This window comes from Haemorhous mexicanus, chromosome 2, assembly GCF_027477595.1.
Source record: "Haemorhous mexicanus isolate bHaeMex1 chromosome 2, bHaeMex1.pri, whole genome shotgun sequence".
NCBI lineage: Eukaryota > Metazoa > Chordata > Aves > Passeriformes > Fringillidae > Haemorhous > Haemorhous mexicanus.
Window position 1 is genome coordinate 18957425 of NC_082342.1, and position 143103 is coordinate 19100527.

The following is a 143103-nucleotide window of genomic DNA, read 5'->3' on the forward strand; positions in this document are numbered from 1 at the left end:
CTCACAAACAACCAGAACCAAAAGGATGTACTAGTACATTAATAAGGTTATTTCTTTGCTCCATACTCCTTCATTACCATTAACATCTAGAATCACTCTCTACCTACACATTTACTAAGACAAAGCAAGCACCCTGTTGCCATTACATTCCCAACCCTGTCCTCCTACATTTTTCTTCTTGTTCTGTATTACTCAACTAGATTTGGCAACATTTTTCCGTCACAGAAATCAAAAGTGAGTGTTCTAACACAAGAACTGAAAATAAGAATAATCCAAATCTGATCCACAGAGCTCTTCTAAATACTATAAATAAAGCAACATTTGACCCAATGCTAATATAAAGTGATTCTGAAAAAGTGATGGCACATGGAAAAAAATTAGAAAGCCAAGAGCAATTTCCAAACAATACTTTTCACCTTCTTTGGTCTTATATAGATTTTGATGTTGATGCTGAGATTAGAGGAGTCTTGCAGCTGATATCAGTTTTGACCTAGCCTGTTAGAAAGGGTAATGCTGTATTATTTCAGTATCACTGAAATAATTAAATACTTACATACATTTAGAGAAAGTGGTAATGACAGACATTTTACCTTCCTTTCAAGTCCTTTGCAAGCAATTTCCCTTCAGCACTGCAGAGTATCAAGATTACAGGCTGTCAGCATCATTCTACAGACTTTCACACTACATAACATTCTCCAAAGAAATAGACACATCTTCACTAACAAGAATTTATTAGTATATTTGGAAGAGATATGCAGTAAATCTTTACAGCACAAAACTAAACATGGCTCCCTCTTGAGTCTAAAGTGTGCACAGTTACTTCATTAAAAAGTGCATCTTTTAACAAGCATCTTGTTCAAAAGGAACAGGAAAAAAGAACATCCTCCTACCACAACATAAACAAAAGCTCTGAACTCACAAAAAAACAAATGGTAGAAAACTGCATTTTGGGCAAACCAAGTCAGGTCCAACCTATTTTAATAGGTGCCTACTGCAGCTTCTGGAGTCACTGTTGCATGCATATCTCTAGTCATATTGGATTTCTCTTTCAGCTTTGACTGCAGCAATGTGTGTTCCATCACACCAATCTGTATGTCCATCTGAATGGTTTCTTGCCTCAATTTTGTTAAGGCCTGTTTAATCTTCACTAGAGGAGCTGTCCAAAAAAAAGATAAACAGTACAACTGTCAGCCACATAACACAAAAGCATAGTTTGCAGTAATTTACTCCTTAAAATGGAAGAGTTGAATGAACAAAAGGGTGTTCTACTCTAAAGACATGATTGTACTGATACATCATTTTTAATATGCAAAACACTTTAAAGACAGAAATAGGCAATGACAATTTTGCTGTCTTTTTGACATCTAAGAGCTTCATAAAAATGTGCATCAACATTAAGACAGGTTTTTCAATGATGTGTTTTGCTCAGCTGAAAGCCTTATCCCCATAGCTGACTTGAGGTTTGGTAGAGAACTGAACACACCTTCAGCAGGGTGTGAAAATCTTACCTGTGAAAAGCTATTAAAATGTTTTGTGCCATACATTTTGTTTCTAACCCCTCCCTTTGCAATAATATGATGCTGCTGCATCATCTTGCTCCTTGCAATTGCTCTTATTCTTGTTTTAATTAAGTACATATCATGAAACTGTCACCAAGAAAAAGGATGTGTTGTCTGAAGCAAAAATGTACTTACCACCATCAGTCATACTGCTTCCTTTTTCTTCTGTTTCCTGCTTTACTTTGTCTAGTGCTTCTGTAATCTTAAGAGATTTTTTTTCTTAATTAAACCAGATGAATATTGAATTTAAAAAAGTCTCTGCTGAATAACTGCTTTTTTTTAAAAAAATTAACTGATCCATCTTACTTGTTACATAAAGAGGAACAATTTTTCAAACATTCAGAAATTTTTAATTTAACTAAATTAATGTTGTAGAAAATTAAAGAAAAAGGGTAACAATTTGACCGAACACCATGGTGTTACTGAAAATCTGTGCATCCCCAATAAAAAACAACAATATTAAGTGTTTCAGTGTGACGCTGGATGGATGAACAAAGGAACCAATATCCCTACAGATCAAGATTCATCAAATAACCATGCCCACTGCCCTTCTGGAAGCACCAGGACTTTGGCATGTTACACTGGAAACGTAAGAAACAGCACTGCAGCATAAGAAGGTGCAGCAGTCCAGCCTGCTGGCACTGGCACAGGTACAGGTCCACATTTGAAGAACAAAAGTGCATTTCAGCACTATCTAGCAACTAGTTTGCCTTTGTAGACAATGAAAAAAAGCAAATATATGATTCTAAAGTACAGCCAGGGAAATAATTCAGTATTCTTGTCAATAATGTGAAAATAGCCTTTCATAAAGGCTTCAATAAGCCTTTTCAGCAATGAAAAGGAATCATCACTGCATTGCTACTGCATGCATGCAGTGGCAATGGTATTGCTAGATGGGCTGAGGTCTTGATTGCAAGCCTGAAAACAGATCAGTACTAACATCCAATGTGTCTGGTTTACCTCAGACATGTGCCACTGCACCTATATAGTTTGAAGGATGCCAGCTAGTTACATATTCACCATTACTTATCAGTCAATCAGGTCCCAAAGTATACACTGTAAAGCTGAAGTCATCTCAAAATACTTTTTCAAACTTACCTCCTTGAGAGTGAAATAGAAAGCAGATCTAATTCTGCAGAATTCATACACTCAGAAATCTTTCCTAGAAAACTCACATTAAACTGCTGCATTACCTACTGCAGCTGCACTTGGTATCACTGTAGGTCCCTTCCAACTCAACTGTTCTATCTGTTCTAAAACATCTCAAACTTGTACTATTTCAAACACATTCTTATTGTTTGACCTATTTTATGCAACTGTTCCAGAGGCTTTATTGTCTAATAAGTAAAGCTGGTTTCTAAAACCCTAACAGAGCCATTTAAAAAATTTGTGAATTGGATAAAGAGTTGAAGTATTTGGAAACTGGGCTGTAATTCTAAATTAAATGCCATGAAACACTCAACAAGGTATGGCAGTTAGGAGACAGATGTTTATTTAAATTTGTCAGAGCACCAATATAAAGGATAAAAGAAAATCCACAACAGAAAACCAGATTTAGGTAATAAGATAATTTGATGTATGGAAGAAATTACTATTTAGTCAAATATTGCTTTTAAGTGCCTGGAAGATAAAATTTCAAACTGTTAATTTTAACTAAAAATACGAGTTAAGCTTTTCTTCTTCCAAAGAATTTAGGGCATGATTTTTTAATCCCCCATAATTCTAGGACAGGTTATAAAATACAAAACATAAACCTTCATTTACAAACTGAGCTCACATTTCATGAGTTAAAAGTCAATGGCAGCCTGGATTTAAAATTTAGAGACTGGACTAGATCACCTCCCCCAAACAATGAATAATGTTTAACATGAGAACAAATCAGTGAGAACTGGTTTCATTAAACTGCAACCACTAAATGCTAACTCTTTGAAGACTGTTTTAAAGTAAGATTTGTTTTACCTCAGAAAGCACTTTAATCCTTTCAGTTACTCCTCCACTTCCCTCCTGGTACTTCTCTTTAGCCTGGAAAAAAACATGTCTTGGCTGTAATGACAGAGTTGGAGAGATGTATGCAGATAGTTCAGAGAAAACTTCAATACATGCTCTCATATGTTTAAATTCCAGAAACTCTCCCACAAAGCCCCAGTGAGGTTTACAAATGAGGACAGGCTTGAAACATCAGCCCCTGCAATGACTATCATTCAAAAATGTAAAGCAGTAAATAGTCCAAATACACACTTGATAAGAACTATACTTTCTAATCATTTACATGAGGAAACATGAAGAATATCTGCCATAATGCAGAAAGGATTGAATACTGAAATCCAGAGTAATACTTCATCAACAGTAAATTACTGTCTCAAAGATACCTAAACAACAAGGCAAACAGAAGGTGCAGAAGTCAAATTCTGTTAGCATTACGGTCAGCATGGCCACAACCACGAGGGCTTGCCAAAAGGCAGACTATAACACCTCCTAAATAAGGGATAAAAAGCTTCTCAGACAGCAATCTATTGGCATAAAAACTAAATAAAGCAAAGAAGTAATCAGAGTGCTTTGTGCACGTTAGCACCAGTAGTACCCAATCTAAGGGATGAATGTTGGACTGAGACTGTAGTTATTCCACTCCTGACAGATGTGTGAACTTCACAGGGAAAGCAGAACTAGCAATTCACTAGCTGCTCAAGACTGGCAACAGCTATACATAATACTGAGGCAAAACCATCTATTTTCCCCTGCAGAACAGTTGAATAAAAATTGCTAGTTTATCTTAGGAAGAATATAATTTGACAGCCAATCAACATTTCCCCTGCTTTATATCCAACAGCAGAATTCATAGATAGCTCACTCCATGCTGTCTTTGCCTCTACCCTCACTTAACAGCAAGTTAATACAGGACAAGGCAACAACAAAAGATCAGCAATACCTCACTCAGCAAGGCTTGTGCTGAACGGTATTCTTGAACCAAGTGCTCCAACTGATTGTTGATGTACTTTTCCCTGCTATTGATCTTTTCCAGTGTTCTGCTGATTTCATTATGCAGTTTGTCAAGGTAACCCTAGAAAATCACATTCTGTGGGTTGACAGTATACAGACAGTGTGCAAAGAGTATCAAAATGATGCTGTACTCAAGAAAGGCTATGGAAGCCTACAGACAGAGAAAAAAATAGTACAGAAATACTGTGTTTAGACAACAAAAAATTATTCCCAATGTGTTCTGGTTTGCCCACCTCCAAAACACATACTTCAGTCTTTACTGCTTCATCGCTCTCCCCTCAATTAATTACAAGTGTCAATGTCAGTAAGGTACTCTAGCAACAGTACTTGAGAGTATTTGGGGGGTTTTAGCAGCACCTTCAGATTGTATTATTCTATTTTGTCCTCTGTAGTCAGAATGCACTTGCGGTAATGCATTTATTACTGGACCCTGATAGCCCTGTTAATCCTCACACATACAACTCTTTCCCAGAAGGTATTTTGCCACCAGCACTGTCCTTAATGATCATTGTCATATCTTTCCCTTTTAAATTTTACAGCAATAGCACAAACAAAATGAAGAAAAAAAATATATCAATTTAGTCTTTAATGCATATCAAACAGAAAATACAAATGCTGACAGGTTAGTAAAATATTCTGTACATACAAGACATACCCTAGTTTCTTTCAAAGAAGAATCAATTCCCTCCTTATGCTGATGCATTTGATCTACATGAATCCTCCAATCCTAAAAAAGGCATCACAAATTAAAACACAGGTAAGTACAATTTTTATCCTTCTCTGGTTACTGAACAACAGCATGTATGCAAAGCAGGGTCAGTTCTCTTTTATACTATTGCCATGTATCATCCTGCCAGTGCCATGTTCATAGCCAGGGACACTGGCTCAATGTGACACAATTTATCAATCTCCTAAATGTCACACGTGACATTTAGATCCATAAACAAACACTGACATCCTCAGTGACATCATAGTAGCTATGCTTTTTAGAGTATGATCTTCATGGAACTATTTCTGCTAGAAACCACTCTGGGCACAAATACTAAAAATATTGATTGTAGCTGCACTAGTTCAGCTTATTCTTAGACAAAATGACTGCTTTTGATGCCCAACACTTACCAGTTCTGGACTATCTGTTCTTTCCTTTCTATTTCAGTCATTACTGTTACCAGGAGAAGAATGGAAAGAAAAAGAGGCAGAAATACCAAAACTCGGTTTTGGTAACAGGATACTATTAGAAAGGGGAAAATGATTTCCAGCTTCAAGATCATAGGACACATACATGGACTCTGGTGGGGGGGTGGGGGGGGGACTGAGAAAAGGTGCTGTGAATTGGCCCTGCATACCAGGTAATGAGACACTAGAGAAAATGTGCTTACGTTGTGTTTCATGATCTCTTGTTGGTCTGGTGACAGTTGCTCACAATTTGCCAAACTTTGGAGTTTAAGTAAAAACAACAGGCACACAACCGACCCCACCTCTGTCCAGGACTTGACAGTAAGTTGTAGTTTCTAGTGCCATTGAGTCATTAATACTCTGCTGGTACTATGTTAACATGCACAGCTTAGGAAATAGAATATGTTTTCTGACACAACAGAAAAAGGCCAAACACTTCTCTCCAGTTATTTCTGAAAGAAGCTAGAAAAAGATGAATCCTCTTTCTATGTTCATTTTGACATATTCCTTAAGGCAAAGAGATGGTGCTTTAAGCGGGAAGCTAGTAAACCTCAGATCCTACAGTGGCTTTAATTTTTCATCTATGTCTTCATTAAGTTTTAATTCCTCACTGTGAGACTCAAGCATCATGTTCTCTGCAACAGATGGGCTTGCTGAGGATCACAGCAGAGTGGTTCAAGCCAGGCAATTCTTCACACAGAAAAATGCAGTATGGTGTAAGACAGGCAAGCAGCTCACCAGACAGTTGAAGATTTCCCCTATTTTTGGCAAGATAATTATCTTTCATTGTATTCAGGTATATGTATAGTATTGCTGTATCAGTGCTCCAACACTCCAACTACCTGGGTCACTGCAAATGAACAATTTCAATACTGCACTGATCTCTGTGTGCTACACAAGCTCCTGGAAAGAATGCTTATTGCAATGCCAGGAGCAGGCCCTAGGTTTGGACCTGCCAAAGATGGATTGGATACCTACTTCTAAGCTGCTCATTCTAGACTCCTTGAAATAGACTATGGACTACACAAGCTCCTGGAAAGAATGCTTATTGCAATGCCAGGAGCAGGCCCTAGGTTTGGACCTGACAAAGATGGATTGGATACCTACTTCTAAGCTGCTCATTCTAGACTCCTTGAAATAGACTATGGAGAGAAATACACAGTTCTAAAACATGATGAATTTCACCCTGAGACAGTTATCAGGATATGGTGAGCAAAAGCAGTTGAAAAAGTGATCACTTATTTTCACTAAACATTAGGATAGTTCAGGATGACTAGACCAGGGTACAGACCTACTTGATTGTCATGTAAAGTTCACCAAAAGGAATTCCATACAATCAGCCTTTCATGTGGTTAAAAAATAGAAGAGTTGAAAGGTAAGATCATCAGCTGTCCTCCAAGAAAATGTTTTAATAGTTAACAGGATATAATTTTTTAGAACAGTGAATACATTGGAAGTGTCAGAGGACTGAAAAAAATCCTCACTGAATAATTATATAGAAATATGGTGCCTTGTAAGCAGCAGAAAAAAAATTACAAATTGAAAAAACACCTTACTGAAAATCATTGCTTCTAGGGTCAAAGCAAGTGACAAAGATTCAGACAAGGTAGCACTGGGGAGCCCATTATACGCAGGTCTTTGCATGACAGAGGACAACAACTGCAAACTGAAAGTAAACAGCATCGACTGAAATCACATTTTAATCACGACATGTACACAGGCAAATCCATTCTTCCATACCTTATTGTCAGTCCTGACTGTGACTTTCAGCTGTGGAAGCACACGTTCCACCTCCAGGTTCCATTCTGCTGCATCTGTTGTGGACTGTAAAATCTCTTCTTGCTTTGCAGTGTCATTCATGTTCTGTGTAAAAATCCCAAAGTTTATACACAAAATATCACTGCTATGCAATGAAATCACTATAATGGCTTGCAGTGTTAATATCAGAAAAATACCTATATCCAGAATGATCTAGACTACAGATGAAACAGATTTCTTTAATGGCTTTGAGTTCGTAAAGATTTGGAATTAAAGTATATCTTCTTATCATACTTAAAACTGAAGACAATTAAATGTATAAATTAAGAAATTATAATACATATCAGAAATGGCGTATGTATGTGGGATTAAATATATTCATGAAACTAATACCACGTTTCTCTAGAAGTCTCTGCAAAAACTTTCTTGTAAATGTTCCCAGCAGCCCTTCAGTGATATCAGTTTAGAAACTGGCTGCACATTGTTTGTTCAAAATAATATTAATATATAATATCTGATTCATTTCAGATGGGGTTTTTTTTTCAAGTAAAGACTATACAAGGATTTTTAGATTTAAATCCAACAGACACAAATTGCTGCTACAGATGTAAAAATCTCTCATGAGAGGACTAATGGGTAACAACTTACTGAGCTGTACGTTTGTGCCTTTAAAACATTCAGGTCAATATAATTTTCTTCATTGTCTGACTCTTCTTCCTTAAGAGAAGTTTCAAAGCAAGACTTCAGTAACTATCGCAGAATTTTTCTCCATAATTTTTTTTTTTTTTTTTTGCAGGAGAACAAACCAAGGAGTATTAAGTTCCATATTTCTGAACAAAACAAGACATGGAGAATTTATGATATGGAGCTTATGAAGAGGCATAATACATGGGACAAGCTGGAATATCAAAGCTACCCCACATATTCTTCAGAGCACCACAGTATTACAAAAATAAACCAACTAACCAACAAAACCCAAACCCTAAAGCCTCTGACATCAAATGGCCCATTGTCAATAGTTGTATGGTAATTGTATTTTTTTATGTATTTCTTAAAGCTCTACCTTAAAAATAAAGCCCCATCAAAACAAAAGCCAAACCACAACCAGACCTCAACACAGTTTTCAAGATGTTGTTTGCACTATGTGTTTGAAGTTACAGAATGATGCCACATCTTAAGTGTACAGAATAACACAACTGAAATTGAGGCAATTGCTTTTTTTCTTGCCCATGAGACCACATGTTCTGTTCACATACTCTATAAATCTGTTATAGTCTCAAAAATCCCCTTCTTTTGTGACTATGATCAGCTGTGAGCCCATCACCCGAAAGCAACGATGCTTTTTCTGTACATTAACCTTCATTTATCTTTACTGTATTTCATCTGCCATTTTATCACCCAGACACTTCACTCCCTAAACACCTTGTCCTCCTCTTGACTGTCTTTTCCACCAAAGTGAAATTTCATCATCCACCTCCTTTCTACACAAATCACAAAACCTGCAATAACACGTCTTAGGGTAAAATCTTTCAAGACTCACTGAAAACCTTGGAGCTTATTTCTCTTTCCTCTATTTTACCCAGTTTTTAACTAACAGGGACAACTATTTTCTTCTGGCATGTCTGACCCCGAGTCCCCTGAATACCTGCAAGAAATTAAGACTATATTTTGCTAAATGGACAATACATATTTGTGCAGCATTTAGAAGAACACACCACCAGAACAAGAAGACTAGTTATCAGAACTGAGAAACCAAACTGTGCAAATTTTCTTGCACACCCAGCCTCACTGCCTTCTGCTGGCCACCTAACACAGGCTATCCCTGATTTACAGAACTAGGTTTGTCTCTGTCAGCCTCATAATTTTTATTCAGAAGAATCAAAACCAAAGAACAATCAGTGAACCTCATCATTAACATTTAATTGCTGGAAATACTGCTAATTCAATTATGGATATAGCTAATATCAATATACTGGCAGCAACAATGGACCAGGGAAAAAAATTACATTGGCATGTAATTAATCCCTGTAGAACTACTATGGGCTCTAAAAAGTGAGTATCCTTTTGGTATAAACTGCCTGGTAATGTAATACCTAGTAAAGGAATAACACCTCAGTGGTTTTATTAACACACATACATTCCAAAGAGCTAAAAGAACATATTAGTTATGAAAATCATGGCCTAGGACAATACCTGAGAAAAAACCCAGAGGTTCTTTGAAGGATTTAAACTGTGGTTTAGTTAACTGTTTCATCCCCACTTCCCAATTTAAGCAGCTTAGACCTCAACAAGATATAGAAAACCGCTGACTATTTTCCTATTTTAATCCTTTAGTTTAACATCAAAAGTAGAGTTATTAGTAGAAAAGAAACAATTCTGAATCTCTGTGTTTTTAATGCATAGCTAGATTCCACTGCACATAAGAAAATACACTCTGTCTTGAAGAGTTAATCTTATCTGAAAAGTAACAAAAAGCCCTACAGAGAATCTGACAATACAGGAATAGAGCTGCAAGAAAAAAACCTGAATGGCTAATTGAAAAGACTTCTTAAACAAAGCCAAACAAAATGAACAGTGAAAAAAATTTCCTCATAGAGGACCAATACTAATATAATTAAAACCAACCAAATAAACCTACTGCAACATCCTCTTCCAATTTACTAAGTGTTAATTCTGCATCATCTTCTGTTATTTCTTCTTCTTCTGGCTCTTCTGTTGGGTATGCTGGCCTGAAATGAATTCAAAGAACAGCAGAGCTTTTAAACACAATAAATTGTAAATACCTCTGCAAAGAAAAACATTTCATGAGAAAAATGGATGATATGGAACATACCTAGACAGTGATTAGTGTTTCATAACTTAAATAAAGATATACTCTGCCTTGAAAGTCTTGTTCATCTTGGACTGTCTTAAAAGTAAAGGCAGTACAGTAGATCCACACTACAAAGTCATCTAGGAAGTAAATTTGGGGGTTTTTCTCTATTGGTCTAAGCTGTTAAAATTCAAGTGCAAATCACCACAGGCTTATTTGCAGCCTACAGTGGAATTTGTGTACTAAAAAGAAGTAACAGTAAAATATTTCCGAGGTAAAAATTACTTTGCTATATCCATTTCAAAACCAATTAGAGGAAAAAACTAAAATAAAGAACACTTTTAAAGACATTTTCATACATTTGAGATTATCTGTCATCTAATTTGTCCTAAAATTTCCTTCAGATTAAATAAAATTACTCTCGTCTACTTGTAACATGATCATACTGTGCATAACTCCAGGAATTTACTACTGATTGATAGAATCTAAAAGGACATTACATGTTTCAACTCAAGTATCAGATTAACAAGGAGTTACATGAAGGGAAATAACAACAACAAAAAAAAAAAAGTCATCAGTTAAACCTTAATTAGCTAAGTTATAATGGTCCAAACTCAGCCTTGCTGGCAACGGGCCAGTTGTGTGAAATTGCATTAGGAATTAATTGGTCACCCTGCTTCAAGCCTAGTTGAATCTTCCATTTCATTAAACGTCAAGTAAAATGGTTTTAGTCATTCCTATGTTTTATCTTACCACTGCAACTTACACCTGTTTGCTGGAAAACAATGCATAAAGGAGGGTGCATAGAATTGTACTGTACCTTTTCCAGCTAAACCCAGTGTGTTTCAAGGCTTCTTCAGCTAAACAATCAAGAACATAGCACACTTGCTCTCCACAGCCTGTCTTTAATTTTGAGGGAGGAAAATCCACAGGCCTTCCCTAAAATAAAGAGACAGGCTGTTTACTAATGGCCTAACAACCCAAATTTCCTCAAAGAGAGATAAGTTTTGTACCGTAAAACCAAAGTGTCCCTTGTGTATGAGATTTTATTAATGACAATTAACATTCTTCTCCTATGCAGCTCCAGTGAGGCAACAGAAGGAAAACCAGATGAAACCAAGGAACAGATCCAGTGTAGAAATCTTTAAGCATATGGTAAGAGCATACTCCCAGGTAGCAGAAGACGCAGAAGCCACAAGGGATCTGGACGGTCAAGCACACAAGTGACATAGCAACGTAAGAACAGGTACCAAGAAAATCAAGTATTGTGACTTAACTACGAACTTTTCAACAATGTCCAGATTTGCCTTATAAAATATTTTAATTTATTGCTGTCATGCAGAATAAACATAGTAGTTTGATATAGTTTAATTTCTTTAGAGAACAGTGTCCTTAACATCATTCACAGCTGCACCAGAGTATAATCTTCCATAAGATCATACTTCTTGACCTTTGGAGTTTGGCTTTTTTCCTTTTTTTAATTAAAAAAAAAAAAAATCTCAGTAGTTCCTGGCAGTTTGTAAAACCTTTTACTCCTTAACAAGAAAAAAAAAAAAACCCAAAAGAAGAAGAAAACACAAACACTATTCTAAACCACTTCCAACACTAGAAATTATGTCATTGACTTTGGCCGGAGCAGGATCACAAACCTTCCAGATGAAATCTCTGAAAATTATGCTACTATAAATGAGCAACATATGCGGCACTACAAAATATAAGCCTGGTTTAATCCATTTTACAGACTGCAGAACAAAACTAACTGGAATCATCTGTAAGACCATTTCTGTAGTGCTAAAAAAATAGCAAGTAGGTACAGCCTATGTAAACTTCCAATTAACTAAGTAACACAGTACAAACTTACAGCCGGAAAAGTCTGTCCAGTCCTTGGGACCAGACCCAGCAGGAGAACAGTGTGTGACTGCTGTTTTTTCTGAAGGGAATGCAGGCGTTTGCAACACACTTGAGAAGAGAGCCTGTGTGACACTCACAAAGGACCGCAGCTCTGAGAGCACATTTGAAATCACTGCATTCGGGTCATCGTACTCCTGCGGCTGCTCGAAGGGATGTCCCGCTTTGCTGATCAGCCAAGCGGCAAGCGTGCAGAACATGAAGAACTGCTCTCCGGGATTGGTGGGCAGCGCAAAGTAGTGCCTGTTTAAAAAGGAGGCAAACAGCACGTACTGTGAATTTCTGGAGCTCTTACAACATTATAGGTAATCACAGGCTACAGAGCTGTTTCTTTACTCAATTTTCTCAATGAGCAACCCTCCTGACCAAAAATCAGGATGTCTAGTTTCACACATAACCACAGCAGACCAAGTTTTCTACACCCAGCTTGTTTATTTCCAGCTTTGAGTAAGTTATTAGTCAACACCAGACTTGGCTGCCAAGTTCCCCAAATCACCTCCCCTTCAAGCTTTCCTCAAGAAATGCAGGATGATGGTATTCCTACATCTGCAAATTCAGATCAGGAGCATGTTTTGAAGTGATCCTTCCCCGTGTCCTTACCTACTGTGCTTTGGGCTGCTTTGGAGAGCAATGAAAACGATCTGACTTTGACCACACCAAATTCAAATATGTGGTCCTAACAAGAATTCTGTCCATAAAACCAGACTACCCCCCCAAGTAATAAATAACATGCACACTGGATACTGGGAACTTCTGGAAATGCTTCCCTTTACCAACACAGCTACTTACTGAAGTACACAAAGGTCTGCTGTCCTGCTCCAAACATTCCAGTGATTCAACAACAGGCTAGAACTAATTTACAGCTACTGTGCTCATACTTGAGCCTCCTTCCCAAAAAGGGGGTAACTTGGACTCCCTTACCAAACTTTTGCTTTTAAGAAGCTTAATTCTGTGACACCCTGCAGTGGAATCTGGCTGAAAGTGATGGATGGGTTTAAAAGTTATTTGGACAGCACACCGGCCCTGTGTCCCAGACTTCCTGTCTCCACCATAATTTAAAAGAAAGACATAAAAAACCATTACATATGAAACAAGTATGTACTGGATACAAAACCCCAGCCTTACCAAAAACAGGTCCAAGATCCTGTTTGTAAAGGGTTATAGGGTAAAAAATATACACACACCATTAACAGCTATCCTGAATTCAAGATATTTAGAGTTATTTTGAACAACTTGGAATTTAGGCAACTTGGAATTTATTTTCTGCGGAAGAGGTAGAATTTAGGTAGAATTACTTTTTGCACGGGCACTCTGGCATGTAGATACCCACTACTTGCCGGGGGCAGGAAAGGTCAAGGGACTATTTACTCATCGCATCTCAGTCTTTTGCGGTGCCTCGCGTTCTGAAAGCTTCCAGCTCTCAGGGGAAGCTTTGCTACTGGCTGGTTTTCCCAGGCATCCTGTCATGCAGGCCCTTCGCTAGGCTCTGACGGCCCGGAGGGATTCCTTCCCACCGCCCACCGCCCCCCGCCCACAGCCACGCCAGCGCCCTCAGGCCGAGGAGGAGGCGCGGGTCAGAAGCACCTGGATAGAGGCCGCATGTTGTGGCGCCGGAGCGCCTCCTCCTCGTAGCTCAGCAGTTTCAGCTTGTCCAGCAGGTCCTCCATGAGGACGAACATGTGAAAAGCCGCGCCGGGGCCGCGCTCCGCCAGCGCCTCCTCGTTCCGCTCCCGCTCCCCGCGCCGGCCCGAAGCGCCCTCTTCCGCCATCTTGACTCGTAACCACAGCGACAGGGGCGGGCCCGCACCGCCACGGAGGGCTCAGGGCGGTGCCGGCGAAGCCCCGCAGCCAACCCGCCCTGACTGGAGTTTTCGCCTTTCAGCTGTTGAGGCACTTGACGGAGCTGGTTAACTTTTAAACTTTTCTCCCTTCCCGAAGACAAACTTTGAAACGCCTCGCTCCGGGCAGGTGCCGAGCGGGCAGCGGCGGTGGCTCACGGGCTGAGGTGCGGTGCTCTGCAGCCGGAGGTGCGGAAAAGTGAGTCCGGGCAGCCAAGAGCTGTAGTGTTAGCCGCGGGTGCCGGCTGAGCGTGCTCTGGGGCGGGGGCGGGGTGGGATGAAGGCAGCGGGTGGGAAAGCTCCGTCTCCTGGGAATGTGCTTGGCACTGGTGAAGTACCTCAAGTGCTGTGTCCAGCTCTATACACCTCACTACCGACAGACTTTGAGGCGCTGCAGCGTGTCCAGAGAAGGGAAACGGAGCTGGTGAAGGGTGTGAAGTGCAGCTCCCATGAGGAGCCGCTCAGGAAAGACTTTACAATTTTCTGAAAGGAAGCTGTAGCCAGGTAGGGATCGGTTTATTGTCCCAATTAACTAGTAACAGGACCAGAGGACACACCCTCAAGCTGTGCCAGCGGTACGTTTAGATTGGATATTGGGAAGAATTTGCCCACTGAAGGGGTTTTCAAGCATTGCAATGAGCTGCCCTGGTACCTCACCATCTCTGAAAGTGTTCGAGAAACGACTGGACGTGTCATTTAATGCCATGATCTAGTTGAGAAGTTAATCAGTCAAAGGTTGGACTCGATGATCTCAGAGGTCTTTTCCAACTGAAATGACTCTGTGAATGCAAGACACACCACACCTGTCAACTCCTAGCACCACCAAAGTCTTCTTGCTATTTATCCCTTCATTTTGTTTGGGGTTTTTTATAAGCTGTCTTCCCGAAAATACTTGAGTCGTTTTGTTGTGCTGGAAACTAGACGGCACAGACAAGTCTTGAATTGTCCAGAGAGAATAAGTCACTGTTAAAAAATTACTGTTAGAAAATAATTGCCTAACCCTGCAGGCAGCCCTAGGCACCTACCTGTTGTTTCAGATGACCAGCTTTTTGAGAAGAGTGTCATGATTAGTTTTACCTTACCTTTCTTTTTCTCCTGGGCCCGCAGGGCTCTGACGTCGCTCCCGGTGCCAGGTTCCTGGGCTCTGCCCCTAGGAGAATTGGCGCTGTCGCTGCCTCCCCTAGCTCGTTAGGAGCGGCATCGTGACTGCTGTAAGCCTCACCTCATACTGCTCGCTCATTTCCTCCGTTACAGCTTGCAGGAGCTTTGGGTTTGCCAGGCAAAAGAAATGGTTAAGAGAAAAAGTTTCTTAGGCCCGAAAAAAGGAACATAAAAGGTGTGAAATCTTAGCGTGTGTCGAATCGTAGATCTCACTGTAAAAACAGCAGCTTCCCTTAAAGGTAATGCACGAACATCTGTGTTAGTTACTTGAGCCCTGCGCCATGCGGGTGGGTCAGCGTGCAGCTGGAGAGAGGCAGAGATCAACCGGGAGAGAGATTGTGAAAATTTTCTTCCATTCGGAGTATTTCTCAACAACTGAAGTATGGAGTTAGCATTTAAGTTGTAAGGGTTTCATTGTGGGGAGGCAGAGAATGACTTCTCTGTTTTACTGTGGGAAATCCCCTGAAGATTCAATGAGGAAATTCTAGAAAGCTGGTATCATTGTGGTAGGAGATTTTAGCAGTATGTGATAAACATGTTTTCTTGAGAATTTTGCATGTTTGTTTTTTCTTGTTTGCTTGTTGGTAAAAATTAGAATCTTCTGGTATTTCCCAGTCCTTGTAAGTGTTGGTATGCTTGAAATGTGTTGTTAAGTTGCATTGAAAAGGAATAAATCAGAATCCTTTGTACTAAGAAAGAAATAAATTTTATTTGAAAGGAGGATATTTCAATATGCATACCTGCTCTCAAAGAGGTCACAAAGTACACTGAGCAGCAACCAATCCCAATGGCTGTTTGCTGCAGGAGTGCTTTGGTCAGGTTTTGGCTTGACTGCAGAGTTCAAAAATGGGGAAATACTTGGATACAGTTTGGTCACTGATTAACAGAAGAGAGAAAGCATGTGTTCTTTTCCTGTAGTGGCCAAAGCAAATGCAGCCTTCCCCCTATCATTATTTGAGCTGTTCAGTATGTCTTTGGAGATGCATTTTAGCACCTTGACTTGCTCTCAGGAACCCTGGCTGAGCTGCTTTCCAGTTGAGCCTGTGGTGATTCTGTATGCAATAATTCTCCTGAAAACTAGAGCATCAGTAAATAACATGACTACAGTGAACTTAATTCTTCTTGTGCACTGTCTGTATACATTATTTCATATTGATATTTCACTACAAAGCCTTAGAGCATGACTTCTTGGTTGTGCCACTTACATTTGTGACAAACAGGCGTTTTTTGTTTATTGCATGTTTGTTCCGTATTTTGCAGTGTGACTCTAATTATCAGCATACACACACTTTATTCCTGTAAGACCCCAGAACTTGCTGAAAAGGCTGGCTAGAACCTACACTCAGATTTTTCTACAGACCGGCATACATTTTTCTCTAATGGGAAGATCCAAAGCTATGGTTTGTGCTGAACATGAAAATTTTCAGCTAAGTAACTGTAGCTGTTGTATTTTGGAGCAGGGTTTTGGGGCACAGCTAGAAGGTGGGAGGCAGTGTGCACTGTCCATGCAACCCCCAAAGTCACCGCAGAGGTATCACTGGAAACATGTTACTCTCAGAGCGTCGCTGCTGGTGAAAGGTGACATGTCAATTAAACATGGCAGATCCCTCACTAAGGGAAATACAGCATTGATTACAGTTTCTGAAATTCAAACATCAAGCATAGTATATTTTATCAATCAAGTTGGAAGTGATAGGTAAATAAGCAAAAATTCCAATAAAACATGATTTGCCCCACTTGCCAGTGCAAGGGGTAAAGAAAGAAGGTACTGGCAGTTGTTGATGCTGACATGGAACAAAATTATATATCAAATGTTTATTTTACCATTGCATCTAGTTCTGCCTCAGATTTAATGTTTTTGGTGCCTCTATTCTTTTTTTTTTTGTTGTTGTTGTTGTTCTGTTTTTTTCTCCTAAAAGAATTGTGAGAATACATAAAACAAGCACACTACCTTTTCAAAAGAAATAATACTCAAAAATCTTTAGGATTTAAGATTCACGTCCACCACAGATATAGTCTCAGACACCAGTCAAAATTATTCATAATACTAAAAGGTCTGGCTAGAAAGCCTGGCTAAGTCAGTTAGAAATGGTACCTATAGCTGCCTTTTGGGGAGAAAAAAAAAAAAAAAGACTAGGGAAAATCCATTAAAGTCTTTTCAGGTTACTTGATTCATGAGGTAATTTCTCCACTGAGGTATGCTGTATTTTAGGATAAGACTACATTCTTCCTCCACTCCGGTAATAGTTACAGTATTCTTTTTTTCTGTTACACATGAGAGGTTCTGGTAAATTGCTGTCTAACAACACAGAAGATATGATGAGAGAGTCTCCTTTTCCTTTGCATTCCTAACCTAAATTTCCATGCACACATTTTTGAAAGTGTAAAAAGTGTGAAAAGTTTTCTTTATCTGTAGTATTTGCAAATGCAATCAAATTTCCCACCCCAGAAAGTCAAATGTTGCAGTAATCAGAAAAATACTTTAAAAAAAGTAAAAAAAAATCAGGCTTGACAAGGGACCTCTTACATACTTTTACAAATTTGACTTGACCAGTTTTCCTTGATGTCCTGTTCAGGAATGAAGAAGATTAATATTCCCTAGCCCTGCAACCACACTGATAGTAAATACTTTCTATTTATTAAAAATAAAGCATCAATCTGCAAGGGGCCACAAGGTAATGAGTGTGACTCAACCCACTGAGTTGAGTAATGTGTAGGATTACGCATTACTCAACTATGTAATGTGTAGCATCACATAATGAATGACTTTAATGTCAAAAATCTGGACCAAGTCTGTTGCAAACAAAAAACATGATACAAAGGCCTATAGTCCTTAGCAAGCTGTAGAAAGGAAATTATATATGGACATGTCTTTTATCTGCATTTAAACAGGTTTTATCCCCTACTTTTATTTTGCCAGTTTGACCTGAATCTCTGAACCAATGAAGAAATGAAAGGACGGAACATACCAGCTGTCGTGATCTGTTTATTTCACATCAGTGCTACACTTTGGGGTAGGTTGTAGCTGAAAAATAAAAAAGAAGACCACTATTTTTAATTTTTATTAAGGAGAGTTAGTTGAATTCAAACACTATTTATTAATGGTAAAGAATCATTTTTGGGTAATGTAAAACACTTCTGAAGCCAAAGACTGCTTGTCAGGTGGCTGCATGGATGGCTGTGGCCACTGAACCCCCAGACTGTTACCTGCCAAGGTTTCTGCCCCACTGGCTGAGCAAGCAGTGCTTTTCAGTTCAGACTGAAAATGCTTTGCATCAAATTGGCTGACTTTGCATTGAGAACACTAAGGCAAAGTCATTTGGATTGTTCTGCCAGATGAGCTAGAGAGGGCATTGGAATTTCTGAGAGGGCAGCTGCCCCTGGTCACTCACTACCATCCTAACAGGTTGTCTGACCTTGGCCAAGAAGTCAACGTGATGATGCTAAGTCAATGCAGTCAGTTTTTTGAAAGATTAATTTTAAATTACTCTTGTATACTACCAAGGCCTAACTTAAATGGTGACAGAAATGAGATGCTACCATTTCCGTCAATTTGTGGAATGTACACCTTAATTATCTCAAGGGCTGAGACAGAGCTTCCTCATCCTGTCTGTGATGGCAAAGCTGTCTCAAGAAGTCCTGTCCTTCCCATCAGTTGCACAGCCATGTCTTTTTTTCCCTGTGATGGTACAACTGCTTGGCACTGTGTAAGGGTGGTTGGTAACATGGGGCATTGCAGCATGGCACTGTGAATGTTTGAACACATAGGAAGCTGCAGCTCAAAAGGCTTTTAAAGTCTAAGGTGGAAACGATGTGGTTCAAGGTGTGGAAACACGTTTGAAGCTCAGGTGGTAAGGTGGCAGTGTGCTGATTTGAGTATGTGGGTGCTTACTTTGGATTCCTATGTAAACAGATTAGAAGTTCAAAGAACAGAGCTTTATGTTATAATCCTGATTAAACTGAATGGACACCCTTGCTGTCCTAAGAGACTCGTGACAGAAAAGTCATGAAAGAGACGTTGGCACACCTGCAAGAGCATTTTTTTGTCAGGGATAAATAGGTGTGGAAATATACTTGTAGACTGGATTAAACTTAGTCATTTGTACTTATGGGCTTTAGATTTTACAGAACAGGAAGAAGTAACAGGGCTGTTTTCCAAGGATTGCATCCTCCCTTGTCGTTTCCCACCTGGGCATGATGAAGTAATTCACTGGAGCAAAGAGGACAAAAATGTGCACAGTTACTATCAGCAGAAGGATCAGCTGGGAGAACAAGATCCACCTTACAGACTCAGAACACACCTTTTCCATGAGAACATCCCTAGTGGAAATGCCTCCTTGAAACTTAGTAACCTGACCATGGCTGATGAGGGCTCTTATACCTGCTATGTGGGAACAGCGCAACATCGAACAGAAGTGGAAGTGCAGCTACACGTTAAAGGTCAGTAAGGCATCAAAAACCCTGGATCACACCACCGCAAATGGAATTTCACCAACAGATTTCCTTGTGTTGTTTCTCCCATGGAATCAAAATCTTCCAACCCAGCAGAGCACCTTTTGGGCCTGATGGGTGTTATGCAGCAGGTTTTTTTCTCTGGTGAAATATTGCAACATGGATTGGAAAATTTTAGTGCAGCACTCGTTTTCATAACCTACTACACCTTGATTTCTAAATGCTAATTATGTGGTACACATAATGTGGCTTCTCAGAACAGGACAAATCTTGGCCTTGTAAGTAGCTGTGCTTTCTTCTGAAATCAAACACAGATGAAGTTTTGTTCTCAGCTATATTCATTCCCTCCAATGGTATTTCAAAAGAGTAATCACTTAAGTTAAAAACCATTTTGTAAGTAGTAAGATTATTTTTTAAATTATTTTTTCATCTACAGCTCCTTCTTCTTATGCACTGGAATACCAAAAGACAAACACAGAAAGGAGACTGAAGTGCTATGCTTTTCTCACTTATCCAGCACCAACTATATCTTGGGTACAGGGCAGAATATCCATCCGAGAGACAGATCGGGAGGAAACTAGTAATGGAGTTCTCTCTTCTCTTAGAAGTGACAAGGACATTATAAATGTGACAGATACTTATTACTGTCACATTCATTTGGATCGTGAAGTGTGGGGTGCTGAATGGAAGATGCAAGGTAGGAATGAAATCTCTTTCAGCATTGTTACTGAATTTCACAGCTGGCTTCAGAGTCAAATTAAAGACAGTCTTTCTGCAGTGGGGCAATATGAATATGGGACAGTGCAAAAGGATTTACCTTTCTCTTTGAAATGCATTTGTTAGGATTACAAGGTACCATTACAAGTTGCTTCCAAGAAGTAGGAATGAGAGGGGCTATCTCACCCTTCTGTAAGTTACCTTTACTCTTAACATCTTTTCTATATCAGTTTCACATTTTAAGAGTTGCCTAATAAACAAACTTTACCCTCTATCAATAAAATAATTCTGCCCATTGGACAAAATACATGGAAACCTTGGAGAATATGTGAGTTCTGCGAGGGAGGTGAAAGTTTGCCTGCTACTCTAGCTGCATATGATCTGTTTGATCCTTTCATTGTACTTCTCTTCACATGTACCCTTAAGTACCAGTCTGAGTGCTGGGGTGCATGGGAATGGCGAGCAGCAAACAGTTTGCCATTTAGTGAACAGCAGCTCATTTTTTTTAGTTAAGGAAAAGCAGGACTATGAAATTTCAACACTGCTTTGTTTTCCTCTTGAATTTCATTGGAAATTCACTTTGAGTAGATAAGTGGAGGTCTTCAACCTTTCCTGTTTCTTAGGAAATATTTTTAATTGAAGGAAGAGCAATGCAAGAGCAGTTCTCTTGTGAGATGTGCGTGGATGCTTCCATCATCCTGAATACCCTCTTAAGTGTATCCAGACACTCTCAGTGCCTAACCCACTGCATAAGCTCCAGAACAAGGGTGCAGTTTTTAATTTACATGGAATAGCTTAAAATATGGAAGGTTTCAAGTATGGCATCATAGTAGTTATCAAGCGCACTGTGTCTCTTTTGTTATCTATGCCTGATCCGCAAGAGAAAAAGGTACATTCCATTAGACACATACTTGCATTTCCCTGCATCCATCTAGCCCCTCAGTAGAATATTTTGAAAACAAACTGTTCTCCTTTTGTTTCTATAATAGCAATGTGGAGTACAATTCTGGTTTTTTGTCTTCATGATTTTTCAGCCCCACACCTTTGTTCATTAAACCCTCCCCCACAGAAACTGAGTGTAGTTACACCACGTCAAAATAATCTATTATCTTCCTCTCCAGCTGACTGCCAGCCACCACTGCTTTCAAATCCTTGCTGTCAAATTCGTAGTTGTTCTATGATGTTAATTTGTCTCATATTAGTATTTTATATACTAGGTGTTAATTCCACATACTTGCCTTCTCCTTCCCTTTCCTGTTTTTTTAAAGCTATTTATTGTTAAACATTCAACATGGACAAGTAAAGAACTCAAGCTCACCATAACTGAAGGTTATTTCTAACTACATGCAATCTTTCTATTCTTTTAGTTAAATTATGCTGTGTTTTATCCTTTTGCTTCAGGTGTGCAGTTATCTGATCAGTTCTATTTTCTCTCTGCTCCCAGCATGTGGAATTTCCTGCTGTTTTTCACAGTAACCTAGACTAGACTGAATCACTTCTATTAATGAGCCCCTCAATTAGAGGAAAAATAGTCAAATTTTTAAAAAAGGATATTCATAAATATTGCCAATACCAATTAGATATTTTAGTGTAAGATATGTATGTTTTCAAAATCTTCAGATACTTCTAGAAACATACTGTGGTATTTGAATGCAATATCAAAGTAGTGAAATCTGTTTTTGTATTTTCATGGTAGTATCAAACCTAAGGAAAAAAATCACAAAATGTCTAAATAACCTTCACAGTATTTTCCAAAAAAAGTGCAGAGAGCTCTTTATCTGTTTCAGACCACCTGTCTAAGGTGGAAGGAGAGAGCACCATAATTCCTTGTGAATACGGCCTTGACACTGAAAGCACTGACGCTTTCAGTGTTGTCTGGACATTACACAGAAACGCAGTGACCTCAGTCCTGGCCTCCTTCAATGGCACATCTCACTCTCACCAGCCTCGAGTCCAGGTTAACGAAAGTGACTTTTCGCTGAGGTTGGATCATCTTACTGCAGGCGACAGTGGAGAATATCTGTGTAATATTTCAACACCTCTCTACACAAAACTTGCTGTGACAACTTTGCACGTCGGTAAGTTGCCACTCCTTCCATTTCAGAGGATGAGGATCAGTTAGGACAATGCACAGCCAAAGAGTCAATCAGAAATCTCAAAAATAGTAATTACATAAAAAGAATCAATACTACAAGAATGAGTTAAAAATTAGTAATGGAAACAGCTCTAGAGTTCAGAATATACCCCTTGCGGGGAGACACTGGCTCCACTGGAAGATGCTTTTCTCTGTGAATGTCTTCAGCCTTCATTACATGAATTGGGTGAGAATGTAGTGGGACAGCAGTGATAGCTGTTTGCCAGCTCACAGTACGCTGATGCAACATGCACTTTTGTGTAATTTGGTGTGATCAGTACAGTTGGGTGGAAGAGAGATGTATTTTATTTGTGTTGGCTCAGGGGAAAAAAAAAGTTACCAAAGATGTATTTATTTAAAGACTAGAAGTTTACTTTTTCAGTCAGCAGCTTATTGTGGCAAAGGTTACAAAATCAGTGTTTGCCTTCAGTTGCCACCAACTGCTCTCATAGCTGAGGACATAGCAGGGCTCTTAGAATTCTGTCCTAAATGCTCTCCTGACAGCAGACATAGCTTTAAATGTAGCAGAGAGACGATGAGAAGCCCAAAGTTTGTGGTATAAGTTTGGCTGCAGAAGAAAGCTTGTTGAGAACACACAGTTGTTATTTTCAAAGCTTTAATTCTACACAGCAGGACTTTTTTAGGCCTGGGGATATAATATGTATGTTTAAATGCTTGCCTGTGTTTTTATGAGCTATAGTAAATTCCCAGCTGTGAAATCTTACTTACAGTTATTTCATTGTCAGTAGCACATACAACAGTAGCACACAGACATTTCACACAATTACATACAATCACCAAAAAGCTTGAGAACTAATAGAGGGCACCTCTTCTAAACAAAGAAGAGAACTTGAAGCAAGCCAGTAAGACATGAAAAACAGAGTCAGCATAATAGAAAAGGGAGTAGAATAAGTGATAATAACCTCAGATGAGCTCCTTTGTGGCTTTCAGTGCAGCCTGAAAGCAAGTAAGTGGCTGGAGACAGTAGGGAATGGGCTATCCACGTTGGATAGCAGCCATAGCACAGCAGCTGCTGAGCCATCAGAATGGTTTCCAAGGGCCACTGGAAAGAAGGCTTTTGAGAGGGAAAAAAGAGATTTACAGTCATCTCTCCTGTGTAAGGAAGGGTTGCAGCTTAAAGCTCCTCTTCTAAAGGAATTTACAAGATGTAAACATAGGTCTGCATCTGGTTACAGAGTCAAGCTAAAGGCAATGACTAGATTAAATGCTCTGTTTTAGCAGGTCTTATTTTTTAGCTGTTTTCTAGACATCCATAGGAGGTTTCCAGAGGAGTGTAAAATTTTTCAAACTCTTTGGACAAGACACAGCAGGGCAAAGACAACCTGAGGTAGAAGAGCCATGCAGTTCTTTTGGCAGTTTGGTGCTGTGCAGAGGTTTCTTCTAGGTGGGATTTGATCCCCTGTGGAATCCACGGTTATCACTCACTTATCTCAGGATTTCTTGTGTCTACCTGGATTGCATGGTAGCACTATGGAACTGGGCAGTGTTTCAGATTAAAGTTGCAGAGATTTTGCAGCAGGAGTCATGAAATTTATGATCCAGGCTGGATAACATTTACAGAGCTGCTCTACTGTAAATCAGTAGTGCTAATGGCACTGAGCACTGTACCTGGAGACAGTGCCCAGCACACTGGGCAGTTGATTTGTTTTAAATGGGACTTGTATTAAAAAGTTGTCAAATCCTATCCCATGAGCACACATGAAATTAGCTATCAGCACAATGAAGTAAAATAATCTGCTTTCAGCTATTCACACTTAAGTCAGTAAAGTATCACTTCAAAGTCTTACAGTATGAGTCAAGTAACTTGAACATTGTTGTCCTTGTCTCATTTCCTTGTAATGTTTCTTTCTCCCTAAATCATACCTTTTACATTATAAATAAGAAAATCATAGCTTTAATACATTTATTGAATAATAAGAACTTCTTTTTTGCACTTTTTAAAGAAAATTCAGGTAACACTGGGAAAGTTGTGCTAGGAGTGCTTGGTGCTGTGGCAATAGCAGTGGCAATAGCAGTGGTACTTTGCTATCTCAAGGTATGTACAATCATTAGAGTACTTATTTTTTAAGATACTGTTGATACCAAGCCCCTCAAGATTTGAATAAAGGTTGAGCCAAACTTAGTAACTTTAAAAAAATTGGTAATCAGTAGCTGTAGCTAGACAGTTGTGATTAAACAACTGCATTGTTAGCATTGTTTGCTAGGCTGATCTTCTGTTTTAAGAAAAAGGGAAGACAATCCCCATGTGAAGGGGCTGTCAGGACAAGGGGCACAAGAAGTAAAGTTCAAAGAACTGAGCAGTAAGTGGGGAAAAGTAATTCTGTTAGTGGGAGGTTGAAACCCATTGACCACCTCCTCAGAATAGACCCCCAACTCATATTGAAGGGAAGTACCTAAATCCAGACCTTGAATACTTGTCTGAAGATTTTGTCACAGTCTGAATTTGGTAAGCTTCAGGAGGCATTTTATGGGTACCATGAGGAACAGCAAAAACATATGAGAAAGAAAACTCTGAAAATATTATGCCTCAGCCTTTTTTCATTTTTCTCTCTACACAGATATTCACTTGCATGCTGCTTATTAAACAGTTGTAACATGCTTTAGAAATGATAATGTACTTTGGGATGCAGTTGTCTAAACAATTTAAGCAAGATTAAGTTATCTTGGGATCTGTTGGGCTGTCAGACATCGTAATCAGAGGAAGTGGAACAGTTGACAGGTTAATTCAGCTCTGGTTACATTGATGGAGGACTTGATGGAAAAACCAGGAATGTTTCTGCACTGTTGTGTGGATGCTTATTTTACTCAGATAAAACTAAAATGGAAAATGCTGACTTATCTTTATGGTGAGTGTGTCTTTTCTTGTTCCCCCACTAGGGGATTAATTTTACACATCAGTAGTTCTTATAAGTATTTTTGTTTTGTCTAGAAAAAAAAGAAAAGAGGAATCATATGAACACGAACACCTTGACATACAGGAAGAAAATAGTTCTCTGCACACAGATACTACTGACTCTGGTGATGAAAAGAACAAAGAGTTCCTCCACCTTCCACTTTGAGTTACAATAAGAGCCACATGGAAATGTGATTTCCTGAGCAACAGTAACGGACAAATGGAGAGGAAAAAAATCAATGGACACTTGTATGTGAAAAGTCATGGAGCAGGGCATCTCACCCCCCCCATGAGCTTATCTGCTGCTTTTTAACTGGTGAGTTAACTCAAACCAGACAGAGCTGTTGTGTAGTGAGTTATTTTGCACCATGGGATTGCCACCTGGAAGGGCAAACTGGAATTCTGACTGACAGGCACCTGCCTTGACAAACTATATAAGCTACATCAAACTTTCACAGAGCAGAAATATTCTGCACATTTTCCTGGAAACGTGGAATTTCTCCTCAGAGCAGGGATGCCTGCTTTGCAGTTATTCCTCCGGAGGCTGACTATTTCTTTTGCTAGTTTTAATATAGGTATCTTAATATCATGCACTGTTTTATGTAATCTGCTGGTAGTTCTTTTGTTTTATACTGTGTCATAGTTAACTCAGGCTAAGCCCTTTCATGTGTTACCTCCTGTCTGTTCAATAAATAACTCATTTTATATAAATAGACCTGATCTGCTATCCTTAGAACTTGCGGGCCAGAGTGATTTCTTAAATTTAAGCTGTTGCTTAAAGTCTGAGGCTAAGGCAGGGCTTGTGTGAAGCTCCCACTTGTCCTGTGACAAGTAAGCATGCAAAATTGGAGTTCCTAAAGGGACAAAGAAGTTTCCAGAGAAGAAGAAATCCCTGAATTTTGAGGTTTGGTTTGGTTTGGTTTTTTTTAGGGTGAAGAAAAGAGAGCTTACTTTCATTTCAGTCTTCATTTCATTTAGTATTTTATTTTAAAGAGCATGTCTGCTGTTGACAGTGGCAAGTCCGAGCCCAGCAGACTTGGGCTGGCAGGGGTGGGGGGAGCAGAGAAGTGTCCGAGTGGGAACAGCTGTGGGGAACAAAACAGTTGGCAGACTGAGGTATGAGAAGCTGAATGCTGCCAAACACAGCCTAGCACAGCAGTCTGGAAAATGGGCCATGTGACATGAACGATCCAGCTTTTGGGGGTTTATCCTCTGGTGGTTCTCCATTGTCTTGGGCTCAGGGATGGGAAATGTTAGCTGTGGGAGCTTCCCCCACCTGCATTTGTCCTGGGGGCCATATGTTGTGTACCAAGGTTGCCACCTTGTCTTAGGCTGGAAAAACAGGTGGAGCCAGCAGCACTGGGACGGCTGCCATCTTGTCCTTGTCCCAGGGGACCACATGGATGTGACCTATGGGGAGCGTCTGCCATCTTATCTTTGTCCCAGTAGCTACATGGAACTAAGCCCAGGTGGTGAACACCTTTGCTTGGGTAAAGCATCTCTTGTATACTTTTGTTATTAACATTGCTGCTCTTTGCTTTCAGTAAATTATCTCAACCCACATTCTCTGCTTTTTTCTCTCTCTTACCAGAAAGGGGTGGGGGGAAGGGAAGTGGCATATTTGGAGTTTAATTTTCTGGCTGGTGTTAAACCACCTTGGACCAGTTCCCTGTTTAAAGGCAAGAAAAATTGAAGAGAATTCTTTATTTTTGAGCCACAGGGATGTGTCCCTTGACACCATCTCCTTTGCCTGTCCTGCAGCTGGCAAAGATAAGTCCCTTGACTGGTGGTAGTAGAAGCTTATAAATTGACTGTTCATATGGAAATCTTTACTTTCTCTTCTCCAAAACTCAGGGTCCTATGGGCAGGACAAATGAAAGCTGGGTTTTCCCAGCTTTAAGGGTTGTCCCTTCCACCGGTTTAATCTGTGCTGCTGTCCTGGTTCCAGCCAGGACAGGGTTATTTTTTTGCAATAGCCATGAGGGGACATAACCAGAACCCTAATGTTATTTTCTTCATTGGGGGTGGGGGTGGGGAGAGGGACTGTCTGTGCAGTAAAATGGGTTCCTTCAAGGAAGGGTCCACAGTGAGCATTTCTGCATGTGCATCACCCTCTCTTTTGTATACTTTTTTTTGTAATATTGTTGCTGTTACTATTAATTTTCTTATCTCATTGCTGTTCCAGAAAGTTGTTCTTAGCCCATGGTTTTTCACCTGTGCTTTCAAATCCCAACTCCATTCCAGGAGTGGGAAGTGGAGGGGGAGAAGAGAGTGGCAGTGTGGTTCGAGAGGGCAAAGGGAGAATTACTGTTCATAAGCCAGGACAGCTGCTTTAACAATCTGCATACGAAATACATGAGGCTGAGCAGCATGACTGGATTTGCCCTTAGTTTTGATTTGGTCAGAGATCTGCCAAAGTCGGCTGTTGGCGAGATGTAATCTTCTACTGATCCCTAAGGCTTGGCAAAATAAAAGCACAAATAAATGAAATAAATATGCTTTACAGTCTATTTGGATTTTCACTTGATGTTTATTTCTGTAAGTGCTTATTTTTTCCTACATCTGCTTTCAGTTGTGCCTGATTATGTCAAGTATTGTCTCATATTTGTCATCTTGGACTTTTTTATTCCTCTTCATGAACCTGAAAGGCAATTGAGATAGTATGCAACTGTTAAAAATAGAAATGTCAAGAGGTTGTAGTGTAAGTTCACAAGTAAATGACAAAAGCTGCACTAATGCTTCTGTTCCCTGGTACTACCAGTTTGTGTCTGAAATAGACTAGCACGTTTCCCATCTTATTCCAGCTAACAGTGCAGGTATCCTGTCCTTGTTCTAGATTATATAGATTCTTTTGATGGCAGAGGACTTCTACAACCCTTTTTTAATTGATGGTAGTGCTCTGAATGACACACACTCCCCAGAGTATCCAGGAAATAGGTATTGGTAGCAGTAGACAAGGTATTTCTGATGCTGCAGGATTAAAGTAGTCTCTGCAGTGCCCTTCTCTCTCCAAAGGAGATGTTGTGATTTTTGGGACAGCAGTCTCCGCCTGAATGTGTTCCTGGCTGCTCCTACAGTTGCTGCCACAAGATCGTTCTTGTGGAGCTGCCACCGCTGCATGTACCACTGAGCTCATCTTTTGGCAACGCTGCTCCATTGCCAGAGCTGCAGTTTGTGTTGGCAAACAGCATCTGAATAGTAAAAACAGGCATCCACTTTTCTGTGACTTTTGCATTTTTGAAGCAGAAAGAGGGTACCAGTAAGGTACAGGAAATAGACTAATGATAAATTAAAATAAATTAAAATAATAAATTAAAAAATTAATCCTTAACAGTATTTAAAAAAATAAATTATGCTCATGGTGTACCTTTTTCAGTGCTTGTGTGATGCCATGGATTTGTGAATCTTTAAATAAGTTTATAATGGTTTTGTTTTTGGTTTTTTTTTTTGTAGGGGTAGAATAATTTAGAAAAATCAGTGGAAATTTTTTATCCTTAAAAGCTGCAAATCTTTTGAGGTTCCATTGCAATACTGCTTCCATTGTGCATAAATGTGTGATAAACCAGATATCCAGGTAGTTTTAATATGTCTTTGCTCTAGATGGTGGAGCAGCAGTAATTTATATCAGTCAAAGGTGATTTCATTAGGCCAATACAAAAGCAGAAATTAAGAGTGTAAAGGGGTTTTCTCCCTTTCTTAGCTTGGGAGCTATCAACGCTACAAAACATATGTGATCTTAAGCATGGAAGTTTGTTAAACTTGCAAATGAGATAGATTTAGCAATGACCCAGCTCCTCTTTCTATCATTCCTAAAAGTAACAACCTCACTCTTTTTTGCCCTGTTTGCCACAAGGCAACCATAGATAAGTGTGCTTTCAGTTCCAGACTAAGTTCTTAAGTGCCTTGTAGTTTCATCAACATTATTCTGCTGCCATTCAGTTCAAGTGCAAAACACCACAAATACATTTCTAATCACTAATGACTTCCCAGCACCTAAGTGACTAATCACCAATATTTTCTTTTCGTCCAGCTCTTCCAATCAATACAAGTTCATTGAAAGAGCAATGTTAAAATATCTGCTAATGTGATAACATTCAGGCTCTATTACATAGATAGAAATCTACATCATCAGGGAGAGAAAAAGGTGCAGTCCTTTAATATCCCTTGCAAAAAGAAACCCCAAAACCCAAAACAAACCCACCAAGTCACCAGTTCTGCTTCTGCTGCTGAGAACAGAGGTTAAATGACAACAAAAATACAGAGAATATATTTTGTCTAAGGGTCAGATTGCTGTCCTACAGGGTTACTTTAATATTAAAATAAAGGGAAGAGTGAAACTAAACAAATGTAGAAACCCAAGAATTTATCCTAGTCTACACTACTTTCAGAGATGTAAGAGAGGACCCACTATTGTGTGTTAAACACTCACATATATCCCATACAGTATGACCATACCTTTTTCATGCCAATGTCTCTTGACTTGCTCCTCAGCTTATTAACTTGAGATTCAGCTATTTCAGCCCTTTCTTCAGCATCATCCAGATCATGTTGCTGTTTTCTGTACTTCGAGAGGTACAGATTGGCTTGAGCTTCCTGTTGAGAAAAAGCAGTGCACCTGATTTCCTCCTGTCCACATGAAACAAAGCTTTTAATTTCAAGTGGGATGGAAAGTGCTCAGCATGAGTAGGTAACAGCTGTATGGGCACCACTTGCCTCCTGCAGAACTGAGATTGTTGTTTTACAGAGCTGATATTTCTAGTGGCATTTTCCATGTTAAGTGAACTGAGAGGCTCTCAACGTGTCTTCTGAGGGGCTGAGGGGCTGTTTTTTCCCTTCCTCCCCTTCTCTTGCAAATTATACTGCAGTCTTAGGATAAAATTGAATTCTTTTTCTTAAATATAATCAACACATATGCTATATATATTTTACTTTATATATAATATAAATACAGTTTTATATGCAGGGCTTATATAGATATGAAAAGAATTATTTATGGACACAGAATGTGTATTTGTACTAGAAGTTTCTATGGATAAAACATATGGATATGTTTAGAACAATACATCTCTCAAAGGTAAAAAGGCCCAGATAGTTACTTACAGCTTCTTCTGCTTGGTGCTTGTAACTCTTCACTTTTAATTGTAGCTTGTCAATCAGATCCTGCATCCTGGCAAGATTCTTCTTATCTTCTTCTGACTGTATCAAAACACCATTGATTGGGTTGATAGAGTAAAAAGGCTTAAAACATCTACCACAAAACAATAATTATGGATGCCATACATATTTTAGAAACTTCTAGCTCAAAGCACAAACTAGCTATGTCCTGTGTACATGTGAGAAAAATTTTTACATCACCATTGAAGATGTGTGAGTGGAGGGTGAACTCCCATGTATAGATATGTAAATATAAATGTCTATAAAGAAAGATATATATGTGCACACACTTTTAGAGGTGTGCAGATACACACAGGCAGAGTTCCGTGCTTGGGGGTGAACAGCATGCTTGTCACTATAAAGCATGCCATTATATATTGAAGCAGATACGGGTGAGCCTAGAATTGTGTAATTTGCATAATTTGAAGTTTGATTCGCAGGCATTTCTGGTAAAAGAAGCCTAGTTTAAGCTGTCATGCTCCATAAGCAGAGGGACCAGCTAATTCTGCCTGCACACTGTATTCAAAGAAAACAACCTTCAGCTTCTGCGTACAAAAGTCAAAGTAAAACAACAGGTAGGAGGCTAAATAATCTCCTAAGGCAGATGGATGGGTTTATCTTCTTAATGTTGTTCAAAGAAAAAGGGTAAGTGCTCTGTGCTGCAGGCCTTTTTTGAAGGCCAAGCAGCATGAGCAGCTGTTAGCAAACCTGCAGGAGGCTCAAGACTAGACCCTGCTGCTCAGTAATAGAGCCCTGGGACTCAGCAACCCTATGCTGACCAGGGCATTAGAGCCACTGAGTCCTTCTGGCTCTTTTCAGCAACAGAAGCATAGCTGAGAGGGAGCTGGGCTCTTTCTTTCCTTGCATTATAAACAGTCTACATTGAAGCCTGTTCCATATTAATACTGTGCTACAAATGTCCAAATCCCAGCAACAGAGGCTTTATAACATTAGTTAGAGCAAATCAGGCAAGAGGATGATGATCACTGGCACAAGTTGCCCAGAGAAGCTGTGGATGCTCCATGCCTGGAAGTTGGATGGGGCAAGGTTGGGTGGGGCTCTGAGCAGCCTGGTGTAGTGGAAGGTGTCCCTGCACATGGCAGGGGCGTTGAAATGAGATGATCTCCAAGGTCCCTTCCAACCCAAAGCATTCTGTGATGGAAGCCATAGGGAGATATTCCTCCTGCGCCTAAAGCTTCCAGCAATCAGAAAGTTCTAAGGCCATCCATCCTCCTTCACTGTAACCCTGAGATTACTTATGATGTGTCTTGCCAGTTGCCTGGTGGTTACTGCATACCTGGTAAGTCAGCTCCTTTATGCGTCTCTCAAACTTGCGGGCTCCTTTTTGGGCATCTGAATTGCGACGGAGTTCAGTCTCAAGTTCATTCTCCAGCTCACGAACCTGCAAAAAAGGAAGAACCCTTGCCATTATGCTACAGATATGTAAAGCAGTACAAAATTTGGTTCACAGTTCAAGAAACGCTAGGTATCTCCATAGAGTCAAATTTCAGGAAGAGATCATAATGTCACCTTTCCACTCTTTTTTCATGAAAGTATTCCAGCTGTACCATCAGTCAGAGGTGCAGACATGTGCAAAGGCCAAAAAAGTTTAACCAAAGCAATCATTGGGAGACACTTTTGCTGTTTTTAAGTGCTGGGGCTTTTAATTATTTTTTAATCAAGGGCTTTGTTCATCTGCTGGTCAGCAGCTCATAGGTGGGTAATGAAGGGGAAGCATGTCTCCAAGAACTGCTCACCTGCATTTTGTGAAACAGAGGAAAGTGTCCATACTACCCCTTCTTAGCCTCTGTGAACTAATAAGGCAGCACTAGGCTACTGATGTGGTGCCAATTCTATAAACAGAGGGAGTGGTCTGAAGTTGGATCACAAACTTACCCTGGATTCCAGTTTTTGGATCTGCTTCTTGCCACCTTTCAGAGCTATTTGTTCTGCTTCATCCAGTCGCTTCTGGAGGTCTTTAATGGTTTGCTCCATGTTCTTCTTCATTCTCTCTAAATGAGCACTAGTATCCTGCTCCTTTTTGAGCTCCTCAGCCATCATTGCTGCCTGAAAAACAGACACATTTTACAGGAAATCCCTTATGCTGTTGAGTTATGATTTAGAATGAATGGTGGAAGATCAGTCCTGAACTATTCCTTATTTGGATCACTCACTGTAGCCAAAGCTCCACAGAATACCTTCTGTGTGCATAGCTTGCCTGGACATGGAAAATGGAAGGACAGTAAAACCTTGGAGGCCTTTTTCCCTCTCTCTGTTCTAATGCTTTTATTTAAGATTCCACCTCTCCCTTTTTCTTGTTTTCTTTATCCCTCTGCTTTACCTCTAGGGTTCTCATTTATAATGCCTACAAGTAAGTCTGTGACATTCACTACACTACAGTGTCCTTAGATGCTGTGGTATGAAAAGAAGTGAGCAAGGAACCTGCCTACTTACATCTGTGATTGCTTTCTTGGCTTTTTCTTCTGCATTCCGGCACTCCTGGAGTGATTCTTCGACTTCATTCTGCATCTGGGAAATGTCACCCTCCAGCTTCTTCTTTTGATTGATCAGGCTTGTGTTCTTTTATTAAGTTTTCCCCAAATGAATAGTGGAAAAGGAGGAAAAGTGACGATTAGAGACAATTCCTCTAAATACCATAGCACACCAAGGCTTCCTGATTTTTGCCACTTCTGGATTACTCAGAGCAATATCTGGGAATGGAGACCCAGGTATGTGGTAAGGGCTGCCTTGACTAGCATAAGTAGCTTCAAACTGAAGAAATATTAAAAATACTCTCAAAGCTGTAAATATTAAGATTTTGATTCAGATAAAATAATAAGCAATAGGCTGAAATAGAAGAATTAATAAGGTTGTTTGTTTTGGTGAATTAATGATCCTTAATCAGCCAGTGAAGTGAATAAAACAATGTCACCAATAGGCTGGAGAAAACAGTGCAAAACATCACCAGCCTGTAGTACATTTTCATTTCTTTGTGACTATTATTCGGTGAAGAGAAGCTTTGGGTTTTAGTAAAAATGCTGTCAAGTCAGGACAGGCCCCTCCATGGCACCCTAGAAATGGCAGTGTCCACCTGGACAACACCCAAATGCTGATCTCAGTGGAGACTGCAGGCACAGAGGGCACTTTGCTACAGGTGGGTTCCTGCGGTTTCTTGCCCTGCATCATCTCCCTATTGTGAGAGCCCAGTCCTGGGGTTTGCACTGCTGAGTAACATCACAAAAGCAGTGCCAGCATTGTTCTCCAGAGAAATGCCTCACTGTCCAGGATATGGCTTAACTACAGCAGGAAACTGGTTTTACTGCAGGGAAGAACAAAAGAAATCAAATTTACTCTTTTTATTTTCCATCAGTGTTTTTTCTGGAAGCTGTTTAAAGCAGTTGGATAAATCATCTGTTCCAGCTAACTTGGAGTCAGGTGGCACATCCCCAGAGTGACTTAACTCCTTTGCCCCATTTTCCCTATGGAGGGATGCCAGGTGTGTCTGACTTTGGTGGCCATGGACAAGCAGTGTCAGTGATCAACAGAGAAGGCTCTGGTTAACCAGTGAGCGAGAGGGCACAGAAAAAGCCTACCTGACTGTGAAGCAGGTTCACACGTTCAGTGGCTTCCAGCAGTTCGTGTTCTGCCAGCTTCCTTGCCCTTTCAGTCTGGTCCAGCAAAGCCCTCAGCTCATCCAGCTCTGACTGGAGAAGGTTGTTTCTCCTGTCAGAGACCGCCAGCTGCTCCTTCAGATCTTCGTTCACGTGTCCTGAGTCATCCAGCTGCACCTGAAGCTCCTAAAAAAAGCAACACAACCCCATTTCAAGCCTCTGTCTTTATATCAGAGAAATGCAGATTGCAGCAGCTACCTGGGATCAACCTCAAGATTTTCAGTGCTTTTAAAATTGATTATATTTTTATTTTATTTCCAAACTGTAAGCTGAATAGCTTTTGTGGTACGTGGTGCAATAGAGGAAAAAAAATCTGTGTTCTCAAATCTCTAGGAGCTGGTGGTTCTGGAAGAGGAGACAACAGAAGTGCCTTGGCAAGAAACAATTTTTTTTTTTTTGAAGCTATTACAAATGTTGATACAAACAACAAAGCTGAATATACACACAGTCCCTGTACTCCAAACAGCACACTTGCTCTCGCCTCTTTTAAAAGCCTTGCAAGCTCACAAGAAAATCACAGGTTTTCAGTTCCTCATGCTGCAGCTTTCTGCCCCTGCAAGAGGCTGCAGCCAGCAAGGGTTTTATGACTGAATCTCGTCTAGCTTGTATGCATGTCTGAGAAGAAATCCACATTTCAATATTATCTTATGCCAGGCATGATCACCAAGGCTTTCCCTTTACATTGTTGGGAGTAGCTTCTCTCTTAATTACCATCACCACTGCTGGTTTGGTCTGTGCTAAGGGAATCCAGCCCCTCAGTACCACTGGTGCTTGGGGGGCACCAGTACCTTTATTTGTGTCTGCAAGACTCGTGCTGACTTGGTTGCTTCTGCAGCATGCCTGTTAGCATGGCTGAGCTGGATTTCCATCTCATTGAGGTCCCCTTCCATCTTCTTCTTAAGCCTGATGGCCTCGTTTCTGCTGCGGGCTTCAGAATCCAGGGTGGACTGCAGTGAGTCTATGGCACGTTGCTGGTTTCTCCTGAAAAGGACATGAAAGGTAAACGGAATGATTTTCCTCTCTGTTCAGGGACACAGAATACTGGCAGCAGTACTTCACTTTCTGAAATATCTCCCCTCCAGAAACAGTGTATTTCTGACTAGTGACATAGGTAGCACACACACATAGTTTGCAGTGCCTCACTGCTGTCTAACTGGCTGGCGTGCTTCACACCCTCAGCTAACTCCTGATCTGTAAGCACCTCTAACATCCTTCTTCTGTGTTTCCTTTGGCAGTACTGGAGCAAGGAGTGGTCTCAGAGTTCTTGTAAACACAAGCCAGTATGGATTTGAACCTGACAAAAAGCACTTCAAGCCCTACAGTCACTTAGTAAATATTTACTGAGTAATTTCCTGGAATGTTTTATATCTCAGCCTTTTGCTGAAGGCATTAGTGGAGGGGATTAATCAAACTGAAGCGAAGTTGCTACATTCTAAGCTCTAGGTGCTCTTTATAGTAAATGTCATGTGTAAGCTACAATTTATTGTGTCTTAAAATAGATGTTGAAAAAACTTTTCTTGTGCTAATTATAAGGGAAATTATTCATTCATACAAATCTGTGTTACAGACATCTAAATTTAGAAGTGATTAAACCCCACCCAGTTGACAGCCTAGTTCCCCTGGGAAAGGAAGCTTAATGTCAATTTAAAGACAAAGCAGATACAAACAGCCTAATTTTCTTGATTCTGTAACAGAGAAATCCTACAATGAAAGTTTTACTCTCTTACAACCAGAAAGTTACTCAAAGCACAGAATATGACACACATGGAAACATTTATTTCACTGCTGGCCAAGTTCTGCTGAAAGTGTAGGAGTTCTGGGAAATCACCAAGTCAACAAGATAAAACTTGAGGGCTTTATTGCTTCAGGAAGATACTGAACTGTGCCCAAGACTCCCAGAAATCAACACAGAATGTCTGCTGAACACTCGTTGTGAAGCTGAAGCAAAATGCAGTGATTAGCACAGCTTGTCTCCCGAGATATCTGCAATCCAGACATCTGCAAGACACCAGAAGGTGAAAGGGCCAAAATATTCTTGGTTTTGAAGCAATTAACTTATCAATCTCTCTGGATATGCTGGCCAGGGTGGGCCTTGGACTTCCTCTTCCCTACCCTTTACCCTATCAAAAATCAATGACATGATTCTTGAATTAATGACATTACAACACTGATTATTCAAGGCTGAAGTTTGCTGAATAACTGCACAGACACATAGGCTAGCATGGCCTCCTCTTAAGGGCCTAACTCTTTAGACTTACTTTTCTGCTGGGTGGGAGAGGAGACAAAAGACACCATCCTCCTCTCACCTAATTGCTTTCCATTTTTTCCTATTTATCCATCTTACCTGCAAGTTCCTGTCCTGTTCCATTCACACTTTCTGTATGTCTGCAATTCTCACTGCTTACTGAAATGGGGTACCCATAACAGCAAGCTCCTCACACCCTCTCACACTCAGTGTAGCTGTAATTGCATAAATTAAATAAATGCCCTCAATGACATGGGTTTGAGCACCATTGAGACAAGTACTGCCAAGGGGGTCCCCTTGGGAGGCAGCCATCCCACACAGGATTAGGAGATGGCAGCTCTCTAGACCTACTTACCTCCATACTGTCAACATCAGAGTTAGTGGCCCTGGTCTGCTGTGAATTGATTATGCCAGCCAGTTTTTTCACAGCTGCAGTGTGTTATGCATGATGGGTTTAATGGTATACTGTCAGAGACTGATCTGACAGGAATATTTGAACTGAGCAAGGGAAATGTGGCAGGGCTTGCCTTTGGCAGATAGTCAGAGCTGTCTGGTTTCTGGTACGGACAGTATCTGCCTATGCTGGCATAACTACCTGTGCTGCATTTAACTGGCTTGGGTCCTGAGAATAGTTCCAGTCTTTTCAGACTTTTCCCTTAAGAAGCATTCTGCTTCCTGCACAATACCTTATGTTTTCCATTTCTTCCTCCTTTTCTGTCAGTTTCCTTTCAAACTCTGCTTTAACCTGAGAAAGTTCAAGCTGAAAACGAAGGGTCTTACTTTCTTCATGTTCCAAAGCTCCCTGAAATAGAAAACACCAAGGGCTTGCAAACCAGGAATTGATTTTTTTTTTTTCCCCAAACTACAAACAGCAGCACAAACATGATCCCTTCACACTTCTCTTCCTGTTTCCTCCTCCTCTCTCTAGGTAAGGACACAAGTAGCTTACATGGCAAAACAATGCATTTATTTGCCTTCTAATGCAACCTGACAGCTGGAAAACCAAGCAGCAAGCTCCTCAGAGAACAAAATGTTAAACAGTCCACAGCTCACAAAAAACCACCCAAACAACACCCCAACATCTTCAGCCCTGACTGCATGGTTTTGACATCAACAGATGTTCCCTGCTCCACACCTCTGTACAGATTCCCTCTGGAAGTTCAGAGGCTTGTAAGGACAGGGATAAGCTAAAACAAGATTGTTGTTGGGAGAGTGAAGGCGTCCACATATCCATCCCCTCCCGCTCACAAAAATCTCTGCAAATCAAAGTGTTGGAAACTTCCCCCTTACATAATCTTATTAGGCAAGATGACTTTAAGGAAAGAAATAACAGACATCAGCTCTGTATGACAAAATGCCCAAACTCTCTGTTCGTTCTTTCCAATTAACATGAAGACAAGTCTATGAAACAGGTGTGATTTGTTCCTGTCTTCATTCCCACATTTCTCTCACTTGTAGAAGGGAAGAACTAAGCTGTAGTTAACAGCCCATAAAGAAATAACAAGGCCTCTGACTTTCAGGTTTCGCATAAGCCAGGCTCAGTGTCATTCTGTCCCCCTGCTGCTCTCACTGAACAGGAATGAAAGCACAGAACTGAACATCATATTTTGGGAGGTGTTCTCTGAAGGGTAGAATTGCACAAGCTTAGCTAGTCTTCCATCAAGAGAATGAGGAGACAGAATGAGGATTGTGAAAACAAAGCTGTACAAAATCCCTGCTTATCTCCAGCCAACATGCAGCAGGTCAGTCAAATACACACATCATGACCAGGAGCCACATCTTATTAGTGGGAAAGGCATGTGGAAATTCTTTGTCATCAGCAGTGACTGCCAGAGGCTCAAATTCACAAGAAAAGGAGAAAATCTGCATTAACCCATTTTTTCACATTTAGAGTAAGATACATCATCACTTTTGTTAGTTCCTAATACCACTGAGTTTTAGAAAGCCATTCCACACAGTTCAGGAAAGTAAGCTGTGCCCCTTAGATCCCTCAAGAACTGATATATTCTTCCCAGCAACGGAAGCTTTTTGACAGAGTACATAATCATTCTCCACATCTTAGAGCTGTGGAAGGAAGACATGCTCTGGGAAAGTAGGGCAGATGAAAATGATGGAAAATTCTGATAAAGACACCCTCTTCCTTTTCCCTTGATCTTTCTTTCCTTACCTCTGCTTCTTCCAGAGCCAGCTGAACTTCTGACTTCTCTTGCTCAACCTGCTTCTTGATTTTTTCTATTTCATGGAGGCTCTTGTTTCCTTCACTAATCTGATTGGTCAGATCAGAAATCTCCTCTGAAACAAAAGAGGAATGGATGGATTTAGCAAACAGAGAGTTTGGAACACCCTGCAATTCATGGAGTGTGAATAGAGGACTTATGCCTCAAACTGCTACCTCAAGGGCTCCTCTGTACAGGAGCCCTGCCTTACTTTCACTTACAGCAAGATCTTTTACCTGAACAACTTGAAGGCATAGCTTTTCTTGTGAATGCTTTTTTAAGTGGCTATAGTGATTTAGTTTTTATCTGTGATATGTAGGTTCGGAATACCGTGCTCTGCTGTTTAAGCTTCATCCACTGCACCTCTATCATCTTTCTTTTTCCTCCCTTGAGACTGCCTCCTCTTCTAGTGAGTTTCATTGACAGGGGGGCAAAGGGAAGCCTTCTCTGCTCGGGCCATACCTGTCTCCAAACATTCACTGGCACCATCAGTGTCTCAAATGATATTGGAAAGCTCATCTCAGGATGATATTTTTCTTCACAACTGCTGCAGGGCACCTGCATCCCTCCAGCCTTCTGCTGAAGTGGCTCTTGCACTGGCTGCGGGACCTGAATGAAGCCTACCTTGGAGGTTCTTGTTTTCCCTTTTCAAAGTCTCCAGGTGGTCCAGTGTCTCCTCATAGGCATTCTTCAGCTTGAAGAGCTCAGTGCTGAGGCCACGGGCCTCCTTCTGGGAAGCCTCCAGCTCTGCCTGTGACTCCTCGTACTTCTGCTTCCAGTCACTGATGATCTTGTCAAAACCACGCTGCTTCTTGTCCAGCGAGGCAGCTGCTGAGTTGGCCTTCTCTAGGTCAATCATCATGTCTTCCAGCTCATTCTGCAGCCTGTGCTTCGTCTTTTCCAGAGAGGAGCACTTGGCATTGGCTGCCTCAATTGCTTCCTCAGCCTCTTGCAGGCGAGCAGCAAGCTTCTTCCTATCAGATGGGAAGACACAGTGAAATGACCAAGTGTCACTGCGGCCGTGTTATCCAGAAAAACAGACACCAAAGCAATAACTCAGTAAATCAGTTCTGAAAGGGAAAACAGGGAGGGGGTGAGGATGAGGATGGGGCAAGGGGAAGAGGAACAGAGAGGGAAGTTGAACCTCTAGAGAGAAGGGAATGATGGGGAAAAAAAGGCTTAAATTATGAATACTGGTATGTGACAAAGCATTTTGTTGTGTGTCTGTGAATATTTGAAATTGAACTTCTGAACTCTCAGGCATCAGTTAGCTACTTACTAGCTGTAACCAGTATGGGCTGGTTGTAAATTTTTTATGAGCCCTGCTCTAAATGGCAGTGTGATTTTCCTCCAATTAAGAGATATGAGACAACCACCAGTTAGGAGGCTGGTCATGCCCTGGGCTTTTGTTCATAGGCTATTTAGACTGGGAAAACAGTGAGTCCTGGCAAGAAGAGGTGCTGGAAAGAAACGACGGCTTAGAAAGAGGATCGTAGAGATACTACGTTAATAAAATATGCTGAAAGTGTGGTAAGATCCTGCAGATCGGATATGTGCAGAGGTAGAAGTTGGAGATATTCAGAGACATTGCCCAGCAACCTGAGCCTGGTAACTGGGAGCAGCTGTACAGTGTGAACCAACATGACTTTCTGCCCTACTTTTCCAGGGCAGCCGTCATCTCCCAGCGGGAAAGGGAAGTCAAGACCAAGGAAACATAGTACTGGGCTGGGGCAAAGTAAGAGAGTGTGATGTAACTAAGTAGGACTATCTAATTTTGTTGGCTCTCAAATAAACCCCTGTATCCACAGCCACTGCTCCAGAGACAAGAACTCAGCAGAAATATTGACCTGCCCAAGCAATAAGAAGAACAGAAGGACAGCCCCAAATTACAGCATTGAGTCAGAAGGACTTTCCAACTAGGAAATTTTCCAACCCTATTTCCTTAGCACACAATAAGACCTGGTGAGCACAGTTCTGCCAGTCAAGGACACACTAAAGCCCTCATAACTCACTTGGCATCTTCCAGCTCCTCAGTTCTCTGAATGGCATCAGTCTCATACTTTGTTCTCCACTGTGCCACCTCTGCATTTCCCTTGGAGAGAGCCCGCTGCAGCTCTGCCTTGGCTTCCTGCTCCTCCTCATACTGCTCCCGCAAGAGATCACAGTCATGCCTGGCTGCTTGCAGGGCATGAGCCAGGGCATTTTTGGACTGCAGGGATAGAAAGGCCACAACATTTCAAGGTTACCTACAGCAAAACCAAAACAAACAGCCCCTAGAAATTCAAATGGAAGCTTAAGCTTCTTTTTTTCCTTTTTGCCTCTGTCTTTGACAGTCCAGGTCAAGTAAGGTGAAAATTGTTTGAAGTCATCCCTAACTGGTGATATGAGGAGGAAGCTATCATGACTGAGGATAATTTAACAACTTTGGAGAAACAACCCAAACTTTTAAGATGTAAGATCTGAGATTTTGGCTGTCCTGCTAGGTAAGTTTCATTTAGCATTTATGTATGCCAATGATTTTCCCAAACTCTTCTCTTGTGACTTGCCTCAGTCAGGTGCAGGAACTTGGATCAGTACAATTAGTAGGAATCATTGTCACGCCTATGCCTCATTTCAGCTTTTATCTACACTACATGAATATGAACACTTTTTGCCATTCCATTTCAAGGAATGGGACGCAGATTACCTTGGTTTCCTCTTCTAGCTGTCTCTTAAGTTCTTCAATCTGTTGTGTAAAGGATGTTTTACCCCGGGACAGCTGACTTATCAGTGACTCCTTCTCTTCGAGTTGTCTAGTAAACTCACCTGCCACAAGATTTGAAAAATAAGCAAACAAACAAAAAAAGAGCAAGATGATGAAAATTACAAAGTTGCAGTCAAAAATCGTAGTTCTGCCTGTCCAATTCTGCTGAGGAAAAGAACTCACAGTGATTGTGATTGACCTGTTGTGAAGCTTCTTCCAAAGTTGTAACCATCAGATAATTCACCAGGATAGCTTTTCTCAGATTTTTTTTTTCCCCTTTTTTTTGGGGTTGGTTTAATGACTTGAGTTTTCTTGTTTGGTCAGTTGGGTTTTTTTGTACTGTCAATAGCTTGATTCAGTAATTTTAATTCAGTTTGTGGATCAGACTAGACTGATGCTTACTTTCACGGGCAGTGGTAGCTGGTTTTACTTTTTTTCACTGTTTTATATTGCTTTTCCACAGACTTCTTTTCAGAGGGCTGCAAAGCACCCTGAGAACCTCACAAAGACCAGTATACAGAACAGATGAATACATAAGGAAAACTTTATTTGGCACAGGAAGTGTGTCACTGCAGGGCAAAAACCACAGTCTTACAGGAGACACAGAGGTTACAACCAATAGTAAATGAAAAATATGTCTTTGAAAATACCCAGAACAGTGGTATCTGATGAGAATGCAGAAATTAAATAATACTGCTCTGGCCAGAAATGTAGCAAGAAGTTAGAGGATATGTGGTATTTAGATGATATGTGAACATTTTCTAGGGTGCAATGCTCAAGGTCAGGCTGAGGAAGATGGGATTCACACAGGCCTAACTCCTTTTTCCCTCCAGTATTTCTAGATGCACATATCCTTGTTCCTAAAACAATAGGAACCTAGGCAGCCTGGCACATCCTGGGTTCCGAGCTGGCACATCCATTTTGGCTCATGAGATTGTATCACTGTATGCTGATAAATGTGAGTACAGATTTGTTTTAAAAGCCAGTCCAAGGCAAGGTGTCCCTACCAAGGTTATAAGAATACTGAGCATAGAAATGTCAAAAGACACAAAGCTACTGCTCCACTCAGCAATCCCAAGCCTGCCACCTTCAGAGCAGCTGCCGCTGCAAAACACATCTCACTGATGCAGTGCAGAGGTGCCCTGATAAATTCCTGGGAAACACTCTATCTGGGCAGAACATGCACATACCATTCTCACTCTGGAGTTTAGTCTTTTGAGTAGTGAGGTCATTCATGAGGCGAGTCATTTCCTCCAGTTTTGTTTTTGTCTCGTTGAGATGATCTTCATAAGTGCGACAAAGCTTCTCTGCATTGGCCTAATGGGAATCAGGAGAAAAGACAAAGAAAGTTGTAGCCTCCAGGCAATCATTTGGGAGCTCTAGCCTTCAAAATGTATCATTTTTTCTGTGTTTGTCTTTCAGAGGAATGGCAGATAGCAAAGAAACAAATATCACAGTAGCAGGGAGGAGCAGCCCCATGTCTATGATCCCAGGACATGGGACTACCCATCAGATCACCTTCCCCACTTGTTTTCCCTGAACTGTGTTCTGGATGTAAGCAACAGTGTAAAAAGGCTCTGCAAGAACTTCAGCAGCAGCGACATGCCTATGAAGTTCAGGCATAGCCACTTCATAATTGCTAGATGGGAAAATCACCTCCAATGAAAATTGCTCTACTGATTCTGCTTTAATTACCATTTATCATAAATTGGGTTTGATGACAGCTTTCTAACTCTGAAAATACTGACATTTCTTTTCCTCACTTGCACTGAAAGAAATCTATTTTGAGTGCTCTGAAAGCTTCTGAGATTATCTACTCAGGAAACAAAATCCACAATTCTGCTGTAGGAAGTGAAAATGCATTGTGTGATCATGAAAGCCTTTGCTTTGCGCTCCGTGCTAACATGGATCAAAACTGTGAACCAAGGGCAGGATCTGAAAGGACTCTGCTTAGGGTGAGAGATATCCTGACGTGGATGGCATCACTCCAGTTGTCACCAGCCTGGAGGAGCCTAATTTGGCATGTTTTTGTGCCCTGAGATGCATGGATGAACAATATGCCCATCCCTGAGATGCATGGATGAACAATATGCCCAGGACTGAGGGTGCACTGTGTGTTTAAGACAGGCCATCTTAATTGCTGTCCCATCTATAGGGAAGAAGGGTTGTACCACCAGCTGGGTGAAGGAGACATGATGCAAGACACCACCTTCTAAAGAATTTCAGCCATAGCAGATGTCCTGGGAAACCTTCAGACCAGCCTTAGCTACCCGTAACTTTGGGGCTTTGGGAAGCCTCAGGACACTTACTTTTCCCTTGACCATCTGCTCCATGTTGGATGACAGATCATCCACTTCCATCTTCAGCTCGCTTTTCTCCTTCTCCAGTTTCTGCTTGACCCTCTGCAGGTTGTCCAGCTGCTCCCCCATCTCGGCCACACTGTCTGCGTGCTTCTTCCTCAGCGTGGCGGCCGTGGCCTCGTAGTGCAGCGTGGCCTCCTCCAGGTCCCGCCGCAGCTTCAGGAACTCCGCCTCACGCTTCTTGTTCATCTCCAGCTGGGCAGCTGTGGCTCCCCCAGCCTCCTCAAGCCGCTCACTCAGTTCCTCCAGCTCTCGGGCCAAGTCTGATCTCTGCTTTTCCACCTTGGCTCGAGCTGCTCTTTCTGCTTCCAGCTCCTCTTCTAGTTCTTCTATACGAGCCTGTCAGAGAAACATGAACACTTTTGGGTCAGTGCTATTCCCATCAGAGGGCTATGAGGCACCTTACAAACTGTTAAACCCTCTGCCAGCCCACATTTTACCTCACTGCAGAAGCTCAGCAGTTAATGGACTTGGCCTTTTGTGCCAGTAAATCAGATCCTGAGCTACAGTAATGATGGTGAGTCACATCTTGCTTGCAGTAGATTGTGCTGCAAGTTCTAATTCAAGACATATAGTTCCACTGCATTGACCTTATGTTCACAGGTTTGACATTCAGCTGAAATACATGTGAGGAGTCACATGCTAGTAGGAGTAACAGCAACAAATTCTCATTTTAAGACTTCCATGACTGGAGTAATTTCTCTCTAGGAGTGTTAAGACAGGGTTTCAATAAAGCAATGTGTAGAACTGCCTGGATAACGAATATTCATTGGAAGCAGTCTTTTTTATTATAAGATTATTTTCACCAATCTGCGCTTTACATCCAAGTTATACAAATATCCTTTATTAACAAAAAAAGGTGGAGCTGTTGTTTTTGGGTCCAGACATTGTGTTTGGACTGTGCTGAATTTTCATTGGCCTTTTAATTTCTGTAGAAAATTTCCTGTGTGTTTTGACCTTTTTCTCTAAATTTCAAATCCATTCTTATCACTGCTGAACTCCTCTCCAGTAATTACCCTCACCTCCATGGTTTGGAACAATATTACTTGCTTAAAACAAAACACCAGAGCCTTTCTGCCTTGCCTGAAACCACTATCGTCCTGTGGGCATCTGTCCTGCTACTGGGAGGAAACATTATAGAGCAAACATCCTGAGGGAAAAAAGGGATCTGTCTAGGAAGCTATGGAGATGTACCACTTTGTGTCTCAAAGAGGAGCTGCAGCTAGCCGTGAAAAGTTTCTGCAAGATCTTTCAGTGAGGCACAAAGAGAAACTTGTCCTAAGATATACAATAAAAAAGTGAGCTGACCTGAAGCTCCTTTATCTTCTTCTGCAGCTGCATCACTATAGCTTGTTCATCTTCTATCTTGGAATTCAGCTGGCTCATTTCAAATTCTTTCCTGGCACAGAAAGGAAAATCCTACTGTGGCAATTTGCCTTGAAGCCTCAAGTTAGGATTTTTAAATTTTTAAAGAGTTGTTCAATAAAACTTCTAACGTGTCTAAAAATGAAAACAATTCTCATGTATTGCAATTTGCATGAAAACACATTTTCCTCTGAGCAGCAGTTTCCAAGCCAAGCCTCTGCATGCATTTGTGCAATTATATTTCTGGTTCTTTGTGTCATACAAAAGCAATGCTATTTTCAGACTCAATGGAAAAACATATTTAACAGTCAGGTCTCCTAACAATACTACCACCGTTAGTTAGGATGAACAACTTTATAGAATTTCTTCAGCTTTCTCCTCTAAGCAATGAAAAACATTAATAAGTTTCTGGGTTGCTTTTTTTAATGTAGGAAAGTTTAATGAATTCTAATGTTTCAGGTGTCATGTATACAAGAGTTATTTTGCCTCCCTCCTTGGCGACACATTTTCATAATAGAATTTTCTTTCAGCTACCAGCAGAATGACACACCTGAAGGCTCTTAAATGACACTATAACTGTGCTGCTTTATTTGGTACAACATAATCAACTTCTTACTTTTTCAGCTTTTCTTCCATCTGCAGTTTATCATTTTCCAAGTCCATGACGCTCTCTTGGGTCAGCTTCAAGTCCCCTTCCAGTTTGCGTTTTGCCCTTTCTAGATCCATCCTCACTTTCTTCTCTTGTTCCAGTGATCCCTCAAGCTTTAGAAGCAAATTCACTTAATAAATATATTGAACACAGATTGTTTACAACAGTCAGACATAGGCTATGCCCAGTTCTAGTGAGCTAGTGCTGAGTTCTAGTGAGCTGTGAAGCAGAAGCACTTAAGCACAAGCATTCTAGTTTACAGATTTTGTTTTCTAGCAGCCAGTGGGCATATGGGGCTAAAGAAATAGAACAAAAGGGTTAGTCCATGCTTTACATTTGTGCAAGCATTACAGGTCTCTTAATGGCAAAGTTCTGTTTGACTTCATGCCAATTACTCTGCAAGTGCAAGTTTGGAGGATTTTCCCTTGTCATTGCAATCCTTTGAAAGGCTGAACACAGATCAGTTTTGGTGGTGTTCCTGTAATTATACCTTTTACAGACAGTACAAGGAGTACATTTCTAAAAGGAGAGGAATATATTTCAGTTTTGCAACCTTTCAGCTCATGAAAGGTCCACTGTAAGTGATGGTCAAACAAGGCTTGTGAAACATATAGGAAGAGCCAGCTTACGTCATCCACTTGCTGTTCCAGTTTCACTTTAGCTTTGCTCAGTGTGTTGACCTTGTCCTCTTCTGCTTGTAGGTCATCTAGAACTTGCTGATGAGATTCCTGCAAGGACTTTTTCTCCTTAGTAAGTTTGCTGATATTCTCATCAAGTGTTGCCATTTCTTCTGTCAGATTTTTGACCTGGGTGAGAAAGGAAGGTGTGTTTGTTAGACTTTGAAGGAAGGGATTAAATTTCTGTCTGGTCTGAATAGTCTCAAATGACTACCTGGTCTGAACTTGTAAGCAGGAAAACAAGAGAAAGAAGGGGATCTCTCCCCTCCCAGCACCTCATGGCTTTTTGAGTTAAATTGCCATCGTGGGAGTAATGTCTGCCAGTTTTTGGTGTGGGGGTAGTACATTATTTCAAACATACTAAATTCTTTTTAGAGTCACTCCTGTTGATGGACTCCAGCTTCTGAATCTCTCTGGGAAGAGTAGGAGATGAGCATTTTACATTTACAGATTAAGGAGGAGATCATAGTTACAGCAGAATATTGTTTACTTAAAAATGCCACAAATAGGTATAATTCTTTAGCTGAAGTGCAGTAAGACTCACTTCAAAAAAAAAAAAAAAAAGGAAACTTAGGCTCAAAGGTAATGATTTTCACCTGACAAATTACTGTATCTACTGATCCTTCACTGTGGCCTGTGTAACAAACAGTGTAAAACCATCAGAAGACCCATAGCACTTCTCACAAAGGTAATCCGTGCCCAGCCTCTTTTCAATACATGGTGAAGTTCTGAATGTACCTTGTTTTCAGTAGCATGTTTCTCTTTCTCTACTTTTGCAAGTGTTATTTCGAGGTCATCAATATCCTTCTTGAGCTCAGAGCACTCATCTTCTAGTTTCCTCTTCTTAGAAGTCAGCTCAGAATTCATCTCTTCCTCGTCCTCGACCCTCTCTGTCAGTTCTTTGACTTTGGCTTCCAGCTGAATCTTGGATTTAATCAACAAGTCGCAACGTTCCTCAGCATCTGCCAGAGTGTCTTGCTCCTGGTGTGGCACAAGGAAGAGGATAGCAATGACTGACCTTTTTTCTCCCTCACTTGTCCCCTAGCCTGTAACTGGTCAGGGAGCCTGATACAAAGCAACAAAGTAGTGCAAGGAAAATTTTCTCCTCCCGATTTCAGAAGACAAGTAATTAACAGGGCAGGATGAGATAGTGGTGAGCATGACTAGTCACATAGGAGACTACTTGCATTTGTTACTGCTGTGGACAGTACCTTGAACAGAATCTGTTAACATTTGTATTGTTAGCCCACCTGGGCTAACGTAAGAACTATATGCTGAAACATATGCTAAAACATAAGAACTTCCATCCGCCCTGAATTTTGGAAAGGCTCTGACAGTATCAACAGCTTATTTTTATTAAATTCTACTAACACTCTAGTCTGTAAACCTTTGAGTTTCAAAGAATGACTAATAAGTATATAAGTCTATATGTCTACTCACAGCTTGGAGCTGGAGAAGCAAATCATTTTTTTCCTGAACTAAAGAGACTTGCTTTTCCTCAAGTTCCTTTCTCCGGGCTTCAGATTTTTCCAGGGCCTCCTTCAGTTTCAAGAATTCTTCCTTCATATTGGCCATCTCCTTTTCAGTTTCTGCAGTCTTCAGGAGAGGCTTGATCTTAAAGAAAAGCTTCATCCAAGGCCAGTTCTTGACAGCCATAAAAGCACGGATGTTCCACTGAATTACAAGAAGGGCATCCCTGATTTAAGAGAAAACAAAAAACTCCCTAAATCTTAGCCTGAATTGAAAAAGTGAGGGGTTTTGTTTTCATTCTCAGTCGGTTTCATAGGTTTTTTCCTGAGCAATATTAGGAACCTCTACTAATTTCCGAGAAATGCAAGAAACTTCCTCCAGATTGCTTTATTTTCAGAGACAGAAAAAATTTCCAAATCTCATTTTCACCAAAGCTGCAGGAAATTTATATACAGTTGCTATTATTTTTATCACACATACAATTAAAGCTTTTAATTTAGGGTTATCTATAGCCTTAGGGACTGTAATTAATATCTCTATTCAACTTGTAATTAAATGGTAATTACTATTATCTGCTAAGATTTAAGGGAGTGCCTTCATACCTGCGCTCCACTATCTTCTGAAACTCAATCCTCATCAATCTGCCGCGCGCTCTTGCCTGGATCATCGTTAAGATTTTTGCAAGTCTCTCATCCCTCATTTCTTCTAGATGGCCCAAGAGACCAGCCTTGAAGAACACCTGGTGCATGCACAGATGTCAGTTCACCACAAAGAAGGATTTATATCAGAGCTACATTTCAGCTACCTTGATGAAATGATTCACCCTGTATTCTTATTGACACATTATAACCTAGGCGAGTATAGAGGGCCAAATACTGCTTGCGTAAGGGACTTCACTGTACAGTTCCAGAGTTCTTTTAAAACTGGGTTTTATCTCCCCAGTTTTAAATAGGCCAAACCACTTTATCGCCACAATACATTTGTAGGTCAACTGAACCACAACTCCTGACTCCCATAAATCCCTGCTAATGGGATCATGTGAGAGTTCCACACGGCCTCATTTCAAAAGATGCTGCTGATCTCATGATCCATCTATGTTTGAACATACCTATATTATACTAAATAAGCTATTGTTTTACTGGGGGGCATGGACCATCAGCTGGTACTGTGTCTGCTTGAAGAGTTTCTCTAATAAAAGCTCTGTGGGAGCCAGAGAGCTGAATTTCCTCTAGCACAGCTTAGAATTTACTATCACTTTGCTGCTATTTTGCTGCTATTTTGCTGGTTTCTTCTATTATTAAATCTCCATTAAACACCAGCACCAGAAATTGCAGTGTTCTATTCTGCAAATTAAATATCAGATCTATCACTTTTCCTGTTACATAAGCAATGATAGTCTTTTCCAGTTACCTTGGTGTGCCCAAAACGATATTGGGTATGGTCAACATCTAAAGATGCCATCAGTTTTTCAGCAGCTTTTCTGCTATCCACAAACTTATCCTCTGGGATTGCTCCTGGATTCAGGATGCGGTACCTGTTAATAAGAAACGAAAAATGTGTAAAATTGGCTTAGATTACGCTTTAGGTTTTTTTCCCTCTTCCCCCAAAAACTTTAAAAAACCAAACCAAAACACTCAGGGTAATTTCCTGCTTTGTACCTACACAGACACAAGGAAGAGCAGAATTCTGCCATCCAAGTCAGGCAAACTGAATGGAAGGTAAACTTGAATGGAACAGGAGAAAATCATAGCTCTGCATTACCTTTGTTTGAAGTCAGCATACAGCACCCTGTTTGGGAAACCCTTCCGGCAAATGCGGATGCCTTCCAGGACACCATTACAGCGGAGCTGATGCAAAACAAGGAATGCATCCATTTCGCCTGCAGGAGGAAAACAAGGCTAAATTAAAAGGAGTTTCTCCACAGGGCTTCATCTTCATTTCCCCAAGGAAAATGTGAGATGTCATCTCCTAAGAGAACAGCATGATTGGATAAGATAAAAAGCACAGACAGTATTTAAGTACAATCTGGTGACTCAGAAGTAAGTAATAAAATGACAGAGTGAAATATTCTAAAATGTTAAGACTATTGTCTTTTTCATACCTGGAGTTTTTGATTCATTTGGGATAATGCATCGTACAAAGTGAGGGGCTGTAGATTTTAGGTTAGTCATCAGCTTATTTAAATTTTCCTAGAACAGACACATTAAAAACATGATTAGCTTTAGTGGTTTAGTGGAATTCCAATCACTGTTTGTTTGGTTTGCTGGTTGTTAATTTAAGAAGATAATTTTTCTAAAAATTCTCTGACAAAATGATAAGCTTACCAAAATTATTAGAGAGAAATGTGTTCAAATAAACCAAAGTATGATTTAACATTATTATAGGGTTCCACATCAGTTTTAGCAAAGAAGATATGTATTTTACTTACAACCTCAGAAATTCAAAACCCCAGATGAACAGCAAGCAAGACTCAGCATCATTTGGTGGAGCATTTTGGTAAAGCCAGCTGCATCTTTGCCTAGTCACTTCCCTGCTCAATGGGAAGAGCTCACATTTTCCACCTGTTCCTCATAAAAGCTGGGTTTTTGTCTCCTGGCCAAACATTTTCCCTTTATTGGTCTTAATCAGACATGTCCCAGGCATGGGACCAACTAGCTCAGGAGAAGCCAGCCATTCAGTGATCACCACGCTCTGGGGAAAGTGTTTTGTTCAGTAGGTAGAAAATGGAGACCATGGGAGGTGGAATGCAATGCCATCAGCACAACTGTGCAAACTGCAGATTCCTCATACGCTAGTCAGGACAACAAACAATCTGAGCTGGGTACTAACAGCAGCTTGTGTGCTGGAAAGTGGGCTTCTATCTGTACTGGGCTTATTAATTATTGTCTGAGTGCCCCTTCAGCCACCTTCACACCTCAACAGCTGGTAAGATACAGATCTCTGTTTCCTGTGATTTCCCTTCATGGGGAGTATCTCCAAACAAGATAAAATGGCATGATTAGTGGGTAACTACATCTTTCCCAACCTGAGGTTTACCTGCATTACGTCTTCCTCAATGTTACCCATAGAAATGGTAGTAATGGTAAAAAAAGGTAAATAGCCCTGTTTTCCCCTCAGCCACGATTCCTAATGATAGCTTCCACCAGGAGCACATGCCAGTCACAGAAGAAGGGAATAGCTGAGAAAACAAAAGGCTTTATGCCTCTTCATTCAACATCTTTTGTTTTGCATGTCTACTCTAACCCTAGGATCCAATTACAAGCAGTAATCAGATAGCGACTAGCAAATTACTTGTAATCAGTTCCTGTTCCAGAGACAAGCATGAAGCTGTAAGCAACAAAATAAGTGTTATAGGTTGTTGGCTCCATTTTGTGAAACTTTTTTGAACACAGTAAAAAGAACAATGTCCTGACTGCTACAAGATGATGAAATGGATCAGCCCCTGGCATGCAGTTTTAATAACAGTGTATTTCCTTAGCCAAGGTAAATAACCCTGTCCACAAGTCAAATTTCAATCTTGGATTTCATTTTTTTCCTGTTCATTACAGCCCTTAACATTCTTCTTCAATGCATTGTCTTAACTCAAAGAGGTAGCAAACCTTGTGCAATGAGGACACTGTTTGGAACGAAGCACCTTTCTTGCGTTTCTTTTCTCCACCCTGGTCCCCTAAGAAGGAAAAAAGAAGCATAAATCAATCCATGTCTCAGTAAGGGGTGCAGGCAGAGTGTGGAAAGCAGACCATTTTAATAGTGCTGCTCTATTTGACTAAAAGGCTGTGATTGCTCAAATTTTATAGAAGACATTCTGAAAATCATGCATGATACATCACACATTTGCAACTCTCTGTCCATAGTTAGGAATTTTGTCAAAGACCACTGTAAACTTTCTGGATTGCATTTGTGTTTCAGATCTATGCTGCATCATTTCTTATGCAGAAAAGCCCATAAATATGAATTTGGCAGAAAAAAACTTTTAACAAAAGTAAGTTAAAAGCTCCATAGGGTGAGATGATGTAGAAAAAGAAAAACTTAAAGAAAAATAATCTTACAGAAAATTTCTACTGCACATTGTACTGTATAGAAACAGATTCTCTGCTATGCAGACACTGAACTTGTGCAAGTAAGATTTGTCTAGAATAGAGGGAAACAAATATTTATAATTTTAGATATAGTAACTTTGCATCCCCTGAATTTTGCTTAAAGCTTTGGAGTCAGAATCACTCAGATCCTCCCAAGGAATGCTAGTTTCTGACAAGACCTTCACAAAGTTTCACAGGTTCATGACAGGACCCAAAAATGTACAGCAGCTGCTGCAGCTTTCTTAAGCAGTGGGCCATCAGATCATTCCCAGGAGATCTGTCATTGTGTCACCTGTCAACATAAAAGAAGTGAAGAGTGAAATTTGCTTGATGCAATTATCGACAGCCTTTTTCCCTTCAGAAGGTGATACTGCTGAGAGTGGAAAAGGCTAATCTGGACAGGCTGTTCCTTTCTCCTGACACCAAAGAAAAGCAAGGTAGTATTCAGACAGACCAGAATATCCACAGGCAAATAGGCCACTAGTAACTTGCAAGGATTTGCTCATGGCAGGATGTTTGTTATTTACATTCGGCTTCATCTCATTCCCATTACGAAGTTTTCAGCCTGCTTGCTTCCTAGGAAAGTGTCATGTGATACATAGCAAGAGCATCTCTTGAAATGAGGTTTCTGATAAACAGGCTGTAAGTGATTTCAACTTCAGGGCATAAGAGCTACATCTTTGTAATGAATACCAGTTATTTACTTAAGATCAATTTTCTGAATGTTTGCTACTTGTCTTCTCATGAATAAAAGAGTTCTATGTAAAGAATAGAGATTAAATATGTCCTCAGATATACATTATTATATTGTACATTAGTACAATGTACATTGTCAAATAAAAGAAAAACAGCAGCTAGCAAAAAGGAAGACATATTGGCAAAGCCTTTTACTATGGCCAATGTGGGATGGTGTTCTGGTACCTTCAGTGTGTACTTGCCACTAATCCAATAAAATATTCCAAAACTCCCTCTTAAACTTGGCATTTCTTATTTATTTCAGGGGGTCTAGGAAGGAGTACTACAGCATGCGAAACAGGAGCTGCTCTTTTTCACTGGCATTTATGTACACAATCTTTTGTGCAACACTTGGCTGCATATCTGAACACTTGCATACTCAAATTCACACTGGATTATTCACAACACAGCTTTCTATGCTCAGAGGTACTATACATTCAACCTAGCTGAGTTAATGGTCTCCTTCCTATAACTGGCAAACTCCTACAGCTGCTGTGCCCATCTAAGTAATTAGTCACTGCCCCATCTAGCATTGAGGCAATTGCAGTTGAGAGAATTGCTTCGTTTCTGAAATTCATTCCCAAACACGCATCCCAAAACCCAAAGGAAGCCCGTGTGAGCTGGTTCTGCTTACCACTGTCAGCACCAATGTAGCTTTCAAACAAGCTTGCCAGGAGCTTGTTGGAGGATTTCTGGAAAATGCCTACTACGGTTTCATTAAGCGGGTCCTTGTTCTTCTCAAGCCACCCAATGATGTTGTAGGGAACCTACAGCAAGGCATTGAAAACAAACCAGAGGTTGCCAATGTTCTCCTTCAGAGCAGCCAGCAGTTCTTTGCAGTTCAGCTTGAAGCCAATGAGTTTTTGTGAAGAGCTGTTCTCAAAGCAGTACCAGCTGCCCTGGTTTTCATCACTTCCCCTCCAGTTTTCTGCTTCCTAATTCCCAAACCTCTCTTCCTAATAATTAGCATGTGAATCCCACACACCCCTTCCAAACTATCTGGTCCCTGCATCTTCTCACAGACTCCATGTGGTTATCTGTGGAGATACCATGTGGCATTGGTGTCCCAGGAACGCTATTAAAAAGTGCTGAAGTATAAATCACACAAGTAATAATTTAACTTCAAAATAGCATGCTACACTGGAACAATAGGGGTTTTCTAATAGAATCTTAATGATTACAAACTAACTCCAGGACTTTGCCACAGCTCTGTTTAGTGGAGAAATATGTTCCATTATCAGTACCACAAGGGAATAGAAATTCTAATTTTCTCTGCTGAATGCATTAACAGCTTCAGATAAGTACCAAGATCAGCATTATTTCTTTTAATAATTACAAAATTAGCTTAATGCTCAATTATAATTTGAAATTAACAGCATCAGGTAAATTCCTGCTCTGCTGTGCAGGCTTCTTCTCAATTGTAGTTTGATTTAAAAATTCCTGTGACCCTCTCAAATTATTCCTGCCTATCTGGTCTGAAAACAGAACTTCAAAACTGGACAAGTTTTGGCTCAGGTATCACAGTACTGGATTATGTTCTCGTTCACCTCATCACCAGTGAAACTGTAAACTGAACCACCATATCAAAGCTAACCACACTTCCTTTTGCTATTTTGACACTGGTCCTAGAATGAGTAAAAAGTGATATCTTTTTTTTCTTTTTTTAAACCATCCCTTGAGTTCAAGCAGAAATCAGATCATTTTTCCAGGAAACTGAGGTGAAAAGCTAGATGCTGCCGCTGTTTAATTACTAGACTTACTCAGATTGGAGGAAAAGTGATAAAGGCAAAGCAAGGCATACTTCCACCAAAAGTACTATTAGCCCTCCTCAGTTTATTTCATTGTATTTGTGCATCTAAGGAGCAGATATCCTGGTGGCATCTTACTCTGCTGCAACACTTGTGCAGAGAGAGCAGATATTTGTTTTTACTCCTCACCTTTCCTTTCTTCCCCTCTTCATCCTTCCCACCCTCCCTTGTTGTGTGCTACAGCCAAACCCCACCTGGAAGACCTCTGACACAAAGTCTGCCTGCCAGCAGAGGAACTTACGGCACCAGCATAATGAAGGAGTTCAAAGTGAGCTTCATATTTCCTTTTCTTATCAGGTCTGGGCTTCTGTAAATTGGGTGACTTGCCAAGATGGTTGTCGTAGAGTTTGGATTTGAATGTCATATCTGTGGCTTTTGGGAACATGCATTCCTCTTCAAGGATAGACAGGATTCCCAGTGGCTGTGGATTTAAGACCATTTTTGTTGGGAAACATTTAGGCTGCCTGCTTTCAGTGGCTATGCAGCCTGGAATGTTAAGCCTGCAAAATTTCTTCTTAACCTGAGGAAGAAGTTTTTGACTATCCTGTTAAAACAGTAACCACCCCATTGACTATTCAGTATGTCACCTTTGACTGTTCAGTATGTCACTTCTGCCTTAGGAGGCTTTATGGTTGCTTCCAGAAAGAGTTTGATTTATCCTTCAGGGCAGCTGGACCATTTATCATAATGATGATTCATGTCTCAGGAAGAGATGAACAAACCTCATAGCACTGGGCATATTGGTTTTGAGGGATTAGGATCATGCACACAAATCCTGCCCTTGGACAAGACAGTGATCAAATAGATGACTGCTTAATAATCAGATTTTCTACTTCTGCTGTTATGAATTTCCTGCTAACGCAAGATGCAAAATTTCATGTTTCCTCACAGATCAGCAGGGTTAGATGCTGTGCCATAAAACATGGCAGAAAGAGATACAAAGGTTATACAGCAGAGGACAGGTGTCCCCACCAGGACCACATTATACTCCCAAAAAAAGGGAAAATGAAAGGCATTTCCCATGCTGGGGAAGTGGTGAGAGGTTTCTTTCCTTTTCAGGGTAGAAAGAGCACAAAGGACTTTGCACATCAGCATGTAATGTGAGAAAGAGGAGCCTCACAGGAGATGTACAGGGCACAAGACTGAAACATTGCATTTGCCCTGAAAAGCTGACGAGTTTGATGTTAAGCATATGTGGTACAGACTGAATGGAGGAACAGCAGGGACAGAAAGAGAAAGAGAAAAGTGCAAACCAGGGAAAATGATGCAGCCATACAAATTACCAGTTACAGCTTGTTGGCTGCTCTTGGCTCTTTGAGGCAGAATTCCAAAGGTAAAGCTGAGTGGCCACAAATACTGATTTTCTTTTGATTCTGTATTCAGGTAGAAAGGCAAGAAACTTGTCATTGTCATGCTGTTTATCCTACTCTGTTCACTGGGCCATGAGGACACATTCAAAGGAGCATCCTGAATCCAACCAATTCAGTGAATACTCCTTGGCATGTACATACCTTCTCGATTAGATCAATGCAGGCCTGCAGGTCCATGCCAAAGTCAATGAATACCCACTCAATGCCTTCCTTCTTATACTCTTCTTGCTCCAGGACAAACATGTGATGATTGAAAAACTGTTGCAGTTTCTCATTAGTGTAATTGATGCACAGCTGCTCAAAGCTGTTAAACTGCAGAAAGAGAGAAAAAATAAGCATTTGCATTGCAGTTAACTTGGTAGAACAGCAAGAAGGAAATTGTTTACAGCCCAAAGCATATGAGAACTTGTTCCCAGGAGCTATTGACATGTCCAGCCAAGTGGTTTTTATATCTATTAATGGAAAAAAAAAACCTCCCTGTAAAATCATACACATTATTTGCCTTATGGCTTTCTCAGCACTTTGTCTTCTGTTCATTTAGAAAGAGAAACACCCAACCAAGAGCTATCTCTTGGCATCTTTTATGTCCTTCCAACCAGTCCTCACACATTAATACTCACATCAAAGATTTCAAACCCAGCAATATCCAGGACTCCAATGAAGAACTGTCTTGGCAGCTTAGTGTCCAAGGTCTTGTTGATACGGACCACCAGCCATTTGAACATTCGATCATACACTGCCTTAGATAAGGCCCCAACAGCATACAGAACCTAAAATACATGTTTTAGAACACTGCAGTGTGAAATAAAATTCACTGGGGAACACAAAGATTTTGGTGCAGTAGACTATTTCAATGTCTGTTTACAGTTTAAATTAAATTTCCCAGTGCTTTGTATAATCACCAAGGTATAGTTAACACAACACTGTTTCTCCTATTATCTCTGCTGAATTTCCTTCAAATCACTGCTAAATATATGGATGTCTACCAACATGTATGATAAAGTGCTTATGAAGTACATCTTGGGAAACAGCTGGATGGCAAGTTCCAAATGTTTTAATCCATTATATTTCTGTGGAAGTAAGATAGCAGAAACTCACAGGCCAGAAGCCAGCTATGATGTCCAGACCTACTGCCAGAGAAGGGTGGAGGTTTATGCTCATGTTGTTGATTGACACTTGCTTCTAATTTTTGAGGGATGCTATGGCATGAGCAGGCAATAGGAAAAGTCTGTCTAAAGTATCTTCTTTAGCTTGTGCACATCTGCATCATCAGGATACACCTCACTGTAGTGGTTTTCTACTTTCTGAGCCTGTACCACAGGCTGTCTGCAAACAACTATTATTGTAACCAAATACAATACAACTATTATTGTAACCAAAACGCTGCAGCATCTTCTACAATATTGCTACAGCTGCAGCATAGCAACCCAAGGACTCCTTTTCCCTTAAATTAGGAGATAACTTAAAGTGGATATTGCCTTTAGCTGTTTGAGGTCACACAGAGATTAAAAATTACATGAATAATGAATGAGCAATGAGTGAATAAATAATCCATGGCTCCAATCTTCTAGGTAACTATCCTCATCCAGAATTAGCTATCAATCCCCATGTGGTTTTACTGCACCTGGTTTCCTGGAGTACTGCTAACACATCAGAAAAACAATTCTATCAAAAGTTGTGCTGGACAGTATTCCTTTGTCAGTCTCTTCCCCAGTTTCCCTCAATTTCACCATGTATTTCCCCTAGTTTGGGCATATAAAATGAGAAAAGGTACTAGAGGCTCATGTTAATATTTCTAGCAGCTGTCTGTCTCTCTGAGATGTTACAGGTAAATCCTCTAGGCTTGCAGGACATCTATCCAAATATCACAAAAGTGACTCCTTACCTGTTCAACACTTTGACCTTTGGTCACATACTCATTGCCAACTTTCACTCTAGGGTGCAACAAACCCTTAATCAAATCAGAGGAGTTGATTCCCATCAGGTAGGCTGCTTTGTCAGCACCTGGACAGGAGATATAAGGTTTCAATTGGCTTTAAACTTCTACATGGAAACATGCCCAGCTAAAAAAACATATTAAGTACATTCACTTCAAAAGAAAAATTGGATAAAGGCCTAATTTGTGTTAGGTATGCCTGTACTCTCCCTTATGGTAGGTCATCTGACTACTTCAAACCCCAGTTGCTGCAAGAATCTCACTTAAGAAGCTCTTCAGGCTTAGGGAAAAGAACATATCTCCACACAAGTTATAGACAGTTTCAAGTATAAGAGAAAATAAAGAAGCAAGACCTGTAATCATGAAAGAGAAAGTTAAGGCAGCAGGATTTCACAACCATTTTGTGCAAATGGTCTCAAACATGGAATTCGATCCTGTTAGTCTGGCTGTGTTCATCTCCTGCTGAGCAAGGTTATCCACCACTGAATAAGCCTGTTGCAAGTACAGCACTCTTGGCTGATTAGGAGTGCTACAAGTGTGCAAGAACAAAGCAAACAGGCAGCTGCTTCCTCAGCACAGTGCCTGGTACATGCCAGACTTTTGAAGCTGAGGAGCAATTTTAGGTGTTATTCTTACTTTCAGTGCCATCAGCCTCTGCCTGCTCTTCTCGGGGTCTTTGCTTGAATTTCATATTCCCAAAGTGCATGATGGCACCTGTGAGCTTGTAGGAACCAGCCTTCTCATCAGGCACAAATCCCAAGATGTCCATGGCTTGCTGTGAAAAGGAAACACAGACATGTTGTCACTTCCCTGCTCAAAAGCAGTGGTGGTGGCAGCCCCACGATCTACCTTTGCAGGGAAGATATTAGTATCCTGCCAAGGGTTGTTATCACCCAAAGCAGCCACTGGAACACCCTGAAGACCCAGCAGTGGCAGAGACCCAGGGGAGAGCTCTCTGCATCTAGCATTTTAAATATAAAAAATTATAAAAGGTGGACATTACACTGAGTAAGGCCAGAATCAAAAGCGTAACATTTTACCAGACCTTGTGCTTCACAGTCTGAATGCAATTAAGACCCAATCCTACTTTTGCTTTTGTCCAACAGTTTCAGGGACAGAAGTCAGGCTCCTCCCAGTAGTCTTCCTCCCCTGATCTAGGAAGCCCAAAGTCATATCCATGCAGACTTACATCTGTTGCCAACAGCTCTTCTCCATCGTCCAAGTTGTCCACTGTAACCACTCCTTGTGAGCAGAAGTGGTAGTCATATGGGTTGGTAGAGATCAGGAGCATGTCTGTAAAAGAACTGCCAAGGTCAAAACTGCCATCCATTCAAGCTATCCTCAGAAATGGAGATGGAAAAATCAAATGTAACCTACATTTGTCTCTGTACTACTGCGTTGTTTTGTTGTTTTTATTTTAATAACTGCAGGGCAGAAACCAGCTCTCCTATTCTAGTATGTTAGTCTGAATATGTAGAGAAAGTGAATAAAAAGAATATGGAAATACTGCATATTAGCATCTGCTGTGCATACACATCTATTGAGTATGTATTGCAGCATACTGAGCCCATAATTTCCTGTATAGTCCTGCTTTTTGCCTCACATGTTTTTTAGGGGTACTTCACCTCACCATCTAAATAGTGAAGTGAAAAAGCTTTTAGTATGATCCAAGACAGGGAGTATGAGCATGGCTTTCCTTTTTTATAACAGACCCAGAGAAGAGCGACTTCCAGCGCCCTTTGCAGAAGACACTTGGCTTTTGATAAACAAAAGACAGAATATGGCTTGCTCCATTGTCATTCCTTCATATCAAAACCCAAAGATACAGAGTTGTTGTCTACAAAGTTAGCTGCCTCTAAAAGTACAGCCAGAGTCCTGCTTCCTTAAATCAGCTGAAAGTTTCACCCACATTCCCCAGACCGAGATTTAGTCTAGATTTCAATATTTTTTATGCAGGCACACATCTCTACAGATCTAAATATATGGCTATCAATAAATATATATCATCTATCATAAATAAATGGCTATCAATATGTTAATATGAATCTTATTCTCTATAAGCTTGTCTTTGCTCTGTAGTCACTCTGATATAAATTACTTTATCTATAGTTATGTTTGTCCATAGTTATTGTTATTGATACTTATCCATATTTAGATATGGATGTGTTTATATACAAGCACATACATTTCTTGTCTACAAAACACACACCCCTGTAGGTTTCAACCTCTTCAAGAGCCTGCAGACATGTTCCTGCTGGCCAGAAAGGTGTGTGCTGTTGTGGAGCACACAGAGAGTTTATGAGAAACAGAGCATTTTCCCAGCACAGGGATAATCACAGGAATCTCAGAGCAAAGCTCTCTTGAAATCTTTCCTGTAATTGCCATTAATTAGGCCATGTAAATCTTAGAGTGTTAAGGATTTGACCACGCACTGTCAGAATAGTATGACTTCAAAAGAGATTATGATTGCTATGGCTTAGTGGGAGTGTAGAAGAGCAATGAAGTGACCCTCCAACATATTTTACAAAATGCAGCCCTTCAGAGCACAAACTGAAGTCAGCAAACCACGTCACTTAAATAACTAGTGAATGTTTTATTCAAAGCATCTCAGCCCTCCTCTGCCCTTCTCCAGCGGGTTTGTGGGACCACGCTGAGCCAGGGGAAGCTTGAAAGGGGTAATCGCCACATAATCAGCAGCAGGCAGCTTTGAACATTCTCTCCTGCTACAAAACATGCTGGAATGTCAGTTTTGTCACTTGGGGCACAAAGAGGAAACTAGCTTTTCTTTGTGGACCTATAAGCAAATCTTCTCATATATGAAAATCTGGATAATTAAAGTTTTATCACCACAAATACTTTGGAGGCATAGCATTTTCCAGATGTTTTGAGACCTTGGATTACACAAATTCAGTGTGACACTTTTTGCCTTTATAGTGCCATGTTTTAAAAGTCCTGCCTGAGTTTTATTCCCATTAGATTAATCTGTAATATATGAAAAATGGTCTCTGCTGCTGACACTGGAACAACACCTCTAAAAGATTGTATTTGACAGTGGAAGTTCAGATTTATCAAGTGGAAGCATAAGGACCTTTCTGCACATGGGTTTGCCTCCTAACTCCTTATCCACTCTTTCAGGCTCCTAAAAGCTGTGGATCCACATAACACTTACCTAGTAACTCTGGTTTCTTTCCTGACAGGATCTGGTAGAAGATGTGATAGTCTCTTTCACCAGGTTGCTGGAAAATCACTCGGGATTTCTCCAATAAATCTGGTCGCACAAAGGAAAATTCAGTGAGAAAGGGTTTTGCAGCTTTCAGATGAGCAATTGTATTTTTTAAAAGGAGAGAGTTTGCTGCTTACAAATCTCAATATCAGCAGATGACAGCTTGCCTGTAGTTCCAAAATGGATTCGGATAAATTTACCCTAATTCACACAGAAGAATATTCTAATTAGTGCATATAGTATATACAGAGGGAAACAAAGAATGCAGTTTGAAAGCAATCATTTGGCCCAAAGAATCAATTTATGCAAACTCCTTGGCATTGCACAGGCATATTTTCAATGAAAAATATCAAACAATGATATTACTGTCTTCCAAGCCTAAATCTGCAAATAGAGCTATGTAATCTGCTTGTGGAGAAAGGATAACAGTGTACTTATCTGCCAGGCTAAGATATGGCAAAGCACATGGCTTCAGTTGCATGATGCAGGTTTACTGTAATGCAGGACTCAGAGCATTAAGCCTGGCCTTAAGAGACACAGGGTCCTTTTTTGGCTTCTCCTCATTTGCAGCTCTAACTTACATGCACCTACTTATGTCAGAAGAGTGCTGTGATTTTACACAGCTTTGCCCATTAAATTTACATATCCATCTCTCTCAATTCATAAAACATTAGTAGTTTTCATTTAGATTCTCATATTCAAACACACAAAAATAATTAATTTCCCTTCCGGTTGACAAGCTCCTTATACAACTGTGTAGCTTTACAGATGCTTACAACCTCTGGTCCTCTCCACCCTTTCCAATTTAATTTTTAACAGGATTTGTTAGGGAAGCATGGGCTCCAAACTCAGGCTTGTCATCCTCATGCCATTCCTTTTGGACCTCTCAGACAACGTCAACCAAATGTGGCAGAGGCAGAGCTCCCAAGAGGATTGCTCTCCTGCCAACCCAATGGAGAGGAGGAGAGCCTCAAGGTGATGGCAGCACGGAGGGACAAGCAGAGACAGTTCACTGAGCTCAAAAGGGAAACCTAATGGCTCAAGGATAGGAGTACTGCTGCAGGGCGGGTCTGCACAGGGGAGGGTGTGGGAGGGAGCAGGGGCTGTGCTGTATTTCTGACACTTAGAGGCAAAGTACAGCTACTATAGGAAGAGGGAAAGACAGCCTAGAGGAAAACGGGGAAGGAAAATAATACAGAGGCAGTTCTGAGGAAGATCTACCACTGCTGTTCGAAGGGCTTCCTAAAACAGGGTTTTGCTTTTCTTCTAAATTAAATTAAATTTTTTTTTTTTTAATTTTAAACAATTTAAACAGTTTAAACAATTATTCTTGCTTGTTCTTTATTTCTCTTCAGGTTTTTGTTAGATCCTACTATGCTATTTTTCCACTCTGGAAATCCAATAATTTTAATGGGCAAAATGCAATCTATGAAGGGATTATGACATAGGTATTATTAACTGGCCACTGTTGAATAAGACGTCACTGGATTATGCTGAAGACTTACGAAACGTGAGGAATTGTCATTTCTCAAGGTTTTGGCATTTCCAAAAGCTTCTAGGGCTGGGTTTGCTTGAATGATTTGATCCTCCAAGGTTCCCTAGAAATCAAGGTTGAAACACTATTGAGAAACCTACAGGCCACAGACTCAGCTGTCAGCTCTAGCTCAGCCATGCATTCACTTACAGAGCTGAGCCTCTGTAGCAAAGTGATTTATTTAGCTTCACACCAGGGGTGACGCAGTGGAAATGGCAGAACAGCGAGACCATCAGTCAATTATGAGTGCTTTAAAAGGCCTCCATCATTCTGCTGCTCCCTACTGTTTGGCTTTGCAGATTTATATCTTGTGCCATCTGCGTGCGAAAGAAATCACCTCGTGTACTGCTGTACTGCAGAGCATGTGGGGACATCCGAGGAAAGAGGAATGTGTGTGGGAGACGGGCTACTGAAGACAGTGACAAGCACTAGAATGCATTTGATTTAAAAGCACTCAGAGCTTGTAACATTTGGTATTCCTGGAGATGAGAAAAGCTTTAACTGTTGCTCGCACAGATTTCAGTTTGGGAAGTGGATGACTTTTCCTGCTGAGGCTCCTGGGATCATTCACTATTCACCTGGGAACCACACAAAATGAAATGCTGAGGCTCATGACACATCTGACAGAGCCCAACACCAATTCTGCAAGGCAAAAATAAACCAGCAAAGCTGATGGCTTACCCCAGTTTTTGTAGCTGGCTGTTGACAAAATAGGAACACAATGAAGAGAAAAAAGAGAGAGAATGTGAATACTAGCACAGAGAACAATATAAAATAAAACAATTAGCAAGGTTAGCTGTCTCATGGGTACCAACACACCAGCAGTGCTTTTTGAAGCCTTCAAAAAGCATGTGTAGCTATTATTTTGCATTCACCATACATCACAATGGTGTAAAACCAGGTATTGCAGCTGGAAGATGTTTCATGTAGTTTTTCAGGTCAGGTTGCATTTTCATCACCCTTTTTTACTCCAAAATTATCCAAAAGTTCATGTGGGGCACAATCTTATTGCCTAGAACTTGTCTGTCTGCATTTATGCTCTTTTATTCTTGCTACCTAGTGGCAGTCTCTTTTCTCTGTTCACTTAGTTGGTGTTTTGGTCTATCATAGGACATCTCCAGAGCAAAACCAGGTAGATTTCTACAGTGGAAATTCAAGCAGTAAGCCTGGGATGGGAGCACCATTGCTGCATGAGCACAGCAAGTTTTAGACACCACAATGAGCACCAGCCTCATTGCATGCAGGAAGCTGGCTCTGGATAACTCAACCATTTCTTAAGAAAGCCTTGCAGGCCTCAGGAGAACTTATATGACGTGAGTTCTGTGCGCAGACTTGAAGTGTGGCTGAAATTTTGGCCTTATAAATACAGTTCACAGGAATCATTTAATTCACCACAAAAGAGCACTGAACCCTTCAAGTGCAATGAAGCTCATAGCAAATAAGCTCATGGCAACACAAGATAAAAAGCAGCATATGAATACAGTATTCATTGTAACCTTAGAGAGCACTTATAAGCAGAACAGCACTTATCCAAACAGAAATACAGAAAAGCTGATTGAAAAAATATCTTTTGTCAAAGCAATCCTATTTTTTTTGTGGACAAAAAAGCTTTCAATGAAACAGATATTTTGATGAGAAGTTATAATCCTAGTCTTTTTGAAGACTATTTTCCATTTGAAAAAAAAATCTTATATTTTACAGCCTCTCCATCTTTTGATTGGTTTTAACACAATCAGAAGGATATTTAGCACACACAAAAACTGAAACTCCTGAGGAAAAAAAAAAAGTGGCATCAACAAGCATCTGTCCAGAGCCAGGGGTGGTGTTTCTGCTCTGTCTGGAGTGTGGTAAGTTCATGTGTGCCTTTCTCCCTTCAGAACAGCATGCTCTCAGTACTGCAGTCTTGTGAGGTTAGTCATACAAGAAAGAGGGGAACGTTGGGAGTCTGAAATGAGTCAGCCAGCAGCAGACTTACATTCTTTTTACCCGTTTCACCCAGGGCTGCCACTGTGGCAAAGTACTGGATGACTCGTTTTGTGTTGACAGTCTTACCAGCGCCAGATTCTCCGCTAGAGGAAAGGGGAAGAAAACAAAACCATTGCTCAAACAGCTGCAACTCCTCCTTTTAAATCCTGTCCAGCCAGCCCCTCCCATCAAGGCTGTTCTCAGACTCACTGACTCTGGTATCTGCAGCCTTTTCTGTTGCTCAGCCATTTCTGTGGAAATACCTCAAACTGACTGAATGAAGAGGTGCGGTCCTATGACAGCAGGGACTTGTTCTTCAGAAGTCCTGTACAAACCCACCCTACACCAAGCTTCTTTTAGGGGCATGAAGTTTAATTACAAGCATCCAGACTAACTCTCTGGAGTACATATATCTACAGTTAATGAGCTAGAAAAAGCAGATAAAAGCTGCAGTTATTTGCCAGCATCACCCAAGAGCACTTGTAACTTTGTAGAGACACCTGAGTCTCCATCCTTTCATGCTTGCCAGTAAACATCACACCTGATCTTTTGTACCTAGGTCATCTCTCCCTCTTTGGATGTATGTACACAACACTCTGAGACATAACTTTAAGCAAGAGTAACCACACTGAACAGAAGGAGTCCTCTGCATCCAAAGATGACAGCCACAGAAAGGCTAATCCTGCAAGGAGCAGTTTTAATTGCCTGCTGAGTTGTTTTCCTGCCTACATGAAAAGTTCATCAGATGGGGATCAGAAGTGGGCCAGACTCCATCAAACCTTTAGCTACTCCTTTCTCATGGAGGTCAAGTTAACCATCAGATGGACAAATTGACAGTTACTTGGTTCCAGGCAATTTAGCTGAGATTTTAAGAGTCAACTTGTATTTTATCAGGGTTTTTTTCTTCAAAGTTTTTCACAATAACAAAGTCTCAAATCAGTCAATAAAGAAGAACTTACGTGATCAGCATAGACTGATTCTCCCGATCTGTGAAAGAGAAAAAAAGAAAAAGAAAGAGAAACTTAGTAGGGTGTACAAATCACGTATTATAATTGCAGATGGGTACCAGAATCAGTCATGCAAGGACAGAAGAGAATCACATGAAGACAGAAGGATAAACACTGGCTAGAATGATTTCCAGAAGTGAGGGTTCCAGCCCTGCCCTGAATCCTTGTCTTGTGTTTTGCTCAAATTGGTATTAAATACCTGTCAGTTGTAGACATTCATCTATGTCTGGGAAACTATAATAAAGAAAGTAATTTCCTGTTCTGAAATAATTTATTCTCTTACTCCTGAGTGTATCTTTGCTCATGTCTGACCTTTCTGCTCCTGCAATACTAGATCAACCCAAGTAATTTTGCTCTTTTTTTTCACAGGCTGTTCCTTAAAATGCGTGCATGTTCCTTTTCAGCTGGCCATGCTACTGGAACTAAGCAGCCTATTGTCCACGCCTAATTGTCTGATCAGAAACAAGCATTTATTAGAACATTCTGCAATCCTAATATATTATTAATCATGTTCAGAAAACACTAAATCATGGCAGCTTCCCAAGTCATTAAGCCTAAATTCCTCTTTTCTTCTTATAATTCCAGCCGTTATGGCAGGCTACATATTGAGGAGTCTATCTGATACAAGAGCATCTCTGCAGCCAGACACGCATTCCCTCTGCCCAGTGGTTTTGTCCCCTCACAAAAAGCTTTTTCATTTTTTTAAAAGCAAGTGTCAGCACCATGTGTTCTGGTCAAGTCTCTTTTGGATTTATCCTGCTGTCTCGCGGGCCCTGGTGTGAGCACATCGCTGCTGCCCTCTGCTGATAAACTTCTTTTTCCCCAGTAACGCCAGGGTCAGGGCGAGGAAATTTCCCAGGGAAATCTGGAAGTTCGCTGCCACAGATCGGTGCCCGTGCAGGTCAGGGTCACGGCAGCAGTGTGACAGGGCTAGTGTGGCAGCCACAGGGCTGGCACGCACACATCTCACCAGCGTCATGACACGGAGCAGAAACTGACCGGAGGGCTGTTTCTGAGTTTGGGAAAGCACTAACAAACATTTGGGACCTGGCCCCATTTCTGCATTCACTCAGCTCAGACAGCTACATTTGTGCACCTGACAGATGGTTACCAGAAGTGCCACAGGAACAGGGAGGGCAGTTTAGAAATGAAAGAAGTGTACGGATACACACGTATATAAAATCATCACAGACTGCCAAGCCCCTGTTGCTTGTGGACTATTTTCGTGTTTGTTCCATGCTGCAGGAGCTCTCACCCACTTCCCTGCAGCACAATCACACCAGCCCGACTGACGAGGAGAAAGCCGGTGGAGGCAGGTCGTGGCACTTACTCCGCAGCATGTCGTGGTACGCGTTGTCAGCGATGGAGAAGATGTGGGGAGGAGCCTCCGAGCGCCGCTTGCCTTTGTACGCAGCAACCACCTCCGATTTGTAGACAGGCAACCACTTGTAGGGGTTTATGGTCACACAGAATAAACCGGAGTATGTCTAGAGAGTAACACAAAGCCAGAGTGAAAAAATTCTTTCAAGTGATAAGGCAAAAAGTCTTTGTTAACCAAGTAGGATGTGGCATTGCCAGCTGCTGATTTAGCTTGATTTCTGAATTGAATTTCAGACTTTCTAAATTTCTGAAGTTACTGATCTGCTAAGTGACTTCCTAATTGCAATTCATACCAAAACTACAGATATTGAACAGTTTTCAAATGGGGAAAAAGGGTTTGAGATGTCAACCTGAAATTAAAATATCGCCTTCAGAAAACAAAGGAGCAGCAAAGAGACTTGTGTCTGATTTTGCCCCTTGCTGCTCCATGGGAGTTGTTTCCTCTTGAAAACAGACAATGCAATGGAAAGACACAGCTTCCCTGTTTGAACTTCATTTTTAGGGGGAGAAACAACTTTCCATTATTAATTGTATGCAAGAACCTCTAGACAATTTCTGGTGGGTGTTCAAAGAGAAAAACCACAGGATAGTGTTGTGCCCCAAAGCTGTGGAACCTTTTTCAGCTTTTGGAGATGCCAGGTTGGTAAAAATCTCTTTATAGTTGCTCTTTGGATGATACACATCGGTTCTCTGGGGCCTGGTCACTCCGAGGAAGAATGAGCTTTGATTTGTAACCCAGGCAATTGGTGTCAGCTGGTAACTTTTCAAGTACTTAGCCCAGCTTGGAGCAATATCTTCAAAGAAACCCAGTTATCATATGGGCACAATAACTATATGCACATAGATTATTGAGTTAAATTAAGTTCTAAAAGTTTCAGGTGAAATCCAGGTCCCTTCCCCTAAAAACAGTGTTAGGACATGCTCATGAAGGGCCTTGGCATGAATCCTCTGTCCTGTTTTCTAGAAAGAAAAAGAATCCACCCCTACCAGTAAACAGATTAAGGCAAGATGCCAGTTTAATTTTCTGCCTATACTGATCTGCAAACAAAGCTATGCTTTAGGCCCTACATGTTCATAAAGAGGTTATTAGAGAAACACAGAAAATGTTTAACAATCAGAATTTAAATGGGTAATGTTGGATTTACTCCTCTGATGAATACCAAAATACAGAGCTAGGGTTGGCTGTAAAAATCAATGTATTCCTTTGACTGATTTAAAACACAATTGAATGCAGCTAACTGGGAGCAAAAGAAATCCCCATGGCTGGCGTTGACATGGATTAATATTAGAAGATGGAAAAATAAACTGGGTCTCCCCAGCACTCTGATTTAAGAAAAAATTCCCCCACCACCCCTTTCCTAGGCAAGCAAGCAAAACAAAGGAGCCAAGCACCATCTTACTCATTCAGTTTGGTGTTCGTATTCAGTTGAACCTGACTTTTGTGACTTATCAGAGTTGTAAAATGAACATGAACACAACATGTTCACACACGATGTCAGCACTTGAAATGCAGGTTGCTAAATCCACCCCTGCAGTGGCCCTTACATAGATCATCCAATTGCTGTAGCGCTTCCTCAGGTTGTACAGCACAGACGCCTCGTTCAGGTGGGTCAGCATAGACATGTCCTCAATCATGTCGAATTTGGGAGGGTTCATGGTCTGCACATCATCTTCTTTTATAGTCATGGTCTGCAAAGACAAACAAATACAGCAACATTTGAAGACACTGGGATTCTCTGTTGCTTCATACACCTTATGGAAGAAAACATATTTTTCCCCCAGCAGAGGGAAGTTCTTCAGGTCAGTCTCTTCCTATGTGTGCAATACCGTGTGTTTCCACAGGTATGAGAAGAATGGGAGACAACTGAGATGATAGAAGTAAGAAGCATGATGCTATGGCTGCAAAAGAAGCCATGAATTTTGGCTAGAGCCTGGGTTTTTAGCTCTGGGCACCAAACCAGAACTGGCTGGTTGCAAACCTCCAGTCACAGCCCTCCCCTGGCTGTGTGGTGGCTGATGACTGACCCATGACTGCATTGCTGGTTTTCCCTTGGTGGTTTTTCATGTGTTATCCCATCCTGAGCTGGCATCAGTTACTGAGCCTTCCCATTCTCAGCCCATTTCATGAAACAGGCAACCAAACCAAAACAAGGACAATTCTGTAGCTTGCAGTTGTGGCCTTGTTAGTCACAGATCAGACAAAACCAGTTTTGTACCCTTCCATCCGTTGTCTGAACGGTCACTTTGCCTTCACTGGTTTCTGTAATTTCGGCTTCAACATAAGCTTTCTTTTCATCAGGAACCCAACATTTCTTCTTCCCTGTGAAATTAAGAAGACTGAGGGTTCACAGCCTTGCATCAAACAGCAACACCATGCCTAGCTAAGTGAGATTGCTGGATAACTTTTTCTGCAGAAGCAACACAAAACCTCTGGGATTGCAGCAGATTGGCAGTGCTGGGAAGATGTGTGATGAAGCAGAAGGCATAGGGCTCCCAAATGTTGTCTTCCTTTGAAATTACTGCTCGGCTTTCTCTAGATCCTTCTAGCACAAGGTGTCAGCATATTTCACAAATGCTGGCTAAGCCTCAGCCTCCATGGGAAATTCATAATCATTATCACCAGTGTGCAGATGGAGGAACAGAGATTCAAGCCCAAATTAAGGCATTTGCTAAAAAGTCACACAGAGAATTTCAAACTATTCAAGGAATACAACCCACATTATTCAACTGCCATCTATCGGATTTAACCTTATTCCTTCACATTCTTCCAAGTATTGTGTTGACAAACAGCAATATTAACAACTCACATTTAGTCATGTATGTGTCTTTTTAGAGTTTGGAGCAGCTGCACAAGATTTTAGGTCTTAGTTACAGCAACTGTTGTGAATAGTGAAAGGCCACAGTTGTTGATGCATTCACACTTACTACTAGACCTCAGGGCTCATAGAAACCCATTTAATGAAAAATAAATTAAGGAGAACTAAAAGCTAACATCACATTATTATACAAGCTGCAGAACAAATAAGACATCTAGTCAGGCCACAGAGACATCAATGTCTGCTGTTTTTTTCTAAAGCTGACAGAGAGGTTATTCCCCTCTTAGCAGAGCAGTACCAATACACCTTGCTTCTAAATCTAGATAAACACTTACTTGCCATAGATTGTTTTTAATTTTTCCTGTCCAGGAGTTTTTAATAGCTTTGCAGAATAAAGGAACCCAAACTTTGTTGAACCAGCTACCTCCAACAGCAGCAGCGTAGCAGTGACAACGGAGTCTTTGCATCCTGCTTTGCAATGCATTTCTTTGACTCCATTCAGATGTAACCCTCTGAACCAGCCCCTGGCAGCACAAAGGGCTGTGAGTCTGCAACTCACCATCAAAGGCCACGGTCTGAGCCTTCATCAGCTCCTTCTCACTCTTTCGGAGGTAGGGAGCAGCCTCCCCAAACTCTGACATATCGACCATCATCTTGGCAAGGGTTCAAGGTGGCACAGCTCACAGAGGAAAAAGAAAGGCACCCAGTCTACCAAAGAAAGAGGGGGAAAAACCAAAACAATTGTCTATTCTGTGAACAATGTCAGGCAATATGAAAAGTTCAGCATAACATGGCAGGAGGCTGATCAAAGGGATGATTAATGTTAAAGACAAATGCCTAACACAGATTTGGGACTAGACTGCACTTTTAGTTAAGCCCTTCCTTGTCTCAGTTTATTAAAAATCAGACAGGTCTTGAAAGCTTCTAAACCTCAACACTGGTCACAGTTATATCCACAGGAAGATTTTGTCTCTTTTTTGTGGCACATATGGTGCTTAAGAGCAGGAGGGACCACTTGAAGCTGTGATTTTAAAAACCACTTAGCAGGGGCTTCTTCTGGCCCCTTTCAAAGTGGCCTGGAGCAGAGGTACGCTCTCCCGCAGCTCTCCCTTGGGCTGTGCCGCTCAGCCGATTAAAGCACCATCTCAGGCAGGCGTTTTCTGGGAAACAAGGAGCGAGACTTCACTGCTGCAAAGCTGCAGGGCTGTATGCCCACGCTCTCACTGCAGAAAGTCAGCACTGGAGCTGGAAACAGCTCTGCTCCCTGTTCCTCTCGATTCGGGAATTAGCATGCCAATAAAAACAGGACTAACGCGGCTCTGGGAGGTCCTGTGCTGGTGCTGCTCCCTGTGAATTCACCAGGCTGGACATCCCCCTGCAGAAGGCCACAGCTGAGGGCAAGCGTATCTGAAGAATTGGTGCAAGGGTTTCATATGTTTTCAGATTGCTTTGAGTTTATCGGTCCAGCTTAATGCCTACGCTTGTTTTCTCAAATGACAAGGGCACGGTGTTTAGGAGTCTTTTTCTGTGAAAGAGAGGGCAGGGGACATGGGTCTCAGTGAGACTAATTTGCTGTGTTTGTACAGCCAAGTAATTAATTTGTTTTGTACTCTCTAAAATCATCAAATGTATATAATGGGGTGGGGGTTTTTTGTTTATTTTTGAGATTTTTTTACAGACTTAGACATAAATACTTACATGCACATAAACTACTCAGCAAGTTTCCCAGCCCTTGTTTAAAAGAAGTTCCACTGCTACAAGGTGTACACACACAATTTTAGAATTTCAGGGGGTTTTTTTTTGTTTGTTTGTTTGGGGTTTTTTTAAGTCAGGACACCATTTGACTACTATTTAAAGCTGTGTAAGTGACCCTAAGGTTAATTTCTTCCCTTATTTTATTTACTGTGCAATATCCAGGCCAGCTGGATAAATTTTCAAGACCTCTATCAGACAGACACTGTAGTCTTTCAAAATTTAATTCAATTTATTTCTAACAAAATCCTGGTAGAGATAAAAACTCCTCATCAACTCAACCAAGGCAGCTTTTTTTCAACATGTTCCTCCTAGGGAACATAAAGTCTAAGACAGCAGAGTTGCCAAAGCGTTACATCCAGCCCTCTCCCACTGCTGCAGTAAACGCTTTATACTTTCTGTCTTGCCGCTGTAGAGCAAAAATTTTCTTTCTCAGAACTAGCCCTAATTTTTTCTAGATTATTAAGTAATTTTTAAAGCCTTAATATTTTTAAAGATTAAGCACATACCTAAGCACAACAATTGCCAATTATTTTAATATCATCTAAACTGGCTAAAATTCCCAGCTGGAGAAACAGCTCAATGCCATAGCCTCTCTCTCTCTCTCTAAGTGTGTCTCATCTCTAGTGGAGCAATGAAATCACATCAGTTCAGACATTTAAACAGAACAGCATTAGAGCACATAAGAGTAATTTCACATTAAATGTGCAAATGCCAGAGGGGCCCCACCAGTGTTAATCTCTAGGACCCAAGGCGGGTTCCCACAAGTCCTAGAATACACTAAAGTGCTCTGAATCACTTTTGTGCAACCTGGCTCCATTTGCAGACCTCCTAGGGACAGTTCCTCAGCTATCACCTCCTTATCTTTTCCTTTTTCCCCCCTCATGTTCAGGGTGGACCACTACAATGATTATGTTATGGTGTAAAGCAGCATTCTAGCAGCTGGGAGAGAATCCTTTTCCTTCAGCAGCCTGGCCGTTTGGAGTTACAGGAGAGGTTGGAGTCCAGGCTGTGCACACCTTGGGGTGCAGAGAATTCATTGAGGCAAATCCATCAGCAGATACAAGAAGTGGGAAATTTTGTTTTGTTATGGATGCAAGATTATTTTTAAAATGCAGAATAGTTGGGAAAGACAAGGCTAAAGCTAAAGGTGTTCCCTTTCAACCTGTTGTAGCCAACAACAGAAAGAGCCAGCCCTTGTATATCAGCTGTGGGAGATCCTTGAAAATGCCTACTCCCTGTGGAAAGCCTATTCTGTTGCATAAAGTGAAGTGGCATGCCCAGGAGCAACAATTTGATGGTGCACCCAGGCTTGGAAAAAAGGGACTTTGTCTGTCTTTACTGGGGCTGTTGAAAGTGACTGCAGCACTAAGGGCAGGCAGGGATAATGCAAGAGCAACTGTGGTGGCACTGCCAAGCCTGGAAAGGGAGCCCAGTATTGCTCCAAGGGTTGTTACTCAGGCTGGATTAAAGAATGCTTCGGACCAACAAGCTGCTTAAAATTGCAAATTGCAAATAAACCGTCATCTCTCACAGATGATAGAGAAGGCAAAAAAGATGGCTTGCAGGCACTGGCTAATGATTTCACTCAGATGCATAATTACAGGGGACCTGACACTTCCTTAAGTGGTTATTCCAGCTGGTTAAATGAATGCACTGATGTTAGAGAAGAAACACATTATTTGCTATTCTACCATTTGAGCAGCATCTTACAGTGGCTACCACAGGCTAGATATTTACTGATACTACTGCTAAAACTTTAAGCCACATGAAAACCTTAATCATATCAAACCCATGGTACAGTGTTAGAGCACAGCACCCACACTTAAAAGTGAGAGAGGTTGGTACTCACCCTGGAGAGCACACAGAAAGTGTCACGACTCTGCCTGGTCCAGGCTTTATATGCCCCTATCTCAAGGTCACTGCTGATAACTGTTTAAAGGCATCTGCAGTTTTCCCCCATGCCTATATTTGTCCACTGGAACCCAGCTGAGGAGACAATGCCCAGGGAGGGGACACAGGTGGCTGTGCCCTGACGAAGGGGGTCTGGAATGTCAGTGGGGAATGGCACTCTCGGTCCCAGCCACCCCTTGCCACACTTTCATTCTTGCTCCATGACTTCATGGAAGTCATGCTTTCCTGCTTCTGTGTTTTCACTAGGGCAAGTATTGCTTTTCCAAGTGCTTCAGAACTTAATTACTGTGGGCTCATGGGGGTGTGTGAGTGTGTATGTGTGCAAATTAAGACTATTCAGACATTACTCCTCTGGAATATGAAAATCAAAGCTTTTTGCACCAGGAATAAGTGATTATTAAGGGAATTTGGTTACATGAGCCAAATTCCCTTCAAGCAACAGGGCTAGGAAGTGGGTTCTCACATCCCGGCCAAGGGGTTTAAAACCCCTTTTTGAGCCCCAGGAGTTTTAAAGCCTAGACTATTGGTTCAGGTTTGGAATACACAGGTGTTCCCCAGTTTATGAACAAGGCAAGACAGGGAAGAAATCTAAGAATGTATTGATTCTGCAAGGAAAGTGATCACAGATAAGGAACAAATTAAGCATCAATTTTAGCGAGTCCCTTGCATCAGGAAACTAATTTATGAGTCCCAATTTAGGCAATGTCTGGCCTTTTTATTGTAAACTCATTTTTTCTGTGAAACAAGCATCATGAGTAACTCAGGTCTCATTTCATTGCAACCCATAAATAACAAAACAACTGACACTGCCAGACTGATTTGCTTTTACCAGCATAGGTAGATATATAAATTTCCTTTGGTTCTGGCATAAGCTGAATATAAAAGCAGAAAGGAAAATAAATACTGTGGATAATGCTTGTTGGCCACAAGGGAAGACAATATATTTGTGCTCTACAAAACTCAATTCCTAGGAAGCAAGGAGGGAGCTTATCCACAACTTCATTGAATTCCTAGATACCCACAGGAGCAAGTGGCTTGGTTTGTGATCAGGCAAGAAGAAAAATGTCTGCATAGTGAGTCTGCTATTTTTAAAGCTGTTATGCTGATGACTGGACAGGAACAGGTTGTTCAGACAAAGTTGGTTTGTAGGAAACAGGAATTTCTGGAAGTGATACGCTCAAAGATAGGAGACTGATGTGGCAGCTCTGAGGATTTGAGCACTTTGGTAACTTGGTATTTTTAGCATTTGGGGAATGCAACCAAGAGACAGAGAGTCACTACTGCTGTGCTAGAGACATGCTCACCTCCGGACAGACTGGAGAAAAGAGTGCTCTGCTAGGGTGCAGAGACAGGGATAAGAGCTAGGGATGAAGCTTTCCATCCTGGCCTGAATTTATCTGTGAAAGGATCCTGCACTCCACCTGAACACAAGCAGCTTGTGTCATGTTCTAGAGTTTGACTGGCTGTCACACTCATACCAGAACTGCTGCCTAGCCCGCTGCTTTAAAGGTGTTTGGTGCCCTGCAGCACAGATGTGTGTCCATGTCAGATCTAAATCACCATCTTTTTGCTTTATATCTGGCAAAAAAGAATAGGGAGGTGGTGATTTTGGCTGCTGAAGTGAACAGTGAGTGGTTGTGTAAACTCAAGCAGATGCTCCTGATCACATAATTGGAAACAAGGTAAATCACAAGCATCACCAACCTTTATGGACATTGTTAATCTGCTGAGAAGACTGAGAATATTATTATTTCAAGCCATGAGGATACAAAATGCTGATACTCTCTCCCTCTTGCTCCTCTCTTACATAGCCAGGAGCTTTATTCCAAACACAATATTCTCATTTACCACCTACATCTCTTAGAAGAAGCCATCTTCTTACAAATACACTGTTATCACTAACATCTTTTCTGTTCTTCAAATAGTTAGCTTTCATCAGTCCTGCATGAGCACTACAATCTTGCTCCCACGCCTCCCTTTTCTTTTTTGAGGTTGCAAACAACTGTTTCCATAGCTAATTCTAAAGCAATTTCAATGCTTGTGTCGCCTAGAAAGGGACACGGATAATTGGTTCAAACATAATCAATTTATTCTCTTTGCTAGCCTGATATGAATGGGTGCTGCACATTAATCCTGCCTTTCTGGAGTTTATTTGCTTTCTCTTAACATGAAACAGAAATTGAAGCACATTTTCCCGAGATTAAATTTGTAACAGGGACAACCAAAGACATTTTCTTTTGCAGGGGCTACTTTTAGAAAGGTTAATGCTGGTCACTGTTTCTAGGGAAACAAGGGTCTTTGATAAGGAGCTCTTGTGACTAAACTATTTTTAATAACATTACATACTGGAAAGGAATGCAATAACATTTATCAGCTCTAGACAGAAGATAGTGTCAATATTGTGGTCTAATATAGAAAAGTTGACATGTTGGATCTGTAAAAAGCTCAGTTATGAGCCCTCTCTATTTTCTTAGGCAAAAAGATAACCAGCCAGCTGGGTTTTGTCAAAAGCTGGCCTTTAGACTACTCTTAATAAAATGTGTGCTGTAAAAACCTGGCACTCATGAAAAGCAAGATCAATGAGAGAGAAGGACACCAGTTTAAGAGACAGATGCTTGGAGAAAACATCTTTGCAGTCAGGATCCTCTGTGTTTCTCTATAAAAAAAGCAGGAAAGACCATCATTCTACAAGATTCTAAAAAGAATGAGAACCTATTGTTTTCCTCGGGTGCTTTTTTTGGTCACTGGCCCATGCTGCTGTTGCAGCATCTATTTAAAAAACAAATGGGAAAGAAACAAAATTACTTAGTTGGATGAGAAAGTTCATCCATCTGGGAATAGTTTCAGGAGAAGAAAGGTGCTTACATCTTATCCTGGAGCAAAGCCAGACCCACTCTGTACAAGTGATTTATTTTGTCTTGTGAAGAATTATGTTTTAATTCCTCAAGCCACTGATGACCCAAAGCAAAACTGGAGGGGGAGAGAAACTTAGATTTTAAAATTGCTGCACTCTGCTACATCTCTTAAGGATGAGAAAATTGGCACTGAACAGTACATTCAAAGTAGGTTTATGACAGCTAGATTCCCATTATTAGACTGGAGATTTTCAGGTCTCTGCCAGCCTTTGTGCTCCCCCTGCTGCAGTGCCAGTGCTTGGCCATGGACACATGTACCTACAGCCTGAAGAGGTATCAGAACCATCTCTTCACCTTCCTTTCAGCACCATAATTTAAAATATTTTCGGTCAATTAATTCTTTGCTGACAGCTACTGTGTGGTGTGACAGTAGAATGGAAATTTCAATCTCTCTATGGAAAGCATCTGCTTTCATACAAGTATGCCTGGAGAAATAATTCCTAAGCCACCAAAAATGTTTTAAGTGGCTTTTAAGCCACTGTAATCTGCGATCTACTGCTATCAACATGCAAAGCCCTGCCACCTCTTCCCCTTTTGAGCAGCATGGGGTCAACAGGGACTTCAGAGCATTAACCCTCTAAACCACAGGAGAGTTGCTGATCTTCCCTCTTGGCAGCTCCCGTCCCTCCGCCTCCGATCCCATACCAAGCGCAGTGCTCCGGGCTGCAGCGGCACTCTCCCCTCCTATTCCGGCCTGGGACAATAAACATTTCAGAGCTGTCATTGCTGCCTCTCCCCTGCTGACATTCAATCATTACGGTATCTTAAGAACGTTTAAATAGGTCAGGTTTTTAATGGGAGAGCTTGGCTTCTGGGAGTGAGACTGACAGCCTTTTGAGTGCAGATTAGCAGCGCTGATAAATCAATCTCTGACTGACTCAAAGCCATAAGAAAAATAAGAAGATGAAAAGGGAGCCTAGTTCAATAAATGGTCTTAGTTCTTCGGCTCTGGAGATGCGCTGGGGGAGGGAAAGAAGGCTTTTGTCATGTGCCTCGTCACTCTTCTTTCTCCAAATTTGACCACATTCCCCCACTCCGCCAATGTGCTCTGCTGGAAGTTTTCCGTCTCCAATGATCTTGAGCATCTCACCCTGTCCATCAGGTCAGAGATTAATGGCATGTTTTGAGAATTGCAGTGCCTCCTTTTCCCAACTATCACATAGCCTAATTGCCGTTAGTGAGTTTTGGGTTTCCCTCCCCCACCTCACCGTAAACTACTCTGCATTATCCATAACCACCGGGGGAAGGCAGGGAGTTAAAAGCACTAATAATGCATGTAGGCAGTTCAGCTTAATCTTTTGAGTATTCATTAACGAAGCTTTTGTTTGCATAGCACGTCATTGGAATTACCGTAGTCCCACCACCAATTCCATTAAACCTTTCTGAAGCTAATAGCAGAAGTATTTTAGTCTTGATCAATGCAAAGCAAAAAAGAAATCTTCTAAGCGTCTCTCTGGGGTTTGTATTACGCAATCAAACTTCAAAGACAGGGTACTTCATTAGCCTACTTCAGCCTCTGACTAGGATGCACTCTGTCTGTTCAAGCAGCCTGAAAATCACATTTCCATTTCAATAGGCAGCGCTGTCCTAAAATACTCCTAGGTCTTCAGACACAACATATTCTAGCTCCTGGTGCCAAGCTCCTGCAAGACAACTTGCCTTTTTTGGCTTTTTTATATTTCAGCTTCAAGGATTCAGAGCCTGCCCTTCAGGTATGGGTAGGGGTGGGTACAGTCCTTGCTGATTGCCTGGTTTTGCTGCTGTGGAAGCTTATTTTTCAGAGGAGCTGAGGGGGAAAGAAGTAAAATATTCGTGCACAGGAGGTTTTGTGATTTTTCAATTTTTCGCTGCTGTAACTCTATGAGTCATAACTCGACTTTCAGTCAAGGATTGTTTGCTATCTTTTGTTTACCTTATGCCAACTGCAAGCCGCACTAAAACACGCAGAGACAGTTTAATTGGTGAAACAATTGTCATGGGGATACTTTATTAACTTTGCAAGTGCTGACGGAATAAACCCAATGGGACTGGCGTGATGTTAATTTAGCAGGAAAACACTGCAGGAAGGAGACTGTGTGAGTTTTTCAGCATTTACATTCTGTAAGCAACAACAAAACATTATTTCTTTCCAAATACAGATACACTGGGCTAGTCACCTCTGCTGGAAATTCAGTCAGCTTCTTGAAATATTAAGGCCAGTTTTTAAAGAAAACCTATTTCCAGGAGTATTACCTTCTGCCTGAAAAAGCACAAGTCTGTGCTTTTCACACGGCGTAATGATTTGACACTTTTTGTCAGTTGAATTTAAACACTTCCAAAAATGGACATGACATCCTTCTCTCCAACAGCAATATGACCGACTAGTGTGTGCATGTAAGTGTATATATAGGAGAGACCCACATATATATTTATACATCTGCATGTATATCTATAAATATCTATACATATCTATATCTATATATATCTATATCTATATCTATATCTATCTATCTATCTATCTATCTATCTATATATATATATATATATAGACTTATAAGCGTGACAACAAGCAACAAGTTATTTTCTAAACCTCTCCCCTCCCAGCTGTGATGTTCCACACTTAGAGCTCAGTACCAGATAAATCAGCCTCATCCTTGGAGACCTGCAGAACTGACCCTGCCAGTGCTGCTGTATCACAGCTGAGCTGTGGCAGACTCCCCCTGCTGTGCTCCCCCGATGCTGGAGCTCTAAAAAGGCTCATAGGAGCCTTTTTAGAGCTCCAGCTCTAAAAAGGCTCCTATGAGCCTTTTTAGAGCTGGAGCTGAAATCCTGCCCCCAGCAAACCCCCCCGAAGTGTGTCGGGCTCAGCCTCTCTCCTGCACAGGGCGCTCCCATCCTGTGTGACGAGCACATCGTGTCCAACGCCGGGGTAATTTCTGCAGAGGCACAGCGGGGCGAGATGGGAAAAGGGAGCTGTTCAGGGAGGGCAGAACCAGGAGTGATGAGATGACAGGAGTTACAAGAGAGAGGGATGGTGAGAAAAGGCTGTGCTGGACCACCTAGAGGAACCTATGGATGCCACTGGCGAAAGGCTGCACTGCCTACCCAGACCAAAACACATGGAGACACCATCACCGAGACCTGCCAGGGATTGCTTTTGAGGAGGATAACCAATTTTATCACAACAGTGATAAAAAGCACGACAGCAGCTGAGATCTCCAGTGAGGCTACAGGCACAATTCTCTTCAGAGTCACACTGGATCCCCAGCAGCAGCCAATTCTGTTGTAACAGAATTGACTCGAGTTGATTTTAAATATATTTTTCTTTATCTTTTTTTTTTCTTTTGTATCTGAAATATGCACTTTGTCTTTACAGGAAAAAAAATAATGAAGGAGATGGAACAAATAAAAAGATCAGATCATATACTTGAGGCTTCTCGCACAAAGGCAAAGTATCTGCTGCGTATGTAGTTATATGCATTTCAGTCTCACCCAATGGTCTAGAAAAGAAAAGGGAAAGAAAATATTAACATATCCAGTATGACGATGCAAAGCTAGATTGCTGTAAAAATGCTGAACAAGAATGGAACACATGCCCTGCTTCACTGGGCCCCTCTGAAGCTTCACTTCAAATACCAGTAGCTCAACAGCCTGAAAGCACTAAAGTACTCATTTGACAAGATCACCAGCCCAGCTGAGTGACTCATTTTCATCAAAACCTTGGATTTGGATCTATGTAGCATGTCCCACAGCAACTTCTCATCAGCAGGTTCATCTATTCAAATCTCTTCACCAACAGAACATTTGGGAACAATCTTGGTTGAAAGTCTGTTTACTACTCTGTGGGTGTACACTGTTATTCATCTAACCTTTCCAGATCCCTTCTGCAGGTCTGGTGGCTGTGCCTTGCTTCTGCTAGAGAAGAGACTGAGATCCAAACAATAACTCCTGCAACAAGGGCAACAAAATAACATTTTTGTTTATATAGCTACAGAAAAGTGTATATCATGTTTTAAAAATCAGCCTGATGTTTTTCTGAGGATCCAAACTTACAGCAAGAGGCTAACTAAAATATTAACCACAGAACTTTGAGAAAAATATAGGCTATTTTTGGTGTGAAAATATGCTATTAAAAAAAAAAAAGAGAAAATAAAAGGAAGATGTATTTTTTGAGCTGGATCATTCTGCCTCTTGCCTGTCAAGCAATACGGTGCTGGTAGACTCTCTGGTTCTTCTTCTACTGCAGTTGCTGAACAGGGATTTTCCAGAGCAGAAAAATCCCCCCTGTTGTCATCACCCAAATGCACGCCAGAACCACAGAGAGGGAACTGCAGATCTAAAGTCCAGGTGATTTCCATTGGATTGCCAGCATGGCCTGGGGGCCTACCTTTATCCATTACTGACACACTTTCATACTTCAAGATATGCAATACATCATGATCAGAAGGAAAATCAAATTAAATAAATGGTGTGATGCCGGAATTGCTGTCACCTTTCTAGGAAAGGGAAACTGAGGCAAAGGTGGAGGCTACATCCATACAAATAGTGAGGCATTCAATTCCCACTGCTTTCTCTGTGTGGAGTTACAAGCAGATTACCTTCAAAGAAGGACTAGGCAGTGTGTTCATTGTCATGCTGTTGGGCCAGGAGAAGAGTCCAGGCAATAGGGCTGTAAGAATTTGACAGTGCCCTCTGAGCAAGTCCCACCCTTCTCCATGGGCAGACAGGCTTCTCACCACATGGGTCATCTTTGTCATACTTATCTGGTTTTAAAGGTAGGAATTTTACCTGTGTAAAAATGAATGGCAATTTATGGCAGTTCATTCTGAATGAAGAATGAGAGGAGCAGATTTTAGGTGCTGCACACGTAAGGAGTAATGCACTAACTGGCACTGTTGTTCACCACAGAATAAGTAGATACATTCAAAGGCAATAGCAATGCCCTTTATACTTCCAATTATATAGGAAGATTTGGCTCACTCTTCACTGGACAAAGACTTGTGTTTTAGCTATTTGCAACAAGCGGAAAACTATCGTGAATACACCTGAACTGCTTACAGTTTTTTAGTGCCACACGAGATGTCTGTACCTTGTCAGGTAAAAAGCATACCCATTAAGTATGACACCAATGAGCAGAATTTATTTCAACAAGAGAACTAATCAGAAAGCAGATGTATAGATCCATTCCCCAGAAATAATAAACAAAATGACGTTTAAGTAGTAGGCACCATTCTGTCCCATACTCATGCAATGCAGACAGGTCTTACTGATTTTTTCATAGCATATGCATGAGGTTCAAAGTTCAAACCCAAATATTTCCCCAACCAGAAAGGACACAGCCTTTCAGACTACAGATTTAAGATGTGTTTTAATGACATAATGACAGTTTAAAAAGAAGAATGAGGCTTATGGGAGGAGGTCCAAAAGGACAAATGAAACAGAACCTTCCACACTCTCCCGATTCCCAATACAACAGCCTGTTTGTTAGCAGTAACAATGTGTGACATGTCAATGGGGCTCTGCTGAGATGAACTCCACACCCCTGACCCTGAATCACTGATAAAGTCATGACATGGAAAAAAGGGCAGCCTGAATGCCTTCACAACAGCCAAGCTCTGGGACTCAGCAACACCTGCCATAATCCTGTTATCTTCTGTAAGTGTCTCCTATCACTGTTATCAGAACCAGAAGTGCAGAGGTATTAGCAATAGAAAGGTATTTTGGCCCTGTGTGCCCTCACTGGACGGGGTTCCTGTCCGTGTCCCACTGTCCAGTCCGCAGCAGGGAGCTGAGCACAGGTAGCACATGTGTGTGGGGAATGGGGGGCAGCCATCAGGGCTGCTTGGAGTGGGGGCATTCCAAGGGAATCCAAACCAGTCATTCAGCCATACCTGAGCAAATTCAGAGCATTTGGTTTTTCTCAGTGTCACCTCCTTTCCCTCCCCGCCCTCACCTAATGACAAGATGGTCTAGGAGGTGACGTGGGATCTCCCTTCACACCTTTCTCTTCTTGGACTTGGCGGAAGGCACGTGGCAGAAGGAGAATACCAACAGGCCTCATTGCTTGTGGCTCCACTTTTACAAACCAAGACGAACAGATATGGGCAAAAAAGAATAGCTACCAGAGATTTGTTTCAATCTTATTCCTCCTTTATTCAGTAATGTCTCCAAAAATATCTCCTCCCTCCCCCCAAAAACCCTCAATGAAACAAGTGTGGACACTTCACCTTGGTTGTTGCTGCAATCTGACAAAAGATATTAAGCACTGACATAATTGACAAGATTCAGCACTTGCCACGTTTATCAGAGTTTCTTTGGAGATCTCAAATATCAAAAAAAAGGAATTCAGTACTTGCTAAGAGAATATCTTCCAGCCATAAAAGATTGGAGTCCCTAAATAAAAGAAAAGCTGAAAATTCTGTGTGAACTGATGATAAGAACAGATCATTAATATTAAAAATGCAAATACAGAGAGGATATATACCATCCTCCCACACCAATGGTATTTCTGATCTAAGTAAATCCAGCCCAGCATTTATGTACTCAGCTTGAAGTAAAATATTAAGGACAGAATAACAGTTAGAAATATGACAATTATGTTGCCTCCAATAGCCTTCAACCAAGCAGCACTAATCCAGGAAATTAAGAGATGAGATCAAAAGGAACCCACCTGAATTGAAATAAGAAACATGCAGCTACAGTCCTCAAAAAGTGTTCATGTTGTGGCACAGTGAGGACAGATTGTGACTAAGGGATGTGTTTGTACTCCTATGAGCCTTTTTAGAGCTGATTCCCCCTTTCTGGATTTATTGAATGAGTAATCACTAGCATTCATTCATTTTATCTGGCTTTTTTTCCCTCCCCTTCAGGAAGTTCCTATTTCAAAACATCTGTGTGGAGACTGAACGAGAGGCACCAGCTGGGGTTCCTGTGCAAGATTTCTGTCTTCTGGAGGAGCAGAGTGCTATTATAAGGGCAGAGTCACTGGAGAAGCATATGAAAACCAGCAGCCACCAAACTCTAAAGAGGCTGGCACCTGGTTTGCCTGACTGAAGCCTCACACAAAGCAGCCCATTCCACACAGATTTGGCTCTCAATATGGGTTAGGGCATTTTTTTCACTAAAGGGAGAACACATACAAAGAAATGCTGGAGGGATCCTACCGGCACCAAATGTTCTCTGGAGTTTTCTCTTGTTCCCAGCAGCAGGCAAGGTCTCAGTGGCATGGGTGACATTTCAAGCAGAAACATGCAAGCCATTCAACCATTAAGCCATTTAACCTTTCAAGACTAAAGCTAAGTGCCACAGCTAATCCACCAGTGAAAGTCTGTGTGCTCTCTGTCTCTCCCATGAGAAGGACATCCCAGCCACTGCAGAAGAATGATGGTAAATTGCATTGTTTCCAGTTTCATAGTGGAACTAGTTAAAATTTTTTAGGCTATACTCTAGATGTAACATTAAATACAGCCACTGCTAATAACTTAGCTTAATTATTAGCTGATTTATTAATATACATGCAGGCAGAAGATTTCAATTATTTTTAATTATATGGAAAGTTCCAAGTGTCTTTTTTATTCCATTAAGATCATTCAAAACTCTGTAAAACCTGCAAGCGCTTAATTCTTTAAATGCCAGTTTTTAATTAATTTGAACTCAGGCTAATTAAAATATTTGTAGATTGCAAAACCTAATTCATTTTTAAAAGGCGAGCTTTTACATCTGCAGCAAATATGCTCTATTTTCCATTGGGATTAAAGATCCGGCCCCTGTTTGAAGTGCAAAACCCTCTTCAGCCTTAACAGTGGAATTACAAGTGACAGCAGGTAATAGAAATGCTCCATCGATTTGGGCTGTGTGCTACAAATCACCTCCTGAGCATTCCCAAGTCCACTGCTCCCACTTGCATGAAAATCTGGGCACTGGAGACAGCAACAAGAGTTTCAGCAAGCCTTTGGTGGTAACAGCCTTGGCTTAACCCCTCACTTATCAAATACTTACCTCTTTATGCAGCACCGGATAAAGGGAAAAACAATGGCCCCCTCTGACAGCCACCCTGCAATAAAATTTGCTAGGTACCTCACAGAAACTCTCGCTTCAGTGGGTAGTTTCAAAAAAGAAAGGCAAAGGACTTTAAATCTGTAAGCAACAAAAATAAGGCTGTGGTTGTGCTGCAGATATCTCACCACCCACAGCTACTTTTGTGTTTGCTGACGATTTCTAATGTCATTTGACAAAGGTGAAGTGACTCCAGTGACAGCCTTACAAGTCAGTAGCTGGCTGCAGGCTGGACTATGAAACCAACACAGTTAGGAGTTGCTTTTGTCATATTCTGTATCCCAGAGCCTAGGCTTGCTAGCACCTCCATAATTTCCAAGCCAGGATCATGACTTGCCATTTCTACCCCAGGGACAGAGGAGAGACTCCATTGCAGGAAAGTTGTAGGATGTGATTGGACCAGGTGCTGTACAATCCCACCTGGGCTCGCTTTCCCATGAAAGGGTGGACCAGAGGATCTTCCTAGGTCCCTTCCTACCTGGGCTGTTCTATGATCACTAGGAGCACAGAAAAAAAGAAACTTTTCTGTAGAGCAAAACAAAGGCTTAAGGAGGACAAAGGACCTGATCCCACGGTGCATAGATTTTGCTGCTTTCAGTCTGCACTGCTTTAAAGGCGTGAAAGTCACCAAGTCCTTGACTGGCATGAGCCAAGTTGGATTTTCATCACGACACCTTCACACAGCTGCTGGCTATGTGCTTCCTTCATATACAAATATAGCTAATGTATACAGTGATTGTTGGCTTGATTCCTCAGTTTAGAGTGAGCAATGCACATAGCCATAGTAACCAGCTCCTGCCACCAAGTCCTCCGCTTCTGAAGGCAATCCATTTATGCATGGCTATGTGAAGAGGAGTTCAGATTTCTCCTGTCTGGAAGGGCAGGAGAGGGAGTTCTGGCACTGCAGTTCTGCCACACGCTGCAGACATGACAAGGAGTGACCTTGGCTTTTGTCCTGTAAGTGGTTTTCCAACATGTCACATACATCTGTTACACACTTATCGACCCACTTGAGTCAGTATAAACCAGCCAATATTCTCTCTCCTAGGCAGGGTTATTAAAAATGCATCATCAATGTGCAGTAATATCTCCAAAAAAATTTCTTAGTCAAGGTATTAATAGTTTTAAGACGTTGGAAAAACATTTTCAATGAGTTCATGGAGTTTCATAGCAAAATAGACTTGTAGCTAACATTCACATTAGCATTTCTCCTGCCTAAAGGATATTGAATCTGAGGACATTTAGCTTTTAATGCTTTAAAGATATGAGCATGCCAGAGCCTCTAACACAAGATAACAAAATCCAATTTCACTTGTCTCGATCAGCCTTTATAAGTGTTGCTACTCAAGTGCTGAACTCAAGTCCCAGATCTGATCTATGTTTATCCCTTTCTAAATGGGTAAAAATAAACACATCCTTTCTTGCCCTTTATGGACACAAAAACATTGCAAAGAAGGAAGAACACTTGTACTCTAAAGAACTGAGCCAAGCAGCAAAGATTACCTCAAAAGGGCATGCAGCAAGTACTACTTTAGTTGTTGAGCTCTTTATGGTAAATAGTGGTGATTATACGTAAACTAAAAGATTCATATGGCAGTTTAGACTACAGACCTGTAAAAAAAAATCTCACCTCCTTTCCCAGAAAGCCCTAAAGAGGTTACAGAGACCTTTGCATAGAAGAATAATATGCAGAGACCAAGAAAAAGCCCAAAGATATTGTGATATTTTTAATTGCTACGCAGTACTTTACTGAATGAAAGGGAAGCTGGACATATGCATGAACTGTGGAAAGCAACAATTTTAGACAGCAGTAAAACAGGTTTGACCTAAATGCCCGAGCCCAGAACTTACCAAAGCCCAGCTGGCATCAGCAGCCCATGGAATCCCTGAGCTGTGAAGATGAGTGCAACTATCCAACAAAAAATTGCCAGTTTCTATCAGTGCTATGAATGGTCATAGTTTAATATTTCAGTCCAGCAGAGCTCTCATCCAAGCACATGTCCTTGTTAGATTTTCCTGGGACTGATGATGTTTAATGAGTCTGAGAGAAACCCAGGAAAATGTTATCACGGAACAACAGACAAAGACTAACGCCAGACTTCAGCTACCCAATCTAAAATTGTTATCGCACTTCAGTGAATGGAAAATAGTTTCCAAAGATTAGGACCATTCCTTCTATCTCTCCTCTAATTACTTTCTCAGAACCTTAAGTTCTGAGAAATGGAAGAACTTGGGCGAGGTGGTGGTGTAGGGGACACTCTAGTTTGTGTAAGACAAGTCCCATGCTTCTTAGGTTGCGGGGCAATCCCCACTCTTACATCCATCTATTACACTGCATGGCTGTAGTGTAATAGTTTTTTAAATTACATGCATCACACACAGTGGTAAAATTCTTACATATTTTAACACTAAGACTTTACTTTTAAACCCTTTCCCTCTTAGACTTATTTACATAAAACCTCAGCTTTATCTCAACAGGATAATAAGGAAAGATAGAGGGGACTTAACAAGTATTACCTTCCAACAAACAGCAAAGTTATCACCTGGAGAGCTGCTGCTCAGGACTTGCACTCGCTTGGGTTTGGCCAAAAGGCTTTTCACCCTCTAGCAATGGTCAGTTGCAATCCTCCCTTGTAAGCAGAGTTGGTAAGCTAATAAAATCCTGACTGTAGCTTAGGTCTAGCTTCTATCTTTTCTTCTCACCAACTTATGAATAAAGATGACAGAATCATCAGGCCTTGAGTAGTTAGATATATAATAAACAAGGTTTGGGAGCAGGAGGGAAAGAGAGAAGGAAAAATGTCATTTGAGTACTCCAGGCTTCAGAAATAGAACGCAAATTGGAGGCTGTGTGACCTTGCACCAGCACCTGCGTGCATAAGCACTCTGCTTCCAGTGCTGTGATTAGATGCTATTTTTCCCCTGGGGGCTCTGCCTCGTTCCGCTTATGAGATAGGTCTGCGTGGGGAGGAAGGCAGAGTCAGGTGGTGAAGGAGACTCTGCTGTCTGCTTGTCCCTTTCCACTCTGTTGCAGAAGCTGCCTTCTGTATGAGTCAGAAGTGGGAAAAGAAAGATGATTTTGAGATTCAAGTAATTGCTTGCTGCATTAGTATGCCAGGAGGCTTCACTACAAAGTACCTGTGTGATGGCAAGCAAGCCATACACACCAACTTTCAGACAGACAACTAACATAACTGGTTGTATTTCCTATGTGGCTAGAGGTTGAAACCCCTGATTTGCATGGAAATGCTGAGAGGAAGCACATAAAAGTATGGCATGCCAGAGCTGCAGACAAAGCCACCAGGACCAGCCTCTGGAGCGATGGAAAGCACACTTGTGCATGCAGGTGTGAAGTGCTATGGACTAACAAATGGACATTTTCAGCTTTTCACATAAGGAGCCCCAAAACTGCAGTTTACCCCAATGCATCTTGGTACTATGAAGGCAATTGTATGTGGATACTGTAAGTACCCCACAGAAATGAGTGACTGAGAAAGGCTACACATTACATTTTCTATCTTAGGGTTTTATAGCTACAGGCAGGCATATCTTTGCACATACATAACCACTGAATATGCTCAGCTGGAAGGGCCCCTCAAGGATCACTGAGTCCAACTGCTGGCCCTGCACAGGACATCCCAGGAGTCACACCATGTGCCTGACAGCATTGTCCAAAGCTCCTTGAGTTTTGTCAGGCTGGTGCTGCAACCACTACCCTGGGGAGCCTGTTCCAGTGCCCAGCCATCCTCTGGGGGAAGAACCTTTTTCTAACATCCAACCTAAACCTCCCCTGACACAGTCTCATGCCATTCCTGAGGGAATGTTTGAGCGCTGTCTAAGCAGCAGCAGCCTTTGAGCAACTACACACTGCAGCCCTGTTCTGCTGACACAGGGAGAGGCAGGAGCAGCCTCTGTCATGGCACTCCAGAGCAGAGCAGCCTGTTAACCAGTCTCGGGAAGAACAGTCATCTGAGAGGGTAGCACGCATCAGCCAGCCCAGAGAGTGTGCAATCTAAGCACACCTTGCCTAAAAATACAGAGCACTTTGGCCAGACGCTAATCAGAAAGGATGCTGTTTCCCAGCATATTTGTACACACTCCTCCCCCAAAAAACAACTTCTGCCCTGGGTAGTGAAAGGCATGAGGGCAGGTGCTTGGTCTTTTCAGAACACAACTAAAGCAATAGCACAGTGCCTCAAAGCATATTCTGAGTTTTTGGTGTTGAAGCAAACCACTTAACTGATACTGAAATGAACACAACAACTCTGAGATTTCCCACTGCCTTAGAAAGCCACAACAAAATTCACATTGTTTCACCTCATCCTGAATATACACAAGAAAATTAAATGCTTCTTTCAAAACTTGATTCACTTTGAATTACTACATACTTGACAAAAATAAACCAAAGATATTTTCCTCAGCTTTCGCGTCAAAGGATAAAAAGTGGAGCAATTAAGGCACTCACCATGATACATGAGCAAGCAGAGATGGTTTCCCCACTCCAACCAAGATTAAACAAAATATATTATAACTGATCACCACTGGATTTTTTTTTCTCCTTTTAATATCAGGCTTATCAGTAGCCTCTGTCTTTTTAAATTACAATAGCCTTATATTTCCTTATAGGACATCCTGGTTATGGTGTAAAACATAGATGAAATTCAATATTTGAGTATCAATATAAGCAAAGAATACACTCAGATTATTCTGAAGTAAAACTGAGTCAAAACAAGAGTTGTTTGCTTAGAAAATTAGTTTTTAATAACTTCATACATGGTAAAAAAACCTAAGCCAGATTGTTAGCTCAGTTACTCTAAAGAAACATTTAACCAGTACAGTATTTGTTCTCTCATATAAAGGCTTAGCAACATATGGGTAAATCAAGGGCTGGCCATCCCTGCTATGAGGGGGATCCCAGCAGTATGAGATGCTTGTTCTGCATGCAGAGATAACCTTTTCAAACATCTACAAGATCCTTTGGAATTTAATCAGTGATTATACAGTGAAAACTCACAGCCTGGACTAGAGTCTCTGTAACATGAGCCAATCACTTTCAAAGAAAACTGCAGCCAACTATGATACAGCCAAAGAAATCTGGGAGTTTTTCATTCCTGTCTTAGGATCTGGTGACACAATCTCCCCTTTCTGTGTACTCTCTTCTTTCCTTATCCCAGAATACAAGCAATGCTGGAAATGTCTCAGAAAAACAAACTAACAAAACTGTGCTGTCTCCCTAGGCTTGCCATGTTGCAAGGAGGAATGTGCAAGCCACTGTCACTTGTGTGCCGGGGTCAGGGCAGGAACAGACGAGAGGTAGGATCGTAGCAAAAATGAAGCAGGACTTTATTCAAAAGAACCGCGTGGTTTTTATAGAGTGGTACGATAGGTTCTACTCTATTGGCTAACTAACAAAAGCATCTTTCTCACACACTGTCCTTGAGAGGAACAGAAAAATAAAGTAGAAAAACAGCACCTGCAAATTGTTTATAGTCAACAGGTTATCACATCTTTCCAGCTCCCTAAAATGTCTCACAAGCCACTGTGAGAAACGCTTGCTATTTCTCTTCCCCTGTCCCATGGCATCCACAAGCCACCTCCATCACATTCCTCAAACACTGATTATTTCTGACACAGAGCTTTAGAAGGAAAAGATGTTTTAATGCCCTGCAAGCAACCAGTGCTTTCAAAGTCCATCTAAGCAACAAGAGTACAATGCCCACTCCCAGGTAACATGTTGTCCTTGGCTTGTCACTTCTTTAAATAAAGAGAAAGCTTGGAGCTTTTTATCATACATGTGTACAGTACACTGTGCTCAGGACTGAGATTGGGTATTGGCTGACAAGATACTTCAGATCACTCCCAAATATACTTCAAGATCCTCTGGACCTTCTTCCTTCCTGCCTCTACACCAAATAAAGTTTCCTCCATACACCAAATAAAGTGACCCTTGTTGTGAGGCATGGTCTGGGACTCCCAGGATATTTACATCAACATATATACAGCTTCCAGTGTGGCATCACTCAGCCTATTTACCCCTCATTTCTCTGTACTCCTAGGAAAGGATCCAATTTAGATCAGGGTAGAGAGAAAAGGATGTGTCACTGGGGACATAAAGCTAGCAGACTGTTCCCAATTTCAGTGCTCTGCAGCAGGGAAATTGGTGAGGGAGATGGAAAGGAAGCATGCTTCAGCGAACAAATCTGAAGATTTCAAAAGTTACCAGATGGGAGCGCATGGAGGAGTTTATTTATATATAAACCAACTTTGCAAGGTTGAAAGCATTTTTTGAGAAATAAGTACTGGCCTAAAAATACCTCATCTTGGCTACTAACAATAAACTCTAAGAAAAAGGAGCAGAGAACCTCTTCCTACATCTTCACAAGACTGTTGAACCAAACCTATAAAGCTGGATGTCATAATTTCAGTGGAGTCTGTCCCATTTTTGGCCTCCACTTATTCCAGAAAAGTGCACTGCTAGATAATTCTAGACATATCAGGACATGCTTGAATCAGGAAAACTGTAAACATTAAAGAGAGCTGGCATAAATCCTGACCAGCAGTTATCACTTCCAGCACTGCTGAATCTGTAGAATAAGTGGTTTCTAGATTTCTTTATTCAGAATCTTATGTTTCGTTTACACCATCACAAAATAAATCCTACTGGTCACCATAAGCACTAAGTACTTCCTGAAAAATCTGTCCAAGATCAGGGCAGCTGTTCATTAGATTGCTTGTTTTAAACAGGCCTTCTTACCAGCCCTTACATTTAGGATCACTTTCTACTTCCTACAGCAAAGTCATGCTTTCAGTTTGTAAAGCTCCGAACTCCTACTGTTTGTGCAGGATATTAACTTCATCCTGAAGTTAAGAAAATTCCAGCTGAAGTTTCACAAGGTTGGGAGGAAAAGGTTTTTTGTCTACATGACATGTAGACATGCTGGCATGTGCCAGCACAAATACCTCAGCACAGATATTTTGGCCACACTACTACCACAAAGCTCTGCCTTGTTTATAACAGAAATAACTATGGGGTGAGGGGGACAATGAAAGCTAGGAATTGGTTCAGGTAAAGCTTCCCATTCTTCTTGCATGTAGGGTGAGGATGAGTAAGAGTACCATTACAGAGACTGTTTTATTCCAGGGGTGGAAAAAGACTCTACTAATAGATCCAAACAGCACACAAGGAAAGCTTCCTAATTTCAATAAGAGATTTCACCAGGGAAAAGCAAATGGTAGGCACTGTCAATTAGAATGAGTGGTGAAAGAGAAGTGAAGGGATGGAGAATAAGGGGAAAGTGAAAGCCTAAAATAAACCACTAGCAGGGAAATAGCAAAAGATCAAAGGATGCAGAATCTAGACTAAAGAGGAGTGCTAAAATGAAGACAACACACAACAGGTGGTGAATTGAAGAGCATCAACTCCAAGCCCTTTACTGTGTCATTATTCCCAGTAAGTACATCAAAAGTGAAATAGCACGGAAAACACATAGTACAGAAAAATAAATATACATTTAAGGGTATTTTTAGGCATGAACGAAATAACATACAAAGCCATATAGAACCACATGTTAAATGGAAAACTTTCTCCAGATTATGTAGAATAAAAGGCAGCTACTTTCAAATAAGAAGTACTGGAGTCTCCTGTATTGAGACTTTAAGGTACTCAGAACTAAGTCAGCACAAAAGTCTCTGCTTGTAGAACATGCAATTGACAACCTGACATGACTCAGATAATTAAAAATCGACTACTGCAGAGCTCTTTTTTGTGCTGGTGCCAGCTACTCCCTGCACTAAATGAGAGAGCCTGTGGGGAAAGGGAACAAAAGTCCAATAGCGTGGTGGATAAGGCACATAACATGAATATGAAAACAGCCCTGGGAACTTGATTACAGAACTGGTAATATCATGATGCCTAACAGCAAAACCCATTACACAGGTATTTCTTTGCATGAATGAAGTACAAAAATCTCCAGTTTTTTTTTTTTTTTAACAGTAAAGAGTAACATATTATATTTTTTAAATACGATTTTAAACAGACATCAATTTACTTGTTAGTTCCATTAGCCATTATTCACTACCATTTGGAAAAACACTACCACAAAACACAGAAATGCTGTCAAAATATCTTGATGTGTTCATGCATTTATTTTCTATGCAACCCAGAGTTGTTCAGCTACACTTGGCTTAGAATAGCATACTGAAACAGTACATTTTTCTGGGGGGGGGGTGTGTGGGAATCAATCTTTATATGCTCTGGATTCTGTCACATAAATGCTAAAGATTAATTTACCATTTTCTGCAGACATGTACCTTATTGCCACCTTACTCTGGTGAGCAGGTTGATGTCTTCTCCCTCCCATTCCACCATTTGACAAAGTCAAACTGGCATTTATCAATTTAGTTATTAACATGCTTGGCATTTCCTACTGGAATTTGTTTACTTGAGCACTTTCTGGTAGAAAAGGAGAAGAAAACCCCAAACAACAAAACCCTCCCCAACATTTACTTACCCCTTCCTCATGACCAAGACATTTAAAGCGAAAGCACCCATGTCTGCAAATTTACATTGACAATAAAAGTTTTTAACCCATTACACTGATAGTTTCTTTCCCAACTGAGTTTGCAAAACTCCAATAAAACCCCTTAATTCAGCAGCTCTGATAACATTTTATTTTGCTGCTGACCTTTCTAAGCAATAACTGCATTATGGAAGAGGGCAACCAAACTGCATGTGCTGTGTACAAAGCTGGCAGTCACTACTATAATTTAGCTCGTTTAACAGAATTCATAAAGCACAGGAAACAGAGCCCTACAAACTGAGGTTCACTGTTTCTGCACTTTGCTTGCCATCACTTAGTTTGTGAATTGCTGCAATCACGCTGGTGTGTATGTCCAATTTTTCCTTCTGCAGATTTATAAGCGCTTCTTTTTCCGCCAAGCATCCTTCTAACTGGGATTTTTGAACTTCCAGAGAAGATGCCTGCAGAAACAAACAAAATGTTATCGTTTCCTCTATTACCAACTGAAAAACAAATAATACAGTGAAAGCTGAGTGGCCCGGTGGTGAGCTTAAGCAAGTATTTAAAAAGCAGTTTTAAAATGACAAGCTTGTCTCAGAAATCTCCCCTAGCTGTACAGCTGGTGCACACGAGTGATTACAGCTACTGCCACACTGCAAAATGTTGGCTACCATGGGAAAGCACCACCCCTTTGTTATGATTGTGTGACCATCTACATTTCATTTCAAGCATCACAACAGTAAATATTTACTGAGAACAAAAGAAATATTTCCTATATACTGTATAAAATTGCCTGAAGAGATTAAGCTTTTGCTTCCAGGAAATGGAAATACAGTAAACGTGGTTGTCAGACTGCACACTTTGCATTTGCTCATCAGTTTGCATGCGAAATGAATCTCTGCTTTGTGATTTTAGAGGGAGTCTTACTTGCAGTCAAGGACACATAGGCTGCACTAAAGCTTGGGGGATTAGTTTTGTAGGGTTTTTTTGTTTGGTTTTTTTTCTATTAACTTTATCCTGTTGACTTGGTAGAGCCAAAGTGATCTCTCTTTTGAAAAAAGACACCTTTTCTTGGAGATAAAAATGTTTTTTTGTTAGAATTTCAATGATCAAAAGAACCCCAGGCGCATTTTGGTGCATACATATGTGCCTTAATTCAATGTGAAAAAAGGGAGGGAGAGAAAGCTGACCTACATTTTCAGCAGTCAAAACTACTGGAGAGGAATTTGTTACATTTTGTTATTTAACATTATGCCACAGTTTTGGTGTTTTTTTTTTCCCTTCCCAACATTATGTAATCACATACCACGCCACACAGAGTCTCATTAGAACTTGATCCTAACTTAAAACTCAAAAGGTACGCAATTAAAGTTAAGAAAATTTGTTCTTGTCCACTACTACATCAGCTAATCCAAGGTCTTTAGGTACTTAGCTACCAAAGTACTGATTTACCAACTCTGTCAATTAAACAGATACCTAAAACTCCAGTCTCAGGAATGCAGGCACAATTCCTTACCTTGACACTCAGTTCTTCCCTTGCTTGCTGTGTTTCACTTAATTCCTTTCTAAGAATATCAATAGTTAGTTCCATATCTGTTTTTTCTTTCTGTTGAGTTTTTATTTTTTCTTCCAGAACATTTATATTCTGTTGCAAGGCTTAAGAAAATGAACAAATTAAAAGATCAAATACCAAACTTAGAAAACAGATACTGCATTGGCCTGGGAAACAAGGGAGTTTTTTTATTAATTTTTTTTTTTTAGACTCAACATGGCTGCTAATTGAATTACTGAGTAGTGCCACCTACTGAAAAATTTTAGTAGTTGCTTCCAGTCATTTGCAGAGAGTTAAATTAAGCTCTTCTAATTTGCATTTCATACAGAAAATAGTTCTAATGGACATGTTGCAAGAAGATCCTGAAGGGACACAATATGCAGAGATTCAGTCGAGTCTGGGAAATCAACTTCATGCATCCTTTCTAAAAGATTAAAATTTGTATTTGTTTCATTCAACTATTAAATTATCTATCTGTGCCCAACTTTTAAGGTTTACAAGTTGCTCATTAAGAGATAGCAGCTTATCTAGAGCCTATAATAACAACATCTATTTAATACAGTTAGTTCCTTAGATTCAGTGATCTTAAGGTAGGTGACTTACTTGCTATTGTGCCATCTCTCTCCTGCAGCTGTTGCTGTAATTCATTTCTGTGATGTTCACTTTCTACTAACTGTGCAGCATTCCTAAAAGTGCAGAGAAATAAATTTTAATTATTAAAATGATATATGCCACCATTCTCCTAAGAAACTAAAATGATCTTTGTATTATTTCCTATCGCTGTCAAGAGCTTCAAATCATCAAACCTCTGAATGTGTATGGTGTGAGCAGAGATAGATCTTACTTCCTTCCTGCCACCATGACCCATCATGGTAGGAACTACTGAAAAGGCTGACACCTGGAGTACCAAAGGCCAGAAACTGGTGCCTTTGATCACAGCCACAAATATTTCAAAATACTGTGGTAGAACTAAAATTGGCATTCAATGCAAGTAAAAATTCCCTTCCATTAGTGATTAAGGATGCTGGGGTTTTAGCTCTTACTATGCTCCTGAAGAGACAATGCAATTATTAAAACCTGTTTCAGATATTATCCCTGTATCCATACACAAAAAATACCATTCTGAACATCTCCTAAATTGTCACATAACACTCAAAAGTGACAAAGCTTTTATACAGGCCTTCCTCAGTTATCACTAGTTTGGGTAATCCTCAGTTTCCACACTCATTTAATACAGAGGTACTGGCATCTACCAGGAATACAGCTCTAACATGAGCACTTGACACTCTCTGAAGCTAATCTACTTTTTCCATTACCAGCTAGACTAATTTCTAAGGCATATTCTACTTGCCACTTGCCTTGCCTAGATGGCATCTGCTGTCACTTTTGTTTACTTGTTTATCCACTTCCTATCTACCAGTTTCTAAGCAGCAGCCTTTAGCAAAAGGGAGGGACATATATTTCCAGTGTGTCCATTTTTGTGGCAGTTCAAGAGTACCTATATAATAAACTGCTCCTCCAGACTGGCATTAACAAGGGTCAGCTTTCATCAGAATACCTCCTCATTAACCCTGAGCTGCATATTGCACCATTTGATGTAAGTAGCCACATTTGTTCAGTAGCAAATTAATGTATCAGTATGAAAATTTTCCATCTGAATCAGAACTCAAGGCAGTGATTTGGACTGCTCTGATTACTGACAAGGCAAGAGCCTGGAAGGGTGAAGTGAACTTTCCAAGTAAAACCAAGAACAGCATTTTATTTCTCAACTGAATACAAGGCCTGCCTATGAATATATTTTAAAGACATCTTCTGAAAATTATGTATTAAATAAAATCTGTCAAGAGCCTATATTCTCTTAGTTACATTGGTGAAAGATACACCAGACCTCTATTTTAAGCCATCAAAAATGAAAAATTACAATCACTCCTGAAGAAGACATAGGTAATACTGGTTTTATAGTTGAAAAATGTTTTCTACCACAGGCAGAATACCACCCCTCATGACTTCTAATTAACTTTCAAATGTGTTCACTTAGTAGGGTTAGTTGTTTTGGGTTTTTTTCCCAACTTGACAACATTAAGAGAAAACATGCAGGCTAAAAGAAAATACAAGGAAATTTTTGCATGATAAAAGCATCTAAGAATTCAATGACAACCAAAATAACACCTCCACACTCTTCCCAAGTGCACCTAAGAATTAGGTCATCATCTTTCTCTTCATACTATTCCTGAAGTCTGTCAATATTCCCTCACCAATTACTCCAACCAATTAAGGAGCAAATAAAATAAACCAAAGTCAGTAATATATAAAATATAACACACATAAATATATATACATATATACATATATATATATATATATACACACACATATATATATACATATAAAATAACAGATTCTCATCAAAAATAAATGTATAAACCAACCCTGAAGCAACTTTGGCTAACTTCACTTCTAAGATGTTAGTTAAAGCACAGTTGAAAAACTGAGACTAAAGTGCTATTTAGTTTTACTCTTTCACTTGCTTTAAAAAGACTACTCTGCTGCGTGAGTGATTCATTTAGTTTCATCATTGCTTCCACATGTTTATTTAGTGAATTGCATGCAATCTGTAGATCCTTATATTGCCTTTCCTTTCAGTTGCTTCATACCTACAAATGAAATGTAATTGCTTTTGAAGAGAGCTTTTACTTTAATAGTTTGCCAAATAAAAATATTTGCTATGATCTGTGCAATCATCCCACTTAAGTGACAAGCAAGGTGTTTTTTGGAAGGGGGGGTGTTCAGCTGAGTGGTTTTGGTGACAGCTGGCTGTTAGTGTGTTAGATGTTTTGGGTTTGTTCTTTTTAAATCAATATACCTAGAATCATAGAATCATTTAGGTTAGAAAAGACCTTTTAGATCATTGAGTCAAACCATTAATCCAGTACTGCCAAGTCCACCACTTAACCATGTCCCTAAATGCCTCATCTACACATCTTTTAGATACCCCAGGGATGGTGACTCATCCACTTCCCCGGGCAGTCTGTTCCAATGCTTGACTTGGAAGAAGAAAACAGACAAACAAACAAACCAGCCAAACATCAGAGGATCCCTTACATATCCTGAAGTATTCATGATCAGGAAGCAACCTCCTTCCAGCAGAGAACTTTTAGGAATTGAGAAAACTATAAATACCTTTAGAAATTTGCAAAGAGCTAATCTATAACAGTTTGTGTATGTCAATCATCTCTTAAGGGACCCTTTAAGTTAGTCTATGATCTTCTATGATCTTGTCTTGTGATACTAAAAACTGAACATACTGAAGACAATGCAGTGTGTAATTAATACAGGCTTATGAGGCAGATTTCATGCTCTAAGCAAACATTTTCCTACCTTCCCACCAAAAGGAAAATTCTATCCCCTGGTGTCAGTTAATCGATTGTTTTCAAGAAACAGCATATTTGAAGTATGAAGGTTGTTTTTAAAAGTAAGTTTTTGCTTTAGAAACACATTGTAAGGATTAGAAAGTTTTTTTCCTAGTTTAGAGAATTTAAAACTGTTAGATACTAGACAGAGGCTGATTTATTTCCCAGGAATTAGACAATACATGTTCACAAAGTGAATGACTACCTACAATTCAAGCAAAAATGGAGGCACTTCCACAGTGACTAGACACTTATTCAAGAAATTTAGTAGTGAAAAAAAATTTTATACATTTTCCACCCTCAATGACTCCTTTATTGGCAGCAATAGGCTTTCAAAATCGTCCAATAATGCTTGCTCCCATTATTAAGCAAGAAACTTGATCTCAATGTTATCAGTTTCTTTGCCTTGCTGACACCTAGTGTCAGCTTGTGAGTTGAGAAGTCAGAGCTCTCTTAAGCCTTTATTCTTCCAAAGCACATTCTAATTTCAAATATTTTCTATCTTTATGTACTTTGTGTGTCTCACATATTCTTTTTAGCTTAAGATCCCAAAGAAATAATGCTTATAAACAATTCAGGACACACAATGTGTCTCCTTCCTCCATACCTCACTTCTACCTAATTTAAGTCAAATTTGGTAGAGACTGGACCAACAATGACAAGTTCTACATTATGCAAACACATTGATATTGGCTGTTTCTCCAGAACTCTTGCAAGCATGTCACCAAGACAGCATGTAAGATCAAAGAGAGACACTGAGAGCATGGTATAATGCTAACAGAAACTAAGCATTCTTAGTTCTGTGTCTAGAGAACAATGCTCTCTTTTCATACAAAGCTTGTGCTATTTCCTGAACTGGACCGTCAGCACCTACAATTCCATTCTCATTCCACTGAAAGCTGAACATTAATACATTAATAAATTTAAGTATGTTAAATGTAACATAAATTTGAGTTCCTGAAAGACCTTCTTGACAAGCATACAGAAGAAAAAAGAATGAACTTTTCATTTAAAAACATGACACAGCATGTACTGTTGCTCTTCTATTGTGCCTAGCACAGTAAAGGACATCAGAACTCTTTTCATATGAAATACTTGTTTAGAGATCCTACATGTCTTACCTCTGAAGGAGATCAAGAGTGGATTTTTTTAGTATTTCATGCTCTTCAGCAACTGCCTGCAATTTCCTGTTGTGTTGAAAGAGCTGTTCAATATCAGTCTGTGCTCTTTCCGATTCTACCTGTTGAGCCTTCAGCAAATCGTTAAGCTCTTCATTTTTTCTTTCTGCATCCTTCAGCATTGCAGCAAGAGTTCTTGCCTTTGAGTGGAAAGACACCCCCAAATACAAAGAAAAAAAAAAGCCACATACATTAAAGGGAATTCTGTTTCTCAAGTTGTATTAGGCATGTTTGAGGCCATAGATCTAACACCAAAATGTCACCATCTATACATTAAGAGAATAAATTCTTTCACCTAATATTAACTACAAAATAATTGGTTCACTAAATTCCTTTAGCTCCATTTATAGACATTGTGAAGGAAGAGGGAAGAACAAAGTACAAGATGATACATTTTAGCTGTGGATTTAGTAACCAGTAGCACAATCTTTAATATAACCTTTAAAGAATAGAAATTATTCTCATTTTTCAATGTGCAGCCCAAATACAGACCCCACAAAAGCAAGCTTTATTTGAAAGTTCATCTCTGACCAGTGAATCAAGAGGCACAAACAGGAAACAGTTCTTTACATACCAGCAAATTTGATAGAGAATTCTAGTAAGTGGGTTTATTACTTTTTAATATTGCTGAATTATCACTAATGGTTAACAAATTATAATGAGTAGAGTAGGGTAATTTTGTTGACATCCTGTAAGGAAAATTACATTAAAGAAAACTGTGCCAAAGAACAGTCCAGAGGAAAACAGGATGTTCATGGTGAAAATTAGGACTGCCCTAACTTGCAAGCACAGCTTACAGATGAGCAGTATAGTTTTCACATGTGATCACAGTTAAAGCTACCCAGATAATCATTACTCAGTCCCACCTTGAAGCTCCTCTACTTACCTCAGACTCAGCCTGGGCTCTCTGACACCGGTACTGAGCCATCAGCCTCTCAGCCTGAGCCAGAGCTACTGCCTTTACTTCCAGTAGATCCTGCAGCCTCGTTTCTTTAGACTGCATATAGGGAGAACATTTCTCATTAACATTTTCTGAAAGTACCAACTGCAGTGTCCCCATGCATATTAGGCTGTACTCACTGCTAATGATGACAGCTTCTGCTCATAGACATCCATTATGTCAGATATCCTCACATCAGCCAAGGGCTCCTTCATCTGTGGAAACGTTTTCCAATTACCGATACTGGAAATTTCAATTTACTTACACAGATAATGTGTCACTAAAGAGCTCAGTAGTTTTGTGAACTCTCCTTGCCACTAGACTTTCTGAATTCTCATTTTTGTGTCTGAGGCTATCTACTCAAAAATATCCACCTCACCCTTGGGGAAGTTTGTGAGCAATTGAACTGGTTAGGCTTAATAGGATTCATCTGCAGAAGACTATCAGTCCAGCACTATAAAAAGGTAAAATCACCATTCTAAAATCATTCCCCTTAGTTCAATCTTTGCTGGAGAATTAGCAGGCCTCTCATAAAACACCTAAAATAATCTGCCCTAAGATTAACAGTACAAAATGCATATGGTTAAAACTCCTTGTTTATACTCTGTTGCTTTCTCAACATACATATTAAGAGAAAAGGCCCAGGAAAGTTTTTCTAGGATACTGGAAAGGATACTATTGAGGACCTACAGAGCCTACAGTGACTTACTAGAGGAAATGTACCATGTATGGCACGACAAGATCTAAGAGTTTACTAAAGTATATGCCTGAGTCAAGTGAAAATGCTACTTAGTGATTTCAGGGTATTTTCTCTTAGGCAGTGCTGCTACAACACCAGTTCTGAGCAGCTGTTCACAGATGCTGATGCACAACCAAGCGCAAACTATGCCAGCTGTTCATACATTAAACACCTACCGAAAAGCCTGCAGCATCCTGAACCACTATGCAAGAATGCTTTTTGCAAATTAACATGGGGACCGACCCTGTGTAGCTCCAGTTCTCAGCTCATTTTTCTGTCCCTAAAGTATGAAACAAGTAGTTTATTTTCCTACTTGCAAACTTAAAATATCTAAAGGACATAGAAATGACTCCAAGAAAAGCTCTAAGAATGAAATTCCCTTCATTCTCTCTGAACAGTGATACTATGAAAAGTGTTTTCTCAATGATGTTTTTACAAGCATTTGAGCTTCACACAATACACAGAGAGAGCTCAAGTACTGGATATTTTAAATGAATGTCTATATTGCTTTTGAATTACTAATTAGAAGGTCTAAGAAAAGAATCACTCAACAATTCATCAACAACTTTCTCCCCTAAAAAAAAAACAAAACAACTGAAGCAGGTTTACAATCTGTCACATTACTGTGAAGCTGCTGCATTAGTGCTGTGTAGGCACCTGTGCTTGCTTTGATTTACATTAATATAAACACAGCAATGCACTGTCATGCAGTCCTTAAAAGAATGATCAATGGGAGCATCCAGTGGCATAGTAAAAAGTAAGCCAAGGAAGACTCACCTGACCTTTTTCACTGTTATTCTGGCATCTCTCTGAGATGACAGCTCTCTGCTAGCTAACTGGTATCTGAGTTTCACTTTTATCAGTTACAACAAGAGATAAGAGTCGCAAAGCTAAGGCTGGAGGCAACACCACGCATACAGATATCAAGCTGTTACCAAGAAACTTTCAATTTCTTTTTCCAATTTGCAACTGTTTTTTTAAGCCAACAGAAAACAGAATCAACAATCCATCTCTCGGTCTAAAGCAGCTACAAAGCAGCTAACTTGCTTTGAACAGAAAAGGGAAAGAGGAGATATAATCGGTATCTGCCAAGATGGCCTACAAAGCAGCACATGGTATGTGGTTCCTGGCTGGGTGTTTCATTCACAACGCAAGTTGCTGCAGAGGGAAGTAAAAACTGCCTTCTGAAATAATAACAGCACCTTTCCAAGAAGGCCACAAAAGCTACACTGCAAATGCTAGAGTCAGCTATAGCCATCAAAAGGAGAATGTCAGTATGCATGTTTAGGCACACAAGAGACGCACCACACTTTTCTAAAGTAGCACAGTAGCTCTACTCTATTACAGGCTATTGCTTAGGAAGCAGAGGGAGGAGGTTCCCTTGTATGTGTCCCTGCAAGTCTAAGCAGTTGGACTGTACCTGGCTCCTGCCTCTGCATCTGACAGCTGACTGCATCTGACAGCCCCCCTGAAGAGGGCCCTCAGTAAGGAGCCCTACCCTCATGTATAGCTCAACACAGCATCTCTGAATTCTGCTCAGGAGCTCAGTAAAAAGAGCACATTCCAAACAGACAGGAATCTAAACCAAACTTAACTATTCCACACACAGTAGTCTGACACCTGGATTTTCATTTCCATCCCTCCCAGTTAAAAAAGTGTCAAATGTTTCACAAGGGTATATAAATTCTACCAACCTCTAGTCCAGAATGAAGTTTTTGTATTAATTCCTCAATATTTGAAGCTTTGGAGTCACTACTTGAAGGGTAGGATGAAGCATACCTCACTGAAGTAGTGCTGGTCAAAGGTGCCTGCATTTGGATTCTCTTTGCTCTGTGCTGCATTTCTTGCTGTCTGTAGGCATTATTTGCTACAATGCTTTCACCCAGCCTGCATAAACATGAGGCTATTAATGATACAACCTGCTACAAATACCATTGCAAGGATTGAAGATGAGATGTACAGTCACATTTGCATTACCACACCTTATGAAGATGTGTGTTGGGCATGTGCTCAAACGGGCCAGAGGTACAGAAAAAGAGGAAAAAAATGTAACATGGCTGACCTTTAGAGACAAATACAGAATCTCATCAGAAAGGGTAGAGTGCTCAGCTCTTTTTGAGCAACAGATCATATCTCTTATGCACCTGAGAAACAAGTTATTTCACCTGTTATTATACAAATTAACTAGCCACTGTTTGTATCAAAGAAGATGGAGAAAGCATTAGTAAGAATTTTTATTGGGCATAAAAATAAGATTGAATCAAGAAAAGGCAGAGTGCAATCAATAAACCTCAATTTTTCCTTGTCTGCAATTCTATTTTACAATACTGTATTGCATACAACACACTTGATTTTGTAAGTTTTAACCAAAATTTAAGTATGCAGAAAAAAGTGCAATCTGTTTAAATTTGTATAGGGAAGAGAACTCAAAAGCTTAGAAAAAAGTAATTTCAGCACCTATATTCAAGTGTCTGCATGTAATTTGTGGCTGGTATTTTCAAAGCAGGTACCAATAACATGTTTCAAACAAGAATGATAAATTAAGAGCCAATTTTAGAGGCACCAGTTATAAATTTTTGCTCTTGATAAATTCCCTAATTACTAAGCTATCCCAGCCTCTTCACTGAAGTGCTGTCTCAATTTCTTCCTAAGTGAGCATAGCTTATTTTTAACTTGCATTTATAGATATGTTCTTTGGCTATTCCATTGTACAATTCCAGACATACTTGATTTTATAGATCCTTCATTCTTTCAGCCAGACTATTCATTATTGGCTACTATAAAAATATTTCTTATATTCACAAACCCATATAATTATGGAATAATTAAGATTGAAAGGGACCCATCTACACACCACCTAGTTCAACTCTCCTGCTCTTAGCAGGTTTCCCAGGACTGTGCCTAGTAATTTTGACTCTCTCAAAGGATGAAGACTCCATGACTTCTCTGGGCAACATTTTCCAGTTTGACCTCACCTTACAATAATTGTGTTTCTTTTCTGATATTTAAAGAAATCTAAAAGGTTTTTTCTTATATTTCAGTTTGTGCCTATCTCTATCCTGTCAGTGGATACCACTGAGAAGTTTGGCTGTCTCTTTTGTTCCTATCAGACATTTCAACACACTCATAAAAAGCCTGCTAGTCTTCCCAAAAGTAAGCAAGCCCAGCTCTTGCAGTCTCACCTTGTGTAATACATACTCATCCCTCAAACTCTTTGCTAGACTCACTCTAGGATGTCTGTATCTCTCTTGCACTGGAGAGCCCAGGCCTGGATGCAACACTACAGGCGTGGTCTCACCACAGCTGAGCAGAGGGGAATTCCCTCCTTTGCCCTGTTATCAGGACTCCTCCAAGTGCAGTTCAGGGTGCTACTGATCATCTTTGCCATTCTTGAAGAAGTTACATTTGTTTTCTTCTAGTCTTCAGGAACCTGTCCCAGTCACCATGAATTTTCCAAGGCATTCTGGAGTGGCCTTGGAATGACAACAGGCAACTCCCTAAGCACTCAAGGGCACATCCTGTCAGGTCTTCTGGACTCCTGTACACCCAGTTAGTTTACATGTTCAATAACCTGACCCTGTGCCACCCAGAGTATGTCTTGCCTCCTCTAGGCTTTCCCATTGCTCTCAGGGACGTTGCTCTGCCTTTGGGAATCCTTATCAGTGAAGACCAAGCAAGGCATTCAGTATGTCAACTTTTTCCATGTCCTTTGTCAACAGGTCCCCTGCTTCACTCAGCAAAAAGTCATACATTTTCATGTCTGGCTTTTGCTGCTGATGTAATGGTCTTTCTTGCTGCCTTGATATCTGTCAGGTTCAACTCCAGGTTGTGATACAATTTAATTTTTTTTTTTTTGTATTTAATTACATCTACAGAAATAAGGACTCCAACAGAGCTTCTCAATACTTTTTCATTGTTTAAACCACCCTATTAAAATACTACCGGAACTGTCATCTGCCTGTGTCTTACCCTAATGTGTTCTTTCTTGGAAGATACTGCAAAAGGGTGAGCAAAGCTTTAGGAACTGAAGAATGACATACCTGACAGAGTTCATTAGAGAGAAATCTGACAGTCAGATGCACCCTAAGTTCCAAGCACAGATTTCAGATAAATGAGCACAGGGACAGGAGTCAATTGCTCCTCTGCTCTCTAGAATCTGACACAAAATGAACACCATCAGCATTGTGATGGCTTCCTCTGGCCTCCAGGATCACTGTGGTCTCACAAGTGCACATAAAGCAGAAACAGGACAATTTTTCTAAAGTTTCTGTGTCTGATGAGCTGAAAATAGTACTCCAAAAAACATTAATATCACTAAGCCCATAAAAATGTCAAATCTAACCAGAGTATCACAAAAATACTTACACTACGGCAGGAAAATCTGGTAAGGGTGCAGCCTCAAAGAGTATTTTAAGCCCCACTTGGACCCGCTCTCCATGGTCTGATGTTAAAGCAAATGTCAAAGGTGTAATCAAGCGCTGATCCTAAAAATAAATTAGTTTGGTCAAAGCAAGATACAGCAGACAACAACAACAAAAAACCCCACAAAATACAAACTAGCAAAACATCACAAAGCCCATGAGCACATATATGTTTTATTCAAAACTTAAGTTACCTTCTTAAAGTTTGCCCTTCTAAGTTTCCGAGCATGAAATCCACAGAAGACATATGGTTTTAAAAGCAGTCTATACTTCTGAGTATTGGAAATCACCTTCTACATTAAAGGCAACTCAACAGGTAAAGAGGCTAGTTAATTCCTGCAAGTTTTCAAGTGCTTGATACTCAACATAAAAGGTCACTAGCAGAAGTTATAAAGATTAATCATGGACTGTAATACTCATCGTTACCCATTAAATTACACAATTCCCATTCTGGAATAAAAAAATCTCCAAAACAGCAAGAAGTGTTTGACTCTCTGAACTGCTTTTCCATCTATAAAGTAATGTATTAAGGTATCATCTGACCAGAAACTGTTTTGGCCATGCAAAGCTCCAAATTAGATGTACATATTTAATAGTAATCAACCCCAAAAATTATTGTATTGTTGTGGTAATTGTTTTCTAGTTTGCTACCTTTAAACTGCAGTCATAATGCAGTCTTAAAAGGATCATTCTTACCAGGCAGCTCAAATATGATTTCATATGCTTTACCAAAACAAATGACTAGAGTAAAAGCAAACTAATGTTATTTTAGAAGAACAGTGAAACAACCTTTAAGAATTGTGCATAAGGGACTGTACTTTCCTAGAAGCTTTACCACTTCAGAGATAACCATACAAAACAGAACTAAAACTACTGCAGTGCAGTGACACTTTATTTCACAGATACATTTCAAAAACATTTTAAAATCATACCTGTAACATTTTGTAGAAGCTGACCTTCATACCAGGTACATCCTGCTGTAATCTGCTCATAAGATCAAGTGTTTTCAAAATAATATCAGTAGCAAGTTTGCTTGTAAACATCCAAGTAGAAAAGCAAATTGCGTGGAAAAAAAAAAGGCGAGATATGTCAAATCAGCACTGACAAATCCAGTCAATTTAAAAAAAAACCCTAATAAATATATCTAGCAAGGCAATGATGCTAGAACCAAAGAGATCATACTGAGTTCCCTGAACATGTGCCTGAGCTTCCCCAGCATGTCAAGGAGGGCAACAATGAAGACCAAAACCACCAATTCCAGTTGAAAGTGAAGAGTGTTTAATTATAGGTCCAATTATATTTCACTGGGATTTGGCCAGTGAAACTGGCTATAAGTTATAGCTATAGCTAAGCTATAAGTTATAGCTAACTTATAGCTATATTGACTTTTAGCTATAATGACACTGAGCTGAAAGAAATGTGCATTTAATTTTCAGTGCAACAACTGCCCCCCCCATAATGATATTTTGGAACTCTGGTTGCATGAAATCAAAATGAGAAATCACATGCCATTAGCAGTCCTAGTAAGCTTTCACTTGGATCAGCCTGAACTACTGCATGAGGTTTAAGGTCCTTATTCCACATAAGTAGATCTCCAGCTTATGCCAAAAACATTATCTGAATGAACTGATCAGCAAGATTACTTTTTATTCCACAAAATACTAAGTTTAATTTAATACCAATATTGATTTAAATGGTACTTTCAACTACCATTTCTTTCCATTGCAACAATATCACAACTCTCACACTAGTCATGTCTAATTAGATTTTAGATAAATATGTGTGCTCACCACATTTTAGAGTCCACCAATTTGATCCCAAAGCCAGTATCAATCCCACAAAAAGGAAACTGGTGTTCTATCAGACATGTGCATTGGCTGGCAGTCAGCACCTTCGAGACATGCATTTTCAGTGTGTCATCTCTGCAGAGCAGTAGGCAGAGTTAAGAATAAATTCAATATACCTATACCTAGATATTGGCACCAAGAGGCAACATTTTATAATAATAAGGCTAGGGCACAAAAGCTAGGGCATCAAAGCACAAGAGCCTCTAAAAATGCTTGCAATACCCAACAACATAAAGCACTTAAATCACACCTAACAAGTCAAATAAGCTTCACTTTTCAGTTAATACATACACTTATTGGAAACAGACAGTGAAGGCAAGCCTTAATAAAATGGGTGGCATAAAGAAGCATAGTCAACAAACGGCAGGGACCAGGCAGTCCCTAATACAAGACTCAGTTACCTAAAAGTGAGCCAGCAGAGACTTCTCCACAGAACTCAGCTTGAATGCAGCACTACACCCTGCAGTCATGTCCCCCTTACTAAACTTACTGTGGACACTAAGGACTCAATGAGGAATGTAAAACTGTACCATTCCATGTTATTTTTCACAGTTTCTCTTATCTAAATTTGTATCATATTTGGCTGGGAGCTGCACTTGTCTTAGCTAGGCAACAATACTACACGGATCAAGAAGATGGCTGCCTAAATTCTCCCACAATTTCAATGGAAAACACTCATCTTTGTTTTTGATCTGCAAAGGGCTTCTGTTCTGTTGAATAGCCACAACATTTTACCCGGCACCACTGTATCACAAAATAATTTCACAGCAGTTAGAAAGCTACTTTAGATCTTGCAAGATGACACTGCTAAGTAAAATTAGGGCAGTTATTGTGATTAGAAGCTATTAAAGTGACCCAAGGTGAACATGCCTTCTAATATCTTAGAGCAGATCGTGGTGGAGGAATAATAAATCAGTTGCCAAGAAGCACATTAAAAGGATATTTGTGAGGACATTAATAGCCTTGACCATTCTTTCACACTTTTTCTTCACTAATAGCTCATCCACAATCTGTTCTGGCTTCTGAAGATGATCAAGAAGAACAGGCAGCAAAAGATCCATAAAGTGTTCAGCTGATTTACCATTCTTATTGTTGATAACATCCTGTAGTAAAGACATTTTATGTCAATATTGAAAAGTACAACACAAGGAAGCCAAGCTTTCTCTACCCCTTCCTGCACCAGTCTATGTTCCTGCTTTCCCAGCCTCTTGCTATTTCAGGTTTAAGATGGCTGACCAGTATCATACTGGAGGAGGACGTTTACAGGAAACAGAAAAAGCAAGAACTTCCTCATTCCTGTAAGTCCTAGAAAGGAACTCTGATAGTGTTCTACCTACCTCATGACTTCATAAACTGCCTTGTCTTCCACTTACAACACAGACATATTTCTAAAATACTGCATGTCTTTAAAAGAATGGTTGTTTTATGAAGTATGTTTATTCCAACATAACTATTTTACAATGAACTTTATTACAAGTATTTTTGTATGTGCTACTTTTCAAGTCAAATTATAAGAGTTGTTTAAAAATAATTTAAAAATAAGAGCTTCTGAGAAGCTCTTTAAACTCAGTTATCAGTCTTGGTACCTCAAAAATCTCTTTGAGTAGTTGCAATGCTAGCCCTGAGCAGTCTTCAGAGCCTTCCAATGGTTGGTTTGACAAGTGCACCAATGCAACAGATGGTTCAAAACTCTTTGAGCTAGTCACAAGTCTGGTGTTTGCAGAGACTGCCAAGCCAGCTGGTTCCAGTATTGCCTGCCGCAGGGTGTGACGCAGTTCTAGCACAGAGCAGAAGGCAAGCAGCAGCTCTAAGATCTGTGTGAAGTGAAGAAGAGTTGAAATGCTTTTAAATCAAGAACTTATACAGAAACTGCAACTCCCATAACACAAGTCTAAAGATATATGCAAGTTCTATGCAACTCCTTTTAGCACTTGAAAGTTTTCTGAGGAATAATTTTCTTTCTTTAAAGCCAAGTCAGCAGAAGAAACAGTTCATTGGACTGTGAAGGCTTGTGACAGTATTCAGTGTATTGCATTCTTTTCTTCTGACATGACCGCTGGCTAGTGATACAAGTAAAAGTACAAACATGTATACACTCAGCATGAAAAAAGCTGCCAAAGAGAAAACATTCTGAGACAGGAATATGCATCCATTCTGAGACAGGATGTGCATCCATTCTCAGAGCATGCACAAAGAGAAAACCACCCTGGAAAGCTCCATGTCAACATGCCTCTCTAAACCAAATAAACAACAGCAAAACCACAGAGAAATAGGAGCATCTATTATTAACTAGGATGTGTAACACATTCATAGAAAAAAGCTCCAGATCTGTTTCACAGCTATATTTAGCCCCAACATTTTCACATTTCATATTTTAGCCTTTAGTGACAGATAGCCAATGTTTCATTTACATAAGGTGGTAGCGACACAAAGCTGAATGTAACAGTTCGCAGCTTAAACAGAAGTGGCACCATTTGTTCAGCTAAGGCAAGGACACTTATTCCTACACATTTGAGATTAGCATCAGGGTTCCCTGATCACCAGCTGAAGTCTGAGTAGTATTAATTCAAGGTTTAGAGAGCAAAGTAGGATACACTACATTCCTGGTAGATGCCGAAATTTCTTAATAGCCAAAGCACAAAAGGTGTTTATGCTGGTTTTTTGCCTTTACATCTGTTGCCTAAAAGCAGACACACAATCTGGCAAAAATCCAACATTACAAATTCAATCTGACAGACCTTTGAATAACTAGAAAATATAAATGTGGTGAATTCTGTAGGTCATTTAAGAGTCCTGAAGACAGTGTATTTCATGACCAACCCTTGTACACAAGGAACCTATTTATAATAACAGAAGCGAAACTAGATTAGGAATGTAGCCTCAGCCTTTAACAGAAAAAGTATAAATACCTTAGATGATGAATCAGGATCCCTTCCATGAAGAAGATCTAATACTTGACCAAGGCAAGAGGTGAAGTGCTTATATCTATAGCATGCACAGAGAAGAAAAAAAATTATAAAACTGAAATTTCAGCATATTTAGACATTTACACCAAGTGATGAATGAAAGTGCCCTATTCTCCTTCTTACCCCCAAACACTTCAAGTACAGTGATGGTTGTGATAATTTAATTTCTATTTAAATTTTTGATAATTTAAACAGAACAATTGTTAAAAATATTTAAAGTTATTTATCACTAAGAATGAAAGCAAATTCCTTAAAATAAACTATGATTTTACAGCCATGTTACTTCTTGATTTAGATTGAAAATCAGCCCCTAAAATCTCCTGGTGGAATTTGCAGAACTACTAGTCAAGCTCTCCACAGAACCACTCTAACGTCCCCTACCCCCAATAAAATTATTACTTCTTGCAACTTCAACCATACTATTCCACTTCCAGATTATATAACACTGTAAAAGGCAGGATAGCTACTCATCTTGTTGTCTGACTACCAACATTGTCCAAACAAAACATTACAGAACAGGGTATTCAATGTTCCTCCAGTGACAATGAAAAAAACAGGTTTTAAGTCATACTTCTGTGTCAAACTAGTAACCCAGCAACCCTTTTGGTTCAGATATAGCAGTTATAATTATAATCAACTAGCAACAGTCAAAAAGCATCTTGGGATTTTTTTTTCCCCCTTAGTGTTTGGTTTAGAATTCAAATAGCATACAGCAAAGAAACTGAACTAGAACTTAGGAAAAATACTTTTAGGAAATGGAGCCATACCTGGTAAGATAATCTGCAACTTTGGGGTTCTTCATAAGATCCATGAGTAAATCAACAGAATATTTTCTTGTTAGAGTATCTCCATTTACAACAATACTGAATATTAACTGAAATGTCTGATGGATATTTCGAGCATGAAAAAGCTGGAAGGAAGAAGAAAGAAAGTTATGTATAGGCACATACTTTGCTGGGTGTCTTGCTTATTAAAACTAGCTGGAATTAGGATTTTATTTGGCCAGGGTGACAATTGGTTTTATCTACAACTTAAGAATAGAAACAACTTCAAAGACACACTTACTTTTTCTCCTACTTCTTCGTTTAGGGTAAGGCTTGATAACACCGAAAGTGCAAACACAACCATAGTCAAACTGTTGTGGGCCAAGAAACTTATTAAGGTACGATAGAAACTCTTCACATTATTCTACAGCAAAAAGGAGAAACAAAGATATTACAAACCCATCAAATTTACAGGTTTGACATATTTATACATAAGGCATACAAATAATGAATAATACAAAAAAATGTTAGTATGGTAACAGTTCTCTGGGAAAGCTATTTCACTGCTCTGCTGCACAATTTCACTGTTCTGCTGGCATTAATGTTAATGTTCTTTTCAACCTGTATAAGGAAAAATGAGAAAAAACACTCCAAAACAACAGAGAACCAACCAAGGAATAAATTCCATAATTATTTTAAGGAAAGATGAGAAAGTCATTTTGCTAAAGCCCATTAGAGAAAATAATCACTGAAAATTGACTCCTATCCGTTCTCTCATTAATGATTGGATCTGACAATAGTTTCTCCCTTTTTTTACCCCCTGCCTCTTTTCCAAGGTAAACAGAACATTTGCTTTTATGTAGATTTGCTTTTATGCAGACCTCTCTTTCTGAACTAAAAAATAAAATGTTTGCACGGATTTATGAACACACAAGAACAAAGCAGTTCAGATATGTATATGTATTTGAGGGCTCAAGGACCCTGGCATGAAGATCAGGGCTATTTTATTGAATTATTTTTTATAAGGCAAATCTCCTTTTTGCTTACCAAAAATCAACTTATAATCTTTATGTTTTAATGACATTTAGTTTTTTCTATGAAAGAATGATCAAATTTTCAATTCCCTTTTCAGCTGCAGAGAACAGTTGCAAAAATCAAACACAACACAAGCAAGGGCAACAACACAGCAATGTACCAAGGGGAAGAGGATACCCAGCTTCCTGTTCTACTGGTTATTTTCTCCAGCATGGGAGAAACAACTGCCCTTCGGCAGAACAAGCAGTCAGGGTTATCACTGCTGAAAGCGTTAAAGAAGTACTAAGGTAATTACCTGGTAGAGTCAACTCTTACCCTTAAGCTGGAGAATCATGACACAAAAGCAAAGCTCTTACCGAAGATTTTATCTGACTTTGAATAGACAAGTTGTGACGACAGAGGTTTGCCAGGAGTCCTAAACACGGTATTGTTAACTCATCTTCAGTGGATTGACTTAAAAGAAAAGCCCAAAAGATGTTTTCATTGAAGCATCCTGAATTTAATTACAAGAAATTGTAGGGTGGGGGCTGGGAGAGCTGGGTGGTTGGGGGATTAATATTTTGTTTTGTGTCTTGGCAAGAGCTTATTTTTTAATGAGACACCATTTCACCATGCAAAGCAAAATTCAGATTGTAATCCATGCAGTGTGGGTAGTTTTAAATTGAGTACATCTGAAAAAACCCCAAAGTATCAGAGACCACTACTATCAGAGGTTGTTTATTACATATAAGTTTCATTAGATTTCTTACAAGAGCACTTGAATCGAATTTTTATTAATCTAACAGGTCTGCTCCTAGTGACAAGCATGAATTTCCTCCTGGCTTTTCTCTTTGTTAGCTCCCTGCTCCCAGAGGTGTGGAGGTGGGCTGAGGCCAATTGATATTCCTTCACTCAAAGTCCCACAACCACTGCATTTGACAACCTGCAAAAAGTACACGGTTTTCAAAGGAAAGTCTGTTAACTTCAGAGCACAGCTTGCTCTGGAGACCAGGTTAGTACAGTACTCTAAAAGCCTTCAAAAAGTTTAGAAACTTAGCTTGCTGTTTCCCATAAGAAAAGACACTGAGTACACACTTACACATGATGCATTAGAAACAAAATTAATCCATCGATGTTGGCACCAGCACAAAAGATGGGAACATTGTATGTTAGTCTCTGCAGCAACTGAATACCCTGAGGAAACAGAAAGCTGCTCACATGCTTGTCCTACACCATCTCAGGAGGAATGCTACAAAAGATGAAACTGAAAGGACAAATATCAAGACACTATAACGAAATTAATTTTTAGACTCTAACATTAACATAACAATTACACAAGCTGCTGCAAGCACATTGTATGTCCTAACATACTGATTTACTTAGTAAAAGCCCAAAAAGATTATTAAGATTTTATTTTGACAGAGGAGTTACCTTTTCAGCCCATTTGATACCTTGTGTTTTAGCTTTCATATTTTTCATATTCTGTACTGCCTTAGTGTGTAACTCTGAGCTTAATATTAAGTGTTAGTAAGTTGTCTTCACAGGGTAGACAGACAAAACAATCCTTTTCCAGCTTGGGAACCAAGGACAACTGTTACCAGCTTCAAGCCCAAAGAGCATAAACAACAGTGAATTGAAGAGAGCAAACATGGAGGATGGGACTCCATAACCTGAAGCCGTTTTTGAACAATTAACCCCAATATGTAAATAGACCAAAACTTATAGAAATGTGAAAACTTGTGACCATTTTGGATCCATCTGGGGTGTAGCCTTGGCCAGGCTCTTGTACTGCCCAAGGTGTATCCTTTTAAGGCCTTTTAATAAATACCTTCTTTATTTTTTAGTTCTGTCTAGTCTCTGTTCCAGGTCAGCCTCTCAAGGCATCACATTCAATTCTCCACCTTTGCCTCACCAGCAAGTTCTCCATTCTGTCAGTGATAAACAGGCTTTGTCCTACTGAAAGGTCTAGAAGTCTCATCAAAGTCCAAATAAGCACTTTGCAAGCTCTTGTAGAAAGGATGCCTACAGGAAAACAGGTTTGCTCTAAAGACTGCCAACAGATCTAAGGGTAGCAAAGTCCTTCATACAGCACTCTTCTGGAACATAACTGAAGTCAATACACTCAAACATGACAAAAATCGCAGCAGAGGTTAGCAGTTAAAACATCACCATTTAGATATCTAAGAACTTCAAGATCTATCTGGTGACTACAAAATCTCTCCTATTGACTGGTGAGTCACTTGGATCCCTAGATCTTGTGGTACTCCTAGCACTTTGAGAAATACACAAACCACAGGAAAATAGATCTTTATGGGATGCCTGATTTATTTTCCACACAACAAGGGCCACAGGACTACTAGTAAATTAATTTTCTGCTTTTCAGAAAGAGACAAGTGACAACAGGCAACCAGTAAGTACTTGCTGAAAGTTTAGAGGAAAACCTGTGCATATTTGAAAACAATAAAGAAAACTTTAGGACAGGTTAAAATTGGTGAGTTCAAACTGATAGTCAGACATTCACCGTAAGCTTTGATTAGTATAGTGCCTGGCATTCACTGGCAGATAGCATTGACCAGAAAAAAGGAGGCCACACATGCTCTGCAAACCTCCATGAAAACAGGCAGCCACAGCTTTCCTTTCATTCTTTCACAGTTACCTATCAAAGTACTGATTAGACAAAATGATCTCCAGGTTTGTGTTATGAAACGGCTTGTGTCAGGAGAAACAACCAAATACCTCAACTGGAAATCAATCTTCTGAGCACTCAACAATGACTTCTTGAAACAATTTTTAAAGAGCAGCATTTTTTTTTTGGTTGGTTATTATTTTTGCTTTGTGGGATTTTTTAGGGGCTCTTTTGTGAGAAGCACAGTAAGATTAAAGAGAGTACAAAGAACTCTATAAATTGTTAAATTCCTCATATCCACCTCATACAGCAAATAAAGAACACAGCGAAGACCAACTTTCCTTCCAATTATTATTTCACACATTATTTCCAATAGAGCTTTTGAAGGGTTATTACATGCATACAGTATAATGTTCATTATGCAACAGTAGCCAAACATTATGAAGCATTAGTTCCTTTACCTGTAGTAAAACTGGGTCGCTCAGATTAGTAGAACTTCGATGAATCACTCCTGCCAGCACGCTAGTCAGATTGTAGGTGTCCTGGAGAGCTTCTCTAGTCTCTGTATCTGAAGCTGGAATTTAGGAATTATTAGCAAAAGAAACTTGCATTAGCTACTACCAGCTGAAGCAGAAGCCAAAGCCTCTGAGCAGTTATTCACCTATGTTTTAAAGGTAACTACAAACAAATGACAGCTCCTATGCTCTTGCCTCTCTACCTCACTTTTGGACATACAGTTAATTATAACACTAATCCATTTCCTTAAGATGATTGGACATGGAAAGAGTAGTCTACCTCCTATCTACCAAGTTTCAGTTCTGAGATCTTGAAACCTGCACTTCAAAGGCTTAGGTCTTGATGAGCTCAGTTTCTTCCCTCATGCTATGGTGGAAAGGTAGACTCAAACTGAAAACTTGATAAGGCTATTTAGCATTAGTTAAAAAAATAAATAGAAGTCAGTTCTGCTTAGGCAATCCTCAAAGAGTTGTAGCAAAACAAGTAGAGCAATAGATCATTTGGAAGAGGACTTAATTCTTAAAATTTTCCAGAACCCCATAACAAATATAATTTTAAAATAATTGTTCCAAAAACATAAAAGGAAGCTTAGAGAGGCTTAAACTCCATGACTCAAGGAAGATAAGCAAGGGATCATCATAAAGGACTCAAATCTGGAATAACCACTGATATATGACGAGAAACTAAGCAGAGATGGGATAATTTTTCCCTATATACATAGGCTGTGCTCTGAGCACAGAGCTCCCTGGACAATGAAGTCCCATTTCCATGAAATAGAGGGGGAGAAAAACCCCAAAAAGGTATCTCAATACACAAGCAAAAGGCAATAGAACCTCTTTGCAATGGGGATACTTAATGTACATAGGCCAGGCTATTGGAGAGCCCACACTGCCAGCAAACACTCCCGTGGGTAAGGTAAACCGAGGTGATGACAGTTGAGGATTGCTGCAGACAGGTAAAGATGTTATAAAAGAAAGGTCTTATAAAATATGGTTTAGGCCCTTCTACTCTAGCTAAAGCTAGCAGTAGCTTTTCAGTTCCCATGTGAAGAAATCCTAAGAATGAGAATTTGATTGCATAACAACCTATTAGAGGGAAAAATAAGAGGCACCTGCATAAACAATAGATCTGTCCCATGAGAATTCACCAAAGAAATATGTAAACACCTGTAGATGGAGAGAGTCTTAACACCTACACACACAAGCATTTCCTAAACAATGAATTAAGGCGCAAGAAAACTACTAGCCAATAGGAGTTGAGCACAAGGTCTGTGAAAACTGTGTAAAAACAGTTATGAGAATGAAGAATTGGCTTCTTCTGCATGAGGAAACTGAGTCCCCACTGATTGTTATTACAACAGAGGATGTGACACCACTTCTCCCTATCCTAGCATGCCCTAGCCACCTTTCTCACTTGATTAAAAAAGTAGTCTTTTCCAGCTCCAAAAATAAAGGACAAGAGAATAATTTCTCACCCTACCCAGTGGATAAATTCTGACAAGCATGATCATTGTCATTCACAGGGATGACTTCAAATCTCCTTCTTACTGCAAAACTTCTTAATAGGTAGCTTAGCCAAGGACTCCACTACAATGAAAAATAGTTCATCTTTCACACATCATGCTTCTTCCAAGACATTAATCACCCACAACACAGAATCAGCATCTGTCTTATCTTCCCTTGCCCAGACAAAAGATAAAAAGTCCAGATGCAAACCTTACCTAGCTGTGATAGCAAAGTAACCACAGCCAAGACCAGAGAAGGGTTTATATTAGTGTCCTCCAGGAGCTCTACAAGGCAACTGAGACATTCACTTGGTAGAATCTGGTTTGAAGCAAAAAAACGGGTAAGCTTCAGTCCAGAGATAACCTGGAGATGAAAGGAGAGAAACAACCTCACTTACTCAACTGCAACAATGTAATTGACACGGAAATCGAAGCACAGAGTTGCATGAAATAGATTTTGTCCTACTTGACAAACTGAGAATGTAAGTGTCATTGTAGTGGGATATTTATGCTCACGTGTGCTGGGGGAAAAAAAAAAGGCAGAAATGGAAAAAAAAATGGTTTTATTCCTTTATGCTTGGAAAGTACCAAGTTTATTTATTTTGAAAGAATAACCACGTTGCAATCAGCCTGCCTTCCAAAGGCCTGGACAGGGACCCAAAGGTAGCACTCCGCAGAGAGGATCTGCAGCGGCAGTCAGTGCTGTTTTGGGAGGACTCTGTGACTGGGATGAAAAAATGGAACCTGAGCTAGGGGAAGCCTACATAAGAAGAGGCCAAAAATTATATACCTTTACACCAATACAGGTAGACGCGATTTATATTTTGCATATGGGAGACACATAATGTTGATTTTGTATATTCCCTCTGTATCTCCTTACAAGCGATAAAGGGAAGAAAGCAAAGAGAGATATTAACTCTCACATAAACGTTCTAGCAATTAAAATAAACCTGTATTTGAAAAAGTAACTTGGAGATTAATTCAAAGGCCACCACATAAGTTGTACACAAAGCTGTACCTGAAGATCAGGGAAATGAACTGGTCTACCTCCTTAGTAAAAACACGTCTAAATACGTGTTGAGCGGAACCGGAAAACTCCAGATGCAAGACCAATTCGTTACTCACAGGCTGTTTTTCAAGCTGTGAAACAATTCACGCGAGCCAGAATTTAGGGGATCAATAAAAAATTAAGTCCCCCGTAACCCACACTATCTGCTTGCCCTGAGTGCATATAGACTCACAACACGCCTCTGTAAACACACCATAAAACATTATACCACAGCACTCCCCACGCCCCGCTCCCTCCGCGCCCCCGGCTCGGGCGCCGCTCCCACCTCCAGGCTGCGCTGCAGGAGCGCGGCATTGTGCGGTGTCTTGGCGGCGCGGTATTCCGTGGCTGCGAGGAGCAGGGCCTTCATGCAGCTCGGGGGGTCCATAGCGGCCCGGCCCCCCAGACGCTCTCCTCGGCCCTCACTCGCATTTCCCGCCGCCGCCGCCATCGTGACGCAACGACCATTGAGCGCGAGCGGCCGCCGCGCGGCAGCACGGGAGACGCCGCCGCCGCCATCTTGCTTAAGGGAGGCAGCGGGGGGCAGCGGCCACGGCTTGGGGCGGGTGGCGAGAGCCGGGGGAGGGGCCGAGGGATGCAGGGAATGCGGGCGCTTGGATCGGTGACAGCGGCTTTAGGGCTCACGTGCCGTCGGGGCGATCCAGAGGGATGCTTTTCCTAAGCGGAGCTCTTTGTGGTCGGGGGCAGCTGAGTCTTCCAGCCGTCCAGCCTCTGGAGGGCTGCCTCTGATTGTAGCTGCCGTCGCTTCCTGGCGCCCGCAGCCCTGCCTCGTCTTCCTGCTGTCTTTCTAGTACCCTTGACCGTTTCCTCTCCTATTCGGGAGGGCTTAAGCCCGGCCAGAAGCCAGCCTCCCCCTCCCGCCTGTGGTTCCCTGGCCTCTCTCGCGGGAGAGGGAAGTTTTAGCAGTGTCCTGGCGATGGTGGGGACCGAACCTGTGGCCCCGCGACCGGGCTGCTCATCCGGCTCACACAGCGACCCCCGCAGGCCGCTGCGGGCACAGCGCCCGCTCCCGCTGCCTGCGCTGCAGCAGGAATCCTTTCCTCCTACCCCTTGCAGCTGGAGCGCCTCGGGACAGCGGGATCACGCCCTTCTTGGACCACGTTCTTCCTTACACCATGTGCTCGAAGTTCGAGTGTACAAGAGGTTCCGCGCCCCCATTACTCAGCCCCCCGACATGGACAAACAACCACTCACCCACCCACCCTTCGGATGCTGGCAGGTAGATGCTGCTGTGTGAAGCTTTTGAACATATTTTCTCAACTCGTGCATAGATTGCTGTCTTATTAGGCCTGCAGATATGTGTAGGAGGGTCTGTATCGGCCTCTGTATTTTCCTATGCCGTTAATAGGACAAACATTGCCATAAAGGACAGGCGAGCAATATGAATGTAATGTAAATGTTATTGTGTCTCTTTTTCCTTTTTTAAGTCCTTGATCCTTCCTGTGTCCCCCTCTTTCACATGAGTGCTGCAAGGGAATGCTGGGGAAGTGACTGGAGTGTGGGCTTGAAGTCACCCTCAGTCCTGGATTCTGCACCAGGAGCTACAGCCACCTCGACTGGCGGTGTAAGTCTGAGTCCAAAACACGCTGTCAAGTGCCACCTGAAAGGTACCACGGCTGGGCCCTTGTCCTCTCCTCAGCCATCAGAGTTACTCAGTAGGCACCATGAGATACAGGCTGGGATTCCTTGTCACTCGGCCTTTTCCCAAGGCTGAACATAAGTGTGACTGAGTGAGCCCCTGGGGGACTGCTGAGACTGTCATTTCAGAAAAACTACAGCGTTGTGCTTTGTTGAGGGCCGTGCTGCTGGAGGTGGGGTGTCTCAGCACAGCAGCTCCTCAGTCTGGTACCTATGATAACCAGCTATCAGTCAGGCTGCTGGATTCTGCAAGTGAAGAGACACATTACTTATGTGCTTCTACAGAGCAAGGGCTGGGGTGTTTATGTTCCATAGTATGTTTTTCATGGATGACTACTTTCTTTTCAATTAATGAAGTTTTGGACATATATTTTAGTATTTCTTGGCATTTCTAGGGTTAGTTAATAGTCTATTTTTTTTTGTCTCTTTCATGCTACAAATACTAGTTGAACCTGGAGCCAAAAACTCTGCAGCACTGTTAAATTCGTAATGAAGTCCAAAGCTCTGAAAGATCTAAAATTCCTTTGACAAATAATGGTGTGAGAGAAACATTATAGAAAAAGAAAATCTAACTGGTATTACCCATTAAAATACATAAATAATTTGTCTTAAAGGGGTCTTAAGCATACAACAAATATAAATGTCTTCCTCATAGTCTCAAATGGTGAGCAAGTCTGTAGTAGTGACTCGAAGACTCAGGACATACATTCCAGTTTTGGCTGTGGCTGCTAGTTGCCGCCACCTTCAGAACTGAAGTATTTATTAAATATTTAAAATTTGGTTTAATATTAAAGCAAATCCTTGCATTAAAAACAAGCAAACAACAAAAGACATATACATAGTACTAATGGCAGTAGAAAATGAAATGGAGTATTTCCATATGTATAGAACCTATTAAAAAAAGTATGTGTTCATGCTGACATGTATGTACAACTTGTAGTCCTCTTGTAATCTGCGAGAACCATTCCTCAACATTAAAAGCATTTCAAACCATTTTCCTCTGGTTGGTTATTTTTTTATGGCATGGATTTAACACAGCATTTTTGTTTTAATTTGCAGTATTCAAGCTACAGACTACTAGCATTCCTTGACATTGCTGAAATACTATTCACTCCTCCAACCTCATTGGTAACATGAATCATGTGCAAATAACAGAATTTGGGGGTTTTAAAGCATATTAAAATGGTAATAGTTTTGTCATATATTATTTTTATCAACACCTATCAATTCTGCCATAAATTACTGCTTTATGCCTATTCATTTAATGTATTTATATTGCTGCCTTCTAGCAGAATGTTCACTCTAGCAGTCAACATCTTGGACAATTGTCCGATTAAAACCTACTAGAAGACACATACATGGACACCTTCCCCCATACCTGTGTGTGTGTGTGTTTGTGTCTGTAGCAAAAAGTACTTCTGTTATTGCTGAGCAAACATGCATAATAGCTTGTACCAGATCTACTGGCTGAAGATACAGCTACTCTGACAAAGCTAGTCTGCAAAAGGAGGAGGTAATTCCAGATCTAGAACAGAGGACAACCAACTGGAAGGTCTTCCCAGCTGAGGCCCCGCGTTGGGGCACATCCTGGAATGGCAGCTTCCAAAACCGTCAGGTGCAGATCCCTCAGGGTAAGACATCGACATAATCTCCGCCATCATCAACTTCTGTGAAGCAATCAACACAAACCAAAAAAAAGTCATTGCAAGGCGCTGTTCTGAAAGACTGTGGGAAGCAGCACGGCCTGTGGCAGGGCAGGTATCAGTAACTCAGTTTGGTTTCTCAGTGTGCTATCGCAGGGTCAACGTTTAGGCCCCCTGCCCTATGGACTGGATTCTCCAGGAAAAGGCAAAGCCTGCATTGCCCTTTCTGAGCCAGCAAACACTGTTGTAAACAGTTGTATTCACATGATACTCCCTCCTTCCTGAGGAACAGTCAAATGTCAGAAATCATCCATTCTTGCTAAATCAAATCAGTAGCTGAGATATCTGTGACTCTCATAATGCATCCCTTGTTCTGTAAATAAATACCCAAGAGAAAAGTTCTCATCCCAACTAAAGGAGGAAAGCCTGAAAAATCCTGTTCTCTCTTACGCTTTGTAAGATTGGTTACGGTTTTTGAGAAGCCAGGGAAAAGGCAGAAATTCAACGCTTGGAACTCAAAGCTCCGCTATGGAAACCTAGTGCTTTTCAAACAGCTGCCCTTAGAAAAGCTGTTCCTAGGTTAGAAAACAAAGTTCAAATAATCCAACCACTAGGATCGTGACCTCAGTCCCTTGAGGTGTTCCACTGGTCGCGCTGGAGCGCTCAGTCCCACGTGTGCAGCAAAGCCAGCTGCTGGGAGCACGTGAGGGATGTGCTTGCTTTAGGGAGCTTTCGGCACTGCCTGTGTTTCGGAGAGCATGACACTTAGATAAGCCTCTGCTGTGGACATATAATAATGCAGCCTGAGAGGGAAGTTTGGAATGCTGTATAAGTGAAATTTAAATCAAAATTTAATAAAAACAATTCCAAAGTAGCTTGATTATTTCTAAAAAGCCTCCATATTTATGGAAGACTACCTATATTTTGACATTGAAATAAAAGGGTTTGTTTTCCTCCCTGTGATGCCAGATGAGGACACTATTCATCTTCTAGAAAATTCCTATTGCAGGACCAAAAATTCCTAAAAATATATCCATGTTACTGCAATATTTTCTGTCTCCCTGCAACATTTTTAGAGCAAATGTGGCATATTTGCTGTGTGATACAGGTGACAAGGTAATGTTGATGACATGGGAAATGTATCTCTGTAGCTTCCCCTCAGCAAGGTTGCTGGGGCTCAGGCCCTAAAATTGCAGCAGTGCATGCAGCACTAGGGAAGCTTGGCCAGAGCAGTTGCACTGCTCTTGTGTGTGAAATCCCAGCGACTGCAGCACAGAGGGCCTGTCAGAGTCTGAAATAGTTCATGCCTCAAACTTTGATATAAAGTTCTGCTCATTATAACAAAAACTGTATAAAGAAGCTACAACCAAAGAACCCTCCCTGAAGTTGCCTGACTGGAACTTTGGACTATAAGTCAAGCTACTGAGATTAGATAAAGGAAAACCCATTCTTCGTTCACCTGAAACAAACAAGTAAACAAGGAGAAGAACGTGAGTCAAACCCAGCCGCCGTACTGAGAATCATCTCTGCCTCACTTCAAGGTGGGGGAGGCCGTAGCCCTGAGACCCCTTTTCTGGGAGGAGGTTTGTACAGATTTCTCCCCCAGCCTAGGTGGGGGGAGGAAGTTTTGGCGTGTCGTAACCTCTGCTCAGGGGCAGTGAACCCATCTTCCCTTACACAAACTGGCTATGGAACCCCCAACCTTGGGAAGGCCCCATCCACAGGGCATTCATGTGAGAGGCAGCTGAGAGAGTGCCTTAATCTATCAAAGACTCCCTGAAGTGCCCCCCTAGAGTCGTTCCTGAAGCCTTGCATTACAGGACTGCATGTGATGCAAAAAACCCAGAGTCTGTTGTAAGAGACAGTGGCAAACTCCCCCCTGCCCCAGGCAGGTGCCTGGGTTTTCCTAACCAGCCATAATGTCTATTAAGCCATTGGATTCTGTGCATTCTGGGGAGACCTTCACCACTAAGAAGATCAGCTGAGAGGATCAAAGGAACATTGTTGGGATTCACTGAGTGATATTTTCTGTCGCTCTCTTTCTGTCGCCCCCACCTCCTTCTCTTTTCTCTTCTTTTTACTCTCTTTTTTCTCTCTCTCCCTCTCATATTTACTATCAAATAAAACCCAAACTATTGTCACTGGCATATAGTCTCATTTGCACCTTAATTCGGGCAGACGCATTTCTAATAATTTTAATAACTGGATCATAACACTGCCCCACACCACCGTGCTGAGCTGCTGTTGGGCATGAGACGCAAATCACAGGGCAGGGTGGAGACTCCAAAGTTTTGTTTCCTTTATGATATCTGTACTTAGCAAAAGGATTTCCCTTACTCACATGTGCCCTGGCTGGGGCTCTCGGCACACTCTGCCAGAGGTCATGGAACAGTCTCAGAGTTATTTTGCAGCCCATGGCCTGATGGATGCTGCAGCTGTGTGTTGTACAGCAGGAATATGAAGAATAGTATGAGATATACTAGCAAGTTATCAACAATATCTGCAGTCATGCTTCTCAAAACAAAGATGTAAGTATGACATGGGGCTATACAACACAGTCTAGAGCTTTATGAGAACCTCTGTCTTTATTGTATCCATTTGCATCATTCTGTCAGGTAGAAGCATCATATCCTCATCCTACACCTGGGACTCGTGAGCATAAATTAGCAGAAGAACAGCAATGAGAGGCTGAACTCTGGTTCCAAAGCTGTGATTCTGAGCACAAGGCTACATGCTTATCACTTAGTCATGTTTGAATACAAATCACAAGCTGGCTTGCTTGCCTGCCCATCTTAGAACTAACTGAGTAAGGTTTTGATATAAAACAATCTTAAAACCTGGACAATGAAGGTAAAGGACAGCCTCAACCCCCAGGTGCAAGGGCCTGGTACCTTGGCAGAAGTACATTGAGTAAAACTGGTTCTCAGTCTTCTCCAGCCTAGAAGCATCAGCATCCATGAAGGAGAGAGCTGGAGGCAGCTTTTTTCATCATTGTGTATCTCTAGTGATTTTAATTTGTTCATTTGTAGTGGGTGAAGGTAAGTAACCTGTGAGCTAAGAATAACCATTTCAGTGAACATAAGAGGGAAGGGAGGATGTAAAACTTCTGTCCATGCAAGACAATATTTAACAAGTATTCACCACAAACCTGTCAATGCTGTCATTAAAAAACTTACAAAGGCAGAGCTAAGTTTCTCACCATCATAAACACTGTCCATTCCTGACTTGAACCTCTGGCTTCTTTGCAAGGCCTTTGGTTTCTTCACTGGGTAGCGGAGGTTTGTTATCAGTCCTTGATTTGGTTTTTCAAAAGTGTATATTAAGTCCTTTAATGTTTTGAAGGTCCTCTCTGGAACACCTTCAGAAGTCTGTAAGGAAAGGATAACAAAATGTGTTTGCAAGTTCCCCTCACATGGAGTCCCCTAAATGAAAAGAATGGTAAGTTGTTTCTTATTTACCAAGGAGCTGTTTTGTAAATAGGTTTGGTGACAGAATATTGCACTGTCCTTAAAACACTAGGGACACCTGTTTGGAGCCATGGTTATGGCATTAAAAGTAACCTCCCTCACCATCTTTTTTTTTCCAAAAGAACATAATTTAAATTATTGATAGATGTGTGCTGCAGCGATCCACTACAGCAGAATGTTGAAGAGCAACAGCATTACACACTGCACTCTGGTCTGAGAGCAAATGTTTAGGGATAACATATTTAGTTCTCACTTAAAATGCTGCCTTTAAATAACTAGGTGACAAACAGAACTCAAACTTTTACAAAATATCAGCCTTGGGAAGCAAAGCACATGTACAAAAAATTATTCTTTAAGCGTGGGTTCGTATGACAGGACTGAACTGAACTGCTCCTGCAGCTCAGCCCTGCAGGGATCTGTGCACGGACTTTACAGTGCTGTGACTTCAGGGCAGTGACAGACAGTGAGCAGCCTACTAGTAGTCATTAAAAGAGAATGGGGCTTTCTCTTAATCTGCTAGCTAACAAAGAAACATGTATTTATTTTCTTTGGTTTTCTGCATCCTTCATCTTCCATTCAGCCCTGGATGGACTGGGTGTCAATGCCTGTGTGTACTGGGTCTGGCTGGGATGAGTTAACTTCCTTCATTGCAGCCTACATAGTGCTGTGCTCTGAATTTGTGACTGAAACAGTACTGATAACACAGCCACGTTTTGGCTGTTGCTGAACAGTGCTCATGCAGCACTAAGGATGTCTTTCTTGCACTTGGTTCTCCTGGGAAGTAGGCTGGGCGTGTGTAAGATGCTGGCTGTCCCATCTCACCCCATCTGACACTGTACTCAGCAATAAAAGCATAGGGAAAGGGAGGACGTTTGTGGTTATGTGTGTGCTGAGGCCTCACTTTCCAGGAGTTCACTAAATATCTGCCTCCTGATGGGAAGGAGTTGCTAAACTTCTTTGCTTTGCTTGTGTGCACGACTTTGCTTTACCTGTTTACCTATTACACTGTATTTTATCCAGTCCAGGAGTTTCCTGACTTTTGCTCTTTGTGTTCTCTTCCCCCAACCCTGTCCTGCTAAGGAGGGAGGGAATGAGCAGCTGTGGGGATGCTTAGCTAGTTGGGGCCAGCCTGCTGCACTCTAAAAAGCTCATGTCTGAATCTGGCATTAAAAAAAAACCCAAACAACTTCTCTTCCACCATCAATACATTATTTCAATTATTTTAGTGAGCCAAAATAATCCGACTTAAAATTTTTAAGAAATGAATTCTTCTTTCACATTATTGGCAAAATATTATATGGAAGAATGGGTTTGAAAAGTCTAAAAATATCTGAGTTACCTGCTGACAAGAATGACAGCATAACCCCAGTAGAGTGGGTAGAGTCCAAAACAGAATTTTTTTTGTCAGCAAACCATTCTTCTTCATGTGAAATTTGGTCTTTCATACACAGGCAAAACCACTAATAAGCAACAAATTACCAGCATATGAGAGCTTGGAGTGTTCTTTATGAAGTGATTTCCTCATTCCACTTAAATGCTGCTTAATATTGGCAGTCCTCTTGGCTGTACTAGTACAAGCAGGGGAATGAGCCAGCTTTTAAGTGTCCTTTCACACTTCCTGGGGATTTGGTTGATGCATTAGTGTCTCTTACACTTGTTTTACTTGAATAAGCAGCATTATTTGGCATTGTCACTTCAGGTGCCTCACAATCACACAGAATTATAGATTCTTTAAATCAAGAAGATCATTGCAATATCTCAAATCCCTATGAGATGCTGCATGCACTAGCAGTGCTTTCAAGTAGAAAAAGGTAATTAGGAACAGGAGAAAGTAAGAAAAGTAATAGATATTTCATCAGTGCTATCAAAAAGAAATGGTCAAATGAGAAAAAAGGGGGTTAATAAATAATAGAGCCACTTAGATTATAAGGAAATTCTACAAACACAAGAGCTACTTTTTGAGCTCATCTATAATAAGAATTGAGTAGAGAGCAAATTGGAAATGTTTTCTATAGTATTGTGTTTATTGATTTTTTTAATCTATGATCATAGACTAAAATGATAATAGATTAAAATTATCATTGATCATAGATGAATCTAAGATATTTTAATTTATGATTTTTTTAAAAACTATGATCCTTAATGCAATTTTTAGAGATGCAATGAGAGTTACTCACCTGTATTCTAAAATATCCTTGGTGTTCTCTGAAGATACGGTAAGTGTAGATGATGTCCTCAAAGCTGTGAAAAAACATTGCATATGTAACACATCATATTAACCAGGTGGACATATCTGTAAACAGTATTAAAGACATGAGAAGTGCAGTAAAATTGAATGAGGCAGAGACAGGAAAGCAAAAGAGAAGAGATCTTAGAGATTACAAAATGAGTGAAGGTTTAATATCTTGAAATACAAGGTTAACTCTGACAAGGAGTTTCAAAGACCATATGAACTAAGCCTAACACAGGCCTTTAACACACATAATTTCATTCCACAGACATCACCTCTTCTCATCTCTCTCTTATCTTCCTCACTGCTCTAACCTTCATTTTGTATTTCTGTCACAGGAAGGTTGCTGAATTATTGGAGAGATGTAGGCAGAAAATGGCCTCCAGTCACTAGCACCCAGAAAATGACGATATGGCTCCTACTTCTGAGAATAATATTCTTCCTTTGCATTTCCCAAGGTTTTAGTCATTGTTATTTTTGATAATAAGCACGTGTTTGAACACTGAGGCTACTGATGTCTTTGGATATATTTTGTCAACAGAAAGAAAAGCTTTATCAGATACCACACTAGCAGCAGTTCAGGAGGTGGACTGGAGATTGTGACTGAGATCAAAAAAGGTAGCAGAATTGCAAGAAAATATACAACACAAACAACTGAGGAGGCTGGGGAGAGGGGGGAGCAGCATCTGAAAACAAGTTTTTTTGTGTGCCTGTTCATCAGGCGGACTTCAGCTGTGGCTATGTGAAGTGAATTGTCATGAGGAGAATCTTGGGGCAGAAACCTGGCTCAGGGCACTTGCACAGAAGTGAAGGGTTACTGAAAATAAACTACTTTGTTCTTCAAAAAAAGTTGCTGTGAACTGAAATTAAAATAAGGCTTTCAGTTATAATAAGTTTAATTAAATTCAAAAAGTAGTATCACAGGGATGCGTATTTTGGTTTTTGTCTTCTTGAGATACCTGTGTAAATATACATGTTCCTTGCTGAAAAGTACTTTTACAAATGTGAGTGCTTACAGAAACAGAGAAGTGAGAAAAAGAAATACCAGATACTGATCATTTTTGAAACTTTTTCTTTACTGATCAACTAGTTTCTGCCTGGATTTATTCAGGTACTGTAATTCTTACTAAATGAACCTGAAACTACCATTAAAATGGAGACTTCTATCTCCTCATTAACTACTAAGTGCTTACCAAGAGCTAGTAAAGGGTACAAATAAACAAAATGTTTGGTCTGGAAGAAAAGCGAGGTGAGAGGGAAAATGCCGTGTTGAACAGTAAGAACAGTAGCAAAAACAGTAGGTCTGAACTGAAGTGCTGAGACCTGGGATAATTCTAGATGAAAGAGACAGTGTGCTATGGAGGAAGAGCTGTGCACCTTGCCCGATTAGAGGAGAGATGCATTTGAACTGATCACACCATTCTGCCTCCCAGGTCCTCCATGGGAATGCACTCCCCCCCATATCCCAGTAGAAAAGGACAAGAAAGTTTGTTTGTTTGCTGTAGCAAGTGGATCAATGTCTCTGCCCACAGATCAGTTAATTTGAGAAGGATTTATCACATTTATATTTTTGCACATAAACCATGTTAGGTGCTAAACAAGATGTTGAGATGCAATGCCAGTTCAAAAGTTGCCTTTGAACATCACTAAGAGTTTCAGTGCTGGTTCCCCACAGTTTTAGGGCAGTTTGCCTGGTGAAGCACTGCCAGGCAGCCCTGTTTCTGGGGCAAATCTCAGCCAATGCACTAATACTATTCCATGTACTGTCTGAACACAAGCCTTGCTCTGGCCTGTGCAAGCCATCATCTGTGTACCACTGCTGCCGCTTTCGCAGTTTAACTGTGGTATTTGTTCATGTCAGAATTATAGGCAAATCCATTAAACACTTCAGTTTTTATCAGCTTTTAACACTAAAACCCACAGAGGCAAACTGGAAGTCATGATTTTTCATGTGCCTGCACATGAATATTGTGGCAGGCACATGTGACAGGCCACAGTGTCTGCAAGACATCACAAGGCAAATCTGCTTTGCCCTTAAAAAAATAAAAAGATGAAAGGAAAAGCAACTGTGTTGGTCTGGCACAAAGTCTAACTCAGGTTCTAACTAACACTGTCATTCTTCCTCTGTGTCAGGTTCCCCATTTGACCCTTCTGACAAGGCATGTATGTGCCCTCCCTCCCACCTTCCTGCCCTCCCCTCAGCCCCTGCATTGTCTCATTCCACATTATAATGAAAGCAGGTTCCTGTTGCTGCCTTGCTGAGGGCTCTGTTTGTCCCCGACTTACTATTTATCTTCAACTTGTTCTGTTATTTTGCAGATCTCCTTCCTTCTACCTGCCAACCCAGTAGTATTCCATTTCTCTTTCTCTTTTTCTCCCCTTTCCATTGATTTGTTTCATAACAAATTCACTTTTAGTGATTGATAAAAACATCTTCTCATATTTGTTCATTAATTAGATGTGTTAAAAGGTTTTCATGTCACATTCAAATGTATCTGCAACAAGAGTACAAAACCTCATAGGTTTAAACAAAGACCTAGATTCTAGTTTTTAAGCTTTGAAGGCGTTATGAACAGATCAATTATAAATGAAAAGAGTAAAAGGGAAATAAAAGTGCTATTCCCTACAGAAAAAGAAAATAAAGTTTTAATTGTAGTAATTAAAGCTTTGGCCTAGAAGCAGCAGTTTTCTATGCCCACCTTGTCTTTGGATTTGTCATATAAATTCAAAAAGAACTTTGTAATTTTCAGTCTCAGCCTGTGTTCTTATATCAGGTAAAATTCCTTTGAAACACAAGGCTGAGTTTTTATCAGACAGAAAGTCCACAAAGAAGGAAGTGTTTTGTAACACACCATGAGACTTTTCAGTGTCTCAACAGTGCTAAAATGCTGTTTACTTATCATTACAGAGGCAGTTACTTTGAGTAAGTATCTTAGTTAGTATCTTTTGGCAGGCTGAGGTATTTTCTCTGGGCTCCCCTTACTGTCTGCAGAGAGAGACCAGCATCACCAGACTATAGTTCATTTATCATCTGTTGCATAAAATGGCTTTTTGGAAATGCCACCCCCTCACTTGTCACTATAAAGGAAATCTAAAGCAACCAGCACTACTTGAATACATAGACACACTCCCTTGGAGTCTGTTAATATCAGGGAAGAACTATTAATGTTAGAGAAGATGATTGTTGTTTTTGGATCCAACTGAAATCTCATAAAAAATCAATATTAGAGTACTTACAAAACACAGAGACACAAGGCTCCTTCCACACTCTCACTCTCCCGTATTAAATAGCTGCCATTCTTTTTCTTCTTGCTCAGCAGCTCTTCACAGGTTCTTCTTGTTATATTTCCATGAAAAAATGGGAATTCCATGGACCAAATAAAACAAGGTATATTGCCTTTCAAAGCAATTCTAGAGCAAGTCAGAAGCCTAGCATGAGAAGACACCTTGTTCCAAAGGCAGCTTCCTGTGGACATCTGAAGTTGGAAGTGCCAAGGACACACAGGAGTTCATCTGTGTTGTTTACTGAATTGTCCCCAGTGAGATGTGTTAGCTCTGCAGCTTGACAGCCCATGAGCTCCGTGGAGGCAGGAAAAGGTTGGTCTACACTGGTCACAGTCCACATCAAAAAGTAAAACACTTTTGTCACACTATACCAGAAGACTTTTGGGTTATGTATCACACCCCTAAGCTCTGAAATCACTAAGTTGACACTGAGGTATTGTTACATTTTTAAGTTAACTTTTATGTTTAAAGTGGCTCAAAGCCCAGCAAATAGGTTCCTATGCTTCAGGAATAAGTCAGGATTGTATAGGGGAGGATAAAATTATGCAAAAGCACTCTTGTCTTTTTACAAGTGATTTTGAGAAGAGAAAATAAGTATTTGTGATATCTTAATTAGCATCAGTCATGAAGCCATAGGATGTGCCAGAAAAAAATTGGCAATTCTCTGTTCATGCAGAAGTTTAAACAAATTTCATCAAAATAAGCTGTAGAATGACACAAGGTGTTTATTGGAGGAACAGTGTTAGATGCAGGGACTGCTGTCATCTTCATCATAATGAAAAAAGAACAGTGAAAAAACCAAGGTAAATACTGATGGAACACTGTAAGCAAAATCAACCATGTTTTACATGCAGCTGTTACATTCATGTTTTTTCTCTGACAGCTTTGCACACACAAAAATCTTCCATTAACATTTGTGTGTTTAACTGCAAGTTGATCATGCATCACACTACGACCATTTCCAGATGGTATCATAGTTATTTCAGGAATAAAGTACCTCTACAAAGGTACTGTTTTGTCTCAAAGAAATGTAGAAACTTAACGAAAAAAGATATCCCAAGAGAGAAACCAAGAAATGGCAAGTCCAAGGTGATGCTGTCGCTGAGGTCTGTTCTGCAGTGACCACAATTTACTGATAAAACAAGTCCTGATCACCAAGGGGATGAACTTGTTTATGTAGTTAGATCCTCCAGTTTCAGCTGTCTGCAGACAGCTGCATTTGGAATAAGTCTTATTTTATCCTCCAATGGGATAGGGATAGTGATATTGGGAGGGAAATATCCCAGTCTTGTAAGCATCCTCAAGAACAAACATCCTTATGTTTCAAAGATTCTCCTTATCAAATGCACTTGTATTTTCCTCAGGTTAAAACTGTTTGTGGCCTTTTTTCTACACATTGTATAAATAAACATTTTCCATGAGGTTTTGTGAGGTGAATGGCTTTTCCAGAAACCCAGCCCTGCAAATGAAGAGCAGCAACTGCTCAGCACTGTTCTGCTTCAGGCAGGCTCTCTTCTTGCATTGTAAGGAAGGTAGATAGGAAACAACTGCAAATTCCTCTTTCAAGAAGGTAATAAATAGACATTCTTCACAATTTTCCTTGAAGGTCTCATTACCTAGGTACAGAAATATAAGACAGTCGTTTCAGTAGATCTTGCAGCTCTGAGTGTAGAATTTACTTAAAGTGAAACAGTAACCACATGCTACCTGCTGTTGGCTTAGCAGAGTGTTTGTCTGATTAAAAAAAATCTTAAGAAGGAGAAAGTGCTTGTGGAGAAATGGGACTGGGTTCTCCTTCCAGCAGTAGTCGCCACCCACTGGCCCAATCACCTTCCTCCTCAGTTGTCTCCACAGCTCCCTGAGAGCATTCAGGAATTAACATTGTCCTTTTACCTCACCTCACCTCACCTCACCTCACCTCACCTCACCTCACCTCACCTCACCTCACCTGTCTGCAATATTCAAATGGACCTGAGAACAGGATAGAATGCTTGATTTAAAAGCAGAAATAATTGAAATATACTAGATAAAGGGGTCTGGGAGGGAGAAAGAAGAAAGGCTTTAAATATGGTCTGGTCAGTCAATATATGTGATTAAATATATGTCACTAAAATATATACACACACTGTGTGTGTGTGTATGTGTATGTGTGTGTGTTTGAGGGCTAATCCAGAGCAAAACCACACAGCTTCTGGCAAATATACAACAGAACTTGCAGATCCCAGCCTGGGATACCTGTTGATGGATGCTGTGTAAGAACTGGCAGGTGGGGGATTTCATTGCCAGTCACCACAGAGCTGCACCATGAGCCTCACCACAACTTGTATGGCACAGCACTCAATCTTTACAGTGCATGGAGGGGTCACATAACAATATATTTCCATGTTCCTTAATGTAGCCTAATGTAAACTCTGAGCAAACATTTCCTAACACAAACATTTCCAGTTTAACAAATCTTGCAAGTATTTTTGGCTTACACAAACCTGCATACCCAGGCTGCCTCCTCAGCCAAGTCTGAAGAGTGGTTAGAAATATGACCTGATGATCTTAAGTCTGATTAAATGTATGATGAGAGACTGGGGGAGCTGAAATGGCAGTGATGCCCCAAGGCAGTGGGGTTTGGGTGACTGAGGCAGTTGCACCAGGCTGAGCCTCTGGGAATCTTAGCTACACCAACCACGTAATAGCTCTTGTTAATCTGTGCTTAAAGTTATTTTCCTCCATTCCAAAATTAAATTGGGTTGTTTTTTAATTCTCATCCACTTAAGGAGATTTCACAGTTCCTAGGATAGCCTCCTGCAGTGACTATCCTTTCAGATGGCAGAGAACAGGGGGAAAATAAAGTCCTTTTTCCTGAGACTGTCTCTTGGCCTGCTTCTACCATAGCATGGGAAAGAAACAGAGTTTTGCTTCCTAAAAATCGTCTGTATGTCAAAACAATCACATTCTTCAGTCAATCTTACACTTTCTGAAGTTAATGCAATCTTCTGAAGGAAGTCTTTCCACAAGCTGCCTTTTCTTGCAATTGTTCTCTTTACTTTTCTCTGGCACCACTTTGCCTACTACTTCTACAAAATTTGATGCTTATAAATAAGTAATTCTTTTGATTAGAAGAGCAGGATAGTTAGCCACTCTTCCCTTCACAAATAGGTGGTAGAGAAACAAGACCTGCAACATTTTGGCAGCAGTGCCAAGTCCTTGTTGACTGTATAGCTCGTTGGTTTTCTGCCATTCAGCTGCCTGGACTAATTTTCTTTTTTTTTTTTTTTTCTTCCTTTTATTGTAAAACTTAGCTATTTCATAGTGACAGCTCATGTTAACAAGCACACTTGGAGCTCTGGTTCTGCAATGTCTCCTGGCTGCAGCTCTAGCACAGGAAAGCTCTTGACAGTGCCTTCTGTAAAACAGGAAATCTGGGGAGAAGCTAGGCTGGGTGACAACAGTGAGGGTCAGACATTCAGTGAGTCATCAGGCACAGTAGGGCTAAATAAAAGCTGTGGTCAAAAGCAAAACCAGTGTGCTTGAACTGTTGTGAGTAAAGCAAGGAGCTGAAGGTCATTTGTTATCTGGCCAAAAAGAAAAAAACAGCCGCAACATAAGAAAACAGAAAGTAAGTTGAGTTCTAGCTAAATCTTCTGAAATATCAATTCTTGTTGAGTTGTGTCTCTGGGCAGTCCCAGTCCTGTGGCTTACTCTACCAACAGAACCAATAATGTTTTTGCAAGAAGAACTGTTACAGCAAAAAATTACATTTAATTTCAATTTACAGCTTTAGCGCAATATCTACACCAGGCTGTACTTTTGCAATTTACTGTGCCTGGACACAGGTACAGTAAGTTTGGTAGTATCTGTTGATGGCAAGATTTACTTGACACTGAAAGAAAAATCATTATGATTTAAATTTAAGAAGAAAATTGAACTAGTGCGTCAGTTACATAGAGATTGCTGCTACAGCTGTCTGTTGAGCCCCAAGGCATCAGAGCTCTCCCATTAGCTTTCTAATAAAATATAAACCTAGGAGGAAAACCTGTTTTTTAACTCTCATAACATATTGCCTGTTTTTTAAAATACAAGTAAAGAGAAAATGGTAGTTCAGAATGAAGGTGGTAGTTCAAAATGAGCTGAGAATGGTAGTTCAAACTTGTCTGTGCTAAAATTTGAATTAAAAAGTCACAGAGCCAAACAATTAAAAAAGGTGAATGTGTGTAAGTAGTGGGTTTTGGTCTTAAAATTATCTTGAATTTTGCTTAAATGTTTACTTACAGGATAGAGTCATAAAACAATAATTTCCTTCTCACTGGCAACCACATTGTCAGGGTTCAGAGTGATCCATATTCAATTACTCCCTGAGATTATAATAGCTGCAATGTTTGTATTTAAGTGTTGTGATCTGCCTCTGAGGCAGGGTAACTGAGGGTCTTGTTAATAGATCCCTTGGAGAGAATTAGAGTGAAACAATACTAAATGTCCTGTTTATATATGAGTCATACTTATTTTAAAACAATTTAATTGCAGCAGAAAGAAGAAATGTAGCTGTTCCAGATCTTTTCTACAAAAATATAAAAATGTTTCCTGAAAATTCAGCTTCTAGGACATCATTTTTTGGTCTCAAATATCACATAAATCAAGTAATGAAATGCAGTAAGAAGTTAGCTCACATGATAATGCCCCCAAAGTCCTGCCTTCCTGTTAAGAAATGTGCAAATAGAGCTGTAGGAAGTGACAAACCTCACTTACACTTAATCACTTTTCTGTACTTCCGCTACATGCTCCATCACATATAACTGCACTATAAAACTTGGAGCTTTTGTCTTAAGATTTGACAAGACTCCATCCAGGGTGTTCATCTGTCCTTCACATCTAGAGTCATATTAAGAGTGCCATCATTTTTACCTTGAGAATTTTCTCTTATTAGTAGCTCTTTTTACCATTCCTAATATTTTCCTACTCACTAACTTACAGTGTCCTGTCAGAATGCTGTGTACATGACAGCTACAGCTTGCCACATTGGAACAGTGCCATCTTTGCATAATATGCAAAGACCCCCCCACCCCATAGCAATTGGGCATTGAAGAATGTAAAAAGCTGGATGACAACACACAAACTTAAGAGGGCTCTTGCATCATTTTCTAAACCACAGGGGTGCCAGCATTTAATTTTTATCCCACAACTACCAAACTTCCTTCACATAATCCTCTTCCTTTACTGATGGTCTGGGCAGCACTACAGAGAGGTGATCAGAGAACCAGGCTCTCCAAGAATGTGCAGGGCATGCACAGGACAAAATGATGGTCCCAGCTCTCAGGAGTTTACAGGACAGGTTACACAAGGCTTGGATTCATATCTTGGGCAAGACAGATATGAATACCCATACAGAAGCTTATGCTTTAAAGTATCAACTTTCTAAAGCTAAAGGCTAAAACACAAATGGGAGTTTAAGTCACAGACATAAAAAAATGGGGTTAAAAGAATAGGCCAGGAGAACTGATTAAAGCCAAATTTATGGAGCATATCAAGAGCAAAGAAAGCACTTAGGCTGCCCATCTGGTTCAAGCCAAAAGCCAACATCCCACTTCCAAAAATGGTTACTAGTGGATATGTAGAAAAAGAAACAGTAAGATACACATTTTTTGTACAAAGGTGAGTACAGTTCTTGTACATAAGAGGATAAATACTGTGAAAGGACAGCCAGGATAGGAACGTTATCTGTAAAAATCAGTAGGGAAAAAACATGTCCTGCTAGACAGAAGCTGCAAAGTTCAGATGAAGTCTGAATATGGGAACCTACAGATGCCCCAGCAAAGGTGACATTCAGCTTTGTGTCCCTTTAGTTGTGCCTTGTGGTAGAAAACATAATGGAAGAATGATTTTAGGGAAAACTGGCTTGGTAGCCCTAGATTTCAAGAGAATACATCAATTAATTAAAGGGTTAGCCAGTTGTCTCAGTCAAAATCTTCTGTGATTCCTCAAAGGAAAGCCAGAAAGAAGCAAAGGGAATCCCTCAAGGAGAGTGGAAATCACAACAGAGCAGATCATAGGATAGAAGGGAGGGAGGCAGACAAAAGGGGCACAGGATAAGCAGCAGGCAACAGGAAGAATAAGTGAGATCCTGTAAGGAGTCCTTAAAGTGAGGATCACTAAAACCATGGGAAAGAGTGGCAGGTGTCTCAAGGCCAGTTACATTCATCCAGCAGGTCAGTGGCTGAGGAAGGGAAGGGAAGGGAAAGGCAGAGGCAAGGCAACAAAGGAGGGAAAGAAAGAGAACTAGGAAAAAAAAAGATTAATGAATGAAACAGAACCTGATTTTCCTAAAAAACAATCAAAGGCTGATGAGAATAGTAAAAAGGGAAAAATATCTAAAGACCATTTGACTCACCTTTGTTTAAAGACGTATCAGCAAGCACTGATCACATGACAAGTGATTCATTAGGACAGTATGAAGTACAGGTACCATGACTTTCATGTGAACATAGCCCATGAACTGCACTGCAGGATGGTTTTCCCACACTGCTTCAGCTTCTCTGATCAAATTAATTTTGATGTTCTCCAGCACAGTTGTATATGAGCAAGAGAACTTTTCTCTTTTCCAAGGGCAGTTTATAAAAGTGATCTGAGTAGAGACCATGTGAGGATTCCCAGCTTTTCTGTGGATTTCAGAGCCTAAGAGCTTCACTTTGGCAGCTTACTATTTGCCTGCAAAGGCACCTGCCCTCTCTCCATGAGAAACATTCTCCCTAACCCTTAGCTGGTCTCCTGCTAGATTTCATTATTTTGCAAATAATTTGATGAAAATTTAGGAAATTAGATTGTAGTTTAGCATTTCAGCCCAAATCAGTGCTTGTAGACCCCCAAACTAGTTAGAGAACTTTTGTTGTTTTTGACACAAATTAGTAGAGGCCAACATTTACCAAGGGCTTTGTGTTTTTACAGCATGCCTAGATTAGAAGTGCTGAGCCAGGCAGGAACATGCTTTCTCTCACTTGATTAACAGGGGAGAAAGAAAGGACTTGAACTACTGCAGCACAGCTATAACAGACTCTCTTGCTGATGGAGTTCTCAGTTCTGTTCCATTTTGACTCCCTTTCAAAGATAAAGCTTCCCACTGCTACTGTTGCTACTATCAAATTCATATTCAAATCCAAATGCTCCATCTCTCAGCATGAAAGCTGAGTGCAATGATTCTCTGGCTTGCTGCCTCTGAAAATAACTCCACTGCACTGGTTAAAATAATCATGAAGGAGGAAGCAGAAATGAAAATTAATGGCACAAACACTTCAATTTTTCTTTGGAAGTCTGGGAGTTTATCAACAAAGTTTACCTAACTCCTGTGGAGGAGAGAGAGGTAAGATTTTGTGCTTACATAAAGACTGTTATAATCTATCTGTATAGATATGCTCCATTAAAAAGGAGGAAAATACACCTTACTATGCAATCATTTGTGGTTCAGCTCATCTCTGCAATGTGGCACACTGGCAGTGTAAATGTGGCAAGCTCTCCCTGTTGTTTGTTGAGTCTGTCCTACTTGCAGCTCGACACCTCACTTCTGTGATCTAGAGAACACATCTGTTTGGATATGAATTCGCAAGGACCTTATTACTCACCTGTGAAGAAAAGACTTGTTATGAGACACCACTTAACATATATACAAAAAAATTAAAATGTTCTGCAACTGTAATTAGGACCAAAAGAGAGAAACTGCAGTGCAGAAACCCTTTACGTACAAATGTCAAGGGCCCTGAATGCAGCCCCTAGGGATGACTGGCATGGCTGCAGGGTGTCCTGGATGCTCCCAAGGGACAGTGACCTGACCCAGGAGCTGCTTTCAGTCAAGGTGCACCAGGAAACTGGCAACTCAGGGATGCCTGCCTGGTGCTGGCCCTGAGTGCCAGCCTGTCCCCAGCCCCATGGAAAAAGCCCTGAACATGACTTAAAACTGTGCAAGTGGAACTTCTGGATTTACAGCAAAACTAGATATTATCCACAAGTTTCCTTGCAAAATTGGAGATTATTAGTCTCATACTAAAAGGTGATTTTTAACTGCAGACCTTTCAGCAGACTATCAAGTAATCTGTTTTCTTGCACACACTCTGAGTCCTATTAGGCCCTTTCGCTCTGCAGCCCGTGCTCTTTACTACATGCTGGGCTTTTTGTTTTAGTGAGGAGTTTTTTCAGCAGTTTTACTGCTGAAAAATATGGAAGGCCTGTCATGCTGGTTTGTCACTTCATGATCCATTAAACTGCCTTCTCAAACTGAGAGCTGCTCTGTAGGTTCCTTAACAACTTTCATAAAATAACAACTCACTGAGCTTGTTACAGGCAAGTATGCAATGGTTACATCTAATACTGGGCTAACAGCAGGTGGGGTAGACTTTGGCTTTAGAAAGGTACTCAGTTGTTTAATTTTAGATTCCCAAAACAAATGAGAAATTTCTTTCATAGTGAGTGAGAAAACTGATTTTTGGATTATGTTACAGAATTTGTCCAGTTATTTGTTTTAAACTGCAATTAAATTATGTATGGAAGCTAAGAAGGCACCAACAAGGTAACTCATATAAATCAACAGAGAGATCTCATCTCTGTATCAGCATATTATATTTGGGCAATACACATCTCTCTATATCTGTCTAAAAAGATGCAGAGAGGGTTTTTATCACAATTCTAGTAGTAACTCTGTGAAGGGATTGCACCCATAATTGAGACCAGTCTCAAGAGGCTTCTATGGGGCTCCCTTGTATTGTTATTTTTGGTTGGAACACATAATTTTCCCCCCCTTTTTACATTTCACCCAGCAGAGTTAAGAGAGAGAAAAGAAAAGGAGGGTTCATTTGTCATCTCAGGAAAGAATAAGGCTGACAGGTACATGGTCACCTGGTGTCCAGTGGAGACTAATAACTCCCAGTACACTGCATTCCTTTTGTGTTGACTTTTCTCCCTGGATTGAGGGCTACAGCAGGATGCTGAGGCCAGCCTCAAATTTTGATACGTCCCATTTTCATTAATCAATTCCAGCCTTGTATAAGGTTTGTCACTTCAAAAACAAATGCTCTTATATGTTAAAGAACACATACAGAAGAGAGCAAGGCAGGGATTTACACACGCACCTCAACATGGGCTGCCTTGGTTTCTTCAGAGACAGCATTGTGGTGGTGCAGGAGGAGCAGGGCTGCCCCATGGGCCACACAGCAACTGCAGGAGCAAAAAGCAGTGGTAGGGCTTCCTTTGGCTCTGACATCCTTGGTGCCCCAACACAGTCACTCTACCAGCTGTCTCAGGGAGGGCTGAGACTTACCCTGGTCACTGCATGCAGATATGCACAATTGCTCTTCCTGCAGGAGCTAATCCTGGGTTGGCTGTGATAGTCATCAAGCTTCTAGCACCGTTCTACCTTCATTTCTCAAAGAGAAAAAACCCTTTCATGAGATAAAAACAAAATAGTGAGGTGAGGGTATGAGAGCTAAACATCCTTATGTGCCCATTCCTGAAGCAACAAAAAGCAGTGTCTCTCTCCCTCTGCCAGGGGAAGAGTAATTCTTCAACAAGATGTACTTTTGGGAGAAATGATGGTCCAATAGATCTGCCAGTGATTTTTCCTTAACCCACACAGTTTGTTATTATTGTCATTCAATTACCCAAACTCCATTTTTACTTTGCTTAAAAGGGAAAAATGAAGATTTTAAATTTGCATGGCATGCTAAGAAGTCCTGTATTCAAGCATCTGTAGCAGGACACTCTCTCTGAGCTAGGGTACAGCAGCTCAAACTTTGCCTCATTTACAAGTTGGCAATGATGGACTGAGTGAAGAGGATTTTTGGTGTTGAAGAATGCTTGCCAAACAATCTCAGTTTGGACCCATCATGAGCAAGTGCCAGACAGATGCCTCCTGGCTGAGGCTGGCACCAGTACGGGTATGCAGGTGCTGAGAGGAGTGTGAGAGCCAGAAGTGTCGAGTAGGAGAAATCCAAGAGCTGATAAAATCTTTTTCAGCAATAAAGCACATTTTGCTGAGCAGGTGCATTGGGTCTGAGCTGGAGTTCCTTTTCCCTTAGAAGCTTTCACAGTGCTGTGCTTTGCATGGGTAGCTGGAAAGGTGTTGATAATACACCAGTGTTTTGGGTATTGCTGAGCAGCACTGGCACAGCATCAGCACTGCCTCTCCACATAACTCCACCCCCATCAAGGGGCTGGGGGTGGGCATGATCCTGGGAGGGGACACAGCTAGGAGAGCTGACCCAAATTAACCAGAGGGTATTCCACACCACAGGGTGTCAGCTCATGTGAAAAAGCTAAGGAAAGGAGGAACAGGGAGAGCAACTTTTGCTCTTTACAATGTTTGCCTTCTGGAGCAACCATTTCACCTGCTGAAGCCCTGGTTCCTGGGAAATGGCTGAACATCTCTTGCAGATGGGAAGTAGAGAATAAACTTTTTTTTTTCTCTTTGCTTATGCACTCCCATACTTTCACTTTGGCTCTAGTAAACTGCCTTATCTCAATCTATGAGTTGTTTTCCATCTTATTCCTCCTCCCCTGTCCAACTGGGGAATGGTGGAGTGGCTTGATGACCTGGCACCCAACCAAACTCAGCTCACCACAGCGGGCACAGCATGTAATTGTATATGATTGACAGTCAATCATTTTATACTATAAAAGACCAGTCCAACTTTTTCACGGGAGGGATTTCTAGCATACCTCTCTAAGGTGTCTGAAGATCCTTCTCTTACATGGCGATGGCCCTCAAGGACACCCCTCAAGGCTGGGTGAAAGTGATTGTGCATGGCCATTGGTATGGGTGAGTAACATCAATATATATTTGATAAGCTAGCTCTGATATTATTGATTTAATAAGAAGTACACTATATTTTTAGTTTTATTGTGTTGTAAATAATTCTGATTAAAGTCTTTTGTCTTTTTGACCTTTTGTTCTTTTCCATTTTCACTTTTTCAATTTTTACCTTCTTAACTAATCATTAACAATTTTTTAAAAATAGTTCATTTTATTAATACTGAATATCTGGTTTGCTGTCCTAAATCCTGCAGGACAAACTCAGATAGAGGTTCTATTTCACCTCTACAATTCTTTAAGTATAAACTAATGACCAAGGCTGGGGGCAGGACTGCATCCAGCTGCATCTCGACTCCTCTCTGAGAAGGAGTTTAGAAAGCATGATGATACATCCTGTACCTTGTGACTCAGCAAGAGGATCTCCCTGATAAACTTTTCCTAAAGTTCCCATTCAGTTGTGCAACAACATCCAGTGTAAAGGCTGTGGGTAGCTTTAGTCCCAGCTCTGAAATGGCTTTACAGACACCAAGAAGGGTGCAATGGGGGATTGCCAGTTCTGGGGAATCGCTGGGCTTTACAAATAACCTGCAGAGCCTCCAAGCCTCCAAATCTTCCTTCTCCTTCAAAGCACCAAAAATATGAAGCATAAGCACAAATGATAGCACCTCTGTGGGCCCTGGGTTTCCAAATCCCCAGAAGTGGAGATTAAATGAAATGTTTGCATCTTCTCCGCAGAAACAGGAGACATAACCCAACTGATTTTGGACACGTGACTTGCCATGAACCATGTCACCCAACTCCCAAAACTGGCTCTTTCCTCTTGGGCCATCTGAATCCCAAATTGACACAGATGCAGGAGACTGTCAACAGGGGCAGATTGCAACTCTTGCTTCAGATCTCAGTAAAATTCAGAGTGGCTTCTTGTCATTAGAAAACATTAATTAAATCTCTTTGGTTTAATTTAAAAAAATCAGAATGTGTTACTTTTCTCATTTGCTAATCCCAGATTGTTTACCTTGGTATTTGTGGTAACTAGCTTTTGCCAGGTGTTTTTTCCCCCACACATTATGGAGCAGAGAGAGGTAATGCTCTTCAGACACTCATGCCACTCTGCCTGCCTTCCTTCCTGTAGGTGTGAGGGTTGTGTTTTCACAGCCAACACTGAGCACGCAGGCTTCCCAACACTGCCCTAACCAGAAAGGCTGGAAGTGCACAATACTTCTTATAGGAACCTTGCCTTCCACCCCAATAAGCAGAACAAGGGACAGCATGTGTCACCTGCATTCACTCTGAAGTTCCCTCAGATTATCTCATGAGTGCCTAGTGCCTTCTGGTGTATAACACCACACCTGCACTTCAGCCAAAAATACTTCAGGGGCTCGGGTTGGTTGTCAGGTTAGTTTTGCTTAAGCCTGCCTCCACCAGGCCCCAGTTTTCTTTGCATTTTCATCTAAAAGACTGGATTACAAAAAAACCCTATGAAGACAAGAAGTAGGCTCGTGATCAAAACAGGATATTAATAACCACAAAACAAGCTATTGTTTCAGTGAAAAGCAGTGTTCTCAAGGCATAATGTATTAAACTTAAGTATGGCAACAAAGCCTTCTCTTTTCCTCTAGTATCAGTTCTGAAAGCTGTCTGCAGTCTCTAGATGGCACTGTGACTATTTATAATGTTTAATCTCAAATGACCAACCCTTGTAAAATAGTACATTGCCAATTGAATAAGAAGTCACAGCTGCCAAGTGACTTATCTTCCATCCTTTATATATCAGACATGCAATAATAACTGGGTTTATAGTGCCTATTTACTTCTTCAGTCACAGCACAAGCTTGTGCTTCATAAAATACCTCCCTCAGTGTGTTCACAGTTAATACCACACATACAGCCTGCTGGTGCTGTTTTACTCATATGTTTTTTCTTAAGTAATCTGAATTATCCAATTAGAGCTCCCTTCCCTGCTATTCAGAACCTGTACTCTGGATGTAGCTGTAACTATAGCCAGGTTGTTATGTCTGATTAGAAGCACATAACTGGAGGGTTAATCAGGCATTCACAATTGCAGGGTATCAGTGTGATCAATCAGTGCTAGTGAATTTACTGCTAGCCATCATGTTTTTAAAGACGTGGAGAAATATATTATCCAAAGTCCAAATCAATAGAGATAATGTTCTTTCCTGTTTCCAGACTGGAAATGAATATAATTTAAAAGTTTTCTAGTATAAATCAACTTTCTAATCTACATTACTACTCAGAATAGCCGCTTGTAGAAACACAAGTGTAGGTGGTGGGGAACGAACAAACTAAAAGCAGGTTCAAGATCACAGGGATCTTTTGTATTATCAGAGACTGGCATTTAGTCACCTCCTGCTTCATAAAGATAAAAGCCTCTAACATTATTTCCTTAATGGAAAGCAGCATGATAGCTGTCATGATGAAAGATCAGGCTTAACATTTTGTATGACCATTCTGTGTATTTGGGCTGCAGTTGGATATTGTCTATAAGAGCGCTACAAAATTAGGATGAGAGATGAAGAGAGTTTTCACAAAG

The 143103-nt window shown here is 40.6% G+C and overlaps 5 protein-coding genes across 12 annotated transcripts; 1 reads left to right on the forward strand and 4 right to left on the reverse strand.

Moving 5' to 3' along the window:
* Positions 1–714: 714 nt before the first annotated feature.
* On the reverse strand, positions 715–15602 carry IFT57 (intraflagellar transport 57). 2 transcript variants are annotated; one of them, XM_059837334.1, is made up of 11 exons: positions 15131–15602; positions 12291–12453; positions 11123–11241; positions 10129–10219; positions 8139–8207; positions 7473–7595; positions 5212–5283; positions 4486–4617; positions 3519–3581; positions 1695–1761; positions 715–1156 (listed from the first exon to the last, which is right to left on the reverse strand). In XM_059837334.1, the coding sequence occupies exons 2-11, from the start codon at positions 12408–12410 to the stop codon at positions 978–980; spliced, it is 1035 nt and encodes a 344-aa protein (XP_059693317.1). In that variant the 5' UTR covers positions 12411–12453; positions 15131–15602; the 3' UTR covers positions 715–977. The 2 variants fall into 2 exon arrangements, with proteins under 2 accessions (XP_059693317.1, XP_059693316.1); XM_059837333.1 differs by lacking the exon at positions 15131–15602 and adding an exon at positions 13795–13979.
* On the forward strand, positions 14098–26137 carry HHLA2 (HHLA2 member of B7 family). 4 transcript variants are annotated; one of them, XM_059837365.1, is made up of 7 exons: positions 14107–14247; positions 18130–18223; positions 19329–19649; positions 20098–20358; positions 22166–22456; positions 24477–24568; positions 25463–26137. In XM_059837365.1, exons 2-7 carry the CDS (start codon positions 18160–18162, stop codon positions 25487–25489), a joined length of 1056 nt encoding a protein of 351 aa, XP_059693348.1. In that variant the 5' UTR covers positions 14107–14247; positions 18130–18159; the 3' UTR covers positions 25490–26137. The 4 variants fall into 4 exon arrangements, with proteins under 4 accessions (XP_059693332.1, XP_059693348.1, XP_059693339.1 ...); XM_059837356.1 differs by lacking the exon at positions 25463–26137 and adding an exon at positions 25092–25379; XM_059837349.1 differs by lacking the exon at positions 24477–24568 and having other exon boundaries at positions 14098–14237.
* A 1799-nt stretch (positions 26138–27936) lies between these two features.
* MYH15 (myosin heavy chain 15) lies at positions 27937–70479 on the reverse strand. 2 transcript variants are annotated; one of them, XM_059837323.1, is made up of 43 exons: positions 70389–70479; positions 69230–69333; positions 68559–68702; positions 66964–67120; positions 65586–65613; positions 64637–64730; positions 64415–64427; positions 63343–63356; positions 62633–62725; positions 61265–61328; positions 61074–61172; positions 59094–59197; positions 58541–58679; positions 57854–57972; positions 56589–56738; positions 56110–56280; positions 54840–55019; positions 53425–53557; positions 51576–51643; positions 50078–50165; positions 49738–49855; positions 49387–49510; positions 48579–48715; positions 47947–48202; positions 47245–47487; positions 46459–46635; positions 45797–45942; positions 45124–45214; positions 43765–44154; positions 42646–42772; positions 41399–41517; positions 40725–40921; positions 39337–39686; positions 38664–38788; positions 37183–37298; positions 35040–35232; positions 34174–34377; positions 33035–33160; positions 32477–32647; positions 31878–31982; positions 30527–30622; positions 29882–30019; positions 27937–28067 (listed from the first exon to the last, which is right to left on the reverse strand). In XM_059837323.1, the coding sequence occupies exons 1-43, from the start codon at positions 70477–70479 to the stop codon at positions 28050–28052; spliced, it is 5820 nt and encodes a 1939-aa protein (XP_059693306.1). In that variant the 3' UTR covers positions 27937–28049. The 2 variants fall into 2 exon arrangements, with proteins under 2 accessions (XP_059693306.1, XP_059693297.1); XM_059837314.1 differs by lacking the exons at positions 27937–28067; positions 64415–64427 and adding exons at positions 28110–29265; positions 53033–53041 and having other exon boundaries at positions 29907–30019; positions 63343–63360; positions 64622–64730.
* Positions 70480–91845: 21366 nt separating this feature from the next.
* On the reverse strand, positions 91846–117999 carry CIP2A (cellular inhibitor of PP2A). Of its 3 annotated transcripts, none has more exons than XM_059837380.1 (20): positions 117775–117999; positions 116657–116804; positions 114882–114994; positions 112894–112988; positions 112172–112268; positions 111082–111204; positions 110784–110926; positions 109960–110035; positions 108637–108864; positions 107994–108153; positions 106994–107135; positions 106136–106235; positions 105148–105266; positions 102477–102669; positions 100184–100258; positions 99990–100100; positions 99047–99243; positions 95119–95201; positions 94480–94619; positions 91846–93424 (listed from the first exon to the last, which is right to left on the reverse strand). In XM_059837380.1, the coding sequence occupies exons 1-20, from the start codon at positions 117937–117939 to the stop codon at positions 93254–93256; spliced, it is 2679 nt and encodes an 892-aa protein (XP_059693363.1). In that variant the 5' UTR covers positions 117940–117999; the 3' UTR covers positions 91846–93253. The 3 variants fall into 3 exon arrangements, with proteins under 3 accessions (XP_059693363.1, XP_059693372.1, XP_059693380.1); XM_059837389.1 differs by lacking the exon at positions 117775–117999 and adding an exon at positions 116416–116522 and having other exon boundaries at positions 116657–116792; XM_059837397.1 differs by lacking the exon at positions 117775–117999 and adding an exon at positions 116416–116522 and having other exon boundaries at positions 112894–113058; positions 116657–116792.
* A 2240-nt stretch (positions 118000–120239) lies between these two features.
* SH2D1B (SH2 domain containing 1B) lies at positions 120240–130090 on the reverse strand. The gene is made up of 4 exons (XM_059837409.1): positions 129725–130090; positions 126435–126498; positions 123990–124158; positions 120240–120814 (listed from the first exon to the last, which is right to left on the reverse strand). Exons 1-4 carry the CDS (start codon positions 129961–129963, stop codon positions 120774–120776), a joined length of 513 nt encoding a protein of 170 aa, XP_059693392.1. The 5' UTR covers positions 129964–130090; the 3' UTR covers positions 120240–120773.
* Positions 130091–143103: the final 13013 nt, after the last annotated feature.

Excerpts from the sequence above, each read along its gene's own strand:
- MYH15 (XM_059837314.1), bottom strand. The coding sequence starts at position 70,479 with ATGGTCGATATGTCAGAGTTTGGGGAGGCTGCTCCCTACCTCCGAAAG. Across the intron at positions 46,636-47,244 it reads AACATGCTACTGAAAACAAG|GTCAAAAATCTGACAGAAGA; the intron begins GTACATTCAGAA and ends TTTCTCACCCAG. Across the intron at positions 39,687-40,724 it reads GAGGAGCTGGAAGATGCCAA|GAAGAAGCTTGCTGCTCGCC; the intron begins GTGAGTTATGAG and ends CCCATCTGATAG.
- CIP2A (XM_059837380.1), bottom strand. The coding sequence starts at position 117,939 with ATGGCGGCGGCGGCGGGAAATGCGAGTGAGGGCCGAGGAGAGCGTCTG. Across the intron at positions 112,989-114,881 it reads GCGACCCAGTTTTACTACAG|GGTATTCAGTTGCTGCAGAG; the intron begins GTAAAGGAACTA and ends CTGTTTCCTCAG. Across the intron at positions 100,101-100,183 it reads AGAAGCTGTCATCATTAGCA|TCTAAAGAAACGAGGCTGCA; the intron begins GTGAGTACAGCC and ends CCCTATATGCAG.
- IFT57 (XM_059837333.1), bottom strand. The coding sequence starts at position 13,979 with ATGGCGGAAGAGGGCGCTTCGGGCCGGCGCGGGGAGCGGGAGCGGAAC. Across the intron at positions 8,208-10,128 it reads AATTGGAAGAGGATGTTGCA|GAAGAAGAGTCAGACAATGA; the intron begins GTAGGTTTATTT and ends ACTTCTCTTAAG. Across the intron at positions 1,157-1,694 it reads AAGCAGTATGACTGATGGTG|CTCCTCTAGTGAAGATTAAA; the intron begins GTAAGTACATTT and ends TTTTTTGGACAG.
- SH2D1B (XM_059837409.1), bottom strand. The coding sequence starts at position 129,963 with ATGTCCACAGGAAGCTGCCTTTGGAACAAGGTGTCTTCTCATGCTAGG. Across the intron at positions 126,499-129,724 it reads GCCTTGTGTCTCTGTGTTTT|CTTTGAGGACATCATCTACA; the intron begins GTAAGTACTCTA and ends GTTTTTTCACAG. Across the intron at positions 120,815-123,989 it reads AATGGACAGTGTTTATGATG|AAGTTGATGATGGCGGAGAT; the intron begins GTGAGAAACTTA and ends ATTGCTTCACAG.
- HHLA2 (XM_059837349.1), top strand. The coding sequence starts at position 18,160 with ATGAAAGGACGGAACATACCAGCTGTCGTGATCTGTTTATTTCACATC. Across the intron at positions 18,224-19,328 it reads CATCAGTGCTACACTTTGGG|ATTTTACAGAACAGGAAGAA; the intron begins GTAGGTTGTAGC and ends TATGGGCTTTAG. Across the intron at positions 20,359-22,165 it reads TGCTGAATGGAAGATGCAAG|ACCACCTGTCTAAGGTGGAA; the intron begins GTAGGAATGAAA and ends TATCTGTTTCAG.